At 46.5% G+C, this 121,896-nt stretch overlaps 1 protein-coding gene across 1 annotated transcript; it reads right to left on the bottom strand.

Annotated features, from left to right (window-relative positions):
• Positions 1 to 9,958: 9,958 nt before the first annotated feature.
• On the bottom strand, positions 9,959 to 72,587 carry hus1 (HUS1 checkpoint clamp component). The gene is given in 12 exon segments (XM_038797761.1): positions 9,959 to 10,693; positions 17,820 to 17,951; positions 19,414 to 19,513; positions 31,695 to 31,769; positions 44,375 to 44,482; positions 53,422 to 53,460; positions 53,462 to 53,530; positions 53,532 to 53,600; positions 70,724 to 70,755; positions 70,758 to 70,803; positions 70,805 to 70,851; positions 72,521 to 72,587. Coding segments are annotated over 12 exon segments (852 nt in total). The 5' UTR covers positions 72,573 to 72,587; the 3' UTR covers positions 9,959 to 10,610.
• Between the last annotated feature and the right edge of the window lie 49,309 nt (positions 72,588 to 121,896).

Here is a 121,896-nt window from a genome sequence, read left to right as displayed (position 1 = left end):
GCAGAACGGTAGGGAAAAAGGCCAGCAGCAGCAGCAGCCCTTTTTAAAAAAAAGGAAATGTAAGAGGCATTATCGCAACACAGTGATCAACTCACCTCGATGGGGAAGGAGCTGCGGAAGTGGATGGAGACCAACAAGGGTCTGCAAGCCAAAATGGAAGACCTGGAAAATCGATCCAGGCGGCAGAGTCTGAGGATCGTGGGTCTGCCCGAAGGGGTGAAAGGCCCGAGGCCAACGGAGTATTTTGCCACAATGTTGGCGGAGTTATTGGGGGAGCGGGTCGATCCGTCTCGATACGAACTGGATCGGGCTCATAGGTTGTGGAGACCTATACTAAAGACGAGTGAGCCGCCAAGAGTAGTGACTGTTTGTTTCCATACGTACAGCGTGAAGGAGAAGGTCCTATGCTGGGCAAAGCAGAAGTGGGTGGTGCAGTGGGCTGGAGCTGGTATACGCATATACCAGGATTTTTGTTTTGTGGAAGCTGTTTATAGAACATAGAACAGTACAGCACAGAACAGGCCCTTCGGCCCTCGATGTTGTGCCGAGCAATGATCACCCTACTCAAACCCACGTATCCACCCTATACCCGTAATCCAACAACCCCCCCCCCCCCCCCCCCCTAACCTTACTTTTTAGGACACTACGGGCAATTTAGCATGGCCAATCCACCTAACCCGCACATCTTTGGACTGTGGGAGGAAACCGGAGCACCCGGAGGAAACCCACGCACACACGGGGAGGACGTGCAGACTCCGCACAGACAGTGACCCAGCCGGGAACCGAACCTGGGACCCTGGAGCTGTGAAGCATTTATGCTAACCACCATGCTACCGTGCTGCCCTCATTTTACGGTGGAGTTGGCGAGGAGGCAGGCGGCCTTCGGCCGGGCGAAGAAGGCATTGTAGAACAGCAAGGTGCAGTGCGGCATAGTATATCCAGCTAAGTTGAGGGTGACCTACAAATCCAAGGACTTTTATTTTGGGACAGCAGAAGCGGTGGAAGGGTTTGGCAGAAGGATTGTGGCAGAATTGAGAAATGGGACTGAGAGTTGGTCTTGTACTGATGTAGCCACATGTAACTTTATTTTTTCACTGCGTGTTGGTGTATGTACTAAATGAATCGATGCTGTATATTTGGACAAGGGAAGAGTTGGGACTTTCATTTGCAATGATGGTTCTTTGGGGCTTGGGTGTGTATTCTGGGGTTGTGTGTTAAAGGGGATTTATTTGTTTCCCTAGGACCGGGCAGCGGGGAAGGAGACTTGGGAGGGGGCCTCCACACTGGCTGGTTTAAGCTGGCCAGTGAATGGGAGTGAGGTGGGGGGAGTGGCTGCGGTCATCGGAGCCTGGTAGAACAGGTTCCGAAGAATCTAGTCGGGGTGAAAAGTTGGGTGCCGGAACTGATGCTGAGGGAAGGAGTTTACAAGAGGAAGTGGAGGGGGGAAATCTGTGTGGGGGGGGAGGGTCGACATTTCATGGGTGTCATTCACAGTACACTTTTGGGGATTGGATAGCTTTGAATGTTGGGGGGCAGGGGGGGTGGACTATATATATTAATTGTGACCAAGGGCGATTCCTGATTCCTTTCTCTTTTTTCTTTTTTTTCTTCTTGGAAGCTTTCTTTTTATTTGATACCTATATTGTCATCATGCGGGCCGCTGTTTGGGGGTTGGTGGAAAGATGGGAGCATTATTCTTAACAAGGGGATTGACATTGTATTCGTTACCGTTTACTGTTTGTTGGTGGGGTGTAAATTTTGAAGAAAATGTGAAAAAGGAGAATAGTTAATAAAAAAATCTTTATCTCCTCCAAAGACCTTCTCTCCATAGCTTCCCTCCTTATACTTCCCCAACCTCAAACACACTAATTCACCTCCTTCTCAAAGTCAATAACAGGACTGTCCTCATTGACCCATTGTTCCAGCCTGTTCGTGCTCCACAGAACTGATTTCTTCCCACCTCAACCATACTCTTTCTCCACATGCAGTCTCTCTCTACTTACATCCGGGACTCTTCTGATGGCCTACGCCAGTTCATAAGAACATAAGAACATAACAACTAGGAGCAGGAGTAGGCCATTTGGCCCCTCGAGCCTGCTCTGCCATTCAATGAGATCATGGCTGATCTTTTGTGGACTCAGCTCCACTTTCCGGCCCGAACACCATAACCCTTAATCCCTTTATTCTTAAAAAAACTATCTATCTTTACCTTAAAAACATTTAATGAAGGAGCCTCAACTGCTTCACTGGGCAAGGAATTCCATAGATTCACAACCCTTTGGGTGAAGAGGTTCCTCCTAAACTCAGTACTAAATCTACTTCCCCTTATTTTGAGGCTATGTTCCCTAGTTCTGCTTTCACCCACCAGTGGAAACAACCTGCCCACATCTATCCTATCTATTCCCTTCATAATTTTAAATGTTTCTATAAGATCCCCCCTCATCCTTCTAAATTCCAATGAGTACAGTTCCAGTCTACTCAACCTCTCCTCATAATCCAACCCCTTCAGCTCTGGGGTTAACCTAGTGAATCTCCTCTGCACACCCTCCAGTGCCAGTTTGTCCTTTCTCAAGTAAGGAGACCAAAACTGAACACAATACTCCAGGTGTGGCCTCACTAACACCTTATACAATTGCAACATAACCTCCCTAGTCTTAAACCATCCCTCTAGCAATGAAGGACAAAATTCCATTTGCCTTCCCTACTACCGAAGTTAAACCTGTAAACCAACTTTCTGTGACTCATGCACTAGCACACCCAGGTCTCTCTGCACAGCGGCAAGCTTTAATATTTTATCGTTTAAATAATAATCCCGTTTGCTGTTATTCCGACCAAAATGGATAACCTCACATTTGTCAACATTGTATTCCATCTGCCAGACCCTAGCCCATTCATTTAACCTATCCAAATCCCTCTGCAGACTTCCAGTATCCTCTGCACTTTTCGCTTGACCACTCATCTTAGTGTCATCTGCAAACTTGGACACATTGCCCTTGGTCCCCAACTCCAAATCATCGATGTAAATTGTGAACAATTGTGGGCCCAACAAGGATCCCTGAAGGACACCACTAGCTACTGATTGCCAACCAGAGAAACACCCATTAATCCCCACTCTTTGCTTTCTATTAATTAACCAATACTCTATCCATGCTACTACTTTACCCTTAATGCCATGCATCTTTATCTTATGCAGGAACCTTTTGTGTGGCACCTTGTTAAAGGTTTTCTGGAAATCCAGATATACCACATCCATTGGCTCCCCGTTATCTACTGCACTGGTAATGTCCTCAAAAAATTCCACTAAATTAGTTAGGCACGACCTGTCCTTTATGAACCCATGCTGCGTCTGCCCAATGGGACAATTTCTATCCAGATGCCTCGCTATTTTTTCCTTGATGATAGATTCCAGCATCTTCCCTACTACCGAAGTTAAGCTCACTGGCCTATAATTTCCTGCTCTCTGCCTACCTCCTTTTTTAAACAGTGGTGTCACATTTCCAATCCACCGGGACAACCCCAGAATCTAGTGAATTTTGGTAAATCATCATTAGTGCATCTGCAATTTCCCTAGCCATCTCTTTTAGCACTCTGGGATGCATTCCATCAGGGCCAGGAGACTTGTCTACCTTTAGCCCCATTAGCTTGCCCATCACTACCTCCTGTGATAACAATCCTCTCAAGGTCCTCACTTGTCATAGCCTCATTTCTATCAGTCGCTGGCAAGTTATTTGTGTCTTCCACTGTGAAGACTGACCCAAAAAACCTGTTCAGTTCCTCAGCCATTTCCTTATCTCTCATTATTAAAACTCCCTTCTCATCCTCTAAAGGACCAATATTTACCTTAGCCACTCTTTTTTGTTTTATATATTTGTAAAAACTTTTACTGTCTGTTTTTATATTCTGAGCAAGTTTACTCTCATACTCTATCTTACTCTTCTTTATAGCTTTTTTAGTAGCTTTCTGTTCCCCCCTAAAGATTTCCCAGTCCTCTAGTCTTCCACCAATCTTTGCCACTTTATATGCTTTTTCCTTCAATTTGACACTCTCCCTTATTTCCTTAGATATCCACGGTCAATTTTCCCTCTTTCTACCGTCCTTCCTTTTTGTTGGTATAAACCTTTGCTGAGCACTGTGAAAAATCGCTTGGAAGGTTCTCCACTGTTCCTCAACTGTTCCACCATAAAGTCTTAGCTCCCAGTCTACCTACACAAGACCCTAGTATTTGATTTTACTTTCTCACCCTCCATCTGTATTTTAAATTCCACCATATTGTGATCGCTCCTTCGAGAGGATCCCTAACTATGAGATCATGAATCAATCCTGTCTCATTACACAGGACAAGATCTAGGACCGCTTGTTCCCTCGTAGGTTCCATTACATACTGTTCTAGGAAACTATCGCGGATACATTCTATAAACTCCTCCTCAAGATTGCCTTGACCGACCTGGTTAAACCAATCGACATGTAGATTAAAATCCCCCATGATAATTGCTGTACCATTTCTACATGCATCAGTTATTTCTTTATTTATTGCCTGCCCCACCATAACATTACTATTTGGTGGCCGATAGACTACTCCTATCATTGACTTTTTCGCCTTACTATTCCTGATTTCCACCCAAATGGATTCAACCTTATCCTCCATAGCACCGATGTCATCCCTAACTACTGCCCGGATGTCATCCTTAAATAACAGAGCTACACCACCTCCCTTACCATCCACTTTGTCCTTCCGAATAGTTTGATACCCTCGTATATTTAACTCCCAGTCGTGACCATCCTTTAACCATGTTTCAGTAATGACCACTAAATCATAGTCATTCACGATGATTTGTGCCATCAACTCATTTACTTTATTCTGAATACTACGAGCATTCAGGTAAAGTACACTTATGTTGGGTTTTTTCTTACCTCTGTTTTGAATCTTAACATCTCCAGTTTTATTCCTTTTAGTATTACTGGGCCTATTCACTGAGCTCCCCTCAGTCACTGTACCTTGTACTGTCACCCTTTTTGATTTTTGACTCTGTCTTCTCTGCCTTGCACTTTTCCCCTTACTTCCTTTTGCTTCTGTCCCTGTTTTACTACCTTCCAACTTCACCCGATATGCGCATAGCCCTCTCTTCCTGTGAACCTGATTGGAGTGAGATCGTGAGACCAAGCAGGCTCACCTCTCGCATTAACGGTAAGAAAAAATGGTGGGTGACGAAGGTCGGCCGGCGTGGGTCACAAGGGTCGGCAGGCGTTGGTCGCGAAGGTCGGCCAGGTTGGGTCCCGAAGGTTGGCCTGTTGGTAAAAATGGGTCCCCGGAAAAAAAGTTTGAAGAATACTGGTTTAGATGATCCAACTTTCTACACTAGCTCTTCTGATATGTATTCCTTTGTCTTCAATCTAGGATTCCACCCCGCCTCCACCTGGTTGACAGGGCCGTTCACCAAGTCCAATCTATTTCCTGCATTTCTGGTCTCACCATTTCCCCTTCGTCCCAGAACCACGATAGGGTTGTGTCCTCTTTTTTTTTAATTTAAAGTACCTAATTCTTTTTTTTTCCAATCAAAGGGTAATCTAGCGTGACCAATCCACCTACCCTGCACATCATTGGGTTGTGGGGGTGAGACCCACGCAGACATGGGGAGAATGTGCAAATCCACGCAGACAGTGACCCGGGGCCTGGATCGAACCCGGGTCCTCAGTGCCGTGAGGCAGCAGTGTAAATAGGGTTCCCCTTGTCCTCACCTTCAATACCATTCTATTCAACGGATCATCCATCAACCTTTCTGCCACCTCCAGCCTGACACCACCACCATACACATCTTCCCCTTTCCTCCGAAAGGACCATTCCCTCCATGACACCATGGTCCAGTCTACAATCACCTCCAACACCCCCTCCGTGCTCTATGTTATTTTTTAACGCAAGTGCAGGACATGCAATACCTCCTTTTTACCTTCTTCCTTTTTACTGTCAAGGCCCCAAACACTCGTCTAAGTGAAGAGCAGTTTACTTATCCTTCTTTCAATTTAGTATCGAGAATCCACTGCTCATGATGAGGCCTTCACTACATTGGGGAGACCAAACATTGGCTGCGTGGCTACTCTTGCGGAACACCTCAGCACAGCTAGCAAGCATCTGGACACATCTTAGGTTTTTTGTACATGTGCCATTTCCACTATGTTTGGCTTTTGTGAAACTTGAAACTTGTTCACATTTAATTTTTCCTGCCTTCAATCTATTGCAGATCTTCCCTCATCTTCTTCCCCCTCTCCCCATCCTTATTTCACATGCTCAATAAAAAACTGTTACATTTCTAATTTTCCTCAGTATTGATGAAAAGTCATCAAGCTGAAACATTAACTCTGTTTCTCTCCACAGTTGCTGCCTAATTTGCTGCAGTTTTCCAACATTTGCTGTTCTTAATTCAGGTCTGCAGCACTTTGCTTTTGTTTTCCCAGAATATTCGCTGGATTCTAAGGGTTAATTTATGACAAGATATTACACTGATTTGGGTGGGCTATTTGACTAACGTTTAAGGAATTGATGAGATAGAGTGGGAGATTCTGTTTACACTAGTTGGGGAGTCTCGGGCTAGGGGTTTCAGTCTAAAAGTTAGGGCCAGATCTTTCAAGAGTGAATTATGAAAAAGTTTTAAAAATAATGGGTGGCGTGAGTTTGGTATTTTCTTCCAAAGCTACAATTGATGTTAGCTCAATTGTTAATTTTTAATCGAAAATTGATAGATTATTGTTAACAGTTTTGTTGTGTGATTAGGGCCATGATGTGGGCTTTGGGGATTGTCTATTCTCTGAAAGTATGCTACTTGAGTCTGTAGCTTCTCAAAACCATTACTCATTATTCGCAGCAAGTGTGTACACATTTGGACCTGAGGTTGGAGCTTCTTCTCCTTCCAGATCTCTTTTATTTCTCAGTCATGAGGTCTGATATAATTATTACATCAGCATCATGTGCTTATTCTACGTCTACCCCCAAGTCTTTATCATGGTCATATTTCCATCCTCTTATATTTTCACCCAACTCTCAGACCTCCCAGGGCTAGTCTCTGAGGTGCCTTGAACAATCTCTTTGATCTAGTTCTGATCTCCTTTCTGTCAGTGTGAGTGGTCTTCTCATGGGTGCTGTAGGGCTTATTCTCAGACTTTTTCTTCTCCATAACGATCTGAGCAGTAAACCCAAGTTCCTCTTGCCTTCTCTCCAAGGATATTACGGCACTCTGTTGGATTGGATTTTTTTATTGTCACGTGTACCGAGGTACAGTGAAAAGTATTTTTCTGAAAGCAGCTCAACAGATCATTCAGTACATGGGAAGAAAAGAGAATTAAACAAAATTCAAGAAAATACATAATAGGGCAACACAAGATATACAATGTAACTACATAAGCATTGGCATCAGATGAAGCATGCAGGGTGTAGTGTTGATGAGGCCAGTCAATAAGAGGGTCATTTAGGAGTCTGGTGACAGTGGGGAAGAAGCTGTTTTTGAGTCTGTTCGTGCGTGTTCTCAGACTTCTGTATCTCCTGCCTGATGGAAGAAGTTGGAAAAGTGAGTAAGCCGGGTGGGAGGGATCCTTGATTATGCTGCCCGCTTTCCCCAGGCAGCGGGAGGTGTAGATGGAGTCCAAGGATGGGAGGCAGGTTTGTGTGATGGACTGGGCGGTATTCACGACTCTCTGAAGTTCCTTGCGGTCCTGGGCCGAGCAGTAGCCATACCAGGCTGTGATGCAGCCCGATAGGATGCTTTCTATTGTGCATCTGTAAAAGTTCTCCTTATGGTGCCATCCTTCCAGACAATATTCTCAGATTTGGAGACTTAATCTCATTGCTGATTTGTTTTATTTCCTGCAACCTTTTTGCAGGAGCTGATAAATACTGAGTGATTAAGGATGCAAATGCTTCAATCTCCTTGATGACATGTAAATCTTCTTCTTTGCTTCCTTCAGATACTATTCGTGGCTGTTTAGTCCTGTTTTATACTTCCATTGCACATAATGTGATGGGAGTCATATCTCATCAATCTTAACCTGAACTGCTATTCTTGGTGGCACCTTTGTAATTTTCATATCCACAAGGATGACTAGCAGTTTATGGAGTTTTCATTTTGAAATGCAATTCGTAACATAGCCTGAAAACGTTTTGCACACCCATATTGTTGCCAATGCTTCTTTTTCTATTGTGGCAAATCGTTGTTCTGTTTCTGGTAGTGACCTAGAAGCATAGTCGACTGGTCCACACTTAAGGAAACTCCTTTTCAAGCAACGATGAATGTCTGAAATGCACTGCAGTGTAGTGGAGGCAGGCTCAATGGAGGTATACAAGAGAGCATTGGATTATCAGAAAGGGAAGAACATGCAGGAAGAAGGGATGGAGCAAAAGGTAAATTGCTCCCAGAGAGCTTGTGCAGAAATGACGAATCCCACGGTCTCTTTTTGTGCTGTTACACTTGTGATGCTATGATCATACTGAATGGCAAAGCAGGCTTGAAGGGCTGTACGGTCTACTCTTGTTCCTTTTTAAAAAAATGTTCTTATTGAAAGAGAAACAATCAATGTATTGTCAAAAATAGCCACAATGACAAAGTTTCTGCCACTTGGTTCTGATGTTGAATTTATATCTTTTAACATGATGCGTCTTCAGAACAATCGCTGACAACGTGCAAAAGTGGATGAACAAATGCAAATCAAAAGATTGAGAATGATGACATTCACAGGAATGTTTGAAATAGTACATTACTACTGTAAACTTAAATTTGATTTTTGCCTAAATACTGTCTTATCATTAAAAAAAACCTTCTTTGGAGTATTTTGGAGAACTAAGAACAAAAATAAATGTAGAGATCTAAAAATAATTTACTAATTCAATCTACTTGGGTTTCTTTTGAAGTGTTGTTGCTGGGGCAAGTGTAAAAACTTTCCTCAATAAATTTACTAATTTTACAAAAGTTAAATCTTACATTTTTAGGCATCATATTGTTTTTATTGTGATTAACTGAAGCATCGAGTAACATTACAATTATTTATTTTTAAATTTGTATCTTTTGGATTGAAGTTATTGCCTGCTCTCCACAATTCTCAGCAAAGCCGAGATATATTCGCAACAGGTGAAGTGATGGCACAGGGAGGATGGACAATTCTGCACTTGTAAAGATTTGAAAGACTCAGAAGAAAATTCTGGGCAAGTGGGTTTTTCACAAGTTGGGGGCACTGTTGCCACAATTTCAATTGCTTGCTTGTTCTGTAACACTTTTTTGAACAGATTTGTCAGTGGATCTGCAGTTGGCTGACAAAATTACTATGAGAGGTCAGCAGAAGTTGACTTGTGGCATGATAACACGATGAAAACTGGTAGTCGTTCAAACCATATGAGAAGAGGTGTGCAGAAAAAGAATGCTGAGACCATAGCCAAAAGTCAATGAACATAGAACATACAGTACAGGCCATTTGGCCCATCGAGTCTGCACCGACCCACTTAATCGCTCACGTCCACCCTATCCCGTAACCCAGTAACCCCTCCTAATGGATTGAAACCAGACTTTGCTATTGCAGTGTTTTCCTTTTAGAGAATCAAATGTTGAAAGCAGATTTTATTGAAGCGTTCAAAATAATGAGGGGATCAGACAGAGAGAGAAACTGTTCCAATTAGTACAAATATCAAGCACCAGAGGACATTGATTCAAGGTGATTAACAAAGAAACCCTGGGCAACTTGCGGAATAACGAACACACGCAGGCAGTGGTTAGGATCCAAATGCATTGGTTCAGTGTACTGGAGTCAGTTTCAATTATGGATTTCAAAAGGGCATTGGATAATTATCTGAAGAGAAAGAAATTGCAGAGTTATGAGGAAAGGTTGTGGGACTAGCGGAGTTGTTTTTGCAGCGAGTTGGAATGGTCATGATGGGCCAAATGGTTCCATTTGCTACAATCATTCTGTAACTGAATGCATCATGTTCTTTTTCAAGTTTTTATTGAAAATGTAGAAACAGCCAAGGGTAAAAATAATTCTGACTCAACATTTTTGAACCGGTAACCGCATAAATAAACCAATTGTCAGTAATATAATGCAAGGGAAAAAAAACACGGATATAACTGGGCAAGAAAATTCCAAAGAAAATGTGCAAAAATTGCTGGCATTTTGTTTGGAACCTGCAAGAACCCAAGTGATTCCTTAGATGTGAAAGATAAAGAATATACAGCAAAGCAATAACACCACTGGGCCGTCGCAGTTTTTAAAAAAAGATACAATTTTGCACTTTGAAATCAGATATAACAATACATTTAAGAGAATGCTTGAAAAAGTGAGTTAGATCTTCAGTAGCTGTTAAAAGCTGCAGTGAATCAGACAAATCTCTCAGGCAGAGTGGAATAAATATTAAAACAGACCATCTGCATTGACTCTGAAATTAGACATCATTATCGAGCAACACTTTTTCAAAGATCTGAAATTGAAAAGTTTATTGCAATGGCAAGATCAAATGTTGACACCGTTTCTAAATGTCTTGTTGCAGGGTGGATTTCTCAGGTGGGATGCCCATTCATTTCAAGCAAGGTTGATACTTCTGCGGGTATCTGTGATGTTGCTAAATGTTCTTTTGAGGATTCTCAAGCAAGAGCTGGTATAAAGTACTGAAGCGACACATCCTCATGTAGTAAAACAAAATGAATAACTTTTTTACTCACTATATCTGCAAAGAAAATGCATAATTTTATTAAAGAGCAACTAAAACTCAAATTGAACAAGTTTTATTAAACACACATGCATAAAGCAAGCATTCATTTTAAATCGGTGATTAATATGACAATTAAAATCTCGGTAATTATACACAAGAACTATGGGCTAGATTCTCCATTTCTGCGGCTAGGTGCCGATGCCAGCGTGGAGCCCATGGTGTTTTACAACTGGCAAATCAGCACAAACCCCTCACCGATTCCGGTACCTATAATGCAAGGAATTCTGAATTGGATTAAAACCAATTAATTCACATTTCTGTAGCTATCCCTTTTAAAACTCTAGGAAGCAGATCATCAGGTCCAAGGGATTTGTAACCATTTGGTCCCATTAATTGGAGATTTTAAAATTAAAATATTTCTAGTTGTGTAACAATAAAATACAGTTATATTGCCCCCAAGGCAAAACTGATATTGATTTGATAAGGAAGCTTTTGGGAGCATTCCCTGAGCTCGGCAAAGAAGATTTGCTTTGGTCGCTGGGACCCTCTCATCCTGAGCACATGGCTAGTCCAGTGGAGTTGGTTTCTAATGACCATGGCTTCGGTGTTGGTGCTTTTGGCTACTTCAAGGACACTGATGCCAATACATCTGTTCCCCCAGCTGATGCGGAGAATCCGTCTCATTGTTTACATATAAAACCGTTGGAAGCTTTAAAAGTTTTTTTTATACTTCCCTTTGAAATTTAACAGCTGAAAACAACAAATCCGTAGATATCTCCTCATGCACATTTTAAACCTAGCATATTTACGAGAAAGATACTTGACCAGGAATGTCTCCGCACAAATGCAGGCATATAGCACCGTAAATCCTTTTCCCTCAACACTTCTGGACAGAAGGGCTCCAATAATCTTTTCCCAGCTTAATTAAATAATTTACACATAGGCACACAACTTTACTTACAGAATACAACCCCCCCCCCCCCCCACCCCCAAAAAGAATATGAAAAAAATGAACATCCACTCTCACACTTGTCTACCCTATCTCGGTCAATTTGGTACACCTCAAGTCACCCCTCAGTCTCCTAATTTCTTAGGAAAACAATCGTAGCCTATCCGATTTTTCCTCATAGCCGCAGTTTTCAAACCCGTATCACGAAAACCTATTCAGAAAACCCAAGAAATTGTAATATTTTTCTGTTGGTAGTATTCTTGTCATTGTTTAACTGTTGGGGTATATGTGTGGTAATTAAAGAAAGGGACAGTGTGACTGTGTGAATGTAAACTGAGTTTCATATGTTAATGCACTTAGCAGGATGTTCACCCAATGTAACATAGTAAGAATGGATATAGAACATGATTAGATTTAAATGGGTTGCTTTGATTCAAAGGATAAGATATGCAAAGTATAAAAGAAAGGTGTCACAGGTAAAGTACGGATAAAGTAAGTTTACTTTTCCTTAAATTCTAAAAGCTGAAGTAAAGAGATTAAGTTAATTAATTCTGGGAGAGCAGTTCCAAAGAAAATAAGAGAGATCAAAAGGGAAAGAACGTATTTAAGGAGATACTGAAACCTATGAAGGAAAGCTGTTTCACATCCCAGCAGACAGCAGGAATCACTGGTCAAACTCCCAGAAAGTGTGAACTGAGCCAAATCTGAAAAGCCAACTGCTGGTTAATTTCACGAGGGCATCCCAAGAGAGGTCAAAGTTATTCAATCTTTATAGACCTTAAAATATATACAGTGTTGCTGAACAGTAGAGAATGCCAAGCTCTGAAGGTGGCTAAATTAAGATTGTTGGGCACTGTTTAAAGTATTGATACTGTGTGACGCCATTGTCTTTTTAAAGTGTTTTTCTATTTTATTGCGTTTTCCTATTTCTTAATAAACATTTACTTTACTATAAAATCATCACAAGAAGCCGAGGACATAATTTCTAGATTTCAAAACCTCTCAACACAAATGATGGCTGTTGCTTCAAGTTTCCCACCTGTTTCCCGTTACCTGCTTTTGTATAATATCTCATCCAATAAATGAAATCATTCCATACGCTTTCTTTACCACCTTATCCATCTGTCCTGCCACTTTCAGGGACCTGTGGATATGCACTCTAAAAGTCCCTCATTTCCTCTACCCTCTCAAAGTCCCCCGTTTACTGTGTACTCCCTTGCTTTAATTGTCCTTCGCAAATATATTATCTCGCACTGCTCTGGATTGAATTCCATTTGCCATTTTTTCATCCAGTCAACCAAATCATTTTCATTCAGGTGGCTATAGCTTTCCTTTTCCCTATCAACAACATGGCCATTTTTTGCACTATATACAAATTTCCTTATCATTCCCTCTCTTGGGATGCCCTCGTGAAATTAACCAGCAGTTGGCTTTTCAGATTTGGCTCAGTTCACACTTTCTGGGAGTTTGACCAGTGATTCCTGCTGTCTGCTGGGATGTTGTATGTATAAATAATTTGGACTTAAATGTGGGAAGCATGATAAGGAAACAACACGGAGTACTGTAGAACACGACTGGAAGCAGTTTTTAATTTGCAAAAAACATCCATCAAATATTACCCTTTATTTCCTGTCACTGAGCCGATTTGGATCCAACTCGCACTTTCCTCTGCATTCCGTGGGATTTCACTTTTCTGATCAGTCTGGCATGTGACATTGTCAAATGTACTACTAAAATCCATGTGGACAACACAGACTACACTACCCTTAATAATCCTCCTGGTTATCTCAAGAAATTTGATCTAATAAGACACAATCTTCCTCTGACAAAACCATGCTGACTTTCCCTGATCAATGTGTGCTTGAATTACTAAGTGACAATTTATACTGTGTCTCAACGGTTTCCAATAATTTATCCAACACTGAAGTCAGATTAACCAGCCTATAATTATCTGACTTATTCTTCTCACCCTTTTAAAATATTGGTACAATGTTCACAGATCTCCAATCCTCTGGCATCTTGTCTGGATCCAGTGAGGATTGGAAAATGATCATCAGGCATCCACTATTTTCTCCTTGGCTTCCTCGAACATCCTGGGATACAATCTGTGTTGTCCTGGTGAGTAATCCACCTTCAAGGACGTCAATCTCTCCAGTACTTCCTCTCTCATAATGTTTATTGTATCTAAAATGTTACACTCCTCATTAACTGGAATATGTGCATCATCTCTCTCCTTGGTGAAGACAGAGACAAAGTACTCATTGAGAACCATGCCCACCTCTTCTGCATCAACACAAAAGTTACCATGTACATCTATGATAGATCCTATCCTTTCCTGAGTTCTCTTCCTCTTCAAGTACTGGTAAAATACCGTTGGATTTTGATTTTACCTGCTAATGTTTTTTCATAACCACTCTTCATTTTCCTAATTAATTTCATAATTAATGCCGTGTACTTTCTATGCTCCCCGAGGCTTTCTACAGTATTACACTTTTTGCTGGATAACCAGGGATCTCTAGATTTGGTAGTATGTCTACATTGCGCCCTAGAAAGCTCTTTGCGTGGATCCCTGTGCCGAATGAGTTCTTGTGCATCATGATTGGAAGTCTGGCCTTTTTAAAGGGATCCAGGTAAGTGGGTATTTTTCTGTCCAATCAGCGTCTGACGCAGCTTTTCCGATGCTGATCGGAAGATTTGGGCCATTATATTCACACACAATGGGACATAGTAACAGCACATACTTACACATGTAGACACACACGAGAACATGAAATTTTAATACCCTATTCTTTCCTCTTTGCTGAAAATTCATATTCCTGGTTTGTGTGCACCTATCATTATGACGCAGCAGTAGGTCAGGGTTGACTGTTTGTCATTTGCTACTTTGGATTGCAGTCTTGTCTGTTGTCTCCAAAAGATACACGCTTCATCAGTCAACTTCAAACCAGTACTTCAATTCTGAAAGCCCAATTAACATTTTTAATAACTAGAGAAAAATTAACTGCTACAATAGTGCTGAGGTCTGATATGCTATGACGTAGGAGACTATAGTGCCATCCGAATGCAATATTGTTACAACACTGCCTAGATGCAATATCATTACAATTTTATCAACATGCTCAGTGGACCCCCGGACCAAACAAGGATACAATCCTTTATTGTGCAGATGATGAAGAATGATCCTGATCTGAGAACTGATCCTACAATATAAATTACAGCTAGCAGCCATTTTCAATTTTATTGACAGGGAATAAAAGATAATCTCTTGATTGAGTGAGATGAAATTCTGATAGTGTCGGGAGACTCATATGGAGCAAGAAGACAAGAAGAAATGTAGAATGAATAGCTTGGTGCTGTATATTCTATCCAACATCTAATACTGTTAGTCAAAATTGAGAACATTTTAAGCTGGCACCCCTGATGGTGGGGATGCTTGAGGAGGTGATAGGGAAGGGAGTGTTACCACAAACTTTGGGGCAGGCATCAATTTCCCTGCTACTTAAAAAAGACATGGAGGGGCAGCACGGTGATGCAGTGGATAGCACTGCTGCCTCACGGTGCCGAGGATCGATCCCGGCTCTGGGTTACTGTCCGTGTGGAGTTTGCGCATTCTCCCCGTATCTGCATGATTTTCGTCCCCACAGCCCAAAGATGTGCAGGGTAGGTGGATTGGCCACACTAAATTGTCCCTTAATTGGAAAAAATGAATTGGGTACCCTAAATTTAAAAAAAAAGAGAAGGATCCGAAGGAGTGTGGGTCGTATGGGCCCATATCACTTTTAAACATGGACGCAAAGGTATTGGCGAAGGTACTGGCAGGTAGGCTGGAGGAGTGCCTCCCAAAGGTGATAGGTGAAGATCAGACGTCACTTGTGAGAGGGAGGCAGCTCTTTTTGAACGTTAGGAGGGTTAAGAGCATGGTTATGGCACCGGCGGAGAGGAAGGAAACAGAGGTGGTTGTGGCATTGGATCCCGAGAAAGCGTTTGACCGGGTAGAATGGGGTACTTGATGGCAGTTCTGGTGCGGTTTGGGATTGGTCCACGATTTGTGGACTGGGTAAAGCTACTGTATAAGGAGCCGAGTGCGAGTGTCCGCACAAATAGCATCAGCTTGGGATACTTTTCTCTTCACCGTGGGACTAGGCAGGATGTCCTATGCTCCCCTCCACCCCCCTGCCGTTTGCACTCATGATTGAGCTGCTGACCATTGCGTTAAGAAGTTCGGGGGTATGGAAAGGGATAGTGCGTGGGGGGGGGGGGGGGGGCAATAGAACATAGGGTGCCCTTATATGCCGATGACTTGTTGTTATACATGTCGGAACCGAGTGTGTCAATTGGACGACTTTTGGAGCTGCGCGGGTGTTTGGGTCTTTCTCGGGGTACAAATTAAATCTGGACAAGAGTGAGTATTTTGTGCTGTCTTGGCCGGGGGGTGTGTGGGGGGGGGGGGGGGGGGGGGGGGGGGCGGCGGCTCCGTAAGTAAAACATTTCTAGTTTGGTGGGGAGGGTGAAAGCTGATCTGGCAAGGTGGGATGGTCTCCCTCTATCACTAACTGGGCAGGTACACGCGGTTAAAATGAACATGTTGCCGCTATTTCTGTTTATTTTCCAATGCCTGCCGATTTTTTAAAGAGATTGAAGGAATGATTACCTCGTTCAATGATTACCTGGGGAGGGAAGTTGGTCAGAGTTAGAAAGGTGCTGCTGCAGAGGGGAAGACCACCCCACTGAGGCCCAATTCCCGTCCGATTCCTGCAATCACACTCCAAGGTTTGGGTCTTCCGAACCTGATGTATTATTACTGGGCGATGAATGTGGAGAAGGTGCGGAGCTGGGTCAGAAGGGTTGATCCCCAGTGGGTCAGAATGGAGGAGAGTTTGTGTAGGGGGTCGGGATTGAAGGCGCTAGCAACAGCGCCGCTCCCGATAGCCCCGGGGAAGTACTCCAGGAGTCTGGTAATAATAGCTTCATTGACAATTTAGAGGCAGTTTTGTCAATATTTCGGGTTGGGACCAAGGTCAAGGGAAATGCCGATTCGGAGGAACCACAGATTTGAGCCAGGGAAGTAGGATGCAAATTTTCAGAAATGGGAAGAGAAGGGGATTAAGACACTAAAAGATTTGTTTCTTGGGGGTCAGTTTGCAGGATTGAAGGAGCTGGAAGCGAAGTATGGGCTGGAGCAGGGGGAATTGTTTCGATACGTGCAAGTTTGAGGTTTTGCCAGGAAGGAGATACAGAGCTTCCCAGTGGAGCCTGCTTCCACATTGCTGGAGGAGGTGCTGACGACAGGGGGGCTGGAGAAGAGGATAGTGTCGGCGGTTTACGGGGCTATTTTGGAAGAGGAGAAGGCACCACTGGAAGGGATCAAAGCAAAGTGGGAGGAAGAGTTGGGAGAGGTTATGGAGGAGCGTTTCTGGTGTGAGGTGCTCCGGAGAGTGAACACCTCCACCTCGTGCGTAAGGTTGGGGCTGATACAGCTAACGGTGGTATATAGAGCACACCTCACAAGGGCGAGGGTGAGCCGGCTTTTTGAGGGGATAGAAAATGTATGTGAACGTTGCGGGCGGAGGCCCGCGAATCACGTTCATAGCTTTTGGTCCTGTCCGAAGCTGAGGATTACTGGAAGGAGGTTTTTAGGATAATCTCTAAAGTGGCGCACGTGAAACAGGACCGGGGTATCGGACCAGCCGGGATTGGAAATGGGTGCGGAGGCAGATGTTGTAGCCTTCGCCTTGTTGATCGCCCAAAGACAGATCCTGTTGGGATGGAGAGCAGCCTCTCCAGCCTGTGCCCTGGCCCTACCTGTTGGAATTCTTGACTCTGGAGAAAGCTCAGTTTGAACTGAGGGGAAGGATAGAGGGGTTCTACAATTCATGGGCGTTATTCATTATACACTTTCAAGAATTGGATAACATCAAATATTTGGGGGGGGTTGGGAGGGAGGGGGACTGTATGTGTTAATGGTGACTATGGGTGATTCCTGATTCCTTTTTCTTATTTGTTCATGTTAACATGCGGGCAGTTGTTTGGGGATTGGTGGGAGGATGGGATTGTTGTTGATGTGGGGATTGACATTATATTCGTTACTGCTTATTGTTGGTGGGGTAAATATAGGAGAAAATGTGAAAAAGGAGAATAAAAATATATTTTTCAAAAATTGTTAACGGTTGGATAAAAATAATCTCAACTCACTACATATGGCTTTGCTTGGATTGACCTGCTGTCCGGCAAGAAATTGAAGAAGTCTCTTTATGTCTATCCTTGCTTCAGCCATGTTCGCTGGATCTCTTACTTGGAAGGAATCAGGTTGCGTACCTTCTTCAACTGTTAGGAATAATATTTAACACATCAGTTGGATTATACATCAGTTTAATTATAAGGTTGATGCTAAAACTGAACTTGAAAATCTTATAGGTGCAATAGAAAAATGAACTCAGAGTCATAGAGGTTTACAGCAATGAAACAGGCCGTTCGGCCCAACTTGTCCATGCCACCCAGTTTTTACTATTAAGCTTGTCCCAATTGCCCGCATTTGGGTCATATCCCTCTACCCATCTTACCCATATAACTGCTTTTTAAAAGACAAAACTGTATCCACCTCTACTACTGCCTCTTATAGCTCATTCCAGACACTCACTACCCGCTGTGTGAAAAGAAGTGCCTCTCTGAACCCTTCAAGGAACTGATTCATGTTCAGATTTTCTTAATATGTCTAATGGCCTAGTCTGGATTTTAGCTTTTGGATGGCAGTAGCTGCATGACAGAATCAAAGCCAGGACTTCTAGCACCAATTATCTCCAGTGAAATCCATCCTCATTTGCCATCATCAATATGATCCAGACACTATCCTTGGTATCAAGGGCTTTCTTTTGGCTACATGTTACCCAGGCTGGGCAGGCGCAGCTTGGGACTTTCCAAGTAACACATACAGTGACACGGAGTCACTGTTGGAAACAACCAGTCTCATACTTTGACAAAGAGTCATCGGACTCGAAACGTTAGCTCTTTTCTCTCCCTACAGATGCTGCCAGACTTGCTGAGATTTTCCAGCATTTTCTCTTTCGTTTCAGATTCCAGCATCCGCAGTAATTTGCTTTTAGTCTCATACTTTTTGCAGTTCCCAGTAAAAGACAAGAGACATCATATATTTTGCATAAGCTCCAAATCGCAAGACATCAGTTTAGATAATTTAGCCTGGTAAAATAAATTCATGATTCCGTGTTAATATTTATTATTTTTACGATGCTTATGCTTTACCCATTGCTTGTTCCATATTTTAGCATTCAGCGATGTACAAGCGACAAAAATGTGTCAACAATAGAAGATAGGAATATGACAAGATGCGTCAAAATAGAGAACATCAAAATTAGAGAATAATTAATAATTAAACAAACGTGTGTTTCTCCACCACAGCTTACACTTGAGAAGGGAGCTTCCCTTCAGATACTAAGTACATTTATATGTGCACACATATACCTATAGATCTGTATCCATAAAACAGTGTAGAGGAAATAGAATTTAGTGGGCAGAAAAAAAATGCAGGTTCCAAATAAGATGGGGCTGAAACAAACGAGGACTTAGAGATAACAGTCTTCCAATAGTACACTGATTACACTGGATACTCATTCCATTGAACTGATTTCCCACTTTAGAACATGGAAATAGATGTTAAGTGGTAGTTACCACAGTTCTGCAAACCTTCTAAACTTTACTAGGAATTTGACAAACTTTAAGCTTTCCCAGATTATCCCCCCCAAAATTTGCACAAATATTTTTACACACTTACCCCAAGGGGGATTCCCAAGATCTTTAAAATGTGTCGTCACTGACACTAAATCAGTATCAATTTTCAAATTCATTTCTCCATTCTGATTGGCTTCAATAACCTGGAAGGCAAAATTATCAAGTCTTTCATTTAACATAGAACATTACAGCGCAGTACAGGCCCTTCGGCCCACGATGTTGCACCGTCCTGTGAAACCCATCTAAAGTCCCTCTACACTATTCCCTTATCATCCATATGCCTATCCAATGACCATTTGAATGCGTTTAGTGTTGGCGAGTCCACTACTGTTGCAGGCAGGGCATTCCATGCCCTTACTACTCTCTGAGTAAAGAACCTACCTCTGACATCTGTCCTATATCTATCTCCCCTCAATTTAAAGCTATGTCCCCTCGTGCTGGACATCACCATCCGAGGAAAAAGGCTCTCGATGTCCACCCTATCTAATCCTCTGATCATCTTGTATGCTTCAATTAAGTCCCCTCTTAACCTTCTTCTCTCTAACGAAAACAGCCTCAAGTCCTTCAGCCTTTCCTCATATGATCTTCCCTCCATACCAGGCAACATGCTTGTAAATCTCCTCTGTACCCTTTCCAATGCTTCCACATCCTTCCTATAATGTGGCGACCAGAACTGCACACAATACTTATCATTAACGCTAATACTGAAAACTCTCCAATGTACTGTGACAGTTTTGAGAGCGGAAGGCTGAATTTATGCGGGCAATAATTAGAAGAGGTGTTCCACTTGTAGTTGCAAGATTTTCCACCTCTCAGTAGCAACATTCTGTCCCACTGCTGGATCACTGCCCTTCCTTTCATGGATCCAAATCCACCAATGAAAGAATAATCATTGAAAACCACAAGGCATTCAACATTTAATCAGCCACCAAAGGAGAGCATGCCAAATCGAGTCACAAGATCTATATGTACAAATATAAAATGAGTCACTTGAACTTGCTGGGCCAATAATCTGTAATTTTTAACACTTCTACTTTACTGTTTGCCTCATAATGGAGTATAGACAGAATTCCAACCAAAACAATAACAACACCCTCAATAAGTGGGATTTTCAAACAAGATGAAAAGTTTTCATTCCCCTCTATTAATTAAGATAAATGAACCAAAATTATACTTACAGAAAACACCTGGAATGGAAATTTGAAAATGATCTCCAACTTTGCGTCATTTTATGTCATTTCCAACATTTGGCACCGCCAGCATTGATGTTATTTTGGACAACTGTGCCATGAGTGAGTTACATAAAATCAATATACCAATACTGGCCAAATGGCAGCAGCACAAGTAAACACTAAATGGTGAGGTGGACCTGGTCAACACAGCGACATGCTAACGCCAAGATTTCATAGTAATTAACTTAAAAAGTATAAAAACAAACTGGTACAAATCTTGGATATGGTATACACCTATGTAAAAAAATTACAGACATGCAAATTAGGAGGAATAGGCCACTTGGGCCCTCGAGCCCGCTCTGCCACTCAACAATATCATATCTAATTTAACTGTAAAACCCTGTGTACCCAGATAATCTTTCAACCTCTTTATTTTCAAGAACCTATCTACTTCTGCCTTAAAAATGTTCAAAGGCTCTGCTTCCACTGCCTTTTGAGGAAGGGAATTCCAAAGACCCGTTTCGCTCAGAGAAAAACTTTCTCCTCATTTCATGTCTTAAATGGGCTATTCTCTTATTTTTAAAATGGCGACCCCCTAGTTTGAGTTTCTTCCATGAGAGGAAATATCTTCTCCACATAAACCCTGTCAAGCTCCTTCAGGATCTTGAAGGTTTCAATCAAGTCACCTCTTACACTTTTGAACTCCAGTAGTTACAAGCCTAGCCTGTCCAACATTTCCTCAGAGGACAACCCACCCATTCACAAAATCACAGAATCCCAACGGTGCAGGAGGCCACTCGGTTCATCAAGTCTGCACCGGCCCTTCAGAAGGCCACCCCACCGAGGCCCAATCCCCGTCCGATTCCTGCAATCATACTCTAAGGGGCAATTTAGTATGGCCAATTCACGTAACCTGCACTTCTTTGGACTGTGGGAGGAAACTGGAGCACCTAGAGGAAACCCATGCAGATATGGGAAGAATGTACAAACTCCACACGATCACCTGAGGTGAGAATCAAACTCGGGTCTCTGGTGCTGTGAAGCAGCAGTGCTAACCCTGTGCCACCGTGCCGTCCTAAATGGAGCACAGCAATTGGTCATCATTCCTGTTGCTATTACCTCTTTGCTTCTGACAGATATTCTCTTTGTGCTGTGGTTTTCCAAACCCTCTTAACAGAACAATAGCAGAGAATAGCTTTGATCCATTGACATTTGGGCTATGGGCCCAGCATGCTTCTGCTGCACCACTCTGCTTTCTTGATATTAGTCTAGTCTCTTTCCAAGGGCTGGTGTGGACTCGATGGGCTGAAGTGCCTCCTTCTGTACTGTATATTCTATGCCCAACCGTGTGCAATTATGTTTTTCTTGTTTGATACTATCTTAACCTTTTTTTGTTCACATGATGGGCCCACCCTTTCAAATTTCTTTTTCTTGTTGGCATGTATCTGAGTATTCAGAAATATCCCTTTAAATGTCTGCCATTGCATCTCTATTGACATATCTTTTAACCTCATTTGCCTGCTCACTTTAGCTGGTTCTACTTTCATGCTCTCCTAATCGCCCTTATTTAAGTTTAAAATACTAGTCTCAGACCTATTCCCCTTCCCCTCAAAATGAATGTAAAATTCCATCATATTGTGAACGCCTTCATTATGAGATAATCAATTAATCCTGTCTCGTTTCACAACAAGAGATCTCATATAGCCTGTTCTCTGGTTGGCTCCAGAATGTGCTGTTCGAAGAAACTGTCCTTAAAACACTATGTTGATTAAAATCCTGCATGATAATCCCATACCTTTCTGACAAGCTCCCATTATTTCATCCTTTGTTTAAGAAAGGAAGCAGGGATAATCCAGCAAATTATGGCTGGTGAGCCTGACATCAGTGGTGGGGAAGCTTTTGGAAAAGATACTGAGGGACAGGATATATGCACATTTGGAGGAAATTGGACTAGTTAGTGAAAGGCAGCATGGTTTTGTATGGGGAAGGTGATGTCTCATCAACTTGATTGAATTTTTTGAAGAGGTGACAAAGAAAGTTGATGAGAGAAGGGATGCTGATGTAGTTTACCTGGACTTTAGTAAGGCGTTTGACAAGGTTTCACATGGCAGACTGGTGCAAAAACTAAAATCACATCGGATTCGGGATGGGCTGGCTGGATGGATACAGAACTGGTTTGGTTAAAGACAGCAGCACGGTGGCACAGTGGTTAACATTGTTGCTTCACAGAGCCAGGGTCCCAGGTTCGTTCCTGGATTGGGTCACTGTCTGTGCGGAGTCTGCACGTACTCTCCGAGTGCTCCGGTTTCCTCCCACAAGTCCCAAAAGACTTGTTGGGTGAATTGGATATTCCAAATTCTCCCTCAGTGTGCCTGAACAGGTTCCAGTGTGTGGCGACTATTGGATTTTCACAGTAACATCATTGCAGTGTTAATGTAAGCCTACTTGTGACAATAATAAAGATTATTGTTATTACAGAGAGGAGCGGTGGAAGTGTATTTTTCAGAACGGAGATCTGTAGCTAGTGGTGTTCCGCAGGGATCAGTGATGGGACCCTTATTGTTTGTAGTATATATAACTGATCTGGAGGAAAATGTGGGTGGTCTGATTACTAAGTTTGCAGATGACACGAAGATTGGCAGAGTTACTGATAGTGCCAAGGATTGTCGGAGGATACAACAGGTATACTTAGATTGGAGACTTGAGCACACAAATGGCAGATGGAGTTTAATGTGGACAAATGCAAGGTGATGCATTTTGGAGGATCAAATCTCGGTGTGAATTTTATAGTATATGGCAGAACCCTTGGAACATTAACATAGAGGGATCTGGGCATGCAGGTCCAAAGTCACCTAAAAATGGCAACACAGGTGGCCAAGGTGATTAAGACATATGGCATGCTTGCCTTCATTAGCCAGGCTTTTGTGCACAGGAGTTGGGAAATCATGTTGCAGCTATATAAAACCTTGGTTAGGCCGCATTTGGAGTATTGTGTGCAGTTCTGGTCACCACACTATCAGAGGGACATGGAAGCTTTGGAGAGAGTGCAAAGAAAGTTCACCAGGATATTGCCTAGTCTTGAAGGTGTTAACTATGAGGAGAGGTAGAATAAACTAGGATTGTTTTCACTGGAATGACGGAGGCTGAGGGGAGACCTGATAGAGGTCCTCAAAATTATGACAGGCATAGACATGATGGATAGTCAGAGGCTTTTCCCAAGGGTGGAAGTGTCACTTACATGGGGGCACAGGTTCAAGGTGAGAGGGGGAAAGTTAAAGGGCGATGGGCAGGGTAATTTTTCACACAGAGTGGTGGGTGCCTGGAACGTGCTGCCAGAGGATGTGGTGGAAGCAGGCAAATTAGCAAGAGGCATCTGGATGGGTACATGAATAGGGAGGAAATAGTTAGGGCACCATGATTGGCACAGGCTTGGAGGGCCAAAGGGCCTGTTCCTGCGTTGTACTTTTCTTTGTTCTTTATACTCAGTCCTACCAAAGGCCTGTACAGCACTCTCAAAAGTGACTTCTTGCCATTGTCATTTCTTATCTCTACCAAAACTGTCTCTACATCTGGTTTCTTGAACGTACGTCACCCTCTCCATTGTGTAATACCATCATTAATCAACAGAGGCATCCCACCACCTTTCTCTATCTTCCTTTCCGACCCAAATGTCATGCATCATTCAATATTTAGTTCCCAATCTATGTCATCCTGCAGCCAGAGCTCTGCATTGGCTGTATCAGATCAAACTTATTTCTATCTGCGCTCTCAGTTCATCTGTTTTGTTATAAATGCTATGCACATTCAGATACAGAGCCTTTAGTTTTGCCCTTTTAATGCTTTCTGTAATGTAAAATGTTGGGGATTGGTTAGCTGAGTTGGCTGGACGACTGGATTCTGATGTGGAGTCATGCAATCGCACGGGCTAAATTCCCGTACTGGCTGAGGCCCCGCCTTCTCAACCTTGTCCCTTGCATGAGGAGTAGTGACTCTCAGATCAAATCACCACCAGTCAGCTCTCTGTCAAAAAGGGGAAGAATTAGGGCAGCACGGTGGCCTAGTGGTTAGCACAACCGCCTCACGGCGCTGAGGTCCCAGGTTCGATCCCGGCTCTGGGTCACTGTCCGTGTGGAGTTTGCACATTCTCCCCGTGTCTGCGTGGGTTTCGCCCCCACAACCCAAAAATGTGCAGAGTAGGTGGATTGGACACGCTAAATTGCCCCTTAATTGGAAAAAATAATTGGGTAATCTAAATTTAAAAAAAAAGGGGAAGAATAGCCTCTGGTCCTCTGGGACTTCAATTTCATTGTAAAATATTGATAATAGAAACATACCGTGCAGCCATTTAGAATGGATTGTGTATGTAAACATTTTCCCTACCGTTTTGTTTCCTTTCTCCTGGCTTGCAACTGTTAATCTGCAGGGAGAGAACCAGAGAGAGGGGGGGGGGGAGAAACTGTAAGTGACATCACAGTAAAGCTGTGACCTGATTGGCTGGACGGGGATTTGTTAAATTTGGGGGGAAAAAATAATATTGCAAAAAAAAAAAAATCTAATTGATTAACTAGATAGTGGAGTAACTAAACCTGAGGGCAGTGAACAGTATTGAGCATTTAATTTTACAGTAAAAATCATTTAGCGTCAGGGCTATACAGTTAATTGTAACTCAATCTTACAATAATTCAAGTGTTTATGTTAAATTAATTAATTAGTGCTTAAATGTCACTCAGTGGGGTGCAGTGCTCCAACTGTGAGATGTGGCAGATCTGTGACGCTTCCAGCGTTCCGGTTGACTACATCTGCAGCAAGTGTAACCAATGGCAGCTCCTCACAGACCGCGTGGTTCGGTTGGAGCAGCAATTGGATGCACTTCGGAGCATGCAGGTGGCAGAAAGCATCATAGATAGGAGTTATAGAGATATGGTCACACCCAAGGTGCAGGCAGAGAGATGAGTGACCACCAGAAGGGGCAGGCAGTCAGTGCAGGAATCCCCTGTGGTTGCCCCCCCTCACGAACAGGTATGCCGCTTTGGATACTGTTGGGGGGAATAGCCTATCAGGGGAAAACAGCAGCAGCCAGAGCAGTGGCACCATGGCTGGCTCTAATGTTCAGCAGGGAGGGTCAAAGCGCAGAAGTGCAATAGTCATAGGGGACTCTATAGTCAGGGGAACAGATAGGCACCTCTGTGGACATGAAAGAGACTCCAGGATGGTATGTTGCCTTCCTGATGCCAGGGTCCAGGGTGTCTCAGAATGGGTAACGAGCATCCTGAAGGGGAGGGAAAACAGGCAGAGGTCGTTGTACATATTGGTACTAACGACATAGGCATGAAGGGTCATAAGGTCCTGCAGCAGGAGTTCAGGGAGCTAGGCAGAAAGTTAAAAGACAGGATCTAAGGTTGTAATCTCAGGATTATTCTCTGTGCCACGTGCCAGTGAGGCTAGAAATAGGTAGAGCAGCTAAACACGTGACTAAACAGCTAGTGTAGGAGGGAGGGTTTCCATTATCCGGACCACTGAGAGCTCTTCCGCGGTTGGTGTGACCTGTATAAAAAGGCCGGGTTGCATCTAAACTGGAGAGGCATAAATATCCTGGCCGCGAGGTTTGCTCGTGTCACACGGGAGGGTTTAAACTTGTATGGCAGGGAGGTGGGCACCAGAGCAATAGGTCAGAAGGTGAAAACATCAAGGGAGAACCAGGGAATAGGGCCAGTATGGCTCTGAGGAAGAGCAGACAGGGAGATGTTGCTGAAAACAGCGGGACTGGTGCATATGTTTTAATGCAAGAAGTATAATGGGTAAGGCAGAAGAACTTAAGAGTTTGGATTAGTACTTGGAACTATGATGTTGTTGCCATTACAGAGACCTAGTTGAGGGAAGGACAGGATTGGCAGCTAAACGTTCCAGGATTTAGATGTTTCAGGCGGGAAAGAGGGGGATGTAAAAGGGGTGGTGGAGTTGTGCTACTGGTTAGGGAGAATATCACAGCTGTACTACGGGAGGACACCTCAGAGGGCAGCAAGGCTATATGGGTAGAGATCAGACTAAGAAGGGTGCAGTCACAATGTTGGGGGTTTACTACAGGCCTCCAAACAGCCAGCGGGAGATGGAGGGGCAGATAGGTAGACAGGTTTTGGAAAGGAGTAAAAGCTACAGGGTTGTTGTGATGGGAGACTTCAACTTCTCCAATATTGACTGGGACTCACTTAGTGCTAGGGGCTTAGGCGGGGCAGAGTTTGTAAGGAGCATCCAGGAGGGCTTCTTAAAACAATATGTAGATAGTCCAACTAGGGAAGGGGCTGTACTGGACCTGGTATTGGGGAATGATCCCGGCCAGGTGGTAGAAGTTTCAGTAGGGCAGCATTTTGGGAACAGTGACCACAATTCAGTAAGTTTTAAAGTGCTGGTGGACAAGGACAAGAGTGCTCCTAGGGTGAATGTGATAAATTGGGGGAAGGTGAATTATAACAATATTAGGTGGGAACTGAAGAACCTAGATTGGGGGCGGATGTTTGAGGGTAAATCAACATCTGACATGTGGGAGACTTTCAAATGTCAGTTGAAAGGCATTCAGGACCGGCATGTTCCTGTGCGGTAAGAAGGATAAATACGGCAAATTTCAGGAACCTTGGAAAACAAGAGATATTGTAGGACCCGTCAAAAAGAAAAAGGAGGCATTTGTCAGGGCTAGAAAGCTGGGAACAGACAAAGCCTGTGTGGAATATAAGGAAAGTAGGAAGGAACTTAGGCAAGGAGTCAGGAGTGCTAAAAGGGGTCACGAAAAGTCATTGGCAAATAGGATTACGGAAAATCCCAAGGCTTTTTACACATACATAAAAAGCAAGAGGGTAGCCAGGGAAAGGGTTGGCCCACTGAAGAACAGGCAAGGGAATATATGTGTGGAGCCAGAGGAAATGGGCGAGGTACTAAATGAATACTTTGCATCAGTATTCACCAAAGAGAAGGAATTGGTGGATGTTGAGTATGGAGAAGGGTGTGTAAATAGCCTGGGTCACATCGAGATCCAAAAAGATTAGGTGTTTTTGTGTCTTGAAAAATATTAAGGTGGATAAGTCCCCAGGGCCTGATGGGATCTACCCCAGAATACTGAAGGAGGCAAGAGAGGAAATTGCTGAGGCCTTGACAAAAATCTTTGGATCCTCACTGTCTTCAGGTGATGTCCCAGAGGAGTGGAGAATAACCAGCGTTGTTCCTTTGTTTAAGAAGGGTAGCAAGGATAATCCAGGGAACTACAGGCCGGTGAGCCTTACGTCAGTGGTAGGGAAATTACTGGAGAGAATTCTTCAAGGCAGGATCTACTCCCATTTGGAAGCAAGTGGACGTATTAGCGAGAGGCAGCACAGTTTTGTGAAGGGGAGGTCGTGTCTCACTAACTTGATAGAGTTTTTCGAAGAGGTTGCAAAGATGATTGATGTAGGTAGGGCAGTGGATGGTGTCTATATGGACTTCAGTAAGGCCTTTGACAAGGCCCCTCATGGCAGACTGGTACCAAAGGTGAAGTCACATGGGATCAGGGGTGAGCTGGCAAGATGGATACAGAACTGGCTAGGTCATAGAAGGCAGAGAGTAGCAATAGAAGGGTGCTTTTCTAATTGGAGGGCTGTGACTAGTGGTGTTCCGCAGGAATCAGTGCTGGGACCTTTGCTGTTCTTAGTATATATAAATGATTTGGAGCAAAATGTAACTGGTCTGATTAGTAAGTTTGCAGACGACACAAAAGTTGGTGGCATTGCAGATAGTGATGAGGACTGTCAGAGGATACAGCAGGATTGAGATAATTTGGAGACTTGGGCAGAGAGATGGCAGATGGAGTTTAATCCGGACAAATGTGAGGTAATGCATTTTGGAAGGTCTAATGCAGGTAGGGAATACACAGTGAATGGTAGAACCCTCAAGAGTATTGACAGTCAGAGAGATCTAGTTATACAGGTCCAGAACAGAGAGGCAACACAGGTGGAGAAGGTAGTAAAGAAGGCATAAGGCATGTTTGCCTTCATTGGCCGGGGCATTGAGTATAAGAATTGGCACGTCATGTTGCAGCTGTATAGAACCTTAGTTAGGCCACACGTGGTAGTATAGTGTTCAATTCTGGTCGCCACACTACCAGAAGGATGTGGAGGCTTTAGAGAGGGTGCAAAAGAGATTTACCAGGATGTTGCCTGGTACGGAGGGCATTAGCTATGAGGAGCAGTTCAATAAACTCGGTTTGTTCTCACTGGAACGACGGAGCTTGTGGGTCGACCTGATAGAGGTCTACAAAATTATGAGGAGCATAGACAGAGTGGATAGTCAGAGGCTTTTTCCACAGGGTAGAGGTGTCAATAAGTAGGGGACAGAGGTTTAAGGTGCGACGGGCAAGGTATGGAGGAGATATACGAGGTAAGTTCTTTACACAGAGGGTAGTGGGTGCCTGGAACTCGCTGCTAGATGAGGTGGTGGATGCAGGGACGATAGTGACATTTAAGGGGCATCTTGACAAATACATGAATAGGATGGGAATAGAGGGATACGGATCCAGGAAGTGCAGAAGATTTTAGTTTAGATGGGCAGCATGGTCGGCACAGGCTTGGAGGGCCGAAGCTGTACTTTTCTTTATTCTTTGTAATGGGAAAATGATACATCAACCCATTGTTATTTGAATTAATCAACTGAATTATAAACACTTCAAAAATTATTTGCACACCATTTTCTCCTTTTGTAATTAAGATTGTCTAATACTTGTGATAAGGAATTGAATAAATTAAAACATTAAAAAAATACATATTTGACAATATGTAGCAAAATGTATCCACTTAAATGTCAACTATGTCTTTCCATACTTTCATTTAGTCCTTGAAAGGTTCAACCTCTCCAAAAAGCCAATGTTGTGACTTGAGATTTTGACCATCACCAAAAGATATTTGAGCAGGTGTCATGTGCACAATTTTCCATGCACACGAACAAAGAAGCAAGGCAAAGTATTAAATATTTCTCTCAGGCTGTACAAATCTGGTTATTTTTCAAAATTAACTAAAGCTGGAGGACAAATTTAAATGCGCTATTCGGGTGTTACTCAAGGCCAAGAGGATGAGAGAGGGGGTGCAAGAACACATGATGTACTGTTTGGAACAATGAAGTTGCAATTAAAGATAATGATAGATACCGCATAAATGTCAGATTGCATTTTAAGTTGAGACACTGTCTTCCTGATACTAATTTGCATTTAGTTGAAAAAACAAATTTAAGGCTTTGGAAGTGACACACTTCCAAGAACTATCTAACTTCCTCGCTAACAGATACCAAAAATCAGTGAGCCAAAACTCACATTCTTGTCCAGTTAGAATACCTACAGTGCAGAAGGAAGCCATTCGGCCCATCGAGTCTGCACCAACTCTCTGAAAGAGCACCCACTCAGACCCACTTCCCCGCCTTATCCCTGTAACCCCACCTAACCTTTCGACACTAAGGGGCAATTTGAAATGGCCAATCCACCTATCCACAAGTCCACATCTTTGGACTGTGAGAGGAAACCTGAGAATCTGGACGAAACCCACATAGACACAGGGAGAACGTGCAAACTCCACAGAGACAGTCTCCCAAGGACGGAATTGAATCCGGATCTCTGGGGCTGAGGCAGTAGTTCCAATCACTGTTCCACTGTGTTAGTTCAGCAAAAATGTCAGGGTCCTGCTCTACATTGCTTTTTAAGCAAAGGATACCCCCATACTCTTACACCTTAACAGCTTTAACGCAGCATTGCCAAACACCCAATGTTAGGGAATAGTTACGGGCTTCAGTAGCATAGAAAAATTATCTAAGGCACGGAGCAGCTAATCAAATGCCCACTTATTATTGGTAAGTAAAAATAAACAAATAAAGAATGAATCATTAGATAAATTCATAATCAAACAGTAGATTAAATAAATACTTAATCAGAAAATCAAATAAATTCGATCCCCTCATTTAGTGTACAGTTGTGGAATTTAATCTCCAAAGCATCAGCAAAATTTCCCAATGACATTGAATAAAAAATGAATGTCTCATTCATTTACTATGTGCCATTACACAGAACACACATCCCTATCCTGAAACAATTATGTCCTCAGTCTCACCATTTGCAATTCCATAGCAGACCTGTTGTGATGACAAAAATTCACAGATTCTGAACAAAAAATAGAAAAGCACAACACTGCTTCAGAAGGCCAATCCACAAAGTAATGCCAAAACGCTGATCAGCAGCATATTCCATAATAATAATCTTTCTTAGTGTCACAAGAGGGCTTACATTATCACTGCAATGAAGTTACTGTGAAAATCTCCCAGTCGCCACACTTCAGCGCTTGTTCGGGTACAGAGGAGAATTCAGAATGTCCAATTCACTGAACAGCATGCCTTTTGGGAACTTGTGGGAGGAAACTGGAGCACCCGAAGGAAAGACACACAGTCACGGGGGAACATGCAAACTCCGCACAAACAGTGACCCATGCCGGGAATCGAACCCAGGTCCTTGGCGCTGTGAAGCAACAGCGCTAACTACTGTGCTAACGTGCCGCCCATTCAGTGGAGTCAGTTCTGCAAGTGACACGTGCACCTGTAACCACCATCCTTCTGCAGAGAATAGCAGTACAGGCAACGCAAGAGTGCAGCATGCTGATGTAAAACTGTTCATGATTCGCGCTAACAGATTGAACAGGCACTAAAGGAGCACAATATAATCAGATATATGAATTACAGAACTCATGAGCACTAACGTTTCATAGGTGGACAATCATACTCATTAGCGAGTGATTGCCTAAGAATAAGACAACATCACTACCCTTTTCCACCGTATTCATACATCTCGTGATCCCTCAGTGCGCAAAATCTATCAATTTTAGTGTTAATAAGCTCAATGACTGGCTATCCACAGCCCTCTGGGTTTGAGAATTCCAAAGATTTACAATCCCCAGTGAAGAAATTTTGCCTCATCTCTGTCCTAAGTGGCCTGCTCCATACCCCTTATTCATTGTGTTTATTGACAAGAAAATGAAATACTTCAACAATGTTACTTATGCTGTCTTCAGCAATTAAGATGGCAATGGGTTCAACAAATGGAAACAAAAACAAACATAATAGAAACTTAATTAATGCAGTATTTAAGATACAAACTTACAACATGGTTCGCAAGATTCTTCATTCTTTCCACAACACTCTTCATGATCTTCAAAACTGGTAAATAAATGCTGACCTTAAGAATTAATGACAAGTATGTTTACAAATGTAGAAAATTCAATTCTAAATTAATTTAGAAAACGGTTCCATTCATATGCACTAAGTACTAAAAAGTTGAAAACTATGAAGTATATAATACACTTTTTGGAAACAACGGAGGTTCTGTGACCAGTCAATATAATGCACTGTGCTGATGCTGTAAAAGAAAGTTGAAAAAACAAACTTGGTTTCCAGTAGGTTTTATACTCTGAACATAGAGCATAGAACATTACAGCGCAGTACAGGCCCTTCGGCCCTCGATGTTGCGCCGTCTTGTGAAACCCCTCTAAAGTCCCTCTACACTATTCCCTTATCGTCCATATGCCTATCTAATTACCATTTGAATGCGTTTAGTGTTGTCGAGTCCACTACTATTGCAGGCAGGGCATTCCACGCCCTTACTACTCTCTGAGTAAAGAACCTACCTCTGACATCTGTCCTATATCTATCTACACTCAATTTAAAGCTATGTCCCCTTGTGCTGAGGAAAAAGGCTCTCACTGTCCACCCTATCTAATCCTCTGATCATCTTGTATGCCTCAATTAAGTCACCTCTTAACCTTCTTCTCTCTAACGAAAATAGCCTCAAGTCCTTCAGCCTTTCCTCATATGATCTTCCCTCCATACCAGGCAACATCCTTGTAAATCTCCTCTGTACCCTTTCCAATGCTTCCACATCCTTCCTATAATGTGGCGACCAGAACTGCACGCAATACTCCAAATGCGGCCGCACCAGAGTTTTGTTCAACTGCAACATGACCTCATGGCTCCGAAACTCAATTCCTCTACCAATAAAAGCTAACACACCGTACGCCTTCTTTTTTTTTTTTTTTTTTTTAAATAATTTTTATTGAATTTTTCAAAATACAAACATTTTAACCCCCCCTACATTTACATTTAAATTATAACAAAACAAAGTCAAACCCCCCTACTTAACAAGAAAAAGAAAAAGAATCCCCCCCCCCCCCCTACCCGCGCGTCCCCCCCCCCCCCCCCCCCCCCCGCCGGCGAACCGGCAGTCAGACCAACTTATCATTTCTAGCAGCGTCCTCGGGCAGGCCTTGCCCGTGCCACCGCCGCTACCGTACTTCCTTCGTCGTTGTCCCCCCTCCCCCCCTCCCGCCCTCCCCTCCCCCCCCGGGTTGCTGCTGTCATGGCCTCAGTTTCTATCTCTGATCCAAGAGGTCTAGGAAGGGTTGCCATCGCCTGGAAAACCCCTGCACCGACCCTCTCAGGGCGAATTTGATCCTTTCCAATTGGATGAAGTTTGCCATGTCGTTTAACCAGGTGTTAACACTCGGAGGCCTTTCGTCCCTCCACTGAATCAGGATCCTCCTCCGAGCCACCAAGGACGCAAAGGCTAATATTCCAGCCTCCCTCGCCTCCTGTACCCCCGGTTCCACCCCAACCCCGAAGATCGCAAGTCCCCATCCTGGCTTGACCCTGGACCCCACCACTCTCGACACCGTCCCTGCCACCCCCTTCCAGAACTCCTCCAGTGCCGGACATGCCCAAAACATATGTGCATGATTCGCAGGGCTTCCCGAACATCTAATACACCTGTCTTCACCCCCGAAAAACCGACTCATCCTTGTCCCCGTCATGTGGGCTCTATGCAGTACCTTAAATTGAATGAGACTTAGTCTCGCACATGACGACGACGAGTTAACCCTCTCCAGGGCGTCTGCCCATGTCCCGTCCTCTATCTGTTCCCCCAGCTCTAACTCCCACTTATCTTTCAGCTCCTCTACTGGTACCTCCTCCACCTCCTGCATAATCTTATAGATGTCCGAGATCTTCCCCTCCCCGACCCAGACCCCTGATAGCACCCTATCACTCACCCCCCTGTCGGGGAGCGCGGGGAACCCCGCTACCTGTCGTCTGGCAAATGCCTTCACTTGGAGGTACCTGAACGTGTTCCCCGGGGGGAGCCCAAATTTCTCCTCCAGCTCTCCCAGGCTCGCAAACCTCCCCTCTATAAACAAGTCCCTCAGTTGTCTAATACCCGCCCTCTGCCAGCTCTGGAATCCCCCTCCTGTGTTTCCCGGCGCAAATCTGTGGTTCCCTCTTAGTGGTGCCCCTATCAGACCTCCCACTTCCCCCCTGTGTCGCCTCCACTGCCCCCAGATCTTGAGGGTGGCCGCCACCACCGGGCTCGTGGTATACCTCGTGGGAGGGAGCGGCCATGGTGCCGTTACCAGTGCCCCTAAGCTTATGTTGCCGCAGGACGCCCTCTCCATGCGCTTCCAGGCTGCCCCCTCCCCTTCCATCATCCACTTTCGTACCATCGATGTATTTGCCGCCCAGTAATATCCTGAAAGGTTGGGTAACGCCAGCCCTCCACTATCCCTACTCCGCTCCAAAAAGACCCTTCTAACTCTCGGGGTGCCATGTGCCCACACATACCCCATGATACTACTCGTTACCTTCTTGAAAAAGGCCCTGGGGAGGAAGATGGGCAGACACTGGAACAAAAACAAGAACCTCGGGAGGACCGTCATTTTAACTGACTGCACCCTCCCTGCTAGCGACAGCGGCACCATGTCCCACCTCTTAAACTCCTCCTCCATCTGCTCCACCAGTCTGGAAAAGTTCAACTTGTGTAGGGTCCCCCAGTTCTTTGCCACCTGCACCCCCAAATACCTAAAACTTTTAACTGCTCTTTTGAAGGGGAGCCTCCCAATTCCCTCCCCTTGGTCTCCCGGGTGTATTACAAAGACCTCACTTTTCCCCAGATTTAATTTATATCCCGAAAAGTCCCCGAACTCCGCTAGTATCCCCATTACCTCCGGCATTCCCCCCTCCGGGTCTGCCACATACAACAACAAATCATCCGCATAGAGCGAGACCCGATGTTCCTCCCCTCCCCTTGTCAGTCCTCTCCACCCCCCTGAACCCCTCAGTGCCATCGCCAACGGCTCAATCGCTAATGCAAAGAGTAAGGGAGATAGGGGACATCCCTGCCTAGTACCTCGATGGAGCCCAAAATATTCTGACCTCCTCCCGTTTGTTACCACACTTGCCATCGGAGCTGAATAGAGCAGTTTTACCCACTTGATAAATCCCTCCCCAAACCCAAACCTTTCCAACGTCTCCCACAAGTATTCCCACTCCACCCTGTCAAATGCCTTCTCCGCGTCCAGCGCTACCACTATCTCCGCCTCCCCTTCCACTGCTGGCATCATAATCACATTTAACAATCTCCGGACATTTGTGTTAAGTTGGCGTCCCTTCACGAACCCCGTCTGGTCTTCATGGACTACCCCTGGCACACAGTCCTCTATCCTGGTTGCCAGGACCTTTGCTAACAGCTTGGCATCTACATTTAAGAGGGAGATAGGCCTGTAGGACCCGCACTGGACCGGGTCCTTGTCCCGCTTCAAAATCAAGGAGATCAGGGCCTGCGACATTGTTGGAGGCAGAACCCCCCCCTCGCGCGCCTCATTGAAGGCTCGCACCAGCACTGGACCCACCAAGTCCACAAATTTCCTGTAAAACTCCACCGGGAACCCATCCGGCCCCGGCGCCTTCCCCGCCTGCATCTGGCCTATCCCTTTAATTAGCTCCTGCAGCTCTATCGGCGCCCCCAACCCTTCCACCAGCTCCTCCTGTACCTTTGGGAACCCCAATTTGTCGAGAAAGTTCTTCATTCCCCCTCTCCTCTTCGGCGGTTCAGACCTATACAATTCCCTATAGAAGTCCCTAAAGACCCTATTCACCTCTTGCCCCTTCTGCACGACATCCCCACCCCTCTCTCTCACTCCCCCAATCTCTCTGGCTGCATCTCGCTTACGAAGCTGGTGTGCCAGCATCCTGCTCGCCTTTTCCCCGTACTCATACGCCGCACCCTGCGCCCTTCTCCACTGCATTTCCGCCTTCCTAGTGGTCAGTAGGTCGAACCTGGCCTGCAAGCTACGCCGCTCCCTTAATAGCCCCTCCTCTGGCGCCGCCGCATATTTCCTATCTACTTCTAGGAGCTCCCCCACCAGCCTCTCCCTTTCCTGCCTCTCCTTCCTCTCTCTGTGTGCCCTTATGGAGATCAGCTCTCCTCTAATCACTGCTTTCAAGGCCTCCCAGACCGTCCCCACCTGCACCTCACCTGTGTCATTCGTACCCAGATAGTTCTCAATGCCCGTTCTCACCCTTCTGCACACCTCTTCGTCCGCCAACAGCCCTACATCCAGGCGCCACAACGGGCGTTGGTCCCGCGCCTCCCCCATGTCCACGTCCACCCAATGTGGTGCATGGTCCGATATCGCAATGGCCGAGTACTCCGTGTCCTGCACTCTCGGTATCAGTCCCCTGTTCAATACGAAAAAATCGATCCTAGAGTACACTCTGTGGACGTGGGAGAAAAAAGAATACTCCCTCGCCCTAGGCCTACCAAATCTCCATGGGTCTACCCCTCCCATCTGCTCCATGAACCCCCTTAACACCTCTGCCGCTGCCGGCCTCCTATTCGTCCTGGAACTCGATCTATCCAGCCCAGGGTCTAACACCGTATTAAAGTCCCCTCCCATGATCAGGCCCCCTGCCTCCAGTCCCGGGATGAGGCCCAGCAGGCGCCTCATAAAACCCGCGTCGTCCCAGTTCGGGGCATACACATTTACCAGTACCACACTCTCTCCCTGCAGCCTACCCCTCACCATCACGTACCTGCCCTCCTTGTCTGCCACCACCTCTGCCGCCACAAACGACACTCTCTTTCCCACCAAAATCGCCACCCCCCCGGTTCTTGATATCCAAGCCTGAGTGGAACACCTGTCCCACCCACCCCCTTCTCAGGCGGACCTGATCTGCTACCCTCAAATGAGTCTCCTGCAGCATTGCTACATCAGCCTTCAGTCCCTTCAGGTGTGAGAAGACCCTTGATCTTTTGACCGGCCCATTCAGCCCCCTTACGTTCCACGTGATCAATCGGGTCGCAGAGCGACCCGTCCCTACTCCCTGTCGATTAGCCATGTCTTGTCCCTTGCTCGCCCCGGGTCATCCCTTCTTTTCTGACCCGCTTCCCATAGCGATGGCCCCCCCCCCCCCCCCCACCCCCCCCCCGGCTCTCCCCTTCTCGTCCCTGGTCTTTCTAGCAGCAACCCGTGTCCCCCCCCAGTCCCCCCCCCCCTTCCCCCCCCCCCCCCCTGGCTAGGACCCCTCCTAGCCGCGATGTACCCCACATCGTACTCCCGAGAGTCAGCTGGTCTCCGCTGACCCGGCTGCTCCTGCCACATTCCGACTCCTCCCGGTTCACCCCATCTGCGCCCGTGAAAGATCCCCTTACAACCCCCGAGAAAGACCCGCATAATCAACCCGCTCCCCCCCGTCCCGTCTCCCCAACTTAACAATATAAATACAAATACCCAATGGCAACTAAATACATAAATACTTAACTACATACTTAAATAACAAAATAATTAACTAACTATCAACTAACAGTGTGCCCAACCATCACCCTCCATCAAACAGTATAAATATCCGCAGATAACCCGAACCCGAAAAGAAAAAAAAAAAAAGAACCAAAAAACCCCCCCAAGCACCCAAAGAAAAAGGGTAAGAGGGGTAAATAACTAAGGGAAATTGGAAACGGGAAAAAACACCCCATAAGAAGCCAACGACCCACAATAGAGATTTCAACAGTACAAATATACAGAAACACCCAACAACTCGAAACCTTCAAAATATTCAGAAAAGTCAACCGTTCGAGAAAAAACACCCCAAACACTCCACGAAACTGTTACCCAGTTCCGACCTGGCCTGAAAAAGAAAAGGGCCACTTGCACAATCAAGAGTCCCCCGGCGGCTACGACCGCCGGTGCTCCCAGGTTTTAGTTCGTGTCCAACTTTTCCTCTTGTACAAAGGTCCAGGCCTCCTCTGGGGACTCGAAATAATGATGTTGGTCCTTGTAGGTGACCCACAAGCGCGCCGGTTGCAACATTCCAAATTTGATCTTTTTCGCGTGTAGCACCGCCTTTGTCCGGTTGTACCGGGCCCGCCGCTTTGCCACCGTCCGCACTCCAGTCCTGGTACACCCTTACCGTCGAGTTCTGCCACTTGCTGCTTTTCTCCCTTTTAGCCCACCTCAGGACTTTCTCTCGATCACTTAGCCGCTGGAACCGCACCAGCACCGCCCTCGGGGGCTCGTTTGCCCTAGGCCTCCTGGCCATGACCCGGTATGCCTCTTCCAATTCCAGGGGCGCCGGACCGGCCCCTTCCCCCATCAGGGAGCTCAACATCTCCGCCACATATCCCGGGAGATCCGACCCCTCCAGGCCTTCTTCCAGGCCCAGGATCCTCAAATTTTTCCTCCTCATCCGAGTGTCCAGCTCCTCGAAGCGGCTCTGCCACTTCATGTGGAGTGCCTCGTGCACCTCCACCTTTGCCCCGATGACTGTGGCCTCCTCCTCCCTCGCGGCCATCTCCTGCTGCAGATCTTTAATCGACGCCTCTTGGATCGCCTGGGCTCCCACCAACCTGGTGGCCGTCGCGTTCATGGACTCTAAGAGTTCCACTTTCATCTCCGTGAAAAAACGGAGGAGAGCAGCCTGCTGCTCCTCCGCCCATTTCTTCCACTCCTCCGGTGCACCGCCGGCCGCCATTTTGATTTTCTTCCCCCGCTTTTTTTGGGGAGCTGCTGCCGTTTTTCTTGCCGCTCCACTCCGGGTACCGACCATAAAATCGGTCTAGTTCTCCTCAGGGGACCTTCCCCCACCGGGATTCGTTTTTTCAGCGCCGTTGGGGCCCTCCAATTGGCCCAAAAACACCTTTGTTGCAGGAGCTTCCAAATGTGCGGCTTAGCTAGTCATAGCCGCAACCGGAAGTCCACCGTACGCCTTCTTAACAACTCTCTCAACCTGGGTGGCAACTTTCAGGGATCTATGGACATGGACACCGAGATCTCTCTCCTCCATCCTAACCCACTCTACCCCTTCTCCTTCCCACCACCGCTGCACCTTGTCCACATTCACCGCCGAATAATAATAAAGTAAGTTTGGTAACGCCAACCCCCCCACTGCTGCCTCTACCTCTGTAGCAGGATCCTCCCAACCTTCGGCACCTTCCCCGCCCATACAAAGTCAGAGATGATTGTGTCCACTTTCCGAAAAAAGGCCTTTGGTGTAAAGATCGTGAGAGCCTGAAAGATAAACAAGAACCTCTGCAGAATATTCACTTTCACCACTTGGACCCTCCCCGCCAACGTTAAGTGCAGTGTAACCCACCTCTTAAGATCCTCACTAGCCTCCTCCACCAGCTTCGCTAAGTTCCACTTATGGAGCCCCGTCCATTCGCTCGCTACCTGAATCCCCAAGTACCTAAACCTATCCCTCGCTACCATAAATGGCATCCAGCGCAAACAGCAACGGCGACAGCGGACAATCCTGTTTCGTACCCATGTGTAAGTCAAAACTTTGTGAGCTCATATCATTCGTCCTCACCCTCGCTCTTGGAGCCACATACAGCAACCGCACCCATGCCACAAATCTCAGCCCAAACCCAAACCTTCCCAAAACTTCGAACAAGTACCGCCACTCCACCTGATCAAATGCTTTCTCCGTGTTCATGGACACCACCACCTCCGGTACCAGAGCTCTCGAGGATTCATCACCACATTCAACAGCCGTCTTATATTACTCGCGAGCTGCCTGCCCTTCACGAAGCCCGTTTGATCTTCTGCAACCACCCCGGGACACAATTCTCCATCGTCCCCGCCAACAACTTAGCCAATACTTTCACATCTGTATTCAATAGTGATATGGGTCTATACGATCCACATTCTACCGGATCATTCCCTTTTTTGGGATTGTGATTATTGCCTGCTTCATCGTCTCTGGCAACTCCCCCTTCTCCAGTGCTTCATTAAACGCCCCCAATAGATGTGGTGCCGCAAATTCCTTATAAAATTCTACCGGGTACCCATCCGGCCCAGGGGCCTTCCCCGACTTCATACCCCTGATAATATCCAGCACCTCCCTCAGCCCCAGGGTTCCTCCAACGTCTGCCTCTTTGCTTCCTCCACCAAATTCCAGCTCGTCCAGATACCACCCCATGTCCCCCCACTCTCCTCCTGGGTCTGCCTCATAAAGTCCCTGGTAATACTCTCTAAATGCCTCATTTATCTTCCCTGGCTCTGACACCACATCTCCAGCCCCAGTCCGGATCTTCAACATTTGCCTGGACGCAGTCTGCCTCTGCAGCTGGTGCGCCAGCATGCGGCTCGCCTTCTCCCCATACTTGTATTGCACCCCTCTTGCCCTATGCAGTTGCCCTACCGCCCTCCCCGTTGTCAGCCTGTCAAATTGCCCCTGCAACTTTTTCCTCCTCGCCAATCCCTCCACGACGGGCACCCTCGAATATTCCCTGTCCACCTCCACTATCCTGCTCACTAGACGGTCATTTTCCGCCCTTCTTTCCTTATTCGCACGAACCTTAAATGAGATAATTGCTCCCCAGACCACTGCCTTCAGTGCTTCCCAAAAAATGCCCGCCGACACCTCCCCATTCTGATTGAACTCCACATAATCGCTAATCGCCAAGCGCACCTTATCATTAAAGCCTCCATCCGCCAACAACCCTGAGTCAAACCTCCAGCCCGGCCTCTGCTCTCACCCCGTACTGAACCAAATATCCAGCCAGTGGGGTTTATGGTCCAAGATAACTATCCCCGCATACTCTGCCCCCTCCACCCCAACCAAAATCTCCCGACTCACTACAAAGTAATCAATCCTCGAATACACCTTATAGACGTGTGAAAAGAAGGAGTACTCCCTTCCCCTGGGTTCTGAAAGTGCCATGGATCCACCATATCCATCGCCTCCATAAACCCCCCCCCACCCCCCAGCTCCTTTGCCATTCGCACCCTACCCATCGACCTGGGGTTCAATCTATCCACCCTCGGCTCCAGGACACAGTTAAAATCTCCTCCCATGATCAACTGGTACGTGGCCAAATCCGGGATTGCTGCCAGCAACCCTCTCATAAAACCCACATCATCCCAATTTGGGGCATACATATTTACCAACACTACTGGTGCCCCTTCCAATACCCCACTCACAATCACATATCTCTCACCTGGATCCCTCACCTCCTTCGTACTCACAAATCCCATTTGTGTTCATTAAAATCGCCACACCCCTCGATTTCAAATCAAACCCCGAATGAAAAACCTGCCCGATCCACCCCTTCCTTAACATAACCTGGTCCTTCACACGGAGGTGTGCAAAAAGCCAACCCCCACTTTCAAGCTCCTGAGTCGAGCGAACACCCACAACCTCTTAACCGACCCATTCAGTCCCCGGACGTTCCACGTTAGCAACCTTACCGGAGGCCTGCGCCTCCAATCCCCTCTACCGTCCGTCATTTTCCCCACTTAACTTCTGCCCCTTTAATTCCACTCTGTGCCTAGCCCATCCCAGATGGCCCCTTTCTTCGCCCTTGATCATGTCATCTCTCACCCCCTGCCGCGTCCCAGAAACCACCCACCTCCGTGCTTTTTCCCTTCCCCTTCTTCCCCCCCCACTTCCCCTTTCCCACTCCCTCCGGCCACCTCTCTTGGCCTTCTCTCCCACCACCTCACTTCCGTTCACCAGCATAACCTGCTAGCGCGGCTGCCCCTGCCCAAAGGCACATCCTAATGACCTCCCCCTCCCACTTCTCAGCTCAAAGAAGAAGGCTTCCTGCAGGCCTTGCCCTCCCCCACCCAAACAAGGACTTCTCCTGAACTCCAGGCAGCCTTCTCCAAAAGCAAACAAACAGACTTAAACACAAACAGTCCCATAAAACAGGAGGGGGGTGGGAACATCCATCCCCACATAAACGTTTCACCCCTACAACTTACAATCTCAACATTGAACAGAAACCCACCCCCCACAAAAAAAGGCAAAAATCCCCCAATCCCTACATCTACTTCAAACATGCTCCCGACTATTAAATAATACCAGCACCCCGGTTCCCAAGCATTGTCCACTCAGTTCTCCCCCAGTTTATGCTCATTAATGAAGTCTTCGGCCGCTTCTGGGGTCTCGAAATAATATTCCCCGGCCTCCGAACGTCATCCATAATTTTGCCAGGTAGAGCACCCCAAACCTGATCTGCCAACGGTACAGCACCGCCTTGGCCTTGTTGAAACCTGCCTGCCGTTTTGCCAACTTGGCTCCGATGTCCTGATAAATCCAGACGTTATTCCCCCCCCCCCCCCCCCCCCCCCCCACAGTCGCAGCGACGCTTCTCCTTGGCCTACCGTACAATTTTCTCTTTCCTCCACAAATTTATGGAGTCTCACGATCACCGCCCACGGCGGCTCCCCAGCTCTAGGCTTTTGCCTCAGAGACCTATGCGCTCGGTCCACTTCAGGTGCCTTATCTAGCACCCCTTCTGCCACCAGTCCTGCCAGCATCCTCGAGACGTAACTCGTGGCACTCACACCTTCCACTCCTTCAAGCAGGCCCACTATTCGCAGGTTCTGTCTTCTCGGGGTATTCTCCTGCTCCTCAACCTTTGCCCTCAGCGTTTTACAAAGGTCTCCTAGGAGCCCCACCTCCGCCTCCAGAGCCACCACACAATCGCTGTGGTCCGAGATCACTCCTTCAATCTCCCGAATCTGTGACCCCTGCAACTCCAAACACCTCTCCATCCGCTCCAAAGTACTCTTCAGGGGTGCCACAGCTTCTGCAATGGCCTTTGCATGATCCTCATGCATTTCTTTCCTCTGTTTATGGAATACCTCCTTGATAAAATTCATCAGTTCCTGTATCTGGGGCCTTACAGCTTGCCCCTCCCCGCCTGCATGCTGGAAGAGACTGACTGTGAAGCACAAGACTGTTTCAACTTTCCAGTCAAACCTCTCACTGTTTCCTGCCGAGTCCGGTGATCAGTAAGCATACCATTCCAGGGGTAAACTACTCCTCTAAACTTCACATACGCCTTTTCATCAAAATTCCACCCGGATCTGAGTAAAGAGAGCCCTTTTCTGCGACTTTGAACAGGAACAGCCCTGTATGTGACCAATCACTCCATGGTCACAAGAGGAAGTGAGCATCCCCTTTCTTAAATACTCCACCATGTTGGCCATGCCTAAAGTTGCCTGGCCTTATATTCTAAATGTCTTCCCTAAATCTCTCTGCCTTTCAATCGCCCTTTGATGTGCTCCTTAAAACCCATCTTTTTAGCCAAGCTGTTAATCAGCTGCCCTTATATCTCCTGTGGCTCGGTGTCATATCTTATTTATAATGTTCCTGTGAAACGTTTCTGGACATTTCTGTTGTATACATTATGAAAAATGGCTATCCACTCCCTAAGATTATACCTCTTTACCCTGTCTGGCGGATCTCCTGTTTGGAACTTTGTCAATCGCCCTTTTTGAAATCCATGTATTTTCCCTCACACTATTTTCGTATTATCGAGTAATATGATCCTTAAGTAGAAATACTTACATTTTTCAACCACAGGTCTTAAACTCAGATGAACACACTCACCTTTTAAAAATAGGTATTATGCTGGCCAGTTTCCAGTCTTCCAGCAAAACTACATTAAAGAGCACCATGGAAAATAATTTATGGAGTCAGCATAATTTTGTTCCTCAGGATCTGAAGATACATCCCAACGGTCCCTGACAGCTCATCTTCCTTTAGCTGTACTACCGTATCTCAAATTCATCAAAATATTACTCACTACACCGTCAACAATTTCAAACACTGATATCCACTCTGATAGCCTTTTCTTTTGTGAAGTAAAGTAATTATTAAATATATCTACTAGTTTTTGATCATCATTGAGAAATTGAAAATCCTCTTCTTTCACATGGCCACTTTGCTTTTAACTGATCTCCTTGTAAAATACTTCAGGAATCTTTCTGATGTTTCTTAGGTATTTGCCATAACCTACTCTGAACATCCATATTCTCCTTTAGTCACAGACGATAGTGAACATCTAACATGGAGGCTGTACCTTTTATCCTCCAGCCTTACACACAGCGATGTCACTACACAACTTCTTAAAAGCACATGTTATTGCTTGCATTGCCTTGCATACAGTATCACAAGACAAACATTCCCTCCTGTTCCCGTGTCCTGAGGAACTTTAGACTAAAATTAAATTCTCGCAGCTGAGCTAAAATCCTTTCAAGCACTAGAAAAAACATAATTTATTATATAAATCAAATAAATTAAGATGTGGTCTCAGTTAATTTCCATAATGTGAACAAAACCAACACAAAAAGAAACCCACTTTAAAAAAAATTCATTCCTGGAATGTGGGTGATTCTGGCTAGGCCAGCATTTATTGCCCATCCCTAATTGCCCTTTCAGAAGGCATTTAAGAGTCAACCACATTGCTGTGGGTCTGGAGTCACATTAGGCCAGACCAGGTAAGGACAGCAGATTTCCTTTCCTAAAGATTGAACCAGATGGATTTTTACTACAATCGGCAATTGGTGTATTGGTCACCAGATTTTATTGGATTTATATTTATGACATGGTGGGATTTGAACCCGGGTCCCCAGAGCATTACCCTGGGTCTCTGGATTACTAGTCCAGTGACAATATCACTATGTCACCACCTGCCCATCACTGTCAGCTATGAACCTAATCACTTACATCAAAATCTGGAACACTGGGTTCTTCAAAATCATTCCAAAGCTTTCTGGGGATGATGCTGACAGGAATGTCATGTGTAACAATGCGACTGTGACTGGAGAGAGATGGCTGTAAGAGCAGAAAGTAAAGTATTTTTTAAATAAACATTTTATTAAATTATCAAATATAAACAGTGATATACATATTGACAAAGATAGACACATAATATATATTACATTAAAAAAATCAAGAGTAAGAAATTCTTTAACAAATACAATGGAACAAGAAACCCCTCTACTAACCCCACTAACTTAACCCCCTTACTCTCGAACATGGCCAGGTTTTTAAAGAAAGTAATGAATGGCCACCACTTCTGGTAGAACGTTCCATTCCAGCCTCTTGCAGTATACATGATCATTTCCAGATGCAAGACCCATGTCATATCTTCCACCCATTCAGATGCTTTGGGTGATGTGAGAGATCGCCAGTTAAGTAACATTCACCTCTTGGCTATTAAAGAGGCAAAGGCAAGAACATCATCCCACACTCCTGAGTAGAATGATGGGGAGTCTGAACTCAAACTATTGCAACCAGAGGGCAAGGTTCTAGGGTTATCTGCAAAATCTTGGGATGTCATGCCAATATACAGCAAGTTTCGGAGAAGACCAAAACACATGCATCTGGTTAGCTAACGTAAGTGAACAGCGGTCACACTTGTTCTCCACGTTGCAAAAGAATCCACTCATCCTTGCTTTTGTCCAATGGATTCTGTGTAGTATTTTGAACTGAAGCAATCTCAGTGTAGCGCAAGATAAAGTTGAATTCACCCTGTAGAGAGCTTCTCTCCAAACATCCTCAGTCAGCACCTTGGCTAGCTCCCCCACCCATTTCTCGTATACTCTATCCAAAGGGGCAGGATCTGAAGATAGAATGAGATTGTACAGACTTGAAATTCACCCTCTCTCCCGCTGTGTTATAGCCACCGAAGTTGGCTACTGCCCGACACAAAATGGAGAATTGAACTGCATGCAGGGAAAACAGGACAATGTAAGGAAAACAGGCAGGCTGCAGAATCTCCCTGTGTATTCTGTCTGCAAATAAACCAGACAGCACTGAAACTAACAGTTGCGCATATTAATTGAGCGATTCCCGGTGATTCCCGGGCACAGTGGACACAATCGAGAATAACAAAGGTCAAGCCAGACTCTTAGGCGCCAGCAGGAGTCCCGGACAATAAGTTACAAACAGCCCAGCGATCGGGAAACAGCCCCAGTATTGGGGAATTCAAACGAATCGATTGGTATGAGGTCCAATCGATTGCAAGCAGGTATAGGATCCGCCCAGATGGGCGCGAAGCCCCTGTGACCTATAAAGGACAGATCCCAAGTCCAGCTCTCTCTCTTAGCCGGCTCTCCCAGCAGAACACCTTTGCAGCAGCTCTCTAAGAACTTGACCGTGAGAAGGAGAGGCCTGGCTAACAGCTACACCGACAAGTAAGTGTCCAACCAACGCACGCTACGAGAATAGACACTCCTGACCCCTTAGTCCATACCAACTGGGAAGCTTGTAGTCTCAGGACAGAACAAGAGGCCATTGTTCCCTGATCCAGTGTGTTCCCTTATCGAAGATAAGTATTGGCTTATAGTGGCAGGAATAGTTTAGTCCGTTAGTATTAGTTGCATGAGTATCGATTTACTGTGTAATAATAAATGTGTTTGATTGAACCTTACTAACTGGTGTATTGAGTCATTGATCTGAACTTGAACTTGAACCTCGTGGCGGTATCATAAGGATAGCTGCCGACTCTAGAGCTAAGGAATAAAACGGAGCCAATTTAGTGTTAAGCACACTCACCAGAACGAGCAACAGTGTCAAGGCCAATAACTTTTCCAGCAGGGAAGGAAGGACCAGGGGAAGGACGAAAATAACTTCAGTGAGAAATCCCAAATTTGAAGGAAAAAAAAAGGTTGGAGTCAGTCAGGTTGTATCTGTCCATGAGGTTTCCAAGGCTGGCAAAGCCTCCACCTAGAAATAAATCTCCAAAGAGCAGCAGATCTCCCGTTCTCCAGGACCTGAACGATGGATACATGCTCGAAGGTACGAAGAGATAATTATAACATATCAGGGCAAATGAGGGCAGTGAGAGAAGATTAAATTGCAGCCAGAACTGTTTCCAAATCCTGAGGGAGATGATCACCACAGGGCTCGAGGAAAGACCTACAGGTGAGCGGTGCAGCAATTATGGCGTGTAGGGAGGAGGCTGCGCCACAAGGCTGTGCCTCCATCCTACTCTAGTTCAACCCTGAGCCATTGTAGGTTTTTCTGTACGTTAGCAGCTCAGTAATAAAACAGGAGATTCTGGAGGGCTAAGCCTCCCGATCCTCTTGTCTCTCTGAAGCAGAGTGCTGCAGACTCTGCACTTGCCTGCCCAGATAAAAGTTTTTTTTTAACAAGCAATTTTATTGAGGTATTGTTTGGCATTGTGAACAGTTACAGATAACAGAAATATGCAAATATCAACGGAAAACCAATACTTCAATCAAACCATAATGCACATACCCGCTCCTCTCCCATAGACACTACCCACCTATTTATCCCTCCTACTCTACTCTAATCTCCCCCCTCGCTGACGTTCACTCTCCCGCGAAGAAGTCGATGAATGGTTGCCACCTTCGGGCGAACCCCAGTACAGATGCCCTCAAGGCGAACTTAATTTTTTCCATACCCAGAAAACTTGACATGTCCGAAAGCCATAGTTCGGTCTTCGGGGGTTTTGAGTCCCTCCATGCCAGCAGTATTCGCCACCGGGGTATCAGGAAAGCAAAGGCCAGAACATCGGCCTCTTTCTCCCCTGGACGTCCCGGGTCTTTCCAAACTCCGAAAATTGCCACCCCTGGACTCATCACCACCCTTGTTTTCAGCACCCAGGACATGACCCCCCGCAAATCCCTCCCAGTACCCCCTAAGCTGAGGGCTTGCCCAAAACTTGTGAACGTGGTTTGCTGGTCCTCCCGCGCATCTAGCGCACTTGTCCTCTACCCCAAAGAAATTGCTCATCCGAGCTACCGTCATGTGGGCCCGGTGGACGACCTTAAACTGAATCAGGCCGAGCCTGGCACATGTTGCGGTTGAGTTTACCCTACTCAGGGCTTCTGCCCACAGCCCGTCCTCCATCTCCCTGCCAAGCACCTCCTCCCATTTGAGTTTCAGTTCCTCCGTCAGGCACTCTTCACCCTTCATGAGCACCTTGTAAATATCTGAGACTCTACCCTCTCCTCCGTCTCCTCTAGAGACTATTCTGTCCTGGATCCCTATTGGCGGGAGGCATGGGAAGGATGGGACCTGTCTGCGTACCAAGTTCCGCATCTGTAAGTACCTAACGTCATTTCCCCTTACCAGCCCAAATTTCACCTCTAAACCCCTCAGACTCGCAAAGCTCCCCTCCAGGAACATATCGCCCACCCTCCTCACCCCCGCCTGCCGCCATGTTCGGAACCCTCCATCCATGTTCCCGGGGGCGAAACAATGGTTATCACATATTGGAGCCCAGACCAATGCACCCACCTCCCCTACATGCCTCCTCCACTGGTCCCATATCCGCAGGGCCGCCCCCATTACCGGGCTGGTGGAGTACCTGGCCGGCGAAAGCAGTAGGGGAGTCGTGACCAGGGCTGCCAAACTGGTGCCCCTGCACGAAGCCGCCTCCACTCGCTGCCAGATGGACCCCGTACCCACCATCCACTTCCTTATCATGGCTATGTTAGCAGCCCAGTAGTAGTTGATCAGACTCGGCAATGCCAGTCCTCCCTAGCTGTGGCTCCTTTCAAGCATCGCCTTCTTCACCCACGGGGATTTTCCAGCCCAGACAAAGTTCATGATGATTTGCCAGTCCTTTGAAGAAAGACTGTGAATAAAGATCGGGGGGCACTGGAAGATGAACAGGAATCTAGAGAGGATTGTCATCTTTACAGTCCGCCAGTGACAGTGGGAGTGCATCCCATCTCCGAAACTCCCTCTTCATTTGTTCCAACCACTCTAGTCAAATTTAACTCATGTAACCTGCCCCAGTCTCGTGCCACCTGTATCCCCAGAACTGGAAACCTTCCCCAACCAGTCTAAATGGCAGCTCCTTCAGTCTATTCTCCTGGCCCCTTGCCTGCACCACAAACATCTCACTCTTGGCCATATTTAAATTATACCCTGAGAACCGGCTGAACTTCCTCAGTGTTTCCAGTATCTGCCTGATAAAAGTTGATATTAATCTGTTAATTGTAATAAAAAATGCTTTGGGCATGGAAAATAGGGATATATTGAAATTAAAACAGAAACCGTGGGAGCACATTCACCCATCGTTTGGATCTTGCCCGCAAGAGTCAGAGGGAGACTATTCCACCTCTGTCGGTCCAATTTAATCTTACCGATGAGGCGTGAAAAGTTCAGTCTGTGGAGTAAGGCCCAGTTATGGGCTACGTGAATTCCCCGATATCGGAAATTAGAGGCGAGAGACGAAACGACAGCAAACCAAGCTGAGCCCCTCTGGCCGATGGGTTCACTGGAAAACACACGCTTTTACTCACGTCTAATTTATAACCTGAGAATGCACCAAATCTTGTGAGTACCCTCATGATGTTTTCCACTGAGGCCAGAACCGTAATATATAAGAGTAGATCATCGACGTAGAGTGAGAACCGGTGCTCCTCTCCTTCCCAGTATATTCCCCTCCATCCATCCAATGACCTTAGCGCTATCACCAGACTTCAATGGCCAGAGCAAAAAGTAATGGAGAAAGGGGGCAGCCTGTCTAGTGCCCCAAGCCCAGCAAACAATATACTGAGGAGATCATAGTTGTGCGGCTGTTGCCTTTCAGGGCACTGTACATCGGAGGAGAATTTGGGGCCAAATCCAAAGGGGCTGGTTTAGTAACAGTGGGCTAAACGCTGGCTTGTAATGCAGAACAATGCCAGCAGCGCGGGTTCAATTCCCGTACCAGCCTCCCTGAAAAGGCGCTGGAATGGCGACTAGGGGCTTTCACAGTAACTTCATTTGAAGCCTACTTGTGACAATGAGCGATTATTATTATTCTAACTGTCTACCTCTAATAAAGCCGCTCTGATCCTCTGATATTATAGTTGGAAGACAGGCCTCATTTGGGATGCCAGAACTTTAGCCAGTAGTTTAACTGTGTTAAGGAGTGAAATGGATCAGTACAACCCACACTCTACTGGATCCTTCCCTCTTTAATATTAAATGAATGTTGCTAGTCAACCTCCAGATGGAGTCCACTAGCCTTTATCGTTCTTCTCTCTCCTTTTTCACAATGTGAACTTTATGAGATAATCTTTCCACTTATGACGGCATTTAGGATTTGTTAGAGTGTTTGAAAGAGAAACTGACTCTGTTTTGTCGAGCTTGATAATAGAACATAGAACATAGAACGATACAGCGCAGTACAGGCCCTTCGGCCCTCGATGTTGCAGCCGACATGGAAAAAACTAAAGGCCATCTGACCTACACTATGCCCTTATCATCCATATGCTTATCCAATAAACTTTTAAATGCCCTCAATGTTGGCGAGTTCACTACTGTTGCAGGTAGGGCATTCCACGGCCTCACCACTCTTTGCGTAAAAAACCCACCTCTGACCTCTGTCCTATATCTATTACCCCTCAATTTAAGGCTATGTCCCCTCGTGCTAGCCACCTCCATCCGCGGGAGAAGGCTCTCGCTGTCCACCCTATCTAACCCTCTGATCATTTGTATGCCTCTATTAAGTCACCTCTTAACCTTCTTCTCTCTAACGAAAACAACCTCAAGTCCATCAGCCTTTCCTCATAAGATTTTCCCTCCATACCAGGCAACATCCTGGTAAATCTCCTCTGCACCCGTTCCAAAGCTTCCAACGTCCTTCCTATAATGAGGCGACCAGAACTGTACGCAATACTCCAAATGCGGGCCGTACTAGAGTTTTGTACAACTGCAACATGACCTCATGGCTCCGGAACTCAATCCCTCTACCAATAAAGGCCAACACACCATAGGCCTTCTTCACAACCCTATCCACCTGGGTGGCAACTTTCAGGGATCTATGTACATGGACACCGAGATCCCTCTGCTCATCCACACTGCCAAGAATTTTAACCATTAGCCAAATATTCCGCATTCCTGTTATTCTTTCCAAAGTGAATCACCTCACACTTCTCCACATTAAACTCCATTTGCCACCTCTCAGCCCAGCTCTGCAGCTTATCTATGTCCCTCTGTAACCTGCAACATCCTTCCGCACTGTCTACAACTCCACCGACTTTAGTGTCGTCTGCAAATTTACTCACCCATCCTTCTGCGCCCTCCTCTAGGTCATTTATAAAAATGACAAACAGCAACGGCCCCAGATCAGGTCCTTGTGGTACGCCACTCGTAACTGAACTCCATTCTGAACATTTCCCATCAACTACCACTCTGTCTTCTTCAACTAGCCAATTTCTGATCCACATCTCTAAATCACCCTCAATCCCCAGCCTCCGTATTTTCTGCAATAGCCGACCGTGGGGAACCTTATCAAACGCTTTACTGAAATCCATATACACCACATCAACTGCTCTACCCTCGTCTACCTGTTCAGTCACCTTCTCAAAGAACTCGATAAGGTTTGTGAGGCATGACCTACCCTTCACAAAACCATGCTGACTATCCCTAATCATATTATTCCTATCTAGATGATTATAAATCGTATCTTTTATAATCCTCTCCAAGACTTTACCCACCACAGACGTTAGGCTCACCGGCCTATGGTTACCGGGTTATCTCTACTCCCCTTCTTGAACAAAGGGACCACATTTGCTATCCTCCAGTCCTCTGGCACTATTCCTGTAGCCAATGATGACCTAAAAATCAAAGCCAAAGGCTCAGCAATCTCTTCTTTTCGAACTATATCTTTTCCAGTCAATATTTGGAAAGTTGATAAATACTAGTCTAGTGTCCAGGGCCAAAATCATGACAAAAATCAACAAAATGAGGGGCATGATCAGAGATGCCAATTGTCAGCTGTTCTCACTGAGGAGAGGAGGGATATTAATTCAGGAGTAGGCGAGGTGAACATGCGAAAAAAGGAAAATACTTCATTGCTTGGATGCAGAAAACGATGCCTACAATCCCTGGACATCCGAGACTGGGTCAGGGATTTTGGGATGGAGCGGTCCAACTTAGGGTTCAAGACACAGTTTGAGTCGCCTCCTAGGATTATCCGATGTGAGTCTAAGTTGGGGAGGAGATTCACCAGGGAGTTTATGAAGCTACGATCGTTCCAATTGGGAGCATAAATATTCACTAAAATAATCGGAGTGTTTTCCCGTGAACCACAGGCAATAATGTAACGGCCATTGGGGTCATCCATAATCCGTGAGGGAGTAAATTGTATTTTTTTATGGATTGCCCTGCCTCTAGCTCTACCATTAAGCCCGAGTGAAAGACTTATCCTGCACAATATTTGCGAAGCCTTGATAGAAATCTACTTTTCTTATAGGTAATAAAAGTTTAAAGGAAGAAATGATTTAGTGACATTGTACTATATATATCAGCCATGACAGCAGAAAAGGCTGAGAGCTGGGAAAAGATCAGATAAGGAAGTCAGTTTGAAAACTGACTATTCACGTTGCAGAATAGACTCGTTGTTATCATTACTGGGCAAAAATCCCAGTTCTAGAAAACATGGTGGGAAACAGGTGGTTTGCTCACACCATATTATGGAAACATATAGAAATTTTCTCATGCCATATTATCTCTTAAAACTTGATAGACAGACATTTTGGTCGAATTAGATGAATTATAATTATTTTAAACCCAATCACAGTCAGAAAGGTGACAGAACCTTAAAGATTATGATTTCCTCATGAGACACGAAGGGAACCTTCTCTCTCTCTGTAATCATCTTTAACCTAACCGTTGAAATCTATTATTTTTGCTTCAGCTTTGCAAACTGCCATTTGTTTCATTTCATTTTGTATTGTGCATTTGATCTGAAGAAATTACCACAAACTGAATTGTATTTTGAATTCAACTCAACCATCTGTATTTGTGTTGGGCAAACAACTTTCTAATTCTGTACTCGCATTTAATGGACTTGATCAGTAGACTTTAAAAACTGACACAAATAAAGATACACTTTACTTCACCCAAGAAGCTCAGTCTCAAGTTCTGTCAATTAATATATAGTGCGGGGACACATAATATAATCAACAAAGTACAGATCCATCAAGCCTTATCTGGTCCATTATTCATAGATGGGTCTCCTAGAGGAACACAACACCCGGATATAGACCCCTCAAATGTGCAAAGACCCTTGCCCGTTTTGCTGGTCCATTCAACAACCCCGCGCCCCCCCCCCCCCCCCCCCCTCCCCAATCCCGACTTTCCAGGTTATAAGGCGGAAAGGAGAATCTGCACCGCCTCTCCCACCGGGTCAGCCATTACATCTGTAGATCAACATGCAAGGAATCCTGTTAAGTCATGGTGAAGAGATCTCACCAGGACAGCAGCATGGCCCAAAGATCAGACAAATTCAGAGCAGTGGACAATGTCAAACAACTAACTTTAACTCCCTCCCTCACCTTCTCCTCTCTGCTTGCCCCACCCCCCTCCGCCACAACCCCCAACAAAATTATTAAATCTGTACAAAACTTGAACTTACTAACACTATCAGTTCAGCTCCCACTCACAGGCTGTTTGGGAGCTGCAGTGTACCCATTTACCCACTTTTACCTCCTTCCCATCACTAATCTCATCTAAAGCTGTAGTTGAGACGCTCTCCATCCAAACCCTATATTTATAATTGAGAAAAATTGGACACACTAATCTAATTTAGAAAATTGAGAAAAAGCATTAACAAGAGTAAGAAAGTAAGATTCAAAGGAAGAGGATTTATTTTGGTAATCCCTCAGGAATGCAGAATGGAATGTTTCACCATAAAACAGACACATGTAATCATGAATGACAACACTGTCACCTGATCAATGAATGACAATACTGTCACCTGATGAGAACTGCCAGCACAAACAAAACATTGGTACTCTTACCAGTTCTACAGCAATGGTGATACATGGACAATGCTTCAATCGTCAGCTTAATTTTCACAGTTTTAGCATTTTGAGCTGCTTTCAAGGACCTTGAGAGATTTTCAGGGCATTAATTCCAGGTAAATTTCATTATGCTCTTCTGATACTCCTTCAATCTGAAACTCATCAAAAAAATTACCCTGTGGGAATGAACAGATCCATATTAAACCACCTTATAATATACACATAATTATTACAACATCTAATAGACAATTATGGTTTGCAGGGTGAATTTTGAAAGGCTCACTTCCAACAGGTGAAAACCCTACAGCTATAGTTTTCTAAAGTCTGACCTGAGTCACATCTTCCTGAGCTGTGACTCACAGTTGAAGTTAGATGTTGCAGACAGAGTGTCTGCCAAATCTACAAAGTTGCACCAGAAAGGAAAGGATTTGGTGGTGTTTGAAGATGACAGGAGGTGTTAACAAAGCAGTGAGTAAAGCTTTTGCAATATAACTAGTTTGGCCCCAGTTGGATTAGTGTGACCAATTCTGGGCACTTTAACAATTTTTGTGAATACTTTTGAGACAGTACAAGAGAATTATACTTCAACCATTTGTAGTGCCTGAAGGAACGATAACCAGAGGACATAGCTTAATTCACTGATGTGGGAAAAGAACCAGTGGCAACTTGAGGGAAAGGTGTGAAAACTTGATATGTGTGATGGTTACAGATTCACCAATAGACTTTGTTCTGAATGTGTGATGTTATATGTTTTAACTAGTCTTCTTTAATTTAAGGTAAAGCAGAATGTCCTGGAATAGGGGGTCGTGAAAGTGTAATGAACTCAGAATGGAACAAGCCCATGTGATTTGGCTATCATGGGAAAAGAAACCCAGGCTGAAACCCATTGAAATTCAAGTGCCAGTTTTCACATCTTGACACAGAAGAGGTCCTTCTGGACACAGAACATTAGAGAGAGAGACCTGGGGGGAGGAAACCAAAAACAACTGCTGATATCAAGGAGAGCGAAACACTGTTTTGGTGTTAGTCACCAAGTAGAATACCAGTGAGAAAAGATTCTCTGTTTAAAGAGATGGGACTTGAAGAGATTAAAAGATCAAGGAGTCTCCAGAAGGTGCATTGCTGCTGGAAGTCAGTTCAATGATACTCATGAGAATGACTGAAGGGATTTTCAAATGGATACTGAAAGACAGACCTTGTTGTGGCAGGGAGTAGGGATCCTGTTGAAAAAGCCAGGAGGAGTTTGGGACTTAATCTATAAGGGTCATAACGTATAAACATGTGGCAAAGCATTTTCAGTTGCATCAATTAGTTTATGGGGAAGTGCCTTTTCCACAGTTTGATGTATGAGTTGCCTATTAAGTAATGTTTAGTCGATGGTGATTTTAGTTTGTTACAGTAAAATTTAAAATGTGAATTATTGTTGTGCAATTCTTTTAATTGGTTGCTGGGAAACTCACATCTCTTTTTAAGTGTAATCGGTCTCGACGGGATTCAAAAATTGCCAGATATGAATATAGAGGCTGTTGAACTGGTACACTGGAATTTGCCAGAGTTTAAACAGATAAGATTTCACATTTACCTTTGCTGCACCCAGTGAAGATTCAACACGGCTATACGTTCAATGCTTAGGCATTTCTGGAGAGACATGACTTGTTTGTTTGGGCCTTAACAGTTAACAAACTTTAATCTAAAGGTTGTGGCACAAAAATTTGACGTTGACTTAAAAGTAGAGATTAAAAAGGCTGAGGTTATTGAAGCATTGGCTCAGCACTCAAACCTCAATGAGGAAGAGTGATTACACTAGCACTCAGGATGGCTTGGCTAGAATTCAACTACAAACGAAACAACTTGAACTAGAAAGAGAGGAAAAAGCAAATGAATTGCACAAACCTGAGTTTGTTTTGAAAAGCGAGAGAAAAGATAAATAATTTATTCAAAGAGAGAAGTAAGGAAAGTTGAACTCCAAAAAGAAAGGCTTCAATTATGTGGACGGGGTGGCAGTAAAATATGACCACCATTCAGATTTAGCCCCGGTTTCTAATTTGGCAAGGAATATTTGTTCAAAGGAATAATTCAGTGAAAAGGTGTTGAAATCTATTTTGTGTAATTTGAGAAAATTGTTACAAAGCTACAATGGTGAAGAGAAGGTTGGACTATTTTGTTGCAGAGCATGTTCAGATATATTCATGACAGACAGATTCATAGCTTTCAGATACACAGTCTGGTGACTTGGATCCAATGAAAACTATTGTTCTCAATGCACATGAGTTAGGACCAGAGGCTTACAGATAGGTTTAGAAATTTAAGGAACTAACAGAATTTCTCCGGAATTTACTTGATTAAATGTTTTTAAAGTAAAGTTTTTTGAAGAATAAAGGGATTAAGGGTTAGGTGTTCGGGCCGGAAAGTGGAGCTGAGTCCACAAAAGATCAGCCATGATCTCATTGAATGGCGGAGCAGGCTCGAGGGGCCAGATGGCCTACTCCTGCTCCTAGTTCTTATGTTCTTATATTTGACGGGTGGTGGAAGTCAATGGACGTTGAAAGAGATTTTGAAAACTTTAGAGAAGTGATGCTATAAGACCATAAGACATAGGAGCGGAATTCGATCCATCAAGTCTGCTCCGCCATTCAATCATGTCTGATATTTTCTCATCCCCATTCTCCTGCCTTCTCCCCATAACCCCTGATCCCCACATTGCTAGTGGAAGAAGTTACAAATAGTATCCCTTTGGGAATAAGGTCCCACTTAGCAGACCATAAGATTTTGAGATAAGACAAAATGTAGTGACAATTGATAACTACAAGCTGTCTCAAAGCCATGTTTTAAAAAAAATAATTTTTATTGAAAAATTTTGAATTTATACAACAACGAACCAAAATAAAATACCAAAAATAACACTAATATTAGCAATCATAAACATTCGCCTACCTCCATGAACAACACAGCATTTTAACAACAATGCAAATTAACACAATATTAAGTTACATAATAGAAACTACAATAAGGAACACCGCCCCTCCCCCCCCCCCACCACACCCCCACCACCACACCCCCACCCCCCCTCCCCGGGTCGCTGCTGCTATTGACCAAGATACCTATCTTTGAGCCAGGAAGTCCAGAAAAGGCTGCCATCGTTTATAGAACCCTTGTATTGATCCTCTCAGGGCAAATTTGACCCTTTCCAATTTTATAAATCCCGCCATGTCACTGACCCAGGTCTCCACACTTAGGGGTCTCGCATCCTTCCACTGTAGCAAGATCCTTCGTCGGGCTACTAGGGACGCAAAGGCCAGGACACCGGCCTCTTTCGCCTCCTGCACTCCCGGCTCTACCGCAACTCCAAAAATCGCGAGTCCCCACCCTGGTTTAAACCTGGAACCAACCACCCTCGACACCGTCCCCGCCACCCCCTTCCAGAATTCTTCCAGTGCTGGGCATGCCCAGAACATATGGGCGTGGTTCGCTGGACTCCCCGAACATCTGGTGCACCTGTCCTCACCCCCAAAGAACCTACTCATCCTAGTCCCAGACATGTGGGCCCGGTGCAGCACCTTAAATTGGATGAGACTAAGCCTCGCACATGAGGAGGAAGAGTTGACTCTCTCCAAGGCATCCGCCCAAATTCCGTCCTCTATCTGCTCCCGAGTTCCTCCTCCCATTTAGCCTTCAGCTCCTCCACTGACGACTCCTCCACCTCCTGCATTACCTTAGAGATGTCAGACACCTTCCCCTCTCCGATCCACACCCCCGAAAGCACTCTGTCCATCGTCCCCCGCGAGGGCAGCAAAGGGAATCCCTCTACCTGTCGCCTAGCAAACGCCTTTACCTGCAAGTATCTGAACATGTTCCCTTGGGGAAGCCCAAATTTATCTTCCAGTTCCCCCAGGCCCGCAAACCTCCCGCCAATAACCAGGTCCCTCAATTTACTGATGCCCACCCTTTGCCACCCCCTAAATCCCCGATCCTTGTTCCCCGGGATGAACCGATGATTGCCACCCAATGGAGCCTCCATCGAGCCCCCTGTTTCCCCCCTGTGCCGTCTCCACTGTCCCCAGATTCTTAGGGTCGCCGCCACCACCGGGCTCGTGGTATACCTCTTAGGGGAGAGCGGCAACGGCGCCGTAACCATGGCACCCAGGCTCGTACCTCTACATGACGCCATCTCTATTCTTTTCCACGCCGCCCCTCCCCCCTCCATCACCCATTTATGCACCATTGACACATTGGCCGCCCAATAGTACCCCAGAAGGTTGGGCAGCGCCAGCCCGCCTCTATCCCTCCCTCGCTCCAGGAACACCCTCTTCACTCTCGGAGTCCTATGTGCCCACACAAAGCTCAAAATACTGCTAGTCACTCTCCTAAAGAAGGCCCTGGGGATAAAGATGGGCAGGCACTGAAAGAGGAACAAGAACCTCGGAAGCACCATAATTTTGACGGACTGCACCCTCCCCGCCAACGACAATGGCAGCATGTCCCACCTCTTGAACTCCTCCTCCATCTGATCTACAAGTCTGGTGAAATTATGTTTGTGAAGAGTCCCCCAGTCCCTGGCCACCTGCACCCCCAGGTACCTAAAGCTCTCCCCTGCCCGCCTAAGCGGGAGCCTACCAATTCCTTCCTCCTGGTCTCCAGGGTGCACCACAAACACCTCACTCTTGCCTAAATTTAGTTTATAACCTGAAAAGGTCCCAAACTCAGCTAGCAGCTCCATCACCCCCGACATCCCTCCCACCGGGTCCGACACATACAGTAACAGGTCATCGGCATACAACGACACCCTATGTTCCTCCCCACCTCGCACCAAACCTCTCCACCTCCCTGAATCCCTCAACGCCATCGCCAGCGGCTCGATTGCCAGTGCAAACAAGGGGGGCAGGGGGCAGCCCTGCCTGGTCCCTCGGTAAAGCCGGAAGTATTCCGTCCTCCTCCCATTCGTGGCCACGCATGCCATCGGGGCCTCCTTCAGCAGCCTTACCCATCTAATGAACCCTTCACCAAATCCAAACCTCCCCAACACCTCCCATAAGTACCCCCACTCCACTCTATCGAAGGCCTTCTCCGCATCCAGCGCCACCACTATCTCCGCCTCCCCCTCAATCGCCGGCATCATGATGACATTCAAAAATCTCCGCACATTCGTGTTCAGCTGCCTTCCCTTCACAAAACCTGTCTGGTCCTCGTGCACAACCCCTGGCACACAGTCCTCTATCCTGGTGGCCAGGATTTTTGCCAGCACCTTGGCATCTACGTTGAGAGATATGGGCCTGTATGAACCACACTGCTGGGGGTCCTTGTCCCTCTTTAAAATTAACGAGATCAGCGCCCGCGACATCGTCGGGGGCAAAGTCCCCCCTTCCCATGCTTCATTAAGTGTCCCCACCAGCAAGGGGCCCACTAGGTCCACAAACTTTTTATAAAATTCCATCCGGCCCCGGTGCCTTCCCTGACTGCATCTGCCCGATCCCCTTAACTAGCTCCTCCAGCTCAATCGGCGCACCCAACCCCTCCACCTGCTCCTCCTGCACCTTCGGGAAAGAAAGCCCGTCGAGGAACCTCTCCATTCCCCTACTCTCCCCCGTTGGCTCCGACCGGTACAGTTCCCCGTAAAAGTCCTTGAAGACCTCATTCACCTCTATCCCCTTCCGCACCACATTCCCACTCTTGTCTCTCACTCCAGCAATTTCCTTAGCCGCATCCCGCTTGCGGAGCTGATGAGCCAGCATCCTACTCGCCTTTTCACCATGTTCATACACTGCCCCTTGTGCCTTCCTCCACTGTGCCTCCGCCTTTCTAGTGGTCAGCAAATCAAATTTAGCCTGCAGGCTGCGCCTCTCTCCCAACAGTCCCTCCTCTGGTGCCTCTGCATACCTCCTGTCCACCTCCAGCATCTTTCCCACCAGTCTATCCTTCTCGCTCCTCTCCCTGTGTGCCCGGATGGATATCAGCTCCCCACGAATCACTGCCTTCAGGGCTTCCCAGACCACCCCCACCTGAACCTCCCCCGTATCATTCACCTCGAGGTACCCCTCAATACTTGCCCGGACCTTCCTACACATCTCCTCCTCCGCCAACAACCCCACATCCAACCGCCACAACGGGCGCTGGTCCCGCACCTCCCCCATCTCCAACTCTATCCAATGCGGAGCGTGGTCGGAGATTGCAATGGCCGAATACTCGGCCTCCTCCACTCTCGGAATCAGTCCCCTACTCACCACGAAGAAGTCTATCCGAGAGTAGACCCTATGTACGTGGGAGAAGAAAGAGTACTCCCGTGCCCTCGGCCTCACAAACCTCCATGGATCCACCCCACCCATCTGGTCCATAAACCCTCTCAGTACCTTGGCCGCCGCCGGCCTCCTACCCGTCCGAGAGCTGGACCGATCCAGTGAAGGATCCAACACCATATTGAAGTCCCCCCCCATGATCAGACCTCCCGCCTCCAGATCCGGGACCCGTCCCAACATACGCCTCATAAAGCCCGCATCGTCCCAATTTGGGGCATACACACTAGCAAGTGCCACCTTCTCTCCCTGTAGCCTGCCCCTAACCATAACATACCTACCCCTCTTATCCGCCACCACCTCTGATGCCTCAAACGACACATTTTTCCACACCAGAATCGCCACTCCCCGGTTCTTCACATCCAACCCAGAGTGGAAAACCTGCCCCACCCATCCCTTCCTCAGACGGATCTGGTCCGCCACCTTCAGGTGGGTCTCCTGAAGCATTGCCACATCTGCCTTTAGCCCCTTCAGATGAGCAAGTAACCTCGACCACTTCACCGGCCCACTCAATCCTTTCGCATTCCAGGTGACCAACCGAATCAGAGGGCGTCCCGTCCCGCCCCCCCCCCCCCCCCCCCTGTCGACTAGCCATAGCCCGTCGACTGCCCGCCCCAGGCCAGCACCCCCTGCCCGACCCAGTCCCCACAGCGACAACACCTCACCTCTGTCCCCCCAGCCCCCACCAGCTCCTTCCTGACCCTACCAGCAGCAACCCGGTATTCCCCTTCCACCCCCCCCCCTCCCCCCCCTTCCCCCCTTCCCCCCCCAGGCTAGGAACCCTCCTAGCCGCGAACGGTCCTCCATTGTACTTCCGTGGGTCAGCTAACTTCTGCTGACCCCGGAAACTCCCGCTAATAACCCGACCCCTCCCAAAGTGGGATCATCCCCCATCCTATCCCTCCTCCAGGCACCGCTCCAGCGCGGGGAAGAACCAGTTAAGGCCCCGCCTCTCCCCGTCATAGTCTACACCCCCCAGCCCCTCAGCGCGGGAAACCAGAGGAAAGCCCGCGCTTTCGCACTGCCCCACCACACCCTTCTGACGCAGCTCCCAAATACCAGCCCCACTCCATACCCCCAACCCGACATAGAATACGACAAACCCCCTCAACCCTCCCCGCAAGATACAAAACTCAAACAATGCCCCACAGCAAAAAAACATAACAGAACAACACCCCCATAAATAACCATATCAAAATTGCAAAAGTACAAAAAAAAAGAGAACACAGCAGCAGCAGAATCTAGCAATGAAGTATTACAACCGACCCCGCAACCCCCAACCCCTAGTTCAAGTCCAGTTTCTCCGTCCGCACGAAGGCCCATGCCTCCTCCGGGGAATAGAAATAATAATGCCGGTCCGAATAAGTTACCCACAGGCGCGCGGGCTGCAACGTTCCGAACTTTATCTTTTTCCTGTAAAGCACCTTTCATCCGATTAAATCCGGACCGCCGCTTAGCCACCTCCGCACTCCAATCCTGGTAGATCCGTACTACCCCATTCTCCCAATTGCTGCTCTTCACCTTCTTGGCCCAGCGCAGCACACTCCCGATCACTGAACCGGTGGAACCTCACCAGCACCGCACATGGGGGTTCATTCTCCTTAGGCCTCCTGGCCAGTACTCTGTGTGCTCCCTCCAGCTCCAAGGGCAGATGGAAAGACCCGGCCCCCACTAGCAAGTTCAGCATCGTAGCCACGTAGGTTGTCAGGTCCGACCCCTCAGCCCCTCCGCATGGCCCAAGATCCACAGATTTTTCCGCCTCATGCGGTGATCAAGCTCCTCGAAGCGTTCCTGCCACTTCTTGTGGAGTGCCTCGTGCCCCTCCACCTTACTCACGAGGATCCCGGCCTCCTCTTCTCGTTCAGTGGCCTGCGTCTGCAACTCCTTGATGGCAGCACCCTGGGTCGTCTGAATCTCCGAGAGCCTTCTGTTCGTTTCCTGCAGAGAGCTCAGTACCTCAGGCTTGAAATCTGCAAAACAGCGCAGGAGAGCAGCTTGTTGCTCCAGGGCCCACAGCCTCCACTCCTCTGGAGCTCCGCCGGCCGCCATCTTGGATTCCTTCCCCCGTTTTTCTTGGGAGCTGCTGCCGTTTTCTCCCCCTTTCCACTCCGAGTGCGAGTCATGGACTGCGGGGAAAGTCAATCAGCACACCTTCTCCCACCGGGAGACGTCGAAAAATTTCCATTTTGGGCTCTAAAAAGAGCCGAAAAGTCCGTTCAAAACGGGAGCTCCCAAATGTGAGGCTTCCTACGTCATCGCCGCCACCGGAAGTCCTGTCTCAAAGCCATGTTAGCAACAGGCCATTGTTTGTGAACTCACACAGAAACTGGAGGGATAAGGGATTGCTTAACAGAGCAAAAGGAAGACTACCCATGCTACATCTTCTCAAGCATCACAACCATCATCAGAACTGGTGCCAAAGAAGAACCAGGCAATGTGCCTCAACGACTACCATCCGGTGGCCTTGACATCGATCATTATGAAGTGTTTTGAGAGGTTGGTCATGAGACACATCACTCCATACTTCCAGAACGCCTTGCTCCACAGCAATTTACATACCGCCACAACCGATCCACAGCAGACACCATCGCCCTGGCGGTACACTAATTCCTGGAGCATCTTGACAACAAAGACTCCTACATCAGACTCCCATGCATTGACCCCCTTCACCTGGGTTATTCTCTCTTCCAACCTCTTCCAATGGGCAGAAGATACAAAAGTCTGAGAATATGCACTAAGAGACTCAAAATCAGCTTCTTCCCTGCTGTTAGCAGGCTCCTGAATGACCCTCTTCTGGATTGAACTGATCCCTCTATGCATTTTCTATAATGTTGTTAGCACTATACTCCATATGCTTCACCCAATGTCTATGTATTTACATTGTGTATTTATTGTATGTCCTATGTGTTTCATGCATGGAACGATCTGCCTGGACTGTACGCAGAACAATACTTTTCACTACTCCTGGGTACATGTGACAATAAATCGAAACAACTAATCTCAACTGATCTATTCACCCTGGTTATAGTTATGCAAGGCCCACCGTTGAATGTGTAGCACCGGTTTGAAATGCTGGACTTACCAAAGAGTATGCAAACAAGTTTAAAAGCATTTAGAAACGATCTTTGAAACTGACCCACGGTAAAGCTACTCTGACACAAATAACCCTATAGGTGTTCGCCTGCCGAGTGACGGAAAAATCTTTGTCTGAAATTTGCTAGATAACCTTTAAATCCGACCTCCCATTGGAGGCGGCGGCAGCCACTTTTTGGGAAGCGCTTAAAGTGGTGGTCTGAAGGATGATTATCTCGTTCAAGGCTCATGCGGATAGGAAAAGGAGGAATATGAACGGCTAATGAACAGGGTAGTGGAGGTAGATAGGGAGTACTTGAGGGTGCCCACCACAGAGGGATTGACGAGGAGGAAAGAATTATAGGGGCAATTTGATAGGCTGAAAAAAGGGGGGTTGGGGGGGCGGTAGGACAGCTACGTAGGGCAAGAGGGGTGCAGCAGGAATACAGGAATAATGCGAGTCAAATGTTAGCGCATCAGCTGCAGAAGCAGACAGCGACCAGGGAAATATTGAAGATATTGACCGGGACAGGGATTGTGTTGTCGGAGCCTGGGGAGATAATGAGGAGCTTATGGATTATTATAAGGAGCTGTACAGGCCGGACCCGGCATTTGACTCAGTAAATCGCAAGGCTTTGTGAACTAGACTCCAGAAATTTGAATGTCCAAGTAACTGCATCACAATCCTTCAACTGCTTCATAATCATGGTGGCACATTGATTAGCACTGCTGCCTAACAGCGCCAGAGACCCGGGTTCAATTCCAGCCCTGGGTGACTGTGCGGAGTTTGCACGTTCTCCCCGTGTCTGCGTGTGTTTTCCACTGGTGTTTGAGTTTCTTCCCATAGTACAAAGATGTACAGGTTAGGTAGATTGGCCATGCTAAATTGCCCCATAGTGTCCAAAGATGTGTCGGTTAGGTGGGGTTACAGGTGTCGTATTTGGTCTCACAAGGAATGTACCAAAGGACTTGTGACTTGTCCAAACGAGGATCTTTATTACATCACACGTGGCAAGATAACGATCTGTTGCAGAGCTATCATGGAATTTCTTTGTATTCCCTGGAACAACCCCTAGGCACGACTGTCCTCTTGTACACCTTATAGCCATCCCCTGATCTGCCCCCACTTATATCTGAGTGCCTTGTCACATTACCACTGCTGTCTCGAGACCACCTGGTGGATCTGTACCAAGACCTGCTGGTTGGAGGTCGCACCACCAACTATCTACAATATTGCTTATAGGCATATCCCCACATCTCCCCTTCATCAGAAAACATTGTTTGTTTATAACCATTATTACTATTTTAACTTTATACATTGTGATATGTTTAATAATGTGAACAGGTTTAACTAGCGTGTCCATAAACATGATATGCCAGGTCAGTGCCTCCCTCACGGAATCATTCATGCGATCATTTAGGCTTTTGCCAGCCTTTTCGAAGATTGGTTTACGTGCTGGCCTCTTACTTTGTTTCCTCTTTACTCTGTGCCTTGGAAAGCCTCCATCTGTGATTGCCACGCATGCATCACCAGCTTCTTTCTTTGTTCACTTCTTGCCACAACACTGTTTGCTGCTTCTCTATGTGTCTGCTGTTTTTTTTGTCTCTGGATTGTCAGTAATGATCTTATCTTCCTTGTTTACTTTTGTCGGTGGGGTGAGCCAGCTCTTCCAGTCTTTCCTCTTTCTTCTTCTTGTTTTGACGATGGGTTTACGAATTCTATTGTGTTTGCGTTGAGGCTTGGCAGCCTCTGGTTTGGTACTAGTCTGCACCCTGTGCCCGGAGGTCAGCGGAATCTCAGGTGAATCCTGAAGCGCCGACGTATCATCATTGGGCTGTGTGACTACGCCCACTTCTGCAGCCTCAACAGGATGTTGGAGAATTTTCTGGTGCCTGCTTGGAGGTTAGATCTACAGCACTAGGTACCACCCCTTCTTGGTCTGCTGAACATCGCTCAATGGCTCCTCTTCACAAGAGATACTCTCTGGCGTTGGGGTCATCATAGCCTAGTTCGACAATGTATGAATGATCTATTGAGCTGCATAGCGAGATTGTCATCAGCTCCTACGCTGTTTTTACTCTCGAAGTTGTCAATCACTTCAATATCAGAGTTGCTATCATCATAGTCATCATCGATTCTTCCCATTTATCTTCAGTGTCCTCGAGAATCTCCACTGTTTCACTCTCGAATCGTCAATCTGTTCAACATCAGAGTTGCTATCATCGTATGCATCATCAATTTCTTCTCACTCATCCTCAGTGTCCTCACAGATCAGGGAGTCGACCACAGGAATCAATTCAGAGGCCGGAAATGATTCACCAAGTACCTCTGGGGCAAGCTTCTCCAAGATTGGCATGATGTTTGTTTCCAACTTGTCCAGTGGCGGGTCCTCCATGGTGTCAGCAACTTCAATGTTAGTTTTTAGTTTGGAGTGCACCATCTCAGAGCTCCGGCCCTTCTCAGTGTCCAATGTGGTTGGAGCTACCGTGACCACCTCGTCATTCCTTCCAAAACGACCGGAGTAGCGCTTCTTGAGACTATTTATTGAGCCCGTCCTTGCTCCTGCGGAGAAAGACCTACAAGCAGTTCATACTAGTCTTCATCTGTCTCACCTTTCACATCTCGGCATCACCTTCGAAGTCTTCAAACATATATCCGTTGTACTCATCATCGATTCAGCATTGTCTGCAATGATTTCTCCTGTAAATTACAACATTGCACAGGGAATTATATGTTCACAAAGGAGGCCGGCAAGTTCAAATTCAACCTTGAGCTTGGCTGCCAAACTTTTGCTTAACTTTCTACGCCGTGAATTAAAGAATGATGTCATTTGGTACAATATTCGTAACTGTTCTGCCAGTGCTTCGAACCTTGTGCTTCATTTTGATTTTAATTGTTTCCAACGTTACATTTTTGCCCTCTCTCTAGTCGATCCGGCACCCTATGATTTCTGGTTCATCGAAGAATGATTCAAGCGGCCGCGAATTCATCTGATATACTTTCCTGATCACCTTGTTTGTGAAATACTCATTGGGCTCAAACTTAAACTCCTGAGTGAAGCTCCACAGCTTCCCGTGCTCTGTCGATTTAACATTCACACCTTGCAGATGCTTTAATACGGGCTCGTCATGCTCCTGCATCATGCCACTGAGCACATGCACGTTCTTGAAGACTGTTAACCAGAATTGCGGAATGCTCTTTGGCTCTTCCGTCTCTTTGTCGTACTCTGTCTGGATTTCTTCTGAATTCTCATCAAATCAAAGCACTCTGATATCTTGTAGGGATCTACAGTATTCAGTTAGCCAGCTGTCTTCTGGGACACACAGTCGCTCAATTAAGTTCAGGGCCTCACATGCATCTCCTCCTAGAATGGACTCACATTTCATGTTCACAGTGGAGAGCGGTACGATATGCCTTTTATTGTGCACCCATGCTTCTAGGACACATTCCCCCACAGTCTCAAACTCATTTCCACTGTAGTCAGCCAGCATTCTTGGCTGGAACACGCATTTCGGCGTCACCCACAAACCTTGCAGATCACACAAACTTCACTCCCATGTCAAGTTTGCACTGTACCATCGTATCGTTTAACATCACTGCAATGGTACATCTGCTTTCACTGGTATCAGCAGGGCTGTAACTGCCGTTCCAATCAGTCATCAGAACGTCTGCATCACGCATTGTTGGACTCACCGTGTCTTTGGTTGAGACTGAATCCACGAAGAACAATTCATCAAGTGTCATCTCATTAACTGCTTTTCTTGACCCAGTCTGGTTGAGTGATCTACTTTGGTTCCCTGTAGGACGCACCAACCACTTTCACAAAATGACCAGCATGGCCGCACTTGAAATAAACTCTTTCAAAAGCCAGACATTGCCGTGGGCCGTGTCGACAGCCACATTTCAGGCACAAGATGAGGGCTCCTGTCGGCCATTTAAAATGGCAGCCCGCACTGAGACCACGCTTCTTCATTCCGTGCGTCACTGCACTAATGGCAGTGGCGCCATCCTGTGATGCTAACAAAATGTTTCAAGCTGAGTGCGCTGTTTTGCTGTGCAGTCACCTCATTCACAAGACATATCTGAATATGGCTTTTTGATTGAAGTCCTTTGTTCTGGTACGTGTACAATCTATGTCACGTTCACCTGCTTCATGTTTTTCATAGAGCAATACCAATCAAAGTCTTTGCTGCTTCATCGCAGCTCTTGTTCTGTTCTTCGGTGCCACAGGTGAAGGTATTATATCATTCTGATGCTTGAGGACCTGCTGCCGCAAGCAGCAACGCAAGAAGCCTGTCCTTAGACTGTGCCTGCAGTCCTAGGGCTAAAAGGTGGAATCGGAATTGCTGCTTAATTTTTTTTCTACGTTAGCCATGAACTGCAGCTGGTGGGGTCTCTTTAACCCGTCCAGCTCTCACACCATCCTTCTATTATGCCGAGTCACCAATGGTCACAGTTCACCAGGTTGGTCCTTCTGCCGAATTTTTACTTTGTCACTGCAGCCTTTATCTTCAAATCTTCAGCACTCTGGTGCCATGTTGTGTTTGGTGTTCGATGTCCAGCAAGGAATCTACCAAATGTCTTGTGACTTGTCCAAACCAGGATCCTTATTAAATCACACGTGGTAAGATAACGATCTGTTACAGAGCAAGCTATCATGGAGTTTCTTTGTACTCCCCTGAACTACCCCGAGGCACGATCATCCTCTTGTACATCTTATAATTATCCCTTGATCACCAGATCTGCCCCCACTTATATCCGAGTGCCTTGCCACATGACCACTGTCTCGAGACTGAATGGTGGGTCTGTACCACCACCTGCTGGTTGGAGGTCACACCATTAGCCATCTATAATACTGCTTACAGGCATATCAACGCAACAGGACAGGCCTAGATAAGGTGATCTTTCAAAGAGTAGGCGAAGATTCGATAGGCCCGAATAGCCTCCTTCTGCACTGAAGGATTCTATGAATATTTGCAATGTTGACCTGCAACTGTCCTGTGTGAGATCTGAAACTGCTGTTCAAAATCCAGACCGGTGCTAAGTAAGGCTGTGTGATAGCCCCAGACTATTGAAAATCTAACTAACCATGGCTATTTACCTCAAAGTTCAACTATCCTCTGGTGTGAATGATAAATCCCACCTAGATGAAAAACTCTGCTCTCTTAGTTGCCTGACCACCCTAAGTAGACGTGAACTACAGTTTGTTGAAGACGGCAGTGTCGTTGCCCAGTCTGCCGCACATTTGCAAACCACTCTCGATCTCTTTACTTTTGCACACGAGACTTGGCCTATCCTTAAATGTTGGCAAAACAAAACTCATATACCAACCCAGACTTGGTCAGTCAAATATTTTGCCTCCTAAATATGTTAAAGGGGACAGTCTAGAATATGTTGAACAGTTCCCATACCTTGGCAGCCACCTCTTGAAAGGCAGGTCCAGCAGTGAAATTTCTTAAAACTGAATAGCTAGGATGCCACTAGAACAGTTTTACATTAGTTAATTTATTAAGGATTGAGATTCATTACAGAAAATGTACTGGGTAAGCATTATTAACCATTAAACCTGTATTTTAGGACATAGCAGTGGCCACAATGTATGATGGGATTTGGGTTGGCTGACTTGCCTATGTTTTTGAGATACAGAAGACGTATGATCAGCAAATTACTAGTAAATATGTTTTTATCAGTCGCCTCCGACATCCTCTGGAACAATCTATGAAGCAAAAAGGAAGCTACTTTTGATATCCTGTCCTTCTGAAACAATCCATGGAGTAAAGAGGATGCCAGTTCTGCCATCCTGTCCCTCACAATGGGTGCGCAGGATGCTAAAATTGACACCAGGCCTTTTGTAAACACAGCTAACAGGACGGGACTCAATCATGGATTGATTGCAATTTTATTGGATAAAGTTTAAACATGACAGCTTCAGGGACTGGATCGAGTCCAACTGGGTAGGCTATTGATTTTTGGAAATTGTATAATTGATGTGTTATCAGTGTTTAGTAGATAGATCTTGGCAAACATCCAGATCTCATCTCCGTGTACACAACTCAAGCTTGAGAAAATAAAACCGTCTTATCCAGATTGTTAATGTGTCTGTTGCTCTCTGTACTGAGTTGAGCCACGGGGAAGACGACTCTAAACACAGGTCTTGAAACCGTTCCTTCACTCTCTCAAAAGGCCACCATTGATGAGGAGTCCAAAACCAGATCAGCAGCACCAGCTCGGCCTTCGACAAACTACGGCAACAAGTGTTTAACAACAAAACCCCTTCACAAGTCAACAGGAGTCCTTGTGTTCAGAGCCACTGTCAACATCACACTCCTGTACAGCACTGACACATGGCTTGCATATCAGTGACATAAGATCACTAAAGAAATTTCACCAACAATGCCTCCAACATACCCTCCGGATTCAATGGTAGGACCATCGAACAAGTGTTCGTGTCCTTCCTGAAATCAAGTCCACAAACATTCAGGCAAAACTCCTGGAAAATCAACTTTGATGTACAGGACATGGTGTCCAAGTGACCGAAAAGCATCTCTCTCTTGCCAGATCCTGGTTTCTTAACTCTCAAAAGGGCCAGTTTTCAAAGCAAGGACATGGAAAACGCTATATACTACAAAACTCTCCTTGAAGCACAGCAGCATTGACATTGATGGCCAGAAGGGGCTTACCATCAATTGTTTAAAATGGTTGATCACTTGAGACAGCACAATGGCAGAGAAGGAAGGAAAAGGAAGCAAATCCTGCATTCCAGATGGCACTATAAGACCAATAAGATGTAGGAGCAGAATAGACTCTTCAGCCATCAAGTCTGCTCTGCCATTCAATGATAACATGACTTGTCTCATATGATAATTGTCAATTCCACTTTTTGCCCTCTTCCCAATACATTGATTCTCTTACTGATTAAACACCTGCATTTCAACCTTGCCAAGATCAAGATCAAGTGAGCCTTTTGGCTCAGATCTGGTATGTCTCCTTTGTGGTCTATGAAGGGCTGGTTTAGCTCACTGAGCTAAATCGTTGGCTTTTAAAGCAGACCAAGCAGCACGGTTCGATTCCCGTACCAGCCTCCCCAGACAGGCGCCGGAATGTGGCGACTAGGGGCTTTTCACAGTAACCTTCATTGAAGCCTATTCGTGACAATAAGCAACTTTCATTTGCAATTGGGTTCAATTTTGAATTGTTGTTGGAGCAGGCAAGGAGCTGAATTAGGGGTTCGCCCCTGACCACACTCTTGAGCCCTGGCTTTGTAACTCAGAAAAAGTAACATACTTAACAACGCAGCGTCTACTGCCCTCTGTGGTGAAGGATTCCACAGATTCATGACCTTCAGAGAGAAATTCCTCCTATTTCTGTCTTAAATGGGCAACCCCTTAGTCTGACATTATGCCCTCTAGTCCTAGACTCTCACATAAGGGGAGACTACATCCCAGCATCAAACTTATTAAGCCCCCTGCGAATCCTAAAGGTCTAAATAAGGTCACCTCTCATTCTTCTAAACTCCAATGAGTACTTGCCCAACCAACTCATCCTCTTCTCATAAGAAAATCCTTCCATACGCGTGATAAACCGAGTGAACCTTCTCCGGACTGCCTCCAATGATGGTATATCTTTCCTGAAAACTGGGAACCAAAACTAGTCACAGTATTCCAGATGTGGTATAACTAGTGCATGTATAGTTTTAGCAAACTTCCCCTATTTTATACTCCTTCCCTCTGAAATAAAGGTCAGCATTCCATTGCCTTCTCTATTCCTGCTGACTTGCAAGCTAGCTTGTCTCCTACCTCGTGCGCCCAAAGATCTGCACCCAGCTCCTGAACCTCCCACCCAAATTAATCTAAATTAATAAATTATAATCACACACGACACAAAGAAGGGACCACACACTTAAACATAAGGCAAAATTGTGTTTATTAATGGTATTTACCTGAAATAACTGACACCACATTGCAACACCTCACGTGCCACTTTGTCGGAAAGGATAAAGTACAGTCTGTCGTTGGTAAGGCCTTAGAATACATGACTTTGTCAGTTTAGAGATAGTGTTCACAACACCTGAAAATGTAAAACAATCAAATGATTCAAAAAAAAAGGTTCCACAGTCTACTCTTGATAACTCTAACTAATTTTCACCTTGGAACACATGAATTTTCCCAAGGAAATAGCAATTTGTTACTCCAAAAATCTGAATCAGATCATTTCAATTCTTCAATTTTGAAAAATAGTAGATTATATAGCTCAGCTTGATTCTGTCATCATCTGATGTCAATATGTGCACTTTTCACGACAGCTAACTGGTCCAGCACTTCCATTACATTCCAGCACTTGGTCCATAGCCTTGTTTACTGCGACATTTTGAGTGCTCATCTAAATGCTTCTTAAATGTTGTGAGAGTTGTCGCCTCCACCACCTTTACAGGCAGAGTTCCAGATTCCTACCATGTTCTGGTTGAAAAAGGTTTTTCTCAAATCTTTGCTAAATCTCCTGCTCCTCACCTTAATCTCTGTTGCTGTTTATAGATCCTTCTCCAAAAGGGAGAGGTTTCTTCCTATCTGTTCCATCAATGTCCCTCATAATTGGGTACACTTAATCGAGCCCCCACCCCCCCAAAACCTTCGCTGCTCTAAGGAAAACAACCCGGCCTAACTAGCCTCTCTTCATAACTAAAGCACTCCAGCCCAGGTAACATCTCGGCAAATTTCGAGTGCAAAGAGACTCTTTCGTGATTCCACATCTTTGGGAAATTTGCAATGTAAGAGAATACAGATTAGCGTTTAAAAAGCACCGTACATGTCCTCAGCATTTGAAAGCCAGTGAGCACTTTTGTCACCGTTCTAACACAGGAAATGTGGCAGCCAATATCCACATGACAAAGTCCTATGAACAACAATGTAATAAGTAATCTCCATTTTTTATGATATTAGTGAATGGAAAAATACTGAGCTGAGTAATGGGGCTGCTCTTATTCCAAATATCATAGCATCTTTTACACCCCCTTAAAAGGCAGATTGTTCTGTGCAAAAAATCATTGTTTGTGTTGCCCTTTATCATATTATAGCATTAGAACATGTCAAAATAGCAGGTCATTCAGCTTCAGAAGTCTGTTCTGTATTCAGTTTAGGGCAGCACAGTGACATTCCAGCACAAGGGGATTCAGAGATGCTTGAAAGGCACCAACAAAAGTGAGATGGATGGGGTATACAACCGGCAGGAAATACAAGAGGAAAAGTTTGAAATGTTGGAGAAACCATATGAAGGAATTAAATACAGGAACAGTTTTTAAACCAGTGAATGGGAAGCCATAGCTGTTGAAAAGTTATGGGTGATGAGGGCTTAGCAAAGGGTAAGTGCAGGGGGTGGATTTATGGTGATTGAGAGGTCGTGAAGACCTTAAGGATGAGTTGGGAAAATCGAGCAGACATGAAAAAGTATGAATGAGAATTTCAGCAGCGACACTAATGGTGAGGTAGAGGAAAAGAATAGAGGTGAAAATTGTCCAGATAGTGAACAAGGTGTGAAACTGCAATTGGTGAAGCTGCAGATGGATTGGTTGCAAACTGACCGAGTCAAAGAGCTAATGGTCAAGAGACCGAAAACGATAACAGAACTTTAGTTAATATTGGGCGAAAAGTAACTGCAGCTCAGAGAACAGGATCCTGAAGAGGGAACAAGCCATGCACTGGCGACCCCGCCTCACTCTGCAGGCCTCCTCGGGCTAACTTACGGGTGAAATGATTTAAACATCCGACATCCACAATCTTCCCGCGGAACTTCATGACCGGAAATAGAGGAGCCCCACAGCGACAAACTTCCGGCAACGTTGGCCGCGTCACTTCCGCGCCATCTGACCGACTTTGGTTTCCACGGCAACATCTGCAGCACCGCCTGTGGTGATCGTCCGGGCACCAGAGAGTTAGGGCTGTGGTCACCTGGGAACCAGCGGGTGGGTGGCGATGGGCATCTAAGCATCAGGGGTGGGGGCATAGTGACCTGACTATCAGGTCAGACGGTGGGAGAATGCATACCTGGGGCACCACAGGGCAAAGGTGGAAACAAGGTCACTTGACAGCAGGCAAGGGGTGATGGGCGGGCGGTGATGGTCACCTTAGCACTGGGGATAGGGGTTAGGAAGTGGTGACCTGGACAACAGGGATGGTTGCAATGATCACCTGGGCACCGTAAGCAGAGAGAATCATGACATGGGCACAAGGAAGTGTCAAGGGGATGGTCACCTGGGCACCAGGAACACAAGAAATAGGATCAGCAGCGGACCATATTGCGCTTCTAGCCTGCTCCGCCATTCAATGCAATCATTGCTGACCTCGTGCTTCAACTCCATATTCCACCTGCTCCCATACCCTAAATCTTAAGACACAAGAAAAAGAACAAAAGAAATAGCAAGGGTAAATATTACACAAGTGAGAAGGATGGAGTCAACAGGACAAGAATAGAAAGAAACCGACTTGAAATAGAACATGGATCACAAATAGTTTGGGGAGAAATTAAGGAATAAGGAGCAAAAGCTGGTAAATTGAATTCAGGAACCAAACAACCATGATCTTCTTGAATTACAGTACAGTTGAATGTTCCATTCAAAGAACAAAGAACAATACAGCACAAGAATAGGCCCTTTGACTCTCCAAGCCTGCGCCGATCATGTGTCCTATCGAGACCAACCGCCTGTATCTTTCTATACCCTGTCTGCTCATGTGCCTATCCAGATAAGTCTTAAAGGTCGCTAACGTATCTGCCTCAACCACCTCACTTGGCACTGCATTCCAGGCAACCATCACCCTCTGTGTAAAAAACGTGCCCACACATCTCCACTGAACCTCTCCCCACTCACCTTGAATTTGTGTCCCCTTGTAATTGTCATTTCCGCACTGGCAAAAAGGCTCCCAACTGTCCACCCTATCTATACCTCTAATAATTTTATAAACTTCTATCAGGTCGCCCCTCAGCCTCTGTCTCCTAGGGAGAACAATCCCAGTTTATTCAATCTCTCCTCATAGCTAATACCCTCCATACCAGGTGACATCCTGATAAACCTTTTCTGTCCTGTCTCCAAAGCCTCCACATCCTTCTGGTAGTGCGGTGGCCAGAATTGGACACATTATTCCAAATGTGGCCTAACCAACGTTCGATGTAACTGTTACATAATTTTAGAGCTTTTATACTCAATACCCCGCCCTATGAAGGCAAGCATGCCACATGCTTTGTTTACCACCATTTCTACCTGTGCTGCCACTTTTAAGGATCTATGGACCTGCACATCCAGATCTCTCTGTGTCTCTATGCTCCTGATGGTTCTGCCATTTTACAGCTCCCACCTGAATTGGATTTACCAAAATCCATCAGCTTGCATTTGTCTGGGTTACATTCCATCTGCCATTTCTCTGCCCAATTTTTCAGGCCTATCTATATCCTGTTGTATCCTCTGACAATCTTCATCAGTTCCCGCAACTGCTGCAATCTTAGTATCATCATGACAAGGATGGAGTTAACAGCTTCAGGACCATAGCAAGGTGTCCACATCAGACCAATAGTAAAGACAGTGAAGCACCAGTTGTTTAAATTTAGGTGACTGTTCACCATGTAGTAATGTTGTCAGAGAGAAAAAATATATATATTGAAGCTGGTGCTGTGCATTTAGATGATTGCACACAGTTACATGTGGAAGAGGAGTGACGCAGGCTGAATTTCTGGGGAACATACAAGATGAAAATAAAGCAGCAGAAAGAGAAGAAAATATTTTTTGTAAAGGATGTTTTGACAAGCAGGATTAAAACCAGTCAATGCAGTTTGGGGGTCTGGAGCAGAGGGGAGAAAGGCACTATTGAATGCTAGAGCAAAATTAATGACTAGACCTGGTAACAGAGCAGCCATTGGTAGCAGCCATTTGATCAACATCAGCTTGCATTGACATTGTTCTTTAATGTTGCAAAAAACTCAAAGTTTGTTGCAGTCGTATAATAAGATAAAAATTAAAACCAAATCAAGCAAGGTGTGTTAGGATGGATGACTAAAACCTTGGGCGAAGAGAGACATTTTAAGAGCTGTCTTGAAGGAGGACAGGAAAGAAAGGTAAAGGGGTTGAAGGAGGGAATTTCAGGCATGAACAATTGACAGCTAAATAAATGACTGCCAATGGTGAGTAGAAGGGCAATGCACAAGAGGTCAGAGTTGCATGTGAATTTGTGTGGTCAACCTGGGATGAAAATGTGATGTTCAGTGAAAGAGAAAGTTGGCTAGATTTGTAATGTGAAACAAGGCCAGCAGTGCGCGTTCAATTCCCGTACCAGATGAGAATTCTGAATTCTCCCTCTGTGTACCCGAACAGGTGCTGAAATGTGGCGACTAGGGGCTTTTCACAGTAACTTAATTATAGTGTTAGTGTAAGCCTACTTGTGACATAAATATTATTATCACATGGAATATTCATGTGAAGGAAGTATGAGCACCTTGGGGCTACATCAAAAAGCAGAACCATGAAATTAATCACTGGATTACAACCTCAGCCATCAGAAGATTGACAGAAGGTAAATAATATCAGATGTACTCAAAGATTGGTCTGGAGGAAATGATTTTCAATGCCTGGGGCGCTGGCACCAGAACTGTTGAAAGAGGGAGCTGTACCATTGGGACGGGTTTCACTTGAACCACGCTGGGACCAGTGACCTGACAAATTGAATAACTAGGGATGTAGAGCAGGCTTTAAACTAATGGGGAGAGGGTTCAGGTGAACGGAAATTAGAACATTAAAGAGAAAGAACATGGCAACTGTACAGCACAGTGATATGGATATGGCAGAGAGAGACGCAGCAGACAGACATTAGAATGCACCAGCAAATAGAATCAGAGTAGACAAAAATGGAAAAAAAGACACAATTAAACATTGTTTATCTGAATGCATATAGCATTTGTAACAAGATAGGTAAATTGATGGCTTGGGTCTGTGACTAGTGTCTAAATTAAGATGATTACAAAGGTAAGAGGACAAAGTTGATTCAAATGGACTGGGAAAAATAGGTGAAAAGTTAAGATGGTAGATGAGCATTGATAGACATTTCGGGAGATATTTCCTAACTCTCAGAGAAGATACATTGCGTTCAAAAAGAAAGAATCTACGAGAAGAATGAAACATCCTTGACTGACCTAAGGAAGCCAAATTTGGTATCAAGTTGAAAAGCAAAGGCGCAAAGATTAGCGATCGTGTAGAAGATTGGGAAAATTTTAGAAACCAGCAAGGGATGACTAAAAGTTAATAAAGAAGGAGAAATTAGAATATAGCTATCGTGATTCTATGATCCCATAAATTGCAAATGTGTTTGCTTTACAGGGCATTGTGAGGTTTGGGTGAAATGTGAAAATTTGGCTGAGGTCAGAAAATATGTTGAGGAATCAGAATGGCTACAAACAGAGGAAAATCATTTTGCCTAATGTGACTGTGCTGGCGCTCTGAAGAAGCAATTCACCGTGTGCTGATCCTCTGATTTCTACCCCATTGCCCTGCACATTCTTTGTCTTCAGATAATCTAATTTCCTCTTGAATGTTTCAATTCCATTCCAGATCCTAACCACTTGCTGGGTAAAAATGTTTCTCCTAATTTTGCCATTGCTTATTTTGCTGTTAACCTTATGTGCCCTCTGGTCCCCAATCCTTCAGCGAGCAGAACAGTTTCTCTCTACCTCCCATGGATTTGAATATCTGTGTCAAATCTCCTCTCAATCTTCCCTTCCCCAAGGAGAACAGTCTCAACTCGTTCAATCTACCAAAAAAAAAGTCCTTCATCCCTGACACCATTCTCGTAGGAACAAAGGACTTAGGTGCAGAAGTCGGCCATTTGGCTCTTTGGGCCTGATTCAGTAAGATCATTGCCGATCTGGTTGTGGTCTCAGTTCCTCTATCCTGTCTTCCCCCATACCTATTGACTCCCTTGCCTCTCAAAAATCTTTCTAACACTACTTGAATACATTCAATGACTCAGTCTCTACTGCTCTCTGGGGAAGAGAATTCCACATTCTAATACTAATAATAATTGTTATTAGTGTCACAAGTAGGCTTACATTAACACTGCAATTAAGTTACTGTGGAAATCCCCTAGTCACCACACTCTTCCGCGTGTTCGGGTACACAGAGGGAGAATTCAGAATGTCCAATTTTCCAAACAAGCATGTCTTTCGGGCTCTGGGGAAACCGGAGCATCTGGAGGAAACTCACACAGACACAGAGAGAACGCAAACTCCGTACAGACAGTGACCCAAGCCAGGAATCGAACCTGGGTCCCTCGCGCTGTCCATCTGAGAGAAAAAAATGTTCATCCTTGTATTAAAAAGAAGACCTCTCATTCATAAACTGTGATTTCTAATTCTAGTCATCCCCACAGATGGAAGCATCCACAAGGAGAGCCCAGCACAACAGTGCAAAAGACAAGGCTGAAGCATTTGCAACCACCTTTAGCCAGAAATGCCGAGTGGATGATCCATCTGGGCCTCGTGCTGAGGTTCCCAACATCACAGATGCCAGTCTTCAGCCAATTCGATTCAATTCACGTGCAATTAGAAAATGGCTGAAGGTACTGGGTACTGCAAAGGCCAAGGGTGCAGTCAATATTCTGGCAATAGGACTGAAGACTTGTGCTCCAGAACTAGCAGTGCCCCGAGCCAGGCTGTACCAGTCCAGTACAACAGTGGCATCTACCTGACAATGTGGAAAATTGCCCAGGTATGACTTGTATACAAAATGCAGGACAAATCCAACCCAGACAACTACTACCCTATCAATCAGCGTTCAAACATCAGCAAAGTAATGAAAGGTGTCATTGACAGTGCTATCAAGTGCACTTCTTCAGAAATTACCTGATTACTTATTCTCAGTTTGGATTCTACCAGAGTTACTCAGCTTCTGACCTCATTATAGCCTTAAACCATAAGACTAAAAGATGTAGGCGCAGAAGTAGGCCATTCAGCCCATCTGGTCAGCTCTGCCATTCAATGAGTTCATGACTGATCTGATATAATCCTCAGCTCCATTTTCCCATCTTGATTAAAACATTGACTAAAGTGTTGAACTCAAGCTGAAGTGAAAATGACTTACCTTGACATCAAGGCAGTATTTGACTGAGTGCAGCCTAAAGGAGCAATGTGAATCGGGAAAAATTCTCTACTGGTTGGAGGTATACTAGCACAAAGGTTATGGTTATTGGTAATCAATTATTTCAATCCTTGTACATCACCAAAGGCGTTCTTTAAGTGCCACTTACTAGGCCCAACCATCTTCAGCTGCTTCATCAATGACCATTACTCTGTCCTGAGGTCATAAGTGGAATGTTTGCTTTTGATTGTACAATGTTCAGCACCATTCATGACTACTCCGACTCTGAAGCAACACCTGCAAGGCCCTGCAGGAAGAACTGGGCAACATTCAAACTTAGCCTGAGAAGTGGCAAGTTATATTTGCCCCACACAAGTGCCAGGCAATGACCATTTTCAAAACGAGAGAATCAAATATCTCCCCTTCACATTCAATGTCATTACCATTGCTGAATCCCCCACTATTAATATACTTAGGGGGTCACCATTAACTGAACTGGACTAGTCATATAAATGTTGTCGCTGCAATAACAGGTCAGAGGTTGGGAATTCTGCAGTGAGTAACTCACCTCCTGACTCTCCAAATCCTGTTCACCATCTGCAAGGCACAAGGGAGGAAAGTGATGGAATACTCTCCACTCACCTGGATGATTGCAGTTCTAAGAACACTTAAGAAGCTCACCACCCAGGCCAGGGCAATGCAGCTCACTTGATTAACACCCATGCACCACCTTCAACGTTCACTTCCTCCACTACTAACGCACAGTAGAACTGTGTACAAGACCCACGGAAGGACAGATCCAAACCCAAATCAGGGAAACAATCAGCAATGGTGAGAGAACTGAACACCTTTATGGTGCAGATGGGGGCGATGGACCCATGATGGTTCACAAACCCAAGGGAAGAGGAGTTCTCCTTCTCCCAAGTCCACAGAGTCTACACCAGAATCAACTTCTTTGTAGTGGGGAAATCGGTGTAGGGGTGGAATACTCGACAATACTTCCAACCGCTCCTATGGAGGCTGGACACAGCCCTTCTCGCCGACAAGGCTTTCTGTGAGAGAATGTCAAGCCATCGACGGATCCGTAACCTGCCACCAGAATGGCGAGGTCTCACCTTCCCCATTCTGGGAGGCACTGAAGGCGGTTATAAGGGGGGAAATAATTGCATATCGAGCACTCGACGACAAGAAAGAGAGGGTGGATAGGCAGCAGTTGGTTAACTCTGTACTAGAGACCCCGAGTGTGGAACTACTGGCGGAGAGGAAAAAAATCACAAATGAAATTTAACCTGCTCTCCACCGGGAAAGCAGTCTACCAACTCCGCCAGACATGGGGAACCTTTTATGAAAATGGACTGTATGGAGACAAGGCCAGCCTCCTGCTGGCTCACCAGCTGAGAAAGCAGGCAGCCACGAGGGAAATAGCATAGTTGAAAGACATGAATGGCAAATTAGTCACAGCGTCAGATATGATAAATGAGGTTTTCATGAATTTCTACCAGAAGCTCGACACCTCCGAACCCCCGGAGGGAGACTCGAAGATGTACCAGTTCCTCAATGGGCTGGACATACCAGCTGTGGAGGAGGAAAAAAGGCAGGGACTGGAAGCACCTGTAGAGTTGGGGGAAGTGATGGAGAGTATCAACTCCATGCAGGTGGGGAAGACACTGGGTCCGGCCAGATTCTCGGTTGACCTCTACAAAAATTTGTGGTAGCACTGTCCCCACACATGCTGGAGATGTTCAATGACTCACTAAAGAGAGGAACCCTGCCGCCCATGCTGGCACAAACCTCAATATCATACAGATCAATTTCACTCCTAAACACGGATGCCAAAGTACTGGCAAAGGCCCTGGCAAGGGCACTAGAGAGTTGCGTGCCAGAGGTAGTTGCAGAGGACTAGACAGGCTTTGGCAAGGACAGACAGTTAATAGCGAACATCAGGCGCCTGCTGAACGTGATCATGCCCCCACCCAAAGGAGAGGCACCAGAGGTGATCATCTCCCTAGATGCAGAGAAAGCCTTTGACAGGTCAAGTGGAGGTACTTCTCAGAGATACTGGAACGGTTTGGTTTTGGACCAGGGTTCACCTCGTGGGTGAAACTACTGTACAGCGCTCACACAGCGAGCACATGGACAAACACCACCAGCTCTGGATAATTCCAGCTGTACAGAGGCATGACGTAGGGATGCCCATTGTCCCCGCTTCTATTTGCCCTGGCAAATGAGCCATTGGCAATGGCTCTTAGATCAGCAAAGGGGTGGAGAGGCATCCAGAGGGGAGACAGAGAATAGAGTTTCACTATATGAGGATGATCTATTCCTCTACGTCTCGAACCCCCTAGCCGAGGAAGAATAATGGAGCTCCTAAAGGAGTTCGGAGCCTTCTCAGGTTACAAACCTAACCTGAGCAAGAGCAAAATCATCCCCGTGACCCGTGGGGGGGTGGTGGAGGGGGAACCAGGGAATTTGCTGTTCCAACTGGCCCAGACCAAATTCAAATACCTGGGGATCCAAATAGCCCACAACTGGACGCGGATCCATAGGTGGAAGCTGTCGAGCGGCCGAGGAGGTAAAGTTGGATCTACAGAGGTGGGATCACTCCTGGTGTCCCTGGCAGGGAGAGTGCAGATGATGAAGATGAACGTGCTGCCCAGGTTCCTCTTCCTGTTCAGATCCTCCCAATCTTCATCCCCTGGCCTTCTTCACAAGAATTAATAAATTAGTCATGAAGGATTTGTGACAGGGGGATAGTGGAGCCTAGGATCAGGAAAAAGGTCCTACAAAGAAGGAGAAACATAGGAGGCCTGGATCTCCCAAACCTCCAGTTCCAGCACTGGGCTGCCACTAGAGAAAGGGTACAGGATGGGTCAAGGACCCGTAGATAGAATGGGCCAAGAAGGAGGAAAGTTCCTGCACGGGGATATTGTGCTGGCCATGGTCTAACTTCCATTCCCCCCCCCCAGCCAGATACTGAAAAGGCCCAGTAGTAGTGGCCATACTGAGCAAGTGGAACCAACTATGATAACACCATGGTCTGACCGTAATGTCCAACATGGCACCCATCTGCAAAAGTCACAAATTTGTTCCCGTGGCAATGGATGTCTCCTTCAAAAGGTGGAGGCATTGACGGACTTATACACAGGCAGCAGAGTAGCGGCCCTGGGGGCACTCGCGGAAAAGCTCCAACTCCCAAATGGAAATGAGCTCAGAAACAGACAAGTCAGAAACTTCCTTCGAACAGAGACAACGACGTTCCCACAGAAACCAGGACACTCATTACTTGGCAGACTCCTGACCGCGAGCAAACAAGTGGTAAGGTAACTGCGCGGTCATATACAGATAGATACTAGAAAAGATACGTACATCCCTGGACGAGACATAGGAGAAATGGGAGGAGGAGCAGGGCATGGAGATAGGGGGATGACTCTGGATTGAAGCACTGCACAGTGCAAACTCCATCTCTTCATGTGCAAGGCTAACACAGCTAAAGGTAGTGCACAGGGCACACCTAACCAGAACAAGAATGAGCAGGTTCTTTCTGGAAGTGGTGGACAAATGTGAACAGTGCCAGGGAGGCTCAGCCAACCACACCCACATGTTGTGGTCTTGTCCCAGGCTTATCGGGTACTGGACGACCTTCTTTCAGGCCATGTCCAAGGTTGTGGAGGTGAGGGTGGAGCAATGCCCACTAGTGGTGGTCTTCGGGTTATCGCAACAGCTAGAGCTCTTTATGGGGAGAGGAGCAGACGCCCTAGCCTTTGCCTCCCCTATCACACGCCAAGGATTCCTACTTGGCTGTCGATCTGCAGTGTCACCCAAGGCCGCAGACTGATTGCTTGATCTAGCAGAATTTCTAAAACTAAAAAAGATAAGTACGTCATCTGAGGTTCAGAGGAAAGCTTCCACAATGCATGGAGGCTATTCACCAGCCTGTTCCAAGACGTGTTCGTGCTCAGCAGCCAATAAGTAAAGAGAGGGGCGAGGGGAAGATACAGGACAGGCAAAAAAAGTGAGAGAGGAAAGGAAGGGGAAAGGGATACGCAGGGGGTGCAGGACGGGAGGGGAAACGAAGGGGAGGAAAGGAGGGAGGCTGAAGTAGGGGGAGGATATTGAACCAAACACAGAGCAAATAGGGAACCAGAGGGGACAAGCAGTGGGGATGCGCACAATCATGACTGCAACAGCAATGCCAAGGCAGATGTCAAATCCAGGCAGCTCCTGGAAACTAACAAAGTAAATGAAGTCCTCCAGCACTATTCTTGCAGCTCAGACGGATTGGAAGGTTATGATAAGTATCCTAGGCAGCAGGGTAGCATGGTGGTTAGCATAAATGCTTCACAGCTCCAGGGTCCCAGGTTCGATTCCCGGCTGGGTCACTGTCTGTGTGGAGTCTGCACGTCCTCCCCCTGTGTGCGTGGGTTTCCTCCGGGTGCTCCGGTTTCCTCCCACAGTCCAAAGATGTGCGGGTTAGGTGGATTGGCCATGCTAAATTGCCCGTAGTGTCCTAATAAAAAAAGTAAGGTTAAGGGGGGGTTGTTGGGTTACGGGTATAGGGTGGATACGTGGGTTTGAGTAGGGTGATCATGGCTCGGCACAACATTGAGGGCCGAAGGGCCTGTTCTGTGCTGTACTGTTCTATGTTCTATCTCACATTTTCAGCAACCACAGATACCTTCCATCTGGTTCTGAAGACGTATGAACACTTTAAAATAGAGCCAGATGTTCAAATAGCTCATCCTTATCATTTTGTATCACAATGGGCATCTCAACTACTTGCTCTTTCACTTTGTATTTGGCACAATCTTCTGCCTTGGGGAAGAAGGATGCAAAGTATCAAAGAAAATTACAGCACAGGAACAGGCCATTCGGCCCTCCCAGCCTGCGCCGATCCAGATCCTTTATCTAAACCTGTCTCCTATTTTCCAAGGTCTACTTCCCTCTGTTCCCGCCCATTCATATACCTGTCTAGATGCTTCTTAAATGATGCTATCGTGCCCGCCTCTATCACCTCCGCTGGTAAAGCGTTCCAGGCACCCACCACCCTCTGCGTAAAAAACTTTCCACGCACATCTCCCTTAAACTTTCCCCCTCTCACCTTGAAATCGTGACCCCTTGTAACTGACACCCCCACTCTTGGGAAAAGCTTGTTGCTGTCCACCCTGTCCATACCTTTCATAATTTTGTAGACCTCAATCAGGTCCCCTCTCAACCTTTCTTCATAGCTAGCACCCTCCATACCAGGCAACATCCTGGTGAACCTCCTCTGCACCCTCTCCAAGGCATCCACATCCTTCTGGTAATGTGGTGACCAGAACTGCACGCAGTATTCCAAATGTGGCCGAACCAAAGTCCTATACAACTGTAACATGACCTGCCAACTCTTGTACTCAATACCCCGTCCGATGAAGGCAAGCATGCTGTATGCCTTCTTGACCACTCTATCAACCTGCGTTGCCACCTTCAGAGTACAATGGACCTGAACTCCCAGATCTCTCTGCACATCAATTTTCCCCAAGACCCTTCCATTGACCATATAGTCCGCTCCTGAATTTGATCTTCCAAAATGCATCACCTCGCATTTGCCTGGATTGAACTCCATCTGCCATTTCTCTGCCCAACTCTCCAATCTTTTGTTGTATTCTCTGACAGTCCTGCTCGCTATCTGCAACTCCACCAATCTTAGTATCATCTGCAAACTTGCTAATCAGACCACCTATACCTTCCTCCAGGTCATACATAAATGTAGATCACAAACAACAGTGGTCCGAGCACGGATCCCTGTGGAACACCACTAGTCACCCTTCTCCATTTTGAGACACTCCCTTCCACCACTACTCTCTGTCTCCTGTTGCCCAGCCAGTTCTTTATCCATCTAGCTAGTATACCCTGAACCCCATACGACTTCACTTTTTCCATCAACCTGCCATGGGAAACCTTATCAAACGCCTTACTAAAGTCCATGTATACGACATCTACAGCCCTTCCCTCATCAATAAACGTTGTCACTTCCTCAAAGAATTCTATTAGGTTTGTAAGACATGACCTTCCCTGCACAAAACCATGCTGCCTATCACTGATAAGTCTATTTTCTTCCAGATGTGAATAGATCCTATGCCTCAGTATCTTCTCCAACAGTTTGCCTACCACTGACGTCAAGCTCACAGGTTTATAATTCCCTGGATTATCCCTGCTACCCTTCTTAAACAAAGGGACAACATTAGCAATTCTCCAGTCCTCCGGGACCTCACCCGTGCTCAAGGATGCTACAAAGATATCTGTTAAGGCCCCAGCTATTTCGACCCTCGCTTCCCTCAGTAACCTGGGATAGATCCCATCCGATCCTAGGGACTTGTCCACCTTAATGTCTTTTAGAATACCCAAAACTTCCCCCTTCCGTATGACAACTTGACCGAGAGTATTTAAACATCCATCCCTAGCCTCAACGTCCGTCTTGTCCCTCTCCTTTGTGAATACCGATGCAAAGTACTCATTAAGAATCTCACCCATTTCCACTGAGTCCACGCATAAATTCCCTCTTTTGTCTTTAAGTGGGCCAATCCTTTCTCTAGTTACCCTCTTGCTCCTTACATACGAATAAAATGCTTTGGGATTTTCCTTAACCCTGTTAGCCAAAGATATTTCATGACCCCTTTTAGCCCTCTTTATTGCGCGTTTGAGATTCGTCCTACTTTCCCGATATTCCTCCAAATCTTCATCAGTTTTGAGTTGCCTCGATCCTATGTATGCTTCCTTTTTCATCTTAGCTAGTCTCACAATTTCACCCGTCATCCATGGTTCCCTAATCTTGCCATTTCTATCTTTCATTTTCACAGGAACATGTCTGTCCTGCACTCTAATCAACCTTTCCTTAAAAGACTTCCACATTTCAAATGTGGATTTACCCTTAAACAGCTGCTCCCAATGCACATTCCCTAGCTCCTGCCGAATTTTGTTATACTCTGCCTTTCCCCAATTTAGTACTCTTCCTTTCGGACCCCTCTTGTCCTTGTCCATGAGTATTCTAAAACTTACGGAATTGTGATCGCTATTCCCAAAGTAATCACCGACTGAAACATCAACCACCTGGCCGGGATCATTCCCCAATACCAGGTCCAGTATGGCCCCTTCCCGAGTTGAACTATTTACATACTGCTCTAAAAAACTCTCCTGGATGCTCCTTACAAACTCTGCTCCATCTACGCCCCAACACTACACGAATCCCATTCAATGTTGGGGAAGTTAAAATCTCCCATCACAACCACCCTATTGCTCCTACATTTTTCTATAATCTGTCTGCATATTTGTACCTCTACTTCATGCTCACTTTTGGGAGGCCTGTAGTAAAGTCCCAAAAATGTTACTGCACCCTTCATATTTCTCAGCTCCACCCATATTGCCTCAGTGCTCGAATCCTCCATCATGCCCTCCTTAATCACAGCTGTGATATCATCTCTGACGAGTAATGCAACGCCTCCACCCCTTCTACCTCCATCTCTATCCCTCCTGAAGCATCTATACCCTGGGATATTCAGTTGCCAGTCCTGCCCTTCCCTCAACCAAGTCTCAGTAATATCAATAGCATCATATTCCCAGGTACTGATCCAAGCCCTAAGTTCATCTGCCTTACCTGCTACACTTCTAGCATTAAAACAAATGCACCTCAGACCACCTTTGCGTTCATCATCTCTTCCCTGTCTACTCTTCCCCTTAGTCACAATGCGTTTATTGTCTCGTACCTTACTGGCTTTAGTTGCTGCTTCTTTACTGACCTCTAACTTCCTAATCTGGTTCCCATCCCCCTGCCACATTAGTTTAAAACCTCCCCAACAGCGTTATCAAAAGCACCCCCTAGGACATTGGTTCCAGTCCTGCCCAGGTGTAAACCATCCGGTTTGTAATGGTCCCACCGCCCCCAGAACCGGTTCCAATGTCCCAAAAATCTGAACCCCTCCCTCCTGCACCATCTCTCAAGCCACGTATTCATTCTGACTGTCCCGTGGCACTGGTAGCAATCCTGAGATTACTACCTTTGAGGTCCTACTTTTTAACTTATCTCCTAACTCCCTAAATTCTGATTGTAGGACCTCATCCCTTTTTTTACCTGTATCGTTGGTGCCTATATGCACCACGACAACTGGCTGTTCACCCTCCCCCTTCAGTATGTCCTGCAGCCGATCGGAGACATCCCTGGCCCGAGCACCCGGGAGGCAACATACCATTCGGGAGTCTCGTTTTCAACCACAGAAACGCCTGTCTACTCCCCTTACAATTGAATCCCCTATGACTATAGCCCTGCCAGTCTTTTTCCCGCCCTTCTGTGCAGCAGAGCTAGCCACGGTGCCATGAGCCTGGCTACTACTGCCCTCCCCTGGTGAGTCATCTCCCCCAACAGTATCCAAAACGGTATACCTGTTTTGGAGGGAGATGACCGCAGGGGACACCTGCACTGCCTTCCTGCTCTTTCTCTGCCTTTTGGTCACCCATTCCCTGTCTCCCTCACCAATCCTAATCTGCGGTGTGACCAACTCACTGAACGTGCTATCCACGACCTCCTCAGCATCGCGGATGCTCCAAAGTGAGTCCATCCGCAGCTCCAGAGCCATCATGCGGTCTAACAGGAGCTGCAGCTGGACACACTTCCCGCACATGAAGAAGTCAGGGGCATCGGCGCGTCCCTGAACTCCCACATTGCGCACGAGGAGCATAACACGGGTCTGGGATCTCCTGCCATTTTTACCCTTTACCTTAACTGATTACAAATATAGTATCAAATAATTAATAAGTGAAAGGAATAAAGATTTTACTTACCGATCACAATACTCACCAACACACGAAGAGTTAAATTTCTACCAGCAACTGCTAATTGGAGCACTTTCCTTGCCAGCCAATCAGGTCACTGCTTTGCTGTGATGTCACCCTTCAAGTCATTCCGAGGCCATAACCACTGCCTCAACGTCACCAGGCAACTTCTGCCCTCCTATTTCAGTGCCCTGAAACATTTTGTAAGTCGATGCAAACACTGGCCACAGACCAATAATGCAGAACTGATGGGCCATTGAGCTTGTGTGCAACAGCATAGGCCAAGTTGTCAAAAATACACTGGCCCAGTATTTTCACCCCCTCCCACATTAAAGACTTCCTAAAAAGAGCACAGGAATTGGTCATCAGTCCAACTGCTGTCACCTCACTCTTTGCTTCGCAGAGATATTCTCATTGTGCTGTGGTTTTCCAAACCCTCTAACTTTAAAATAATAATGTGGAGATGCTGGCGTTGGACTGAGGTGAGCACAGTAAGAAGTCTTACAACACCAGGTTAATGTCCAACAGGTTTCTTTCAAACACTAGCTTTCGGAGCACTGCTCCTTCCTCAGGTGAATGAAGAGGTATGTTCCAGAAACATATATGTAGACAAAGCCAAAGATGCCAGACAATGCTTAGAACGCGAACATTTGAAGGTAATCAAATCTTTACAGATCCAGAGATAGGGGTAACCCCAGTTTAAAGAGGTGTGAATTGTTCCTCGGCAATGGGACCCTGTATGAGAACCTCTCTGGCTACATCGAGGGCATCTTGAAACCCATCGCACAAGGTACGCCCAGCTTCTGTCGCGATACGACAGACTTTCTACAGAAACTCAGCACCCATGGACCATTTGAACCGGGAACATTCCTCGTCACAATGGACGTCTCGGCACTCTACACCAGCATCCCCCATGACGACGGCATTGCTGGAACAGCCTCAGTACTCAACACCGACAATTGCCAATCTCCAGACGCAGTTCTGCAACTCATCCACTTCATTCTGGATCACAACGTCTTCACCTTCGACAACAAGTTCTTCATCCAGACGCACGGAACAGCCATGGGGACCAAATGCGCACTTCAATATGCCAACATTTTCATGCACAAATTTGAACAAGACTTCCTCACCGCACAGGACCTTCAACCGACATTATACACCAGGTACATCGATGACATTGTTTTCCTTTGGACCCACGGCGAAGAATCACTGAAACGACTACACAATGACATCAATAAGTTCCATCCCACCATCAGACTCGCTATGGACTACTCTCCAAAATCAGTTGCATTCTTGGACACATTCATCTCCATCAAGGACGGTCACTTCAGCACTTCGCTTTACCGCAAGCCCACAGATAACCTCACGATGCGCCACTTCTCCAGCTTCCACCCTAAACACATTAAAGAAGCCATCCCCTATGGACAAGCCCTCCGTATACACAGGATCTGCTCAGACAAGGAGGGGCCTAACAGACATCTACAGACGCTGAAAGATGCCCTCGTACGAATGGGATATGGCGTTCGACTCATCGATCGACAGTTCCTACGCGCCACAGCTAAAAACCGCACCGACCTCCTCAGAAGACAAACACGGGACACAACCGACAGAGTACCCTTCGTCATCCAGTACTTTCCTGGAGCGGAGAAACTACAACATCTTCTTTGCAGCCTTCAACACATCACCGATGAAGATGAACATCTTGCCAAGGTCATCCCCACACCCCCACTACTTGCCTTCAAACAACCGCGCAAACTCAAACAAACCATTGTTTGCAGCAAACTACCCAGCCTTCAGAACAGTGACCACGACACCACGCAACCCTGCCAGGGCAATCTCTGCAAGATGTGCCAGATCATCGACATGGATACCATCATTTCACGTGAGAACACCACCCACCAGGTACGCGGTACATACTCGTGCGACTCGGCCAATGTTGTCTACCTCATACACTGCAGGAAAGGATGTCCCGAAGCGTGGTACATTGGCGAGACCATGCAGACGCTGCGACAACGAATGAATGGGCATTGCACGACAATCACCAGGCAGGAATGTTCCCTTCCAGTTGGGGAACACTTCAGCAGTCAAGGGCACTCAGCCTCTGATCTCCGGGTAGGCGTTCTCCAAGGCGGCCTTCATGACGCGCAACAACGCAGAATTGCTGAGCAGAAACTTATAGCCAAGTTCCGCACACATGAGTGCGGCCTCAACCCGGACCTGGGATTCATGTCGCATTACATTCACCCCCCACCATCTGCCCTGGGCTTGCGAAATCCTACCAACTGTCCTGGCTTGCGGCAATTCACACCTCTTTAACCTGGGGTTACCCCTATCTTTGGATCTGTAAAGACTTGATTACCTGCAAATGCTCGCATTCTAAGCATTGTCTGGCATCTTTGAATTTGTGTATATATATGTTTCTGGAACATACCTCTTCATTCACCTGAGGAAGGAGCAGTGCTCCGAAAGCTAGTGTTTGAAACAAACTTGTTGGACTTTAACCTGGTATTGTAAGACTTTTAAAAATAATATATTTTTATTCATTCATTTTCATATATATAAACAGAATCAGAAGAACAACCAAACAATTTAATAACAACCAAAGTCCACTGCCCCCTGCTCCCCTGACGCCAACCCTCACATTCTGCCTTTCCCATTTTAACACCCCTGCCCCCCCTCCCCGGCCTGTCAAGTCTCCATAAAGAAATCAATAAACGGCTTCCACTTCCGGGTGAACCCATCTGCCAACCCCCTCAAGGTGAACGTAACCTTCTCCAGCCTCAGGAATTCCACCAGGTCACTCGCCCACACCTCCGCTTTGGAATCAAAGAATTTACAGTGCAGAAGGAGTCCATTTGGCCCATCGAGTCTACACCGGCCCTTGGAAAGAGCACCCTGATGCACTATCAATTACGACGAGACGAGAATAGAGGGTAATCAAGGCTTTATTAAGCAGAGATGTGTGGCCTCCTGCAGCTGCTTCCCGAATGGGAGTAGCTCGGTGTGCACACACATTTATACTCTGCCTATTGGGCGGAGCCAGCAGGCAGAGAACTACTCCCGTACCTGTAGTACAGGAGCCTTACCATGTTACCCCTATTATACAATCAGTGGTGACTACCACATTCACCCCCTGTTAAAAAAGAGTCCAGCAGGGGTGGTGGAATTTTTTTTTTACAGGTTTGTGAAAATTTAAAGTTTACAGTCTGGTGAAAATTTACAAATTTAGCCGGTCGGGTGCCTTGATCTTCCGCTGTGAGCGCTTCAGTCCCGGTGGTGATGCGGGCGCCGACTTGGTTGCCTGTGGCTCCGGGAGCGTGCTGTCCTCATCTTCATCCCTGGATGGAACCAGTGGGAGGACGCATCGTCCTGGGGTGTGGGCTGTAGTGAGGTGCGCTGCGGGAAAGGTGGGTTGCACCGGGGCAATCGGAGGGGAGGGTGTCGGGTGGTGGGCCATGGGTGGGGATCCAGCTGGTTCCAGGTCCCTGAGGGAGACTGTGTTCTGGCGCCCGTCGGGGTGCGCCACGTAGGCGTACTGTGGGTTTGCGTGCAGCAGTTGTACCCTTTTGACCAACGGGTCCGTTTTGTGGATCCGCACGTGTTTGCGGAGGAGGACGGGTCCATGAGCTGCAAACCACGTTGGGAGAGAAATCCCGGAGGTGGATTTCCTAGGGAAGGCAAGGAGACATTCATGGGGGGGTTTCATTAGTCACAGTGCAGAGTAGCGATCAAATGGAGTGGAGCTTGTCAGGGAGGACCTCCTGCCAGCGGGAGACCGGAACATTCTTGGACCGCAGGGCCAGCAGGACGGCCTTCCAGACAGTCCCATTCTCCATCTCCACCTGCCATTTCCCCAGGGGTTGTAGTTGGTCACCCTACTTGAGGCGATGCCCTTGGTGAGCAGGATCTGACGCAGCTCATCACTCATAAAGGAGGACCCCGGTCGCTGTGGACGTAAGCGGGGAAGCCGAACAGTGTGAAGATGCTGTTGATTGCTTTAATGACCGTGACAGACGTCATATCGGGGCATGGAATGTCGAAGGGGAATTGGGAGTATTCATCTACCACGTTCAGGAAGTTACGTGTTTCGGTCGGTGGACGGGAGGGGCCCTTTGAAGTCCCAACTGGGGCATTCAAAAGGGCGGGAGGCTTTCATCAGGTGCGCTCAATCCGGTCGGTAGAAGTGCGGCTTGCACTCTGTGCAGACCTGGCAGTCTCTGGTGACGGTCCTGACCTTCTCAATGGAGTAGGGCAGGTTGCGGGTCTTTATGAAGTGAAACAACCGGGTGACCCCTGGGTGACAGAGACCATCGTGTAGGGCCCGGAATCGGTCCACTTATGCGCTGGCACATCTACCTCGGGATAGGGCATTGGGGGGCTCGTTGAGCTTCCCTGGATGATACAAAATCTCGTAATTGTAGGTGGAGAGCTCGATCCTCCACCTTAAGCTTTTAGCATTTTTGATCTTGCCCAGCTGCGTGTTATTAAACATGAAGGCAACCGACCGTTGGTCAGTGAGGAGAGTGAATCTCCTGCTGGCCAGGTAATCCTCCAATGTCGCACAGATTCCACGATGGCTTGGGCCTCCTTTTCGACAGAGGAGTGCCGAAGTCCGGAGGCATGGAGGGTGCGGGAAAAAAATGCCACGGGTCTGCCTGGCTGGTTGAGGGTGGCGTCCAGAGCGATGTCCGATGTATCGCTCTCGACCTGAAAGGGGAGGGTCTTGTCGACCGCGTGCATCATGGCCTTGGCGTGTCTGACTTGATACGGTTGAAGGCCTGGCGGGCCTCAGCTGTTAGGGGAAAAATTGTGGAGTGGATGAGTGGGCGTGCCTTGTCCGCATAGTTAGGGACCCACTGGACATATTAGGAGAAAAACCCCAGGCATCGTTTCAGGGCCTTGGGGCAATGGGGGAGGGGAAGTTCCATGAGGGGGGTCGGACCCTAGAACTCCATTTTCCACAACATAGCCGAGGAGGGCTTACCGGTTGGTGCGGAACATGCTCCTTATTGTACGTGAGGTTAAGGAGTTTGGCGGTTTGGAGAAATTTGAGAAGGTTTGCGTTGTGGTCCTGCTGGTCACGGCCGCAGATGGTGACATTATCTAGGTACGGGAAGGTGGCCCGCAGCCCTTACCGGTCAACCATTCGGTCCATCTCACGTTGGAAGACCGAGCCCCCGTTAATGACGCCGAAGGAAACCCTAAGGAAATGGTAGAGGCGGCCATCTTCTTCGAACGCAGTGTATTTGCGGTCCGCCTTGTGGATGGGGAGCTGGTGGTAGGCAGATTTCAAATCCACTGTAGAGAAGACCCGGTACTGTGCAATTTGATTGACCATATCAGATATGCCCGGGAGGGGGTACGCGTCAAGTTGCGTGTACCAATTGATGGTCTGACTAGTCAATGACCATCCTCTGTTTCTCCCCAGTCTTTACTACGACCACTTGGGCTCTCCAGGCGCTATTGCTGGCCTCAATAATGCCTTCCCGCAGGAGCCGCTGGACCTCCGACCTGATGAAAGTCCTGTCTGGGCACTGTACCTGGTCTGGGTCTGCTCCTGGTGGCGACGGGTTTGCAATCTGGGGTGAGGTTTGCAAACGGAAGGTGGGTCGACCTTAAGGGTCGTAAGGCCACATACTATGAGGGGTGGTAGTGGTCCGCCGAATTTTAGAGTTAGACTTTGGAGATTGCACTGGAAGTCCAGGCCAAGTAACTGGGCATCGCAGAGGTTGGGGAGGACGTAGAATCGGAAGTTGTTGAACTCTACTCCCTGGACGGTGAGGGTGATAATGCAGTATCCCCGGATTTCCACGGAATGGGATCCGGAGGCCAGGGAGATTCTCTGGGTAACGGGGTGTACCGCAAGGGAGCAGCGTCTTACCGTCGAGGGGTGGATGAAACTTTCCGTGCTCTCGGAGTCAAGAAGGCAGGATGTCTTGTGCCCATCGACTTTCACCGTCGTCGTCGTGGTTGCGAGGTTGTGCAGCCGGGACTGGTCAAGCGTGATGGAGGCGAGTTGCAGCTGGTGTTGGTAGGCCGCAGGCTGGTCGGCAGCGGTGGCAGGTGATGAACGGCCAGATGAAGTCCCCAACAAACAGGGGTCCTGAAGCGCCGTTCAAAATGGCGGCGAAGATGGCAGCGCCCACAGGGCGCACATGGCGGGCGGTGTTAAAGATGGCGGCGCCCACGGGCCGCACGTGGTCTGCTGGGAGAAAGATGGTGGCTCCCACGGGCTGCACGTGTTCTGCTGGGAGGAAGATGGCAGCGCCCACGGGCCGCACGTGTTCTGCGGGGATGAAGATGGCAGCGTCCACGGGTCGCACGTGGGGGGTGCAGGAACACTGGGCCTATGTACAGCAGCGATCAACCGGGTCTGGCACACAACAGAGAAATGTCCCTTCTTTCCGCAGGCCTTGCAGGTTGCACTCGGCGCCGGGCAACGCTGTCGGGGGCGCTTTGTCTGCCCGCAGAAATAGCACTTGGGCCCCCAAGGGTTGGCTGGCTGCCACGCGGCGCAGGCTTGGGGTTGGCTGGGGGCGGCCGCTGGTGGGGCCCACGATGTCCATGAGGGCGCCGTGCGGTTGGAGGCGTATGCCGTGCGGTCGGGGATGTACGACTGTACGTTACGGGAGGCTACCGTTAGCGAGTTCGTGAGTTGCCTGGTCACCGCGAGGTCGAGAGTACCCCCTGCTAATAGGCGCTGGCGGATGTACGCCGACTCCATGCCCATAATGAAAGCATCCCTGATTTAGAGTTCTTCCTGTATGTTCAACGGCCGAAACTGCCTGGCAATCGCAGTTCCTCGCCAGGATCTGCAGGGCATGCCAGAAATCATCTAATGACTCACCAGGGAGTTGCTGCCTCATGGATACGAGGTGCCTGGTGTAGAGTTTGTTGATCGGCCGGATATAGTGTCCTTTCAGAAGCACCATTGCTTCAGGGTAAGTGGGCACATCCCGGATAAGGGGAAAGATCTCGGAGCTCACCCGTGAGTACAGGCTCTGAAGCTTCTGTGTGACCGAGGGCTGTTCAGTCACTTTAGAAGCAAGCTAGCAAGTGGTCGAAGGCCGACGTGGCGTTGGCAGCTTGAGGATGCAGCTGTAGGCAATCTGGCTTGATGCGTAGTTCCATCGCTGTAATATCTCTGCTTAATAAATTGATGCACTATCAATTACGACGAGACAAGAGTAGAGGGTAATCGAGGCTTTATTAAGCAGAGATGTGTGGCCTCCTGCAGCTGCTACTAGAATGGGAACAGCTAGGTGTGCACACACATTTATACTCTGCCTACTGGGTGGAGCCAGCAGGCAGAGGATCTACCCCCGTACCTGAATTACAGGAGCCTTACGGTATTACATCTATGATACAATCAGTGGTGACTACCACACACCCTACTGAAGCCCACACCTCCACTCCATCCCCGTAACCCAGTAACCCCACCTAACCTTTTTTGGACACTAAGGGCAATCATGCATGGCCAATCCACCGAGCCTGCACATCTTTGGACTGAGGGAGGAAACTGGAGCATCCAGAGGAAAACCCATGCAGACACGGGGAGAAAGTGCAAACTCCACAGAGACAGTCACCGCAGCCGGAATTGAACCTGCGTCTTTGCCGCTGTGAGGCGGCAGTGCCAACCACTGTGCCACCATGCCTCTTTAGGTGGCTCCGAGTCCTGCCACCTGAGCAAAATCCGTATCCAGGCTATCAGGGAGGCAAAGGTCAAAACATCGGCCTCTCTCAGCCCCTTAACACCGGGGTCTTTCGGCACCCCAAATATCGCCACCACTGGACTTGGGGCCACCTCCACCCCAGCACCTCAGACATTATGTCCACGAACCCCTGCCAGAACTCCTTCAGCCTTGAACATGCCAGAACATGTGGGCATGATTCACAAACCCCGCTGAACCTGCCTGTGGTGATATGCATCACTGTAAGTACACAAGGGGTTAATGTAATACCGTAGACTAGCTAGACACTAGAGGGAGCACCAGAGACATGACACACAGAAATTCAACCAATAGGTCAGTAAGATAGGACACGGCCAATGGACATTCACGATACACACAGTAGGTGACACCACCACAGGAGGGCATTACACCAACCCATATATAAAGGACACAGCACACCTGATCTTTCTCTTTCCAGTGGAGACACTCAGTGAGTACAGGACACAGGGTTAATTGAACATCATACACACCACGTGGATTGTAGCAGACTGGTTCGTCAGTCTGAGTAGCTATAGACGGATTAACAGGAGAGTCGAATCCAAGTAGGAGAACTGTTAATAGTTCAATAAACGTGTTAAAGCTATCTCCACATCTGAACCTTCCTTTGTCAGAGTGCACATCAAGGAAGCAGCTTATGCTAAGTCAAGGAGCATAACAAAACACTGCCCACATCTATCCTCCACCTCCGCAAAGAACCTACTCATATTCGCTGGCGTCATATGTGCCCCATGTATTACGTTGAACTGAATGCGATTTACCCTCACAGAAGATGAGGATGCATTCATCCTCCACAGGGTCTCAGCCCACCTCTCGGCCCCCATCTCTCCTCCTAGCTCTTCCTTCCACTTGCATTTTATATCCCTCACCAGGGCCCTCTTCCAATCCATCAACTTCTTGTAGACCTCGGATACCTTCACCTCGCCTATCTCGTCCCTCCTCAGCACATTGTCTTACCACCCCAGGGGTGGCAGCCCAGAGAAGGATAGCACTTCTCTCCTCACAAAATCCCTGATGTGCAGGTACCTAAAATTGTTACCTTGAGGCAGCTCGTACTCTTCCTCGAGGACCTTCAACTTCACAAATTTGCCCCTTATGAACAGGTCACCAAATCGATCAATCCCTGCTTGCCGCCACTCCCAAAATCTCGCATCCAAAACCCCCCGGTGCCAAAACCTCTGGTTATCGCAGATTGGTGCCCAAACCGAGGCACCTCCATCCCCAAATGCTGCCTCTACTGTCCCCACAACCTTAGAGTCGACACCACCACTGGGGTCACGGAGCACCTGGCTGGCTGAGAACGGCAGAGGCGCTGATAACAAAGTCCTCAAACTCGTTCCCCGACATGATGATGCCTCCATCCGCCCTACACCAAACCCTCCCCCACGACCTATTTCCTAACCACAGCGATATTCACCGCCCAGTAGTAGTTCATCGTGTTCGGCGGCGCCAGCCCACCCCACCCCCACTTCAGATAACCCTCCTAAGCCGTAGGGTCTTCGCCTCCCACACAAACCCTGAGATCAGCGCATCACATTCTTGAAAAGCGATTTGGGATGAAAAATGGGAGGTTCTGGAACACAAACAGAAACCTTGGGAAGTACCGTCACTTTTACTGTCTGCATTCGCCTCACCAGCAACAGGAGCAGCACATCCCATCTCCTAAAGATCGCTTTCCATCTGCTCCACCAGCCGAGCCACGTTCAACTTGTGCAGTTGCGCCCAACCACGGGTCACCTGGATGCCCAGGTATCTAAAGCTCGCCCGAACAGCAGCTCCCCTAACCTCTCTTCCTGCTCTCTCATCTCAATCGGGAAGATCTCGCTCTTTCCCATATTCAATTTGCACCCAGAGAACCGGCCAAAACTCCTCCAAATCCCCATGAGATTCCGATGCTGCCAACGGTCTGCATATATAACACAATTCCCCGCATACAATGGGACCGTGTGCTCGGGGCCCCCTGCTCAATCCCTCCCCAGTCCTCGATTGCCCTAAGCGCCATTGCCAGCAGCTATACTGCCAAGAAGAAAAGCAACGGGGAGAACGGGCATCCCCGTTGCAGCCCAAAATACCCCAAATTCACTCGGTTTGTCTGCACACTTGCAAACCGGCGCCTTGTACAGCAGCCGGACCCAGTTCACAAACCCATGCCCGAACCAGAACTGCCCAATACCTCCAGCAGATACTCCATTCCACCCGATCAAATGCCTTCTACCCGTCCATCGCCACCACTACCGCTATCTGAGGTATGGGTTATTAATTGCCACTGCAAATCAGGATGTAAATTTCATGTGTGTTATATTGCAGGGGCGTAGTGGCAAATTAAAGTTTAAAACCCTCAAAACTTTAAAGGCATTTGAAGACTAAGTATGGAGAGTTTGAGGGCAGCCTCTTGATTATTTTCAATGGATGCAGTGAGATCTAAAATCATCAGATGAAAGTCCTTATTCAGAAGTGTATCATTGAATCATAAAGCAATTGAGATTGTGATGAACAAGCAGGTCACCTTCACATTAAAGGTCAGTGAAATGATGGGTCGCGAAGTTCAGGCGCGTGGGTCACGCAGGTCGGCCGACATGGGTGGCAAAGATTGGCTGGCGTGGGGGGGAAAAGGTCGCCGGTATAGGTCATGAAGGTTGATGTGGGACGATCTGAGTTGATCATGCAGAGAGCCAGTAAATTAAAATGGGCAGATTGGTCTCCTTCGGTGCTATAATCATTGCATGATCTGGACTGGATGGATCAATGTACAATAGAAAGTATACTTGATGAGGTGACTTACACACAAATGTTCGTTCAGTGAGTATGGCAAAAGGCACCTGGAGGACATCAACAAGGAAATGCTCAGAATATGAGAGTTGAGGAAATAAACACGCATCTCACAGCAGTGAATGGATCGAAAGTTATTGTCTCCCAATAGGCAGAAGAGCTTTAATTCTCAAAAGTGGTGTCTTAAGCAAAGGAAATCATGTCATTGCAAAGAGAAGAAAGTTGTGTTTACTTTCCAGAGTATATTAAATTGGGAATTAAATAGACTGAAATAGGAGCTCATATGATGAAGCTAGGACAAATGTATTTTAATTCAATTGCATAATTGTTATGGTGAAGGAGCAGCAAGTCTGCAAATGACATTGTTAGAGGACATGGCAGCAGATTGTCATATGTGAACAGCGTAAGCAATCTTCCAGAAAAAGCTGACCTGAAGTCAACCATGAATGGAAGCCACATGAGGTGAGTGTGATGTCGATCATGTAGAGAGCAGCTGCTCAGGGGAGCAGAATGGCGCAGCGGAAGCATGCTTGAACCCATAACCCAAAGTCAATGGATCAAAACCATCTCTGCTATTGATATGTTTAGGGGTAAACAGCACAAAGAGAATATCTCTGAGAAACAAAGAGTGAGGTGAAAGCAATTTGCTGTGCTCTTTTTAGGAAGTTTTGAATGTGGGTCGGGGTAAAAATGCTTGGCGAGTGCACTTTTGACAGCCTGGGCTGTGCTGTTGCAAAAAAGCTCATCAGTTCTGCATTATTGATTAATTGGCCAGTGATTGCATGTTGCAGGGCACACAATCAGAGGGCAAAGGTTGCCTGGTGATGTTGAGGCAGAGGTTATGGCCTTGGAATGAATGTGTACTTTGCATCCTTCTTCCCAAGGCGGAAGGAAGATTGTGCCAAATATAAAGGAAAGAGCAAGCAGTTGAGATTGCCCATTGTAGTAAAAAATTATAAGGATGAGCTATTTGAACATCTGCTCATTTTTAAAGTTCACACGTCTTCAGAACCAGATGGAAGTATCTGCGGATGCTGAGGATTATCAGGGTAAATGTAAAGATATTTATCATAACTTCAATCACCTGAGCTGCAAGAATGGTGCTGGAGGACTTCAGTTACTTTGTTAGTCTCCAGGAGCTGCTGTTCTTCGACATGGAAATGATGTGGTTTATCGGAGGTTTAACAAAATATTAGATGTCTAGAAAGCGGAGATTAAGCAGAAACTGTTCCCATCACAGAAAATAAAGAACCATGAATTAACATTGTTTCGGAAGGGAACCAATAAGCAATGGACAAACATCGACTTGCACAACGATTTATTAGAATCTGAAATACGCAACTGCGAATGTTGTAGATGAGGATACACTAAAGCGGTTTCAACAGTGAATAGGATAATTCCATGCAGTGAAAAGTCTGGAGAAAGTACAGCGGCGTCAGATGATTGATTTGCTCGTGGAGAGAGCCAGTTAAAATCAATGGGCAGATTGGTCTCCTGTACTGTAATCATCCATGATTTTAGACTGGACGGATCAATGTATAATACAAAGTATACTTGATGGTTTCAGTGAGTATGGCAAAATGCCCCTGGTGGACATCAACAAGAGAACACTCGAATACGATAGTCGAGGAAATAAACACTCATATCGCACAACGTGAACGGATCAAAAGTGCGTCTCCCAATAGCAGGAGAGCTTTTTCAACCTTTTAGATTAGTTCTGAAAGTGGTGTCTTAAGCAAAGGAAATCATGTCATTGCAAAGAGAAAAAAATTGTGTTTACTTTGCAGAGTATTGTTTGAGGGGTGAAATATACCGCCGGACAATTTGGAAAGGAATTGGATAATTCCATGTAGTGAAACATTTGGAGGAGTCCGTAGAAAGTACAGCAGCATGGAATGATTTGAGTTGCTCGTGCAGAGAGCCAGTACAAGCAGAATGGAAAGATTGGTCTCCTACTGTCCTTTAATCATTCCATGATTTTGGACTGGTTGGATCAATGTACAATACAAAGGATACTTGATGGGGTGACTTATATTACGTTCTGGTGCTTGGCCGGTAGGAATTATGCAAAATAGAACATCAAGTTCTAGACTAGATAAAATGTTTTATTATAAAATAAATGTGTGGTTCAGATAACTATGAGAAATATATTACAAACTACTAATTATGATAAATTATCCTAGAGCTACTGCAAGTATGGCTATCCACTAACGCAACTATCTCCAGACTCCTCGAGGTACAGAGTTACATGGTAGATTTACACTGCTCCTGCTGGTTGGAGGTTGTTTACATCACTATTTACATGATTGCTGATGCATATCATCAGACCCCCTTTCCTTTGGAAATGTAAACTATTTACATACATGACCTTGTTTCACAATACAATACACATGACATGCATAAATTTTTAGATCATTCAACTATTTACAGTCCATCACAAATTCAATCTATCCGGCTTTTTGTTTTGTCTTGTCGACCTTCTAAGCATGGTTGAATTTGTGAATGTGTTTCATTTTCATTTGTTGTTACAGGTGTTTCTTGTTGTTCTTGAATTTGTGCATTTTTACTTTGTTCTGGCTCTGTATGCTGAACTGTCTCTTTTTCAACTGTTCTTGGATTGCTTACAATGTCCTCTTGTGGTTCCATAACAAAAGGTTGCTGAACTTTCATCAAAGCTCTCCTGTTTCTCCATAAGACAGTTCTGTCATCAGTGATGATTAGATATGAATGAGGACCTACCTGTTGCAGTACCTTAGCATACTTTAACCATCTGGTCCATCAGGATCTGCCACCCTGACTGTGTCATCTTTGTGCAATGCTTGTGGCCTTCTTGTGGATTTGTCATAATTCCTCTGCTGCCTCCTTTTTTGACAAATTAATTTCCTCTGTAGTTTTTGATCAATTGGTTCCTTCGGCAATTTGTACTGAAGCTTCTGACGCTGTATGTTAAGGAATGGGTTAAGAGACATTCCAATTAAATGTATCATTTATGTTAAGTATCCAATAATTGTCACTGATATGTAAAGAAGCTTCAGGTGGCCTTTGGAGCATGTGATGTGATGACAGAGTTTTGTACAGAGTTGTGTTAAAGGAAAATAAAGATGTTTGTGAGAAGGAGCAGAACTTTTGACTCTTTATACAACAGCAGCTAAACGGCTAACAGTGGTAGCAGAGGACGGTTACTGTGCAAATGTGAAGGGTTAAAGATACATCTTTTCCAGACCCAACCAAGGAGTGAGTGGAAAAAAAGTATATATATGGCTGAATCTAGGATAAAGATGGCCGGATATGACTATCCCCCCTTATTTTCTGAAAGGGGATTGTACGACCAATGGAGAATTGCAGTTGTTATGTGGACTAAGATAACTGCCTTGGGAAAGAGGAAACAATGTATGGCATCGACTCTTTCTCTACCTTCTGAGAGTAAAATCCAAAGCAAAGTGTTTTCTGAGCTGGAATTGGAAGAGTTAGACTCAGAAGAAGGTCTGGAGACTTTATTACGTTATATGGATAAGATTTATCAAAAGGATGACTTGTTAAGTGCGTATGAAGCCTGGTCAGATTTTGATAGATTCCGGAAAACAGAGGATATCTCCATTGAAGACTATATAATGGAATTTAGCAGACTATATAAAAGGCGGCAGAAACACAGTCTGGAATTTCCAGTCTGTGTTGGCATTTAAATTACTTGACTGTGCTAGAGTGAACAACATAGATAGGCTCCTGGTTTTGACAGGAGTTAAGTTTGCGGATAAGGATGCCTTATTCAATCAGTTGACAGTGGCCTCAAAAACGTTTCTGGGGAAACATTCGATTCCTATGGCTCTGATGACCCAAATGGGTCAGTCAGCAATAAAGCAGACTATGGAAGATACACGACTGACAGGATGGTGAAATCGTACAGCTATGAACAGGTTGCAGGAGTATGGAAGGAGATCAGCACCCGGGCATTATGAGGACAGAAACCCATTTAGAACCTATAATAGGAGGAGGGACATGGAGAATGGAAATGGGAAGATGAACCCCAGAAATGCCCGTGGTATGATAAATCGATGTTTTCGGTGTGACTCTTAATACCATTATGCTTTCAACTGTCCAACACGTTATAATAGAGTGTTTGAAGCGACACATGACACAGAAGAGTCTGAAGAGGAAAAAGATAGTGACCAGAAAGAAGGCATTATCCTATTAACAAGCAGTTTTACTCCGGTAATGAGGATGTTGGTTGCAGAATCCTTCAATTGTGCTGTATTGGACAGTGACACACATCTACTGTGTGTGGAATTGACTGGTTAAAATGTTACCTGGACTCTTTGAATGCTGAAAATCGGAACAAGGTTAAGGAGTTTTAAAGTTCCACAAGTTTCAGGTTTGGGGATGATAATACTCTGAAGTCGCTGAAAAGTGTGGTGATCCCTTGCAATATTGCCGAAGTGAATCATTTCATTAGCATGGATGTTGTATCAAGTGAGATACCTTTGCTTTGAGCAGACCATCGATGAAGAGAGCACACATGAAACTGGATATGGAACAGGATAAGGCAATAGTTTTTGGAAAGATGATGGACTTACAATTTACACAGTCGGGACACTATTGTATTCCATTACTGACAAATAATATTTCAGGTGTATTTGTTAAGGATGTGTTAATGGCCTTTGGCCAGGGATTTTAACAACATTGTGGCCGTGGATCTTAAGACCTGGGATAAAGCTAACAATACATTTATTTTGCATTCTGTAAATTTATCAACCAGCTTTAGTCAATCAACTATTGTACAAAGTAAAGAAAAGAGAGTAATTCTGGATCAAATCATGGAAAAATGGATAGAGACAGGAATGGGCCGATCGGCAAAATTCCTTCCGGACAATGGGGGAGAGTTGCTAATGATGAGTTTAGGGATATGTGTGAAAACGTGAATATCACAGTTATGAATACGGCTGCGGAAAGCCCATTTAGTAATGGTGTGTGTGAAAGAAACCATGCTGTAATACATGACATGCTCTGGAAAATTTTAGCAGATAGACCAAAGTGCAAGTTAAATTCAGCTTCATCATGGGTGGTACATGCAAATAATTCATTGCAGATGGTTGGGGGTTATAGTCCTTATCAATTAGTGTTTGGTAGAAATCCTAAAATTCAATCCATTTTTGATGACCAGTCTCCAGCTTGGGAAGGGACTACAATTAGCTCTACCTTTGCTGAGCATTTAAAAGAATTACATAGCAGTAGAAAAGCATTTTGGAAGCCGAAGTCTCTGAAAGAATTCGTAGAACTTTAAGGCATAATGTACGGCTATCAAATACTGTTTTTCAGCAAGGAGACATAGTATACTATAAGAGAGACAATTTTAATAAGGCCCAGAGAAGATCATAGGTATAGATTCCGGCGCCTTCCCGTACCAGCCTCCCCGGACAGGCGCCGGAATGTGGCGACTAGAGGCTTTTCACAGTAACTTCATTGAAGTCTACTTGTGAAATAAGCGATTTTCATTTCATTTCATTCATTTCATTTCATTTCATTTCAGATGGCAAAACAATTATTTTGCAACATGGCAATCAAACTGTTAGGGTACATTCATCAAGGATAACGGGTACAGATTTCAAATTTAGACAGAGCAGACAGACATGACAAGGAACCAGGGTACTCTGGTACGCACGTGTTGCAGAACTATGAGGACCAGTTAACTGGTATAGACAGGGTTCCTGTAGAGGAACACAATACTTCTGATGAATTAGAACAGGCCATTTTTCCAAAAGGACAACTGCCAGAAGTTCGTACAAAAGTAACATACTTGCCTGAAGGATCTAGTCAATGGATGGATGCAACTGTTATTAGTAGAGCAGGATAGGCCACTGGAAAGTATAAACATTGGTTGAATGTACAGCATTTGGGGGAGAGTGTCAAGACAATGGATTGGGAACATGACGTTCAAAAATGGAGGGCACAGAAACGCAGTGCCAGTTCAGATAGTAGATCGGATAGTGAACAGTCTTGCAGGAAAAGGTCGAGAACTATTGAAATCGGATAGTGAACAGGTTCGCAGGAAAGGTCGAGAACTATTGAAAGGACATCCCACAGCAGAAGGGAAAGATCAAGCAGTAGCAATACAGAACGAGATACCAGGTGGGATAGGTGACATAGTTTATCAAGGTCTCGGAACATGGATAAGACTATAAATACTAATAGGATTAGAAGCCCACATGCACGTGAGATTTTGGTGGCTTCCAATAAATTAGATGAAAAAGTTATCAAAGATGCCAAACAGCCGGAACGGCATAGTTGAAGTGAATTTGGGGTACACACGGAAGTACCGGATAGGGAACAAAGAGCTCTATCCCACAGATGGATTTGCACGGAAAAGGTGCTTCCGGATGGAACTTATAAGGCAAAGGCCAGGCTTGTGGCAAGGGGATTTGAAGAAAACGTAGAAGATCAGGATTTAAGGGTAGATTCACCTACGGCAGGAAAGGTTATTTTAAAGATCTTCTTGGCTCTATTAGCCACAAAGGCATGGGAATGCAAATCTATCGATATAAAAGCTGCCTTTTTGCAGGGGCATCAGCTTCAGAGAGACATTTTTCTCCGACCTCCTAAAGAGGCAGCTAACACAGAAGGGGTACTCTGGAATTTGAACAAATGTGTATATGGATTAAATGATGCATCTAGAGTCTGGTATTTTTCAGTAAGGTTAGTTTTGTTAAAGTTGGAATGTTGCCAGTTGAAAGCAGATCCGGCAATGTTTTACTGGCAGTATAAAGGAATATAAAGGTGACTTCCGGTGACGGCGGGCGGGAGGCAGCCGCGCAACGGAGGGCTCCCGTTCGGGAACGGCATTTTCGGGGCTTTAAGCCCGGTCCCAGGGTCCACGGAGGCATCAAAGGCAGGAAGAAGGCTCGGAGAAGGCACAGAGGAGGCACAGCAGAAGAGGATGTCCAGGATCAGCAAGAAAACGGCCGTTAAAAAAACAGCTGAGGGCCCATCGGGGAGTGGAGAGGTCACCACGGGGTCACCAAGGAAAATGGAGGTTGGAGCACCAGGGGAGGCTGCATTGCTTACGGCTGAAGAAATAACCAAGGTGATGGCTGCAGAATTCGAAAGGCAGTTTACAAAACACTTGTAGGCGATGAGGAAGGAGATGGGGGAGGTTTTGAGTGTGCTGGTGGAGGAGGCAATTTCCCCGGTGAAGACGGCGGTGGCGGGTGCAGTGGCGGAGGTGCGGGCGCAAGGGGAAGCACTGAAGGAAGTGGAGGAGACATTATTGCAGCACGGTGATCAACTGGCCTCGATGGGGAAGGAGATGCAGAAGGTGATGGAGATTAACAAGGATCTGCGAGGAAAAATGGAAGACCTGGAAAACAGATCCAGGCGACAGAATTTGAGGATTGTGGGGCTGCCTGAAGGAGTTGAAGGGCCAAGGCCGACGGAGTATTTTGCCACTATGCTGGCGAAACTATTGGGGGAGGGGGAGGATCCCTCCCGATATGAACTGGATTGGGCTCATCGGTCGTGGAGGCCTGTACCAAAGGTGAGTGAGCCGCCAAGGGTAGTGACTCTGTGCTTCCGTAGGTACAGTGTGAAGGAGAAGGTCCTGTGCTGGGCCAAGCAGAAGCGGGTGGTGCAGTGGGCTGGAGCTAGTATACGTGTATACCAGGACTTTACGGTGGAGCTGGCGAGGAGGCGGGCTGCTTTCAACCGGGTGAAGAGGTCACTGTACATTAGCAAGGTGCAGTGCGGCATTGTATATCCAGCGAAGCTGAGGATGACTTATAAGCTCAAGGACTTTTATTTTGGAACAGCGGAAGCAGCGGAGGGATTTGTGAAGGTAGAAGGACTGTAGCAGAACTGAGAAATTGAGAAATGGCCATGTGCCGATGCAACCTCAGGACTGTATTTTCTTCTTTTTGTTTCAATGCGTGTGGGTGTATGGGTTAAAGGAGCCAATGTTGTATATATTTGGATAAGGGAAGTGATGGGACTTGCACTCGAAGTGAGGGCTCTTTGGGGTGTAGGTGGATATGCGGGGTGTGTGTGCTAAAAGGGGATTTCTGGGCTTTCCTAGGGCCGGACAAGAGGGAAAGGGACCCGGGCAGGGGCCTCCGCGCTGGCCGGTTTAAACCGGCCAGTGAACGGGCGTGAGGTGGGGGGAGGTGCTGTGGCCATCGGAGCCTGGCAGAACAGGGTCCGAGCGGTCTAGCCGTGGTGGAAAGTTGGGGGGAAGGAAGCAAGGTTGGGGGAAGGAGTTTTCCAAGAGGCAGTGGACGGGGGGCGGGGTTTACAACTCTTGGGCATCATGTACGGTACTCTTTCAGAGGTTTGATGGCATTGAGTGGGCGGGGGTGGTGGGGGGTGGGAGTGGACTCTATGGTGACCATGGGTAGTCCCGGATTCCTTTTTCTTTTTCTCCTTTGTTTTTGTTTCCACCGTGGAAGGGTCTTGTTTTATTGGATGCATATATTGAAAGGTGGGCGTTGTTTGGGGTGGGGGAGGATGGGATCGTGTTATTGTTAAGGGGATCGATTTGTATTTGTTACCGTTTACTGTTTGTGGGTGGGGTGTAATGTTAGAGGAAAATGTGAAAATGGAGAATAAAAACATTTAAAAAAAAGGAATATAAAGGAAATTTTCTGGCATCTTATGATTATGGAGGGGCATAGACAGAGTGGATCATCAGAGGCTTTTCCCCCAGGGTAGAGGGGTCAATTACTAGGGGGCATAGATTTAAGTGTGTGAGGGGCAGGTTTAGACTAGCGTGTACAAGGTAAGTTTTGCACAGAGGGTAGTGGGTGCCTGGAACTCACTGCCGGAGGAGGAGGTGGAAGCAGGGGCGATAGGACTGTTAAGGGGCATCTTGATAATACATGAAATAGGATGGGAATAGAGGGATACGGAGTGTAGAAGATTGTAGTTTAGTCGGGCAGCCATGGTCGGCATGGGCTTGGAGTGCCGAAGGACCTGTTCCTGTGCTGCACTTTTCTTTGTTCCCCTTTGTTCTTTTGGAGACTTAAGAGGCAACCAGATAGAGGTCTTCAACATTATGAGGGGCATTAAACAGATGGATAGCAACGGCTCTTCTTCCCAGGGTAGCAGGGGCTCAATTACTAAGGTGTGAGGGGCAAGGTTTAGAGGAGATGTACCAAGGCAAGTTTTTTACACCGAGGGTAGTGGGTGCCTGGAACTCGCTGCGGAGGAGGTGGTGGAAGCATGGGCGATAGTGATGTTTAAGGGACATCTTGTACAAATACATGAATAGGATGGGAATAGAGGGATACGGACTCCAGGAAGTGTAGAAGATTGAGTTTCGTCGGGCAGCATGTGTCGGCATGGGCTTGGAGGGGCCAAAGGGCCTATTCCTGTGCTGTACTTTCTTTGTTCTTTGTTCTTTGTTCTTGTATACATGTTGATGATGTTCTGTGGGGTGTAGTGATTCGAAGCTATTGTAATCTGCGGTTTGAGGAAAGAATTCAGGGTTGGAAGTCAGGCTTCCGGTGCATTTAAATATATTGGACAGAAAATCGGACAGATTAAGTTAGGGGCAACTTTGTGCCAGACATCTTATTTGGAGAGCATCAGCCCAATAGCAATCTAGTCATGGTCGGGTTTCACAAAAAGAGCCAGTGGTTTTGCAAAGATGGAAAAAGAGCAATTGCGAAAGTTTAATTGGGCACTGACTTGGTTAGGTAGACAGACTAGACTGGATGTTAGTTTTGATGTCTTCAAATTGAGTAAAAATGAATGATCCCAAAGTGGAAGACATAATAAGAAGCAAGTAAAGCATTGGTCAAACTAAAAATGCAGGAGTGTGTTTTGAGGTTCCCGGTTTTAGGTGACCTTAGGCAAATGAAACTCAGAGTTTATAGTGATGCGTCCATGCAAATTTATATGATGGGGTTTCAAGCGCAGGAGATTTTATAATTTTCCTTTTGGGGAACAATGGTAAATGTTGCCCTCATGTGTGGGAAACAAAGAAAATGAGAAGAGTGGTCAAAAGCACCTTGGCTGCTGAGACATTGAGCCTTGTAGAGGCAGTGGAAGTGGCATTTTATATATCTCAGATATTGACAGAAATTTTGGGATTAGGGGATTTGGGTAACATACCCATTGAGTGTCACATTGACAATTAATCCCTATGGGAAAATGTGCACACTACAAAAAGTATCAATGAGAAAAGATTAAGGATAGACATCGCAAGTTTGAAGCAGGTGTTGGGCAGATGGGAAATAGCAAAATTAAATGGGTCGACAGTAGCTATCAATTGTCCGTTCTGTTTTACAAAAAGAGGGGCTAGTTCCACAGAAACGTTTAGGATATTGTTAATGAAGCGCGCCTGTTCTGTGACATTGTTTTTTCTCTTCCAAAGCTGAAAAAACAGAATGGGGGAAATTGCGTCGTGTTTTTGGAGTTTTTTGTAATTTTGGTTTTCACCAATTTATTGTTTGTCTCCAAGGAAGGGAGGACTGTTAAGGAAAGGGGTTAAGAGACATTCCCATTACATCGTTTCATTTATGTTAAGTAACCAATAATTAGACACTGAATGTTGAGACGCTTCAGGTGGCCTTTGGGGCATGTGATGTGATGATAGGGTTTTGTACAGAGTTGTGCTAATGGAAAATAAGGTGTTTGTGAGAAGGAGCAGAACTTTTGACGCTTTATACAACAGCAGCTAAACGGCTAATGCTGTATGCAGCTTTTCCACCATTACTCTAACCATCGTGATTGATGCCTGGCCACTATACTGTTTCCCTGGCTCTTCGCTTTCACTTTTCTATTCCCAAGTTCCCTTCATGAATTTTTTTAAGAATCATTGACCTTAATGATTGTGGGATTACAATCCTCTGTTGCCAAAGCAAAAAACCATTGGCATCATTCAATTTTGCCCTGACATTATAATAGCTGGAGAAGGATCCTTTAGGCCACCCCTCGTGAGATATTTTATCACCTTTTGTAAGACTATATCTTTGATCGTTTCATCCTTTATCAGTCTTGATTTGTCATCAGATACTGGAAGGGATTCTGTTACATGATTCGTGTGGACTTGCACATCCTCATCTGTCTGGTGTATCTCTTCCATTACCATGGCACGAGATAGGTGCATCAGCTACTACGAGATGTTTACCTGGCATGCAAATAAGATCAAAATCATACCTTTTTAGCGTCTTCATCATAAGTTGTATCCTAGGCAACATCTCATTCAGATTATTTTTAACTATTGCGACAAGTGGTCTGTGGTCAGTTTCCACTAAGAATGTCAGTAGGCCATATACGTTGTCATAGGATTTGGTTAATCCATTAATTAAGGTGAAACATTCTTTTTCAATTTGAGCATACCTGCACTCTGTGTCCGACATTGACCTGGAGGCATAGGCAATTGGATGCCAATTTTCATCATTGTTTTGTGGCAACCTCTCCCAAACCCATCTTTGACGCATCTGTCGATACTTTGTCTTCTTTGTAGAGGCAAAATATGTCAGCACTGGGGCTGTTGCCAATGTTTCTTTTAATGCTTGCCATTCCTGTTCATGTCAATTAGACCACTGGAAAGTAGTGTCTTTCTTGATGGTTTCTCTGAGGTGTGAAGTTTTTGCTGCGAGATTAAGAATACATTTTCCAATAAAATTTATTATTCCTAACATTCTGAGTACTCCTTTTTTTGTCATTGGGATATGGCACATTCTTAGATTGCCGTTATCTTGTCTTGAGTCAGGTTGTATACCTTTGGCAGAAAGTTTATCACCCAAGAATGTGATATTTTCAACACCAAACTGCCATTTGGTTTTATTCAACTTCAAACCCATTTGTTTCGATGCTCTTCAGCACTTTGAGAAGCCTTTCAACCTGCTCTCCCCATGTTGAGCCCCACATGATTATATCATCAACATATACTCTGATGCCTGGAATGCCTTTACAATGTGAAGGAATTAGGGCAGCACTGTAGCACACGTGGCTAGCACTGTGGCTTCACAGTGCCAGGGTCCCAGGTTCGATTCCTCGCTGGGTCACTGTCTGTGTGGAGTCTGCATGTTCTCCCCATGTCTGCGTGGGTTTCCTCCGGGTGCTCCGGTTTCCCCCCACAGTCCAAAGATGTGCAGGTTAGGTGGATTGGCTATGATAAATTGTCCTTAGTGTCCAAAAAGGTTAGGAGGGGTTATTGGGTTATGGGGATAGGGTGGAAGTGAGGGCATAAGTGGGTCGGTACAGACTCGACGGGCTGAATGACCTCCTTCTGCACTGTATGTTCTATGTATCTATGTGTTCCATTGCCCAATGGAAAATTTCCGACCCAGACATTATACCAAATGGCATCCTTAAAAAACAATATAGGGCAGCACGTGGCACAGTGGTTAGCACTGCTGCCTACGGTGCTGAGGACCCGGGTTCGAATCCCAGCCCTGGGTCACTGTCTGTCTGGAGTTTGTACATTCTCCTCATGTCTGTGTGGGTTCACCCCCACAACCCAAAGATGTGCAGGTTAGGTGGATTGGCCATGCTAAATTGCCCCTTAATTGGAAAAAAAGTAATTGGGTATTCTAAATTTATTTAAAAAACGAAAAAACAGTATCACCCGAATGGAGTGATAAAAGTGCAGTTTTGTGCTCTCCTTCTCCAACCTGAGTTGCCAAAACTCTGTGATGCATCTAAATTCCTAAAACATGTTGCTCCTGACATCTCACATGTTTTTTTGTTCTCTCTCTGGAATCGGATAATGTTCTCTTTTGATGTTGTGGTTCAGATCTTTGGGGTCCATCCAGATTCTCAGGTCATTATTTCTTTTCTTAATGCAGATCATAAGGGGCAGCACGGTAGCATGGTGGTTAGCATAAATGCTTCACAGCTCCAGGGTCCCAGGTTCAATTCCCGGCTGGGTCACTGTCTGTGCGGAGTCTGCACGTCCTCCCCGTGTGTACGTGGGTTTCCTCCGGGTGCTCCGGTTTCCTCCCACAGTCCAAAGATGTGTTGGTTAGGTGGATTGGCCATGCTAAATTGCCCTTAGTGTCAAAGTAAGGTTAATGGGGGGGGGTTACTGGTATAGAGTGGATACGTTAGGCTTGAGTAGGGTGATCATTGCTCGGCACAACATCGAGGGCCGAAGGGCCTGTTCTGTGCTGTACTGTTCTAATCTAAATAAGGTTCACCCAATCAGTTGGTTCCTCTATGTGTTTGATTACTCCCAAAGCCATCATTCTTTCTAGCTCATTCTTCCTGGGAAGGTTCGGGTTTGGGGCGAAGTTTATGTCATGGGTGCGCCTGTTGTATGTGGCACCGAGGGCAAGTGTGCAGACCAATGGCATGGGTTCACGGAACTTTGAACTATACAGGGGAACAAGGCAGGGGTGTCCGCTGTCGTTGTTGCTGTTTGCGCTGGTTATAGAACCTCTGGCAATGGTTCTTAGGGGTCAGCAGAGTGGCAAGGCATTACGAGGGGACGAATGGAACATTAGGTATCGCTCTATTATGACGACCTACTATTGTATGTTTCAGATCTGCTGGAGAGGACCATGGGCCTGTTGGGTATGTTTGGGTCGTTCACGGGATATAAGTTAAATGTAGGGAAAAGTGAAGTGTTCCCGGTGAATGAGTTCGGTTGGCGAGTCAATTTAGGGGATATGCCATTTTAATTGGCGAGAGACAGGTTTAGATACCTGGGGATTCAGATAGCGAGGGAATAGGCAATGTTTCACAAATCGAATTTAACAAAGCTGGTGAAGGAGGCTAGGGAGGATCTCAAGAGGTGGGACACGCTACACTTGACTTTGGCAGGGAAGGTCCAAGTGGTGAAGATGATCATTCTGACGAGGTTCCTGTTCATATTCCAGGCACTCCCGATCTTTGTACCGAACGCCTTCTTTCAGACACTGGACACAATTATTTCTGACTTTGTGTGGGCAGGGAAGGTGCCAATGGTTAGGGGGACCCTGTTACAGAGGCAGAGGAAGCAGGGAGGGTTGGCGTTGCCGAACCTGCTACATTACTATTGGCCGGCGAACGTGGCGAAAGTGAGACGATGGTGGGATGTACAGGGGTAGAATGGGTTAGGATAGAGGAAGAATCCAGTGAGGTCTCCAGCTTAAGGGCTATGGCGACGGTAGCGCTGCCTCTGGCACCAAGCAGAGACTCGGAGACCCTGGCGGTGCAGTCCACAGAGATGATCTGAAAATAGCTGAGGAGGCACTTTAGGATAGAGGGGATGTCGGTGTTAACGCCGTTGTGTGAAAACTACGGTTTTCAGCCGGGGGGTGGGGGCGTGAGATAGATAGCACTAATAGGAAGTGGAGAGAAGTGGGGCTGGTAAGGTGAGGGATTTATATATGGAGGACGGATTTGCCAGTATAGAGGAACTGAAGGAGAGGATAGAACGCCCGAGCGGAAGTGAGTTTAGGCACCTGCAGGTAAGGAACTTTGCACGGAAGGTTTGGAAAGAGTTCCCCTAAGTTCCGAGGTACACGCTGTGGAACGACTGTTGCTTGCGGATGTGGAAGGGGAGGGTAGGATCGGAGACATAAACAGGTGGCTGGGAGAACAGGGAGTGTAGATTAAGGAGAGGTAGGAGGGGGAGCTCGGACGGGAGATAACTGGTCAGTATGGAGTGAGACGCCACGAAGGGTAAATACAACCTCCTCGTGCGCAAGGATGAACCTGATACAGTTCAAGGTCGTACACAGGGTACACGTGATGTGGGCAGGAATGAGTGGGTTCTTTCAGGTGTTGGCAGATGAGTGTGAAAAGTGTGGGCGGGAAAAGTGTGTGTGTATTGGAGAAGCCGGAGGTGATGGAGGGGCGAAGGTCGATACTGTGGCCTTCGCCTGTCTGATTGCCGGCGACTAATCTTATTGGAAGTGGCGTCAGCAACACCACCGGGTAGCGGCCTGGCTGTGTGATTTATATGTCTTTCTTCGGCTGGAAAAGATCAAATACAAGTTAAGGGTTTCAGCGGGGGGTTTTGAGGCAAGGTGGGGATGTTTTGTGACCACGTTTGAGGAGTTGTTCACCGTGTGGAGAGTGAGGAGGGGGCGAAAAAGGGGAAAAATCTGTACAATCTATATAGTCGTGTTTTGGGAAGTTTGTTTCCCTAATTGCTTATGTGTTGGAACTTTTCATATGCGTTTGGAATAAAATACATTTTCAAAATAAAAGAGGCTGAGCCAGAGCCATAATGCTTTTAAGTTTAAGATGGTGCAGAAAGATCGATTCATTCCAGGAATCATAACATGAAGAATAGGGCTTAGTTATTTATAAACAAACTTTATGAAAATAAATCAATATTTAAACTTTTAAACTTCATCCCTAACAATAACAGATTATATGCAGTTTCTTAACCTTAACACACTAGTTTCCATTAAACAACACTGCAACGGAGCATGCAGCTCGTCACTCCACTTTCACAGGCAAAAAAGGCAATGTTTGCATTTATGAAGAAATTTATCTTCTAGTCGGGACATTCATTCTTCACCCTTTTTCCAAAGCATGCCTCGATGGCAACTTCCATGGACCATCTTCGTCATTTTTAAAGCCTTCTCATCTGTAACTTTCATAGCCTCTCAGTCGATTTCCAAAGCCTTCTCCTTTGTAACTGTTCAGGAACAGCATTCTTCTCTTTCTCTCTAAGCTCCGCCCAGCCCCTCAAAAAAGGTTCTTGCTGGGGTTTACAGGTTTGAACCCATCAGCGTTATCTTGGCTGTGTTATTGCCCACCTCACATTTATACAAAATAACTGAGCCATACTATTGATATGCAACTAACCTCCCAGTGAAAGAGTTCCCATCAGACTGTGGAATGGGCTCATAGCTGGTCAGATAGGAAGTGTCCCCCAAGAACAATGCATCTAGGGGGGCATCCAGTGTATTCCCACTAATGAGTTTAATTCTGACTGGGACAATGTAACTTGGCCAGTTATGGGCGTACCCTATGACTCTGTACGAGCAGATTTTTTTTCCCCTCAGTCTCTTTGACCCCTAAATTGTTTACTACATTGGGGTCTAATTTCTGGACCCAATTTCCTAATATCTCCCTCGCATAACAATATGGTGAAGCTCGGACAAACTTATGTTCAATCCGAGTGTACACATTCTTGTGCTGAAGGTGAAGCAATGAGGGGAAGGCTAAGAATGACAAGGCAGCAGCTCGTCATATGTGAATGGTTGCAATCAATTTTAAATAAAAGATGATCTGAAGTCACGAGAAAGGAAGCCACACTGGGTGAATTGCCATGTAGATCGTGTGGAATGGCTGTTGTTTAGGAGAGCATAGTACCACAGCGGATGCATGGTGGACCCATAATTCAGAAGCAAATGAATAGAGACCATTCTCTGCTGTCCTCATTTGATAAGCTTTGGAAATATTTCAACTGTCCTCCAGAGCACACAGAGAATAGCTGAGAGAAGCAAAGCAAAGGGCGAAGTAACAGCCAATTGCTGCCTTCCTTTTAGGAAGTCAATACAGTCTTGCATACAGAAGGTTGGAAATGCTGGGCAAGTGCATTTTTCACAACCTGGGCTCTACTGTGCACACAAGCTCAATTGCCCATGAATTATGCAGAATTGTTTTGTAAATTGTTCTAGGCTGCACTCCCTTTTCATTCTCTGAAATATTTGTCACTTCCCTCTTTGTTCATTCATCCCCGCGCTCCTGTTCACCCGGTGCAGAGGTAAGTGGGGATTACAGAGGACCTTCCCAAGGGTCTGCTCCTGGGCATTTCCAAGCTGGCTATTAGTAGATCCATGCAGTGGGTGGTCATGGGGGACATCCATCCTGGCTGTCTGCCCTATTCCACAGCTATGTTCGCTCCCTAGAATGCTGGCACATGGCGTCTGATGGCACGGTCAAGGCCTTCCCTGCCTGGTGGGCATCATGGGGACTTGAGTGTTTTATGACCCAGTTAATGACATTGTGTTTTAACGGTTTAACTTCCTTTGAGATTTTGCTTACTTCTATGCAGTAATGCTTTAAAATCATGATGGGCTAATTGGCCTCCTTTGTGCTATAATCGTTCCATGATTTTGGACTGGATGGATCGATTTACAAAGTTGACTGTGAGGCTTTTTTGCAAAGTGATAGCTCAGTGGGTGTAATATCCCACACAGGACCAAATGGGTGGCAATGATTATCTTCCCCATGGACCTCGCAGAATACAAGCTACCCTGCTACAAGCGAGGGAACTCTAATAACTGTATCAAAGATCGGTCAGTAAGGCAACGCCCAGAAAGAGACCTCGTAGGGATCTACCGGGAACTGTGTATACTGTATTAAAAATATCCAGTTCTTTTCTTTACTGCGTTGTTGACGTCTCCCCTGTCCTTATTAAACGGCGAAGAAGAGTAAACTGGCTGCTGTCATGATGCAACCTGCCTGATTTTCTTCTCACCTAGTTGAATAAATTATCTGCTATGTTCTGTTTGGGTAGGTTAGATGCATTGATGCTTGTTGAAGACTGGAACCAGTGTGCAGAAAGGATGCGTTACTTTCTTTCGCGGCCAATACATCACAGAGACCGAGCGCCAAATGATCATACTGGTGAAAGCCTGTGGTGCGCACATGTCTGGAGTGATCTGGAGTCTCATGTACCCTGCGGGCCAGAAACGCTTCGTTCGACCAACTTGTGCACACACTTCTTTAAAATTGGAGTACCATATTCTTTTTTTTTTCCAATTATGGGGCAATTTAAACGTGGCCAATTTACCTAACCTGCACATCTTTGGGTTTTGGGGTGAGACCCACGTCGACACAGGGAGAATGTGCAAACTCCACACAGACAGTGACCCAGGGCCAGGATCAAACTGGGGTTTGTCAGCGCTGTGAGGCAGTAGTTGCTAACCTTCTGCCACTGTGCCGCCTACTGGTACAACACTTTCCACACCGCTCAAATAGTGATTGTTCAAAGGTATTGTTTTAAATACGACAGTGAGGTCCCAAGGTGAGTCCTCACTGAATTAATATCAGCTACTGAAGAGAGTCAAGTTTTGTGAGTAATGGAACTGTTCTATCGGATATGCTCTGCGATTCATTTGGTCTGTGGTATAAATAATATGGAAACACAGAAAAAAAGTTTGGCCAAACCAACCTGACTGTTCAACAGGCTCTGCAAATCTCTTTGGCCCGAGAAAGCGCAGACCGTGGCGACCAAGAGATACCAGGGATGGAGGTGACCTTTTTTGGGGCAAAGGCCCTCATGTGATATCCCCACAGCCTGGACTGACTGCGTCAAGACATGGGATGTCCTGGGACTCAGCTGAAGGTAATTCCAACCCGTGTGTGATATGCAGGTGCTAGTCTCGGCATAACCACAGACAGCAGGAGGGCCAGTGCTCCAGGCACCATGTTCGAGGTAGGCGTCAGCCTCGGGGCCGGACCTTGCATCTGGATGACCCAGAAGAGGCTGAGGGTGAAGCTGAAATGCAGCTGATTTATCTAGCAGCGCCCCATGTGGCCCCTATTCGTGTCCCGATGCACGTGAATGGCCATGTGCTCCAATGGAGTTGGATATGGGAGCTGTTGTTCTGAGGTGGTGCAGAGCACCTTTGATCTTATTGAACAGGTTTTGCATACTTTGACTTTACTGACCACGACGGCTTGTTTGGCAACTTATCCGGGGGCATGACTGAATATTGTGGGGTCCACCCTTACTACGGCAGTTTATGGGCATCAATCAGTTCGCCTTCCCTTCATTGTCATGCAAGAAAATGACCCTAGCCTCTTTGGGTGCGATTAGCTGCACCAGCGCAGTTGGATTGACAGCATATCGTTCAAAGTGGGATCTGGCAGTCTGTGTGCGGTAGTGAGCAAGTTCCCTGTTTTTTCAGCCTGGCTTGGGTACAATTAAAGGGGCCATGGCCAAGATCCAGGTGGATCCAGAAGCCCAGCCCCGATATTTTGTGCCCGCCCAGTTCCCTACGCTTAGTGGAGAAAGTCGAAACTGAACTCCGTCGCTTGAAGAGTTTGAACAGTCATGTGACCTGTGCGCTTCCCCGTTTGGCATCACCGGTGCTCCCATCATGAAGTCGGATAAGGCAGTCTGCCTCTGTGGAGAACACGTTAGAGTTTGGACCGTCATCCTTTATCTCACATAGGTGATCTTTATGCTGCATAGCCGGTGCTATACATTTACAAAATTGGCCATGAGCAACGTTTATCTATAAATCGTCATGGAAGTATGTCATGATCAATACACACAAGAGACTGGTATGAGTATACCCGGCTTCCATTTGAGTGGAACCACGACATGTGCAGTCTTCCAGCGTGTCATGGAAAACATCCTGCGGGGTTGCTGCACGTTACTGTTAATTTAGATGACATGCTAATCACAGGACCATGGACTAGGAAACAGTTGCAGAACCTCTATGCGGTGTTGAGCGTTATTCAGAGCATAAGGTCTGCCATCACTGGGTGAAGTGCATGTTTCACTGTAAGAAGTCGTATATTTTGGGTGTCGTGTGGTCCTGCACCTGGATGCCTAGAAAGTCAGAGCCATCAAAATGCCCCATCCCAGGAGAGGCCACAGAGCTTTGCTCTTTTCTTGGAATGATCAATTACTATGGCCGGTTCATTCCTGAAGTTGGTGATCATCCTGGCCCCCTTCATTTTCTCCTCAAAAACCACCAGGGAATGGGGCAAGGCCCAGGATGAGGCATTTCAGAAAATGAAACTTGTTTGTCCTCTTCGGGGTGTTGACACATTGTGACCCTTGAACCATATTTATCAAGGGCAATGCATCGCCGCATGGGATTGGGAATATCCTGTCTCTGCGGATGAGTGATGGCCATGAACATCTACTCATCTTGCCTCCAAACCTGGCTGTGGCTGAGAGAAAATGCACTCAGATCGAGAAAAAACTGGCGGTCATATTTGGTGTACAGTGGTTTCATCAGGACGTCTATGGCCGTCATTTCTTTATTGCCACGGATCACAAGCCATTGCTGAGTCTCTTCTGTGAAGACAAGGCAATCCAGCCAATAGGTTCTGCAAGGATTCCGCGCTGGGACTTGTTTTTGACTGCTTACAAACACTCTTTCCAGTATTGCCCAGGGACTCAGAGTGCACATACATAGAACATACAGTCAGAAGGAGGCCATTCGGCCCATCGAGTCTGCACCAACTCACTTAAGCCCTCACTTCCATGTAACCCTGTAACCCAATAACCCCTCCCAACCTTTTTGGTCACTGAGGGCAATTTATCATGGTCAATCCACCTAACCTGCACGTCTTTGGACTGTGGGAGGAAACTGGAGCACCCGGAGGAAACCCACGCAGACATGGGGAGAACGTGCAGACTCCGCACAGACAGTGACCTAGCGGGGAATCGTACCTGGGACCCATGGTGAAGCCATGTGCTATCCACTTGTGCTGTCTTGCTGCTCCATGCTGACTATGTGTGGAGCCGTCGAATCCGCAGATGCCCCCACGGCAGACGAAGGTTTGCTGTCCTGAATTTTGTGGACTCCTTGCCCGTCACTGCATTGTCTATTTGTGACTGGATGCAAACTGACCTATATGAGTCAGGTGTGGCATCTGGTGCTCTACAGTGGCTAGCATCAAACAGCTACCAGGTGGGTAGAAGGGTTTTTCCTGAAAGTTCTCGGAGCTGACCATAGAAGATGGTGTCCTCCTGTGGGACACGAGGGTTGTTGTTACAGTGAAGGGCCAAGCAATCGAGCTGAAGAAACTGGTGTCCGCCATCTGAAAGTGGCTGGATCCACAAGATGGCGACGATTACCTCCCGGGCGACCATCGAGCACTTGCGCATTTCTTTTTCTAACCAATGGTATCCCTGAGGTGCTCGGAACAGAAAACGGGACCTGTTTCACGAGTGAGGAATTTACAGCTTTTGTGAAAAGGAACAGGAGGATTCGGCATATCCACACTTCCCCACACCATCCAGCATCGAATGGCTTGGCAGGGAAGGCCATGCAGATGGTTAAACAGGAGCTAATAAAACAGACTTCATGCTCACTGGACACCAGGCTGACATGTTTTCTATACTCATATCCAGGCCAACCACACCCACATGATCTGGGCCTGACCCAAACATGCCAGGTACTGGACAGACTTTTATGAGGCCATGTCCAGGGTTGTGGCTGTGAGGGTGGAACCATGTCCAAAAGTGGCGGTCTTCGGAGTCTCAGACCAGCTAGAACTCTTCATAGGGTGGGGTCGATGCCTTAGCCTTTGCCTCCCTGATTGCCCGCTGAAGAATTCTGCTCAGCTGGCGGTCAGCAGCACCACCCAAGGCTGCAGACTGGCTGTCCAACCTGGTGAAACTTCTCAAATTGACGAAAATTAAATTTGCCATCCGAGTGTCGGAAGAGATCTTCCACAGGACTGTCACCAGCTTGTTCCAGGACCTGTTCGTAGCCAGCAACCAATCGAGTAAATGGGGTGAAGGGGAGACACAACCCAGTCACAGGACAAGGAAGGGAAAGAGAGGGGGAGGGGCAGAGAAGGAAGGAAGGCGAGTAGGCGGAGGGGGGAGGACACACAACAAAATCGAGAGGGACAAGGGCCTAAAACTATCAAAAGACATTGTAAATACATGCCAGCGCCAAACTGGGAATGGCAACAAAGGTACGCCATTCAAAGGAGGGACACAGCAGGAGGGAAAGCAATTGTATATGAATATCTGTACTGACATCTATCTGTCTTTTTACCTCTTTTTATTTCTTGCTCGTTTTTGTTAGGTTATTTTGTTGTTTCAAAGAAACATAGAAAATAGGTGCAGGAGTAGGCCATTCGGCCCTTCGACCCTGCACCACCATTCAATATGATCAAGGCTGATTATGCAAATTTAGTATCCCACACCCGGTTTCTCTCCATACCCCTTAATCGGTTTAGCTGCAAGGGCCACATCCAGCTCTCTGTTGAATACATCAGCACAAAGATGGAAAGGAAAGGGAGGGGAGGGAGGAGAAGGAAGGAAGGCGAATAGGTGGGGTGGGGAAGACACACAAGGAAATTGAAAGGGACAAGGGACTAAAACTGTCGATAGACATTGTAAATATACGCCCGCGCCAAACTTGGAATGGTAACAAAGGTACGCCGTTCAAAGGAGGGACACAGCAGGAGGGAAAGCAATTGCATGTGTGTGGTGAACGTATTGCTGCTACAATTCACCGCTGTATTGTATTGTATTATGTTGATGCCCTTGTGGGTTCCGCCTGTGGCTCCGCCCCCTTGGGGGTGGTATATAAATCTGCAGCCTGTAGGCGGCACTCAGTAGAGAGCAGTCACAGGCAGGCACAGATCTAGCTTATTAAGACTGTTCACTTCTACTAGTCATCTCGTGTGAATTGATGGTCGCATCAATTTAATAGCTAAGATATTGCAATGGAAGCCTCCCTCAAACCTGATCGACTGGAACTCGACCCACAGGCAGCTGAAGCCAAGGAATCTTTCACACTGGCTCCGCTGCTTTGAGGCCTACCTCACCGCCTCCACCTCACCGCCATTATCGAGGTACAGAAGCTGAGTCTCCTCCACGCCTGTGTGAACCACAGAATCTCCGTACTAATCGAAGACGCGACCACGTACACAGACGTGGTTGCGATCCTGAAAAGACATTACGTGAGGCCTATGAACAAAGTGTTCGCACGGCACCCCTCACCACACTTCGTCAATGCCCTGGGGAATCGCTGGAGGAATATCTATGCGACCTGAGGGTACTTCGCTCGAAACTGTAACTACAAGGACGTCATGGCCTCGCTAGCACATGGAACTCGCCATCCGGGACACCTATGTGGCTGGAGTCCGGTCCAACTATGTCAGACAGTGCCTGCTCGAAAAGGACATCCTCGACCTGGAAGAGACGATAAAACTATCCACCTTGCTAGAGGTAGCCTCCCAGAGCCTAAATGCTTTTCCCCCCGACCACGCGATTCCCTCGTGGACGCCGGAGGTGCGACCATCACCCAATCCGAGGGTGTCCCAGGCCTGTGCCGTGTGGCTGCCCGCCCAACCCGGGGGGGGCCGCCTTGCTATTTCTGTGGTCAGAACCAGCACCCCAGGCAGGGTTGCCCAGCTCAGAACGCGAACTGCAGCATCTACTGCAAGAAAGGACATTTTGCCAAAGTCTGCTTGGCCCGACCCAAAGTTCCAAAATCGCAGGCCCAACTCACAGACCCACAGACCCCGCAGCATGGCTGCGTGTCTTTCCGTTACCGCCCCCCTTCTGATGCGTCATCCGCCTCGTGCTATCCGTGGGGGCGGCCATTATTAACTCTACCCAACACGTGCGACTCATGGGGGCCGCTATCTTGGCCACCAGCTTCAACGCCGCCGGACATGTGCGACCGACGGGGGCCGCCATCTTGGGACCACCCCGCTACCACCGACCACACCGGCTACCCGCAGCTTGGCACTGTCACTCTCGACTAGTCACGGCCCAAGCACCTCAATAACTCCATGATGACCGTCCGGGTCCATGGGCACGAAACACCCTGTCTGTTTGACTCTGGGAGCACGGAGAGCTTCATCCATCCGGTCACGGAAATTCACCTCCGGGGTCTCGCTTCCGTCCTGGCTGACAACACCGGGGCCTGTCCTCCTCCGGAAGCACGTGAGGAACCATAAGTCTGACCCCCTGGTCAAGAGGATCCAGCTCCTGCATGCCAACCTTCAGTATGCCTATGTGGTGTACCGTGACAGCCGACAAGATAAAGTCTCCCTCCGGGATCTGGCACCCGCCGGTTCCTCAGAGATCATCACCTATGCGCCCCCACCGCACCAAACACCGCCCCGCCCCAACACGACCTACATCCCTCCTCCACCCTTCGCTGATCCACCGTGATGGAGCTTCAAACGTCACGCTGCCGGAGTCAATGAGCCCAACACCCGTGCCTGCAGCGATGAGTTCAACACCCGTGCCCGCAGCGAAGCCAGAGCTGAGGCGATCACAGAGAACGATCAAGGCGGCAGACAGACTCGATCTGTGAGCCCACTTCACGCCCGCTGGACTTCAATTTTTTAACAGGGGGTGAATGTGGTGAACGTATTGTTACCATTCACCACTGTATTCTATTGTATTATGTTGATGCCCTTGTGGGCCCTGCCTGTGGCTCCGCCCCCTCGGGGGAGGTATATAAACCTGCAGCCTGTAGGTGGAACTCAGTATAGAGCAGTCTCAGGCAGGCACAGATCTAGCTTATTAAAACCAGTGTTCACTTCTACTAATCGTCTCATGTGAATTGATGGTCGCATCAATGTGAATATCTGTACTGATATATAAATTCACTGAACTGCCCCCAACTGCTTTCTGTGGTGGAGAATTCCACAAGTTTACAACTCTCTGAGAGAAGTTATTCCTCATCTTAGTACTGGCTGGCTTATTCTTAGACCCCTTATTCTTAGGCTGTGACCCCTAGTTTTGGACATCCCCAATATTGGGAACATTCTTCCCGCATCTAGCCTGTCCAGTCCCATCAGGATTTTATATGTTTCTGTGAGATACCCTCTCATTATTCTAAACTCCAGTGTGCAAGCTCAGTCGATCCAGTCTTTCTTCATATTTCCTCCAGGTGCTCCGGTTTCCTCCCACAGTACAAAGATGTGCAGGTTAGGTGGATTGGCCATGCTGAATTGCCCTTAGTGTCTGAAAACGTTGGGGGTGGGGTGGGGTGTTACTGGGTTACGCGGATGGGGTGGAGGTGTGGGCTTAAGCAGGTGCTCTTTCCAAGGACCGGTGCAGACTTGATGGGCCGAATGGCATCCTCCTGCATTTTAAATTCTATG

The sequence above is a fragment of the Scyliorhinus canicula genome, chromosome 5 (assembly GCF_902713615.1).
Source record: "Scyliorhinus canicula chromosome 5, sScyCan1.1, whole genome shotgun sequence".
In the NCBI taxonomy this organism is placed as follows: domain Eukaryota; kingdom Metazoa; phylum Chordata; class Chondrichthyes; order Carcharhiniformes; family Scyliorhinidae; genus Scyliorhinus; species Scyliorhinus canicula.
This window is presented reverse-complemented; position numbering and strand designations above follow the sequence as displayed.